The 118,397-nt window shown below is 37.9% G+C and overlaps 11 protein-coding genes across 14 annotated transcripts in view; 5 read left to right on the top strand and 6 right to left on the bottom strand.

Annotated features, from left to right (window-relative positions):
- The window catches only part of mmp14b (matrix metallopeptidase 14b (membrane-inserted)), a 16,270-nt gene extending 15,325 nt beyond the window's left edge, over nucleotides 1-945 (top strand). The window contains exon 10 of the mRNA XM_079818773.1: nucleotides 1-945. This exon is cut by the window's left edge and continues 863 nt beyond it. The gene's annotated coding sequence lies outside the window, so the exon portion shown is untranslated.
- Nucleotides 946-8,829: 7,884 nt separating this feature from the next.
- acin1a (apoptotic chromatin condensation inducer 1a) lies at nucleotides 8,830-34,908 on the bottom strand. 2 transcript variants are annotated; one of them, XM_079818761.1, is made up of 18 exons: nucleotides 34,713-34,908; nucleotides 27,944-28,009; nucleotides 27,712-27,823; nucleotides 26,273-26,331; nucleotides 22,773-26,096; nucleotides 20,722-20,880; nucleotides 20,456-20,547; nucleotides 16,878-16,935; nucleotides 15,004-15,049; nucleotides 13,997-14,145; nucleotides 13,724-13,864; nucleotides 13,456-13,639; nucleotides 12,295-12,440; nucleotides 12,053-12,160; nucleotides 11,864-11,971; nucleotides 11,457-11,772; nucleotides 11,182-11,282; nucleotides 8,830-11,069 (listed from the first exon to the last, which is right to left on the bottom strand). In XM_079818761.1, exons 1-18 carry the CDS (start codon nucleotides 34,848-34,850, stop codon nucleotides 10,764-10,766), a joined length of 5,613 nt encoding a protein of 1,870 aa, XP_079674887.1. In that variant the 5' UTR covers nucleotides 34,851-34,908; the 3' UTR covers nucleotides 8,830-10,763. The 2 variants fall into 2 exon arrangements, with proteins under 2 accessions (XP_079674887.1, XP_079674886.1); XM_079818760.1 differs by having other exon boundaries at nucleotides 16,878-16,938.
- Nucleotides 34,909-34,968: 60 nt separating this feature from the next.
- Nucleotides 34,969-37,211, top strand: cUnh14orf119 (chromosome Un C14orf119 homolog). 2 transcript variants are annotated; one of them, XM_079818796.1, is made up of 3 exons: nucleotides 34,969-35,878; nucleotides 35,965-36,383; nucleotides 36,477-37,211. In XM_079818796.1, exons 2-3 carry the CDS (start codon nucleotides 35,967-35,969, stop codon nucleotides 36,648-36,650), a joined length of 591 nt encoding a protein of 196 aa, XP_079674922.1. In that variant the 5' UTR covers nucleotides 34,969-35,878; nucleotides 35,965-35,966; the 3' UTR covers nucleotides 36,651-37,211. The 2 variants fall into 2 exon arrangements, with proteins under 2 accessions (XP_079674922.1, XP_079674921.1); XM_079818795.1 differs by having other exon boundaries at nucleotides 35,337-35,618.
- A 1-nt stretch (nucleotide 37,212) lies between these two features.
- Nucleotides 37,213-65,110, bottom strand: LOC307127506 (uncharacterized protein). Its single transcript, XM_079818762.1, has 43 exons — nucleotides 64,868-65,110; nucleotides 59,992-60,041; nucleotides 58,155-58,712; nucleotides 57,953-58,036; nucleotides 57,770-57,859; nucleotides 57,598-57,657; nucleotides 53,198-53,263; nucleotides 52,983-53,069; nucleotides 52,762-52,851; nucleotides 52,557-52,643; nucleotides 52,387-52,464; nucleotides 52,192-52,281; nucleotides 51,984-52,046; nucleotides 49,303-49,365; nucleotides 49,059-49,118; nucleotides 48,864-48,938; nucleotides 48,651-48,737; nucleotides 48,479-48,556; nucleotides 48,335-48,397; nucleotides 47,075-47,164; nucleotides 45,470-45,559; nucleotides 45,298-45,387; nucleotides 45,094-45,183; nucleotides 44,838-44,927; nucleotides 44,659-44,721; nucleotides 44,503-44,562; nucleotides 44,350-44,409; nucleotides 44,146-44,214; nucleotides 41,974-42,060; nucleotides 41,822-41,902; nucleotides 41,644-41,712; nucleotides 41,337-41,426; nucleotides 41,158-41,235; nucleotides 40,907-40,996; nucleotides 40,614-40,703; nucleotides 40,425-40,514; nucleotides 39,112-39,258; nucleotides 38,861-38,950; nucleotides 38,675-38,764; nucleotides 38,344-38,490; nucleotides 38,158-38,229; nucleotides 38,019-38,054; nucleotides 37,213-37,902 (listed from the first exon to the last, which is right to left on the bottom strand). The coding sequence occupies exons 3-43, from the start codon at nucleotides 58,273-58,275 to the stop codon at nucleotides 37,346-37,348; spliced, it is 3,858 nt and encodes a 1,285-aa protein (XP_079674888.1). The 5' UTR covers nucleotides 58,276-58,712; nucleotides 59,992-60,041; nucleotides 64,868-65,110; the 3' UTR covers nucleotides 37,213-37,345.
- A 2,683-nt stretch (nucleotides 65,111-67,793) lies between these two features.
- Nucleotides 67,794-74,320, top strand: dhrs1 (dehydrogenase/reductase (SDR family) member 1). The gene is made up of 9 exons (XM_079818786.1): nucleotides 67,794-67,958; nucleotides 69,383-69,526; nucleotides 69,629-69,772; nucleotides 69,897-69,976; nucleotides 72,925-73,057; nucleotides 73,234-73,374; nucleotides 73,476-73,545; nucleotides 73,690-73,770; nucleotides 73,892-74,320. Exons 2-9 carry the CDS (start codon nucleotides 69,383-69,385, stop codon nucleotides 74,026-74,028), a joined length of 930 nt encoding a protein of 309 aa, XP_079674912.1. The 5' UTR covers nucleotides 67,794-67,958; the 3' UTR covers nucleotides 74,029-74,320.
- Nucleotides 74,321-77,268: 2,948 nt separating this feature from the next.
- Nucleotides 77,269-82,876, top strand: homeza (homeobox and leucine zipper encoding a). The gene is made up of 2 exons (XM_079818770.1): nucleotides 77,269-77,452; nucleotides 79,764-82,876. Exon 2 carries the CDS (start codon nucleotides 79,793-79,795, stop codon nucleotides 81,755-81,757), a length of 1,965 nt encoding a protein of 654 aa, XP_079674896.1. The 5' UTR covers nucleotides 77,269-77,452; nucleotides 79,764-79,792; the 3' UTR covers nucleotides 81,758-82,876.
- Nucleotides 82,877-83,335: 459 nt separating this feature from the next.
- LOC307128546 (E3 ubiquitin-protein ligase RNF212B-like) lies at nucleotides 83,336-86,350 on the bottom strand (the record flags this gene model as incomplete). Its single annotated transcript, XM_079820459.1, has 12 exons — nucleotides 83,336-83,411; nucleotides 83,499-83,529; nucleotides 83,661-83,721; nucleotides 83,841-83,889; nucleotides 83,978-84,002; nucleotides 84,105-84,148; nucleotides 84,252-84,265; nucleotides 84,354-84,414; nucleotides 84,496-84,602; nucleotides 84,786-84,860; nucleotides 86,083-86,135; nucleotides 86,251-86,350. 12 exons carry the CDS (start codon nucleotides 86,348-86,350, stop codon nucleotides 83,336-83,338), a joined length of 696 nt encoding a protein of 231 aa, XP_079676585.1.
- Nucleotides 86,351-86,938: 588 nt separating this feature from the next.
- zp3f.1 (zona pellucida glycoprotein 3f, tandem duplicate 1) lies at nucleotides 86,939-91,519 on the bottom strand (the record flags this gene model as incomplete). Its single annotated transcript, XM_079820460.1, has 10 exons — nucleotides 86,939-86,970; nucleotides 87,285-87,376; nucleotides 87,589-87,677; nucleotides 87,763-87,868; nucleotides 87,983-88,163; nucleotides 88,249-88,340; nucleotides 88,430-88,527; nucleotides 88,890-89,095; nucleotides 91,407-91,414; nucleotides 91,500-91,519. 10 exons carry the CDS (start codon nucleotides 91,517-91,519, stop codon nucleotides 86,939-86,941), a joined length of 924 nt encoding a protein of 307 aa, XP_079676586.1.
- Nucleotides 91,520-91,654: 135 nt separating this feature from the next.
- Nucleotides 91,655-93,127, bottom strand: zp3f.2 (zona pellucida glycoprotein 3f, tandem duplicate 2; the record flags this gene model as incomplete). The annotated part of the gene is made up of 8 exons (XM_079820461.1): nucleotides 91,655-91,719; nucleotides 91,812-91,903; nucleotides 91,987-92,075; nucleotides 92,155-92,260; nucleotides 92,392-92,572; nucleotides 92,650-92,741; nucleotides 92,820-92,923; nucleotides 93,005-93,127. 8 exons carry the CDS (start codon nucleotides 93,125-93,127, stop codon nucleotides 91,655-91,657), a joined length of 852 nt encoding a protein of 283 aa, XP_079676587.1.
- Nucleotides 93,128-93,936: 809 nt separating this feature from the next.
- On the top strand, nucleotides 93,937-95,282 carry nedd8l (NEDD8 ubiquitin like modifier, like). Its single transcript, XM_079820547.1, has 4 exons — nucleotides 93,937-94,138; nucleotides 94,374-94,421; nucleotides 94,515-94,597; nucleotides 94,683-95,282. The coding sequence occupies exons 1-4, from the start codon at nucleotides 94,121-94,123 to the stop codon at nucleotides 94,774-94,776; spliced, it is 243 nt and encodes an 80-aa protein (XP_079676673.1). The 5' UTR covers nucleotides 93,937-94,120; the 3' UTR covers nucleotides 94,777-95,282.
- ap1g2 (adaptor related protein complex 1 subunit gamma 2) lies at nucleotides 94,662-114,773 on the bottom strand. Of its 2 annotated transcripts, XR_013816801.1 has the most exons (23): nucleotides 114,518-114,771; nucleotides 111,741-111,949; nucleotides 109,756-109,880; nucleotides 109,373-109,514; nucleotides 108,153-108,249; nucleotides 107,966-108,042; nucleotides 107,785-107,880; nucleotides 107,597-107,677; nucleotides 105,187-105,285; nucleotides 105,005-105,060; nucleotides 104,303-104,416; nucleotides 104,077-104,217; nucleotides 103,064-103,118; nucleotides 102,474-102,596; nucleotides 101,988-102,077; nucleotides 99,536-99,663; nucleotides 98,714-98,818; nucleotides 98,459-98,603; nucleotides 98,227-98,359; nucleotides 97,654-97,805; nucleotides 96,313-96,411; nucleotides 95,773-96,207; nucleotides 94,662-95,564 (listed from the first exon to the last, which is right to left on the bottom strand). XR_013816801.1 is itself a non-coding variant. In XM_079820546.1 (22 exons), the coding sequence occupies exons 2-22, from the start codon at nucleotides 111,939-111,941 to the stop codon at nucleotides 96,082-96,084; spliced, it is 2,385 nt and encodes a 794-aa protein (XP_079676672.1). In that variant the 5' UTR covers nucleotides 111,942-111,949; nucleotides 114,518-114,773; the 3' UTR covers nucleotides 95,219-96,081. The 2 variants fall into 2 exon arrangements, 1 of the variants encoding a protein (XP_079676672.1); XM_079820546.1 differs by having other exon boundaries at nucleotides 95,219-96,207; nucleotides 114,518-114,773.
- Between the last annotated feature and the right edge of the window lie 3,624 nt (nucleotides 114,774-118,397).

Here is a 118,397-nt window from a genome sequence, read left to right on the forward strand (position 1 = left end):
GTCATTTTAAAGTTGTGATTGTTGTTGTATGTCTGACTCATTGTGAATTCTTACCCACTGTTGAAAACAGCGTTTGTCCCAATCAGAAGACTATGTACTTATCTCAGGTTGCAGCCGATGCTCATCACATTTTGCATTCCGTGCAACCATAGCAACAAAAAAGTACCACTGACAGGTACAACCATGGTTTTTGGATGCCATGGTAAAAGGTCCTCACAATGATGGAAACCCTGGAAAAATCTTAAAATATCATTAGGAAAAATGTAAATCTAGTTTTACATTTTTTTTAAATGTTATAAAATATAGTCAGAAATTTTTTTAATCCTTCCAGGATGCATGAACTAGAAAAGTCAGTCAAAAAGTGCTGTAGTACCATGGTATTTTCTGTAGTACCATATAAATACCATAGTGCATGAATAAAGTAATCATTCCGTACCACGGTATTATCATCTCTGAACCACGGGACCACCATAGTACTTTTGAAGGGCACCAGATATTATGAAACATTATCTGCATTGGCTCATGAAAGCTAATTCTTTTAACTAAACCAACACAGGGTATGTTCCCGCCCCATGTAACTCCCAACTCAGGTTAAGAATCCAAAGTCATGTGCCATTCCAAAGATAATTGATACTTATCCCACTAACAATGCCTGCAAAGCTGTGCTGTCTGTCTGTGTCCTTCAGTAGTATGGCTTTATATTGTACTGTATTTTAAATAATTACCATTATTGATAATGATGATGTCATTATCATTATGATTATTACTATTGTTATTGTTCTCCATGTCAAGAATGTGTTTTTTTTTTATTTTAACAATTGTCATTAAAAATGTCCTGCTGGACAGGCAATAATGTATGTCTTATGAAGTGGCCTTAATTTGGGGGAAAGTGAAGGGGTGGGTTTGTATTTTTGAAATGAAATAAATTTTAAAATATGAAAATGACATTTTCACTGCTTGTGTTTACAATTCTTGATAACTTGTGGTGCTTTTTTTAAATTGGAATTTTAAAGTTGGATTAAAAAAACAATAATGATAATAATATTTAAATGATGGTGATCATTATCTAAAATTAAATTGTGCTTGTTTTTAAAACCTTTTTTATGTTTAAGTCAAAATAAAATATTTTGTAAGTTTTCTTTGCTGTCAGATTTTCCTTTTTTTGACTTTCTGTCGACCAAACATTTTAAAACTGTCATAGTCATACCTGAACGGCTAACCCAAAAATGAAAATTCTGTAATTCCAAATCTGTATGACTTTCTTTACTCTTTGAAACACAAAAGAAGATATTTCGAGAAATGTCCCAATGTTTTTTTTTCCTTATAATGGAAGTCAATGGTCATTCTTCAGAATGTCGTCTGCAGAACAAAGAGAGTCAAACACTTGAATCAACATAAAAAAAATTTTTTGGGGTGAACTATCCCTTTAACATGTTTGTTTAGCCCAGTGTTTCCCAACCGGGGGGCCGTGTAAAAGTCCTTCAAATTATAATTTCTTTTTTTCCCAATTTTTTTAAAATAATTCTCTCTTTGTAAACTTTGTTCAATGCTTGCGTGTGCTGTCGTATGTTCGAATATGACCAGTCATTTTCGCCGTCATCACCCGGGTGTAGTGCCAGAAGACGCGAATGAGAAGTCACGCGCGTTGTGAGAAAATGTGTCTCTGTGCACTCATCCGAAAGCGCGCACACGTCTCAAAGCGCGCAAATATTAAGTTCTCTAATAAGTATTACTTTTTGTGTGAGTTTGCCCGTTCAAGAGCATGTCAGCATGTCAACATGTCCATCTTGATGAGTATTCTAGCAGACATAGTCTGTATATGCCTTAAGTAAACTTTATACAGTCGAGAAAGACGACGCATATCCGAGCATTAGGTCTTAAAGGGGCAGTAGCCTTTACTGCTGTCTGTTTAATGTCAAACAACAAAAGACAAGAGGCGTTTCTCAATGTCGAGGAAGGATCCTCGGAAGCCAGAATTCCGAGGATGCTACGTCCTCGACATCCGTCGAAGGACTGTTCCAATGTCGAGGATCCTCGGAATTTCAACCAAGGTCTGAGTCCTTCGTTCGAAAAATATGCCATATACAGGAAAGGATGCATGCGAGTAGACTTCGCGCTCTTCATGCTCTCAAATCTCCCACAATCCTATGCACGCAGCTTTGCTATCTTGTTAAAAAAATACAAAATATCGGACGTTGGCGGAATCGGAGCGTTAACGGGGCAATATGATTTCAAGTGTAAGTATTTACGTTACCAAACATTTGTTATAACCGTAGTAAATATAAGTAAAGTTTAACGTTTAAATGCCAGTACAAATTACTACCGTATTGATGTTATACAAATTACGTTATTGATGGCTAACCGACCTTTTCACTGACTTAATGACGTGCACTTGCTAGCCTGTTCCATTTACGTGTTCTCCGAATGCTAAAGAGGAGCCTCGCCTAGCCTCTGAAGGAAGTGACTTGGAAGGACCATTCCTGCAGAGGAAGTATCCTTGACATTGAGAAACAGCTAAGGACACCACTCGCTCCTCTTGATTGAATAGCTTTTGTACGTTTAAAAATGATTAATCTTTAATTTATACAGTCAAATATGCAATTTCTGTACCTGAAAACTAATGTTAGACGTACCTGAAAAACATAGTTTATTTTATTAGTAGGCCTATCTTTGCTCAAAAGTATTTATTTGTGCTGCTGCTTGTATTTAAATTATTTCTTCTTATTATTTGCTTTATTTTTATTTGACAGTAGTCATTTTTTCACTGAACATAGCAAATACTGAACCGTACCGAAACGGTGAACCTAAAACCGTGATACAAACCGAACCGTGAGCAATCTGTACCATCACAACCCTAGCGTAACGTATGCGAGGGGGTGCCACAAAATGGAGAACATTTTCAAAGGGTGCCATGACTGAAAAAAGGTTGGGAAACATTGGTTTAGCCCACTCGCTCTCCTGAATAACAGCGAGGGGAAAGGACATGCATCTCTGTGTCCTAATCTCCAGCTGCTCCTCTTAACCTGTATCCGAGTCCAAGATTTCTTGCCTTCCTTAGCCATATTTTCCGAACTGCTCTTTACCTCCCTGTAAGAAGCATATCTCGCATTAGCGCATCTGATTTTGCTCCTGAAGTTAAGACCACAGAGTAAGACAAACATCCTGCACTTTCACACAAATTTTGGTGCCCCCACATAAGCTTATTTCTTTTGCATAGAACTGCCTTTTTTTCTTGTCATTTCAGTCCATACTTCTTTCTCCTCCCTTTTGTTGGCACTCGGAAACACTTGGCCATATAAATGGGACGGAAAAAGCAGGCTAGGTCCAAGGATTAAGTGAAACCAGGAATGATTATAATTCTGCAAACCCTTTTGGCACTGTTCGCAAGGAAACATATCTCTGTTATAATGCGAGCGTGTGCGTCTTTGAGAATAATTACACTTCCAGATACTGATAGAGGACCAATCTCACATGTAAGTGAGAGATGACACTCAATGTATGGTGTTGGTATCCATTTTAGTGAAGGCAGCCGAATGTATTTGCAGTTTGGAATAAGCGTCTGGAGATGGATAATGTTTTGGCACTCTGGGTCCAGTCACGAGGCTTTGGGGAGGCGGACGTTCAGAGGCCAACGATCAAGGAGAATTCCATCAACAACATCTGGAATCTAAACTGCCTTAATACCAGCACACTGCAGGAGATAGAGGAAAACACAGCTTATCTGTGCACGCACTGTTGATGTAATACAAACGATCTTGATATTTTTTTCCAATCAGACGTCAACACATAAATATACAGTGAATCGAATAAGATACAATGACAGGCCTTCAAAGACTGCTCTGAATAAAGTATTTGTGATGCATTGTTCCTAAAGGCACTGACTTTTGCATGTGTTTCACTGTATCTTGCTACACAAGTGCTCAATGCGTTTCACTCTGTGCACACATTTTAAGCAAGTTCAATCTTTTCCCAGCTGATTCTGCAGTACGAAGAACAACCTCAGCACTTTCTGCTCTGCCCACAATTCCCTCCATTTCTCTCTCTCTCTTTTTCTCCAGGCAAGTAGAGTTGAGTTTCCTCAGTTTCTGCTAAGTGACTCACTTTTTTTCAAGAAACAAGGCTTAACTGAAAACATTAGCATCACCACAAACATTTTAAGTCTCTCTCTTAAAACACATTCTCTCCTTTTTGAAGGTCTCTAGGCAAAGAAGAGTCTCGCCTGCTCTTCGTGATCCATTTTACATCCTTGCAGTGCTCTGCTAGTTTGAGTGAAATCAGACACATGCTATTTAACACCCTTACTTGACAGGCTGTGTCCTCCTTCTTTCCTTATGGAGAGAATTCCCGTCTTTCCAAGCCCATGAGAAAACCGACTTTGAAGTGTCAAGTACAACGGATTCAAAGAATATGCAAATAAATAAATTCATACTTTTGAAACGGCTACTTTGCAAAACTTTCTTTTCATACAGTAACACTGAAAATATTTTTGTTAAAAAGGTTAAATAGCCATGGGGGAATTAAATGAAGGGAAAAAAGTCTGATCTTTTCAGGGAAAACTAAAGCAAACCTAGACCACAATAGTGATTGAACTTATTTTTAGACATTATGTGAACCATTTTAAGGCGATCACACTTAAAAGGATCTGTTAATAGTGATGGACGAAAAAATTCCTGTTAAGGAGAGAGAAAAAAAAGGATTTCTATGTGGAATAAATATGGGGCATGTGAATGTGATGCTCCTAAATGCAAGCACATGTTTTTCCACAGCCTGTATTTTCAGGCTTGTACAGGATGTAAATTAACATAAAAAATACCAGTCTTAATGTTTCATCCAGCCATAAAGCAGCAAATCATAAGTCATTCTGTTCCAATTGGCTTTATTACACCTATATACAACGGCTCTCTCTAAATACATTTCCATATGAACACTAGAATTCATTAAATTTCTTTACGTTTTTATTTTTATTTTACTAATCAAGGACAGATTAAATTGATTAAAAGTGACAGTGAGGACATTTATGTTACAAAAAATATATATTTCAAATAAATGTTGCTCTGAAATTTCTATTCATTATTTCATGGTTTCCACAAAAAAATATTGAGGCAGAACTGTTTTCAACATTGAGCACCAAATTAGTATATTAGAATGATTTCAACTATCACTAGAAATAAAACTAGAAAAAAAGTAATATTTAGCAATTCTACTGTTTCTAAAAAATGCAGCATAAGAGACTTCAATCAAAACCATTAAAAAAAAAACATTCTACCAGAACATATTCCAGCTATAGCTACAATGCAAACACACCATGTTCTGTTACTAAACAAACACATTATACTTCTTTTCTTGAGAGTTTGCATTTTCTTACATGCCAGTACAGAATAAATCTAGTTAGGTAATGCTGAGTGTGCTAGAAATGTGCATAAAAGAAGAGGCACCTGCATTAACGTGTTGAGCTATGGGAAACATACCGTCTACACTTAAGACAGGGTGTGGTGTCAGTAGAGTTTTTTTTCCCGTCGTTCCAGACAAGAGATTGTGTGTGGGGGGGAACAGGTTATAGGAAGTAAAACAATCACCATCTCTACACTCATAGCGCTGGTTCTTTCCCTCCTTCTTTAAAAGGCAAACACTTCCAAACTGGGCAGGAAAAGACTCCCCACCAGGAGCTGCTGAATCAGCCTTCTACCCTCCCCCACCCTACCTACTGCACCAAACCCTGCTACCCTCACTCTGACCCAGTCACATCCTCCAGGAAACCCCCCTGCTTCAGTTCAGGCCTGCAACAGTGAACTGGACTCTTTCTTCACCTTATGACTTTAATGACTGGACTGCCACATCAGAAGCATGAGGAATATGTTCCCCTTCTTGTCTGTCTTTAAAATTTCCTTTTTCCCCCCAGTGCTCCCTCTATTCTCGTCAGGTTGACTTGCATTAGATCCTGTCGCCCCTCCTCCAACACTAAACCACATATGGTTCTCATATATAAATCTATGTCATCAAAGTCTAACTCAAAGCAAAGGAAACGGATGAGAAACATGATGCACAAATACAGTTTACATCGATTCTTTCTAAACGTGTTTGTAAAATGTCAGAAAAGCAGCAGTTTCCAGCTTTTGTGCTGTAAGCAGAATTTTTGCATGAAGAATTCAAGTTTTTACAGCTTGAACCAAGCAGCTTTGGGGGTAGTGAGAGAAAGAAAAGAGGGTTAGAAAGAGTTCTGAGATGCCACATCAGAGGGGGGCTTTGAAAAAGGAGCCTTGTGGTTAGTTTCTCCAACTGCTGGACACAAAAGGCAGTGCGGTGGGAAGGGGGCGTCTGCTGAAGATTGCTTAAAATCTGTTTACACTGCTCATTCATCAGCAGTTATCACAGGACTGACAGGATGTGGTAGTGTAGCCTGATCTGAGGGCCAGGGCAGTGGGGGAGTATGCTATCCTTACATTACCCGACCTGGACAAGACTTAGGACAAAATGCACAGTTGTTCTTCTCCCTCCCTCCCTTAAAGGTTTTTTCAGGTTCAAAAGAATTTACAGGGATAGTTCACCCAAAAACGACAGTTCTCTCATTATTTATTCACCCTCATATCGTTAGATGCTGCTATTTTAGAAGTCAAAAAGAAACATTTAAAAGGATGTACATGCACCGCTTGTCCATACAGTGACAGTTTGTACTGAAGCTGTCCAGTTTTTTTTTAAAAAGGACAAAAATAATAGCACAAAATATTCCATTCTGAAAATGGAAGCTGCATACAGATTTGGACATTTTCTTTTATTTCGAAGAGGGAAAAAATTAAAAAATGTATGCTTTGACAGTAATACCCTTAACAATGGAAGTACAGTGGGCAATGAGTAGTTTTATTTAAGAGCTTATATTTATCTCTTGTGTGCAAAGTGTTTTTGTGGCAGTAATGCTCTAGGTGGATGAACATCTAGTTATACATTATGGTCTCCATTATGCATGTACTTTCTGGTATCCTTGCATGTTGCGTGAAAGTTTTACCTGCATTAGCCATGACAGGAATTGAAGAACTGCACTTTTGTTCAAGGTTACTCATTATCACACTAGTTAGTTACATAAAGACATAGTAAAGTATTACTATACTCTAAAAAGTATTGTAGCATTTATTCCAATGTAAATGCAATGCCCCATAAACCTATTTACTATTGTAAATGCATTACTGTTTACGCAAAATGAGAGACAAGCTAAAGTAATGACTTCTGAAAAGCATGATGCAACAATTGTGCTACCTGATCCCTCTCCAATCTGTCTGACGCACACAAACTCCCTGCAAAAAATGAACTCTGGGAAATGGATTTCAAGTAGGGTACTTGGTTAAGTAATAAAAGTGACTTTTCATTTATCAAGAACTGCAACAGTCTCAAGTAATTCCTCTGAAAGCATTTAGTGTACAAACTTACGAGAACTGTAGGTCAAAGAAGCGGGGCTGGGCTGTGTGTGGGCACGGGACGGGAGGGTCGACCCAGTTCAGCTGCCCTGAGTGTGTTGCATCAGGCCGGAAAAATGCTCCACTCAGCCACCAGGGCGCTAATTACAGAGGACCATTGCTGAGCTCGACAGGAAGGACGTCAAAGACCGAGCATGGGGATGGATGGATGGAGGGATGAGAGAGAGAGAGAGAGAGAGAGAGAGAGAGAGAGAGAGAGAGAGAGAGAGAGAGAGAGAGAGAGAGAGAGAGAGGGAAGACTAAGCAATGGAGCGAGGAAGCAGCTAACAATGCAATAAAAATAGAAGGGTGGGAGTTGAGACACAGACAGGGTGTGAACATTATATTTACCTGCTCGTGTGCAATACGTAACCAGCCAACAATAGGTTTCAGACATAATGAGTTTGGAACTCTTGACCTTCCTCTTCACACAACCAATCACGAGATGCACAAGTAACAGCCTATACATACACGCAGAAAAGTCATTAGTAATGTTTTCTTGCTTAAAATTGAGGTAAAGGAGCTGCTTTTTTTTTTTAAAACTTCATCTGGACTAAAAGGCCAGTCGATGCAGAAGCATGTGACTTGTAGATTCAGATTTGTGGAAAGCCTGCCTCCTTGTGGTATGTGAATAATGATAGTCCTTTAGGCTCCTGCCATGCAGTTAAAAAAAACCGTAAAGGGATAGTTCACCCAAAAACGAAAATGTGATGTTTTTCTGATTACCCCTAAGGCATCCAAGATATAGGTGTCTTCGTTTCTTCAGTAAAACACAAATGAAGCTTTTTAACTCCAACCGTTGCTGTGTGTCACTCATATAATGCTTGTCAATGGGGTCTAATTCTATTAGAGTAAAAAAAACATGGACAGACAACTTCAAATTAAACCCCGCTGCTCGTGACAACACATTGATGTGTAAGACACGAAACGATCGGTTTCTGAGAGAAACCGAACAGTATTTATGCAATTAATTCACCTCATATCAGACGTATGTCTTCAGCTCTCCAGACTGCCATCACTTCCCATAGGTGAAGTCAAAATAGCGGCCGGGTCATAGATATGTATACGTAGATTCCTCATTTGAGCGATCCACGCAGGCACTAATGAGGTATCTATGTATATATCTATGACCCGGCCGCTATTTTGACTTCACCTATGGGAAGTGATGGCAGTCTGGAGAGCTGAAGCGATCGTCTGATATGAAGTGAATTAATTGCAAAAATACGTTCGGTTTCTCTCAGAAACCGATCGTTTCGTGTCTTAAGACATCAATGTGTCGTCACGAGCAGCGGGGTTTAATTTGAAGTTGTCTGTCCATGTTTTTTTTACTCTAATAGAATTAGACTCCATTGACAAGCATTATATGAGTGACACAGCAACGGTTGGAGTTAAAAATCTTCATTTGTGTTCTACTGAAGAAACGAAGACACCTACATCTTGGATGCCTTAGGGGTAAGCAGAAAAACATCAAATTTTCGTTTCCCAAGAATCCCAATTCACATAAATATTAAGCAGCACAACTGTTTCCAACATTGATAAGAAGAAAGTTTCTTGTGACATAATTTGACACTGAAGACTGATGAAAGAGTAATGAGTAATGATGCTGAAAATTCAGCTTTATAATCACAGGAACAAATTACATTTTAAAACAGTTATTTTAAATTGTAGCAATATTACACTTCTTTTAAATCAAATAAATGCAGCCTTGGTGAACATGAGACTTTTCAAAAACACCTAAAAGGCCCCCAGCTTTGAAAGAGTATAAATAAATCGCCTTATAGAATTAAAGTTAACTTCTAAATATACTAATACCTTTTCATATTACATACATATAAATCAACACTACCCTACATTTAAAAAAATAATTTGTTAGTTCACACCTAATGTAATCATGTTTAACAGTTCATGACCTCTCAACACACCTGATACTGCTGATTGTGGCAATTCACACTCAAAATAAAACAAACAGAAAAGACCATTTGCTCATCTTTTTACCCGAGTGAGTTCAGATTATACATTCTGAAGGATTCAAGCTGGCCAGCAACACCATGTTCACAATGGAAGCATCAAAACATTGTGTCCCCTTGTTCACCAAAAAAACAATCAGCTATGAGTTCAAGTCTAGACTTCAGCAACAGTGAAATGCTGAATGGTGAGTTTCCTACTTCATTGTTGACTAAAATACATTGCTATAAAAACGACTGACTATATTAAAACGGCTAAATTAATGTAAAAACTGATACGGTTAAAAACAAAATATTAAAACCGAAATTAAAAAGAAAATAATGTTAACACCTGCATAGATATAATAATAAAATATTTAAAATAACAGTCCAGAGACTAGAACCGACTTGCTCTGATGTAACCAAGCCTAGGGAATGAAATTCATAGAAAACCATTTATAAAATCAGCACCTTTTTGTTTTTCCTGACAAACTGGAAAATTAGGTGGCTGAATAAACTCGAAAACAGAAGTGGGACATCTGTCAACTGAAGCTGTGCATTGGGTGTGTGCCATGTGTACAGCTCAGCAGATTATATTCAGAGGGATCTAGACACACAACAGACGTGTAGATGCAACACAAATCTGCGGAATGGATAAAATCCAGATAAATGGTCTAACTTGACACCCTACAAAAACGGACAAATAACTTTTTTCTCCAGTCCTTAGATGTAACCTTTTTATTATTTGTACATTCAGCACTTACAGGAGTAAACAAAAAATTTAAAGAAAACAAAATGAAGCTTTTATGCTAAAACGATAAAAAAATTAAAAACCAAATGTGAAAAGGTTAAATATGCATCCCATTATCCATGGCAACCTGGTAAAAACAAAGGGGTCATAAAAGGCAGACATGGGGAAAGGATACAAGGAATGTGAGGGAAACCGAAGAGGAAAATGAAAGTAGCAATCAGGACTTAAGTGACACTAAAGGCTTTCAGAGCATCTCTTCCGAACGCAGCTTCACTCTTTCAGATCTGTGTCGACGCTACACTGAAGGAGAAAGAGGGCGTCACCAAACCTGGAGAATGTCTTGCAGTCCGAACCACTTATACCAGAAGTCCATTAACACTGAAGAGGGGAAGTGAACACCAGGAGTCTTAAAGCCCAGTTAAGAGACATTGAGACGAGTCTACATGGAGACACAGCACCACCATGGTCCCAATGTGTGTGTGTGCACCCGTGTGTCTTTACGCAGAGTGTGTGTACATGTGTGTGTTATTATGAAGTCAGAGTTGGTCCTCAGGAAGGTAGGCATAGAGCTGTTACAGCACATACAGGAACAGGGGTTACAAACTGAACAGTTCCAGACTTCTCTTAGCGTCTGCGATCTCTGGGCAGAGGGCCGCTACGGCTTCGTGACCTCCTGCTCCCGCTTGCACTGTTTCCGCCAGGCCTGCGATATCCCTCCTTCCGTTTGTCCCCCTCTCGCTCCCTCTCTCGACCTCTGTCTCGGTCTCGTTCTCTGTCCCGGTCTCGCTCACCGTCCCCTCCAGCGGCCCCGCCGGTCTTCATCCTCTCCCGGTGCTCCTCCTCACGTTTCTTATCCTCCTCTTCCATCTCCTTCCACCTCTTCTCTCGTTCCCTCATGCGCTCGGCACGAGCCGCAACCCTCTGTGCTGCCTGCAATGCAAAGTGCGGTGGGTAATGAGTACCACTGGCATTATATTATAAAATCTTTTATTCCCCTTAGCAAATAAACTCTTTATAAGTAACTAAAATGTGCAAAATATACCTGCTCCTCAGTGAGGGGGAGCCAGTATATGCATGGAGCAGCTTTGGTTTTGCGGAAGAGGTCATCCAGCAGTTTAGCGGGAGGCTCCTCGGGTCCTTTTTCTAAAAAGACACAATAAAAGTAAATAAATAAATACATAATATAACAGTACTGTATTTACATACAGTATTTCCAAGTTTACATATAATAATACATTTAAATAAGTTAAATAAACAGAAATGAACAAAAAAAAAATCAAACATACAATTTAAATAATAATAAAAAAGATTCCTCACCCTTTTTCTCAGTTTTCCTCTCTTTGCTCTTTCCTCTTTCCTTGCGCCGCCTCTCGCGATCTCGCGAACGTGATCTTCTGGCACCGGCTTCCCGCTCCTCTCCAGGTTTGCTGAAGTCTCTCACCTTATCTCGGTCCCATTCCCTTTCTGCACGCGATCTCTCCCTCCTTTCCATTTCTCTCTCTCGTTCTGCCCACTGGTCACGCTCCGGCAGGAGAGGCGGGGGTACTGGACGGCCAGGTCCAACGGCTGCCGCCCCACGGGGCTCCTCTGGGGGCTTTTCTCCTGCTGGACCCAAACCCCTGTGGAAATCCACCTGATGGGATGTACCAGGAACGAAAGGGAATTAGTTTTCATAGAAGAAAAAAAAAAGATATTAAATTCTGCAGATGAAATAAAAACATTACCTCCTCTTGCGTGCAGAAGTCAACACTGAGGAATTTAGGGTTACTCTGGGGCCATTTAACCCCATGTAAAGCTGTACGAGTGGCCATCGCCTCTTCTGTACTTGAGTACTGAGGGAAAGCAAAGATGGTGAAATGGCAAGCAGGTATGGAAAAAAAGAAAAACAAAAAAAATGCAGGGAAGAGACTTACTGTGACGTAACAGTGAGATTTAATCTTGTCAATCCAGAAACAGTCCTCCACTAAAGTCCCAGTACGGTTCAACAGCTCCTTCAGCTGCCCCAGGGTAAACGGCCTCACCTTAGAAACATCACAAAACAAGTCTTAGGTCACTAAACCTGAGACAATGACACAGGCACAGCTAAAAACTATGCATATAGCATCTTTAGCTTATTAAAACATTTCCAGAATCATCAATGTGTGTGTATACGTACCAGGTTGCAGACATGGACAATGGTAGACAGCTTGCCACGAGGAGGAGAGGGTTGTTTGGCTGTGCGGACCGGATCATCAATGGTGATACTGACTCCCGACTTTTGCTGACTAATCGAACGCCGAATCAGCGTGTCACTTGGAGCAACTAAGCAAGAAACAAAACAGGAGAAAAGGGTGAGAGATTGTTCAAGACTTCTATGGAACCCCAGGTCAGATTTTTCTATCCAAAACTTACATTTCACATTACTGCACAAAAAATTTGTAAGAGTACTCCAATCAGGACTTTTGGGGGCGATAACCGAAAGCAGGATCTACTGATACTAATGACCAATCACCAAAATAAATACTACTACATATTAAATATGAGGACTTAAGTAAATAACCCCCATGTGTCTATTTAACAATGATGTATGTTAAGTATTAAAGTTAAAAGATAAGAAAGTATCATGAATTGAAAACTATTTATTGGCAAGCAACATTAGGTGATTAGGAACAGCTTTGAGTGTAACAAAAATAGCTTTCAGTGAAATGAGTAATAATTAAAAAAACCTTTAACAAAGTAGGCTAATCAAATGTTAAACGCTGCAGTTTATGGATTAATAACTTTTTATTATCGAGCACATCCTACAGTAGACTGTATTTTACGACAATCACTGATTTAGCTGATTTGGATGTTAAGTTCGGGCTTTTAGGGAGGAACAAAAGTGCACTGCTATGAATGAAAAAAAAATGCTAAAAAAAAATTCACGTTTCTTGTCATTGCTGAAGGGTTGCCGTCGTTGCAATTTCTCTGCAATGGCGTTGTAAATTTGTGTTTTTCACGCATATGGTAGAACTGCCAGACAAAACCAGTGAATGTAGTGAAGTAATTTTACTTTAACTTTTATTTATATAGCACATTTAAAAAACAACTTTGTTGCCCAAAGTGCTTCACAATCATTTTAAAAGATGTGTATAAAAAGTTAGTAAGAAAAGATCAGCAAAATAAAATAAAAAAAACATAACAATTAACATGCCTTGTTAAGGTAATCTGATCAGCTCTTCTGTTTGGCCTTTATAAAGATAACTGATCAAATATAAAATGATTATCCACCAATATCCGGTGCACGATTAATTGGAGCAGCCATAAACATTGAATTTGTTCCTTTTGTAATTCTCACCTGTCTTCATATCTACATCTCGCCATGGGGACGTCGGCTCGGTCTCAATGGAAACCTGATTGGAGCCTTCCATTTTTTCCTCTTGGCTAAGTCTATCCCGCCCTTCACTCGTTTCTTCCTCATCCTCGTGTTCACTTATTTTGGATTCTTTCTGTCCATTCTCTTGTGTGTCAGAGGGCACAACCTGTTGGATAATTATCAAAATGTTATTATTGCTAATGTAAGCATTGAAACACACATTTACTTATAGCAGAAGGATAACACGCACCTGTGTTACAGTTCGTCTAATTTTCAGGTCTTGGTCACCCCTATCTCCTCCTTCCTCTTCCCCAGAGAGATGAATCTCCTCCGGATGCAGGTCTAACACAGCCTCCTGACCCAAGCTAGGCTTGATATCTGGTATTAAAGACTGTAAAGAACAAAGATTGCATTACAGCACTTTTCATCAGATGAAGCGAAGACAGGAATAGACATTTGGGAGAGACATTTTTTCAGCATTAAAACATCCTTTAAACTAATTTTTATTTGATATTTCTCTGACCTTCAAAGAGTCTGTGGTGATACTGATGGAGGGTTTCTTGGCAGTGACAGCAGTACTGGAGCCCCATCTTCTCTTCCTGCCAGCACTAGCAGCGCTTGCGGTCTCTGCTTCCCCTTCCGAACTCACCACCCCAGGAGACGGTTTGCTGCCTGAGGAAAGATAGCATATGGCAGTCTTTTTTTTATGTCAAACTTATCAACATTGTGATCATACTACTGTTGAAGAGTTTGGGGTGAGATCTTCCTTGTAAGAAATGAATACTTGCATTCAGTAGGTATGTTTAAGAGCTAGAAGACATTTAAAGTGTTATAAAAAGCTTTCTGCTTTCAAATAGAATTTTTAAGAATCCTTAAAAATACATCATGGTTTCAACAAAAGCATTAAAGGGATAATTAACCCAAAAAATTTAAATTAGCTTTTTTAGTGGACAGGAAATAATGTGAAGCTTGAACACACTCAGGACCATTTGCAGAGGCTGTGGGTTACAGGCAATAATGTCTCTTGCAGACGGATTCATTTTGCCTCATAAGACCTCATTGTATTGTCAGGAGCCACAGGAGTTAATTTTGTTTTTCTTACTGGATGTGTTTTTTTTTGACACCTTAAAAAGTGACCGTAGCCATTGCCTTTACATTACATGAATCGCCAATGACCAGTTTCAGCTAAAAATCTTCTTTAGTGTTCTACTGAGTTAACAGCAAATTTTCATTTTGGGGTGAACTATCCTTTTAACAGCACAACTATTTTCAGCATTTATAATAAGAAATATTTTTGAGCACCAAATCAGCATATTAGAATGATTAAGCAAAATTCAGTTTTGCCATCACAGAAATAAACTTGCATTTAAAAATATTTTAAAGCAACGTTTTTAAATTAATAATTTTAGAATATTATTGTTTGTACTGTATTTTTGATTAAATGAATGCCCCCCCACAAACATTTCAACAGTGAATACAGAGAAAGATCTCTCCAAATTGACTCAATGGGAAACCTGTGGAGATACTCACTGCCGAGGGAGATCTTTCGGGCCGAGAAGGTCTTTGGCGTGGTGCTCTGAAAGAGAATAAACACATCCAAGCCAGGGGAAAAGGTGAGATAGATAGAATATATGGGGGGTGGACAAACAAGGTTGTGTATATGTACGAGGAAGACGAGACTGAATGATAAATAGAAACCAAAATAGAGTGAGCCATCAACAAGTAATTAAGTAAATAAATAAAGGAAATATATAAGGAAAGGCCGCCTCTTTAGTCAGTGTTCTATGTTGTCTTTTGACAATTTCAAAGGTCTATTTCTGCTCTGAAGATGCGGTCTTTATCTCTCCTACACCAAAATACTTTCTTAAAGGGCATGCTGCAGTTATCACCCCTCGGATTGAAATATCCTTTAAGGCATTTACTGTAGTGGGGAATGAAAATAAAGCACTGCATTGGCCTTACATATAAACATACATCTACTCTTTATCCTGTAGTCAATAGCTCCATTTTAGGGTTACCAGGGAGTCTGGGCAAACATTTGCATTGTCTAGGCAAAACGTTTAAAGTAGAAAATGGAGAATGACTACTTATTTCCCGGTACCATTGACATGTTCTTCACTGGCTTGGGAATGGCCCAATCGCAGGTCTGTATGTACTGTATCTAGGCAACAACAGTCCAATGAAAGAAGGCTGGGAAGTTTGGAGAGATATCAGAGCTGGATTGCAGAAGAGCTCTTATGTAGAACAATGTGGGTAGAGTTTGTGAGGCTCTGAGTGTCTTTTTTGATGTCCATCGTATTGGCATGAAACTGGAACGTGGGTGGAGTCTTTCAAACAAACTGCTGCTAAATGTTTTAGATCACTGAGTCTGGGGCACTTCAATCTCTCGTCCGATATATGTGTGAAGCTCCACAATTGCACATGGTTTCTGTCTGTTCAGGCTGAATGAAGGGGTTTCAGTCAAGCAGCCACAAAACAGAGTCCATTTTCAAACTAATAGTTACGTTTTATTGTGATAGTCCACAGGAAAACGAGAAAGCTGTAAAAATCCAGCACATCCAACTGTCGTGGCTGCAGTGCAATGATAAGAGTCCAACGTTTCCTTTGGGAATAAATAAAACGTCTTTTTTTTGCAGGATAAAGAGAAAAAAAATAGTCCCATGATATAGCAAGCAACTGGAACAAATCGCTGGAAAACATCTCCATTAAAACCAAAAAAGTCACATCAAACAGTCCAGAAAGAAGTCCATTTATCTGCTTACGGTTTCTGACCATCTCTTTTCCTCTTGCTGCCATCTTGAGCCAAACTGACACAGGCTCATCAGACACTCAGTGAAACGTCAAACCCACATTACATAGCCTTTCATTATCAGTCCAATCAACAGATGCTCCCAGCCAACGCCATTCTGGGAATGTGGCCATTTTTGCCAGGTGTGTTGCACTTCAGAGCAGACTCAAGGCTTATCAGGTAAAGCCATGGCACTTGGAGACAGTGGAACAGGTGCTGTAGTAGTAGTAGTGGTAGTAGTAGTATGCAGGTACCAATAAGGTCAATGGAAGAGGCATGAGCACCTTTACAACAAAGCAATCAAGGGGGTTTTAAACATCAGCCAAAGTGACAGAGTGCTTCTGTCAATGACAGCTTCAGCAAAGGTTCATAAAACATAATCTGTGACCACAAAGAGGGCAAACAAAACAGAGTTGCTAAATTAGCATGTGACAACCAGATTTTAACTACGTACAAGTGCTTAAGAATGCCTGCATATACCGGTAATAATAATACATTTGGACTGAATAAGGGGGAAGGCTGACAGCCTTTTATAAAATGTTGTTTGCCTCTTTATGTGGAGGATATCTGGTGAATGGTAGAGTTGGGTCAGCCCAGCACTCCTCTGCACTCTTACCTCCTCACTGCTCTCTGTAACCTTCTCAGGCTCCGCCATGACAGCCTCCTTCACCTCACTACTAAGAAAGACAGGAGCAAAGAGATCAGGGGGTGGTGGGTGATGTTGCATGCAAAAAATAAGTCATAATAATTTGCTAAATCCACAGTAAAAAGCCCCCACAGTAAAAATGTTGTTGGAATTTAAAGGAATGAAAAGTCATTTACTCACCCTCAACACAAAAGGAGATGTTAGACAGTCTAAGTCACCATTCACTTTCATTATAAACGATGCAATGAAAGTGCATGGCGACTGAGGTTAATATTCTGCCTAGCATCTCATCTTGTGTTCAATGTAAGAAAAAAACTCATGCAGGTTAAAACAACATGAGTGAATAAATTATGACATCATCCTTTTAAGTGACACTTTTAAATGAGCACACTATCAATCTGCTCAGCCAGATTCATTATCAATTCCAGATGGGAGGGGAAAGATGATAATTTAATGTTATGTAATACTGAACAGTGTATCCTGAAATACACACACATCTTCGAAATCCCTGCAATATCCACTACCTCCAAAACTGAGATTGATCAATCACCTCTACAAAATCTCGCAACAATTACAGGCTTGCTTTAACAACAAACAAGAGCTCCAGAAAAAAAGCATCAGGAATTCTGGGCTGTATCTATAACCTTACGAACACAGTTTCACATTGACCTCCAAATTAAAGCTCCAGGCTACATGTCGACTAAACGCAGAGCTCATCCCGCAGAGTGAAGTGACACGCGTGGCGAGACGTCTCTGATTTACTATCATTCCCTTTTGGATCGTTCGAACGGCCGACAAAAATACTAGTCGATTCAAATAAAGTGCGCGCTGATACTAACATATCACTAGCACACAAAGATACATAAGACGAACAACGCTCCGCCGCATTGTGGGATGCGAGTACACGAGCGTAGCGCTGAGCATCTTCTCTCTTTCCTCCCCGATGAGCAGCGTAATGCACAGAGAGATCACGCACCTATCCGCGCCTCTCTATCGACTACAAACAGACGGGCCTTCACGAATTCATTGAAAACTGCTCGCCCAAATCTAACGGGCCACCTTGAGCCCCGTATTATTGGTCAAACGCGCAGTACAGCCATGTTTAGATGAGAGAAAGGGAGGTGCGCGAGACTCGCTGCAGCAGGACCCCATTATCACCGGCTGAGAGGCAGTCGCACTGATTGCCTGTCAGTAATCCAAACATACTTCAATAACGCGCTCTTAAAATAAACTACGTGCCGTTTTAGGGAGGAACAAATAAGCTAGCGACAATGATTTAACTACAATAGTAGCACAATAGTAACTGTTCAAACCAGTATATCTTTAAGCTGTGATGTGTTGTATCGCCTTGGAAAGTCCAAATCGTTTGGGGTAAATCGGTTAGTAAACAAGTTGTTCAAAAATGATTCGCCCATCCATTTGAGTTAAAAAAAAAAAACTGTTCATAAATTGTTGGCTAGTTTTATACGTTGTATATGGTTAATGTACTCGTCCATAAAAAACATGAAATTCTATGGGTTAAAATTCAGTTCCATTCTACAAAGGTAATGCATTTAATATCTGAAGTAGAGCTGCAAGATTAATAGTTAAAACATCGCTGTCTTGATTTAAATATATATATTTTTTATTTCGGTTCGTCTTTAGCCCTATTCGCACAGGATTAGTATTATCTGGGGACCTCCTGTGATTTAGAAATTACTCCCCCACATCTGATTTTAGCGTGGCGCATTCGCACGGGATAAGCAAGCCTGTGATTTTACTCAAATTTACTGACTTATATCCCGGATATGATGTCAAGACTTGTAAACGTTTTTCGTTATAGACATAGGTGTATGAAATTATAAACAGTCGTATCGATATCATTTTGACTGTTTTATAGTAGACCTAATAAAAATAATTTAGTTCAGTTAGAGAACAAGACGCTACAATTAAAAACTGAACTGAGCAATAATATACGGCGGAAGATTCAGTTTCAAACCTAAATGTAAAAGCGCCCATTTAAGCGAGTTTGTCATTGTACTGTTCTGTTTTTGTGTTTTTCATTAAGAATAATATTTAACACACCATTCAAGCAATTTACTCCCAAATTGGTGCTCATTCTAAAGTGAAAGTATAATCCAAGCGGCCGCACGGGAATTCATCGTTTTATGCAGCCTAGCTCCATTCTTCGCGAAAGATAAAGATAAATATGCGCACAGGAAACAAAAACCTTGCAAAAATTATATACGATCCGCCTAATCCCGGCCAAATCACAGAGATGCCGATTCGCACGGGACTAATATTATCACAGGACCTCGGTGTTTGGCAAAATATGGTAGGTAATTTGCGAGGGAATTTTTACTTTACATATTACAGACATGGCCGTTTCGCACGGGATTAAGATCACAGACATTCTCTGCAATTATTACAAATCACCAGAGGTCCCCAGATAATACTAATCCCGTGCGAATAGGGCTTTTGTGTATTAAACCTCTGACAAGTCTGATCACAGCAAATATTCCGATCTGCGTTGGCCCAGAGCTTGCAGTTGTCACGAAACGGCTTCACAAACAATATTTTCAACCACACAGTATCATTATTTCTGTAACAATAATTCAAATGATCAGGGACAAAAGTTAATAGTTCAGATATAAATACTGATGTAGAAGGCAGTGATTAAATTAGAAGAATACATTTTTGAAAGTAATTTCAAATAAATATTGTACCAATTACATTGTTACACCAGTAGGTGACTGTTAAAATTATTTTGCCATTGAATCGTTTATTCAAGAGATTTGTTCAAAAACACAGATTCATCCAGTAATGAAACAAGGGGACTCCTTATGAGCGAGTCATCAAATCATTCATTCAAACTTTAAAATTAAATATTTAAAAATAAACTGCAGCAATTAACATTTTGTCAAAATCCCTAGTAAGTTACGATATTCTGTTTTGTTTTCTATTAAGAAATGTGAGAACTATCATATAGATTTTAAACAAAATCATGCAGCTCTAATAAGTGAAGTGAGGAAAACAGCCATGTGCAAATCCATTAATATCATAAAGTGTAGTCAAAACAGCTTGCAACCAAGCAAGACCTTTATAACCACTATTTTGGCAACATTATTTAAATTTAAATGTGCATGAAATTTAAAAAATAATTTATCCTATCACAGTTTAATGTGCAAACTAAGACCAATATAAATGAGCTATAAAAAAAAAAACAGTGGCTCTTTGATGCTTCAACATTGTTCAATTAGTTTTTGTCACCAAATTGCTGGTGTACTTGATCCAACTGGCTTCTTTGGCAGCACAGGACAATTACTTAATTACACATGACAACATAACACTTGTCTGCATTTCCTGGCTCAATAAATAGGCAGCCAAAACATTTCACCAACTTCACACTGTACATGAAGACCTTAAAGCTGTAAAAATCACATGCTTTCATCTTAAACCACCATGTTATCTCTGTTTGGATGTCCATCCCTTTTTACCAGCTTATTAATGTGTTCATTCAGTCCCTTATTTCTGGTGCTAAGTATAATCAAAGTAGAAAACAGACAGACCTGGTAGTGTCTTTGTTAGTGTCATCTTCCTCAATATCGTCCTTTCCCCTTCTTGTTTCCAACTTCTCATCTTGTAGTTCAAGGCAGGGTTTCTAAATATATAGAAAAAGTACTGTATATAAAAATGTCTATGGCCAGTTTCTTAGAGTAGACTGAGACTAGCAGATGACAATCAAACAAAGTAGTACAAGATTATATTACTGCTACTAGGTTTAGTCAGGGTGTAAGAACCAAGTTTTATTACCAAAAGTTGGTTGATTACGGACCTTGGTTTGGATGACATCCTCATTGCACACGTCTTTCTCCTTCTGCTCCGTGAAGACTCGTTTTTTGCGCTGGGATGTAGGAGGCGTTTCAGTCACAGCCACAGTTCGACCAACTTTTTCTGTGGGCTGAGATGAAGAATCTTTTTGGGCCTGTTTAGACTAAGGAAGATGGAAAGCAAATGTTTAAGAAATGCTTTCGTGGGCATATAAATGTATAAATAGAGTTGCATGTAGGCAACTCAAGCCAATATCAGTGAATTGTAAACAATTTGTGAAATTATATCAAAATGAAAGCCTATTTAAATCACACTTGAATTAAAAATATGTTCTAGGTTACATATAACTGTAGCTCAATTATCACTGAAAACGTCAACTATTTTCTTTGCAATTTGCCTCATAGACTTCCATTGTAAGTGGACATTTGTTTGCTTTGTGAATAATTGACTGGATTAGTTTAATTTACACATGCTGAGGAAAGCTTAAGACAAAACTACTGACAAAAGTTAAAAACATTAAATTAAAAAAAATCTTAATAGCTCAATCTTCATGCAACTCTATGCCAGCTCTCTAATTCTCTTAAGTTCTTCTGCCACTTATTGTCCCACATAGTTGGCTGAAGTTATTTGAGAAGCATGTAATTAGATGAATTTTCACACTTGCCGATTACAATACTTGTGACCGATGTCTCCAAAGTAGGGATGGAACCATTACCGGTTTCACGATAAAATGTACTGACGGTTAGTAATATAGTTTAAAAATGAATTATCATTAAACCGCTCGTGATTTTGAAAACACGCTGTAAATCCTGTCCAGTCAGCGTCAGTCTGGTGCAGGCGCGCAGTGGCAACGCTGTTTTTTGAATGAGAAGAAATGGCAGAAGGCAGTGACAGCACTCGGGGGATTGTTCAGCCTTCTAAAAGGACCAAATCTGAGGTGTTGTCATATTTTGGCTTTTACAAAAGTTCTGAGGGAAACGTAATTTAAGAGGGTCACCCTGTCTGCAGAACATGCCAGAATAAAGTCGCTGTAATAAGGGGAAACACCTCAATATGGTATTTGGTATTTGACCTCAAAACCAAAACTACGTCTGGTATTACTACCACTCACACTAGCCTCTTTGGCGGTTTAACTTATTATAGTCTTCTCAAAACAGCCATTTGTTATAATTGCATTGCGCATTATAACCGATCACAAGTGTTTCTAATAATCAGAGGCGTTCAGATTAGCCAGAGTTTTGTTCAGAGCGCGCTCACTCGCTGAAAACATGCGACGTACGCAGGAGATTCATTCATCATATAGTGATTGACTGTTTTTGTTCTATTTCAGCACCAAAAATAGTTTCATACAAACACAGCAGAACCACAGCGCATCTGATATGACTAGCATAACGCTGGCTTTACGTTCGAGATGCGCAAATTTAGGGACCGTCTCTAAAGTACAAGATTCTAACTTCTATAGCATTTGAAGAAACTGACTTTGTCATAAAACCAGCTGTAAAGTGTTCATCTAGGTGTCAGGTATTTTTGATATTTAATAAAATAAACTCAAATCATATGAAAATATGGATATGCATTATTTCACTAGGATAGTGTTTGGGCTCATACACAAAATATGCTAGATTTAAATGTGTCATAGCTGATAGAACACTGATGAGAATATTCCTTGAGAATATATTGACAGAGATGATTAGATATTAAATTTACACCAATGATTATTATTTATGCGTTGCTATTGACGAGGGCCATAATAAGGACGGAAATCCCACAGAAAAGAATCTTGCTTAAAAAAGTGCTTAGAGCTGCTTGATTTATTTGTTGATTTTCAAATATAAAACTTGTTGAAATGTTTTAAGTGTGTGCATCTGTTCTTTTTGAACACTTTCATCTCATTTGAACAAAACCGTGATAATATTGATAACCGTGATAATTTGGGTCACTATAATCGTGATGTGAAATTTCCATACCGTTTCATCCCTACTCCAAAGTGTTTAAAGAGAAAGAGAGAGAGCAAGCAAGACTGACAAAAAGATGAGGAACATTTGAATCACTCACCCTCCTACCACCTGAAGTGGAATGACTTTTCTCCTCCTCCTCCGATGATGATGATGATGAACTGGAGGAGCGCGAGGAGGATGAAGACCCAGAATCTGAGTCAGATGAAGAGGAATCGCTAGAAGATGATGATTTTCTTTCTTTTTTCTCCACCTTCTTTACCCTTTCCCTTCCTCTTTTCTTCTCATCCTCAATTCTTCTTCTCATCTCATGTTTAGAGTCTTTGCTTGCCTCACGGTCCTCTGATGTCTCCATCTTCTCTTCCTCTTGTGGTGCATGTTGTTGGGCGGCCACATCTGGGGTCTTGTTCTCAAGCTCATGGGGTGCTGCAACAAGGACTGATGTTTGAGGGGCCTGAGCAGCATCTTCTTGCACCGGTTCCTCAGGTTTAGATGCTAATGGAATTGCGGGGGCTTGTGGCATGTCTGAGAAAATACGAGGTCTCTTCAGCACAGAAGTTGGAGAGCATGGCAGAGGAACCGTCGCGGGAGCATCTCTAAGGAAACGGGACTTCTTGGAGGAAGCTTGAGGGGATAGGGGTGTTGCAAGTGTGGGTGACTGTTGTGGGACAGATTCTGAAGATCGAGCATCGTTGCCGGCGCTTTGTGGTTCCCCAGCCTCACTTTCATCTGGCTTCTCAGATGGACTCTTGAGAGAAACAGGATGGGGCGCTGGACAAGAGAAACCACCGATATCACGACCACGCTTCCAAGGAGGAAGACGGCTTTCTTTCTCTCGTTCCTCCTTTTTTTCGTGTTTCAAAGCAGTTTCTTTTTCCTCCTGCAATTTTTTTTGCTCCAAAATCATTTCTCTCTCCTCAGAGGCTCTCTGCTTCTCTTCTTTTAAAGCACTCTCCTGCTCCTCTCTCTGTTTTTCCAACGCTCGCTTTCGCTCTTCCTCTGCTTTTCTCTGTGCTTCTCTTTCACGCTCTTCTTCCAAAGCTTTCTCCTTCTCAACTCTTTCTCTCTCCTGTCTCTTGTGTTCCAGAGCAGCTTCTTTTTCACGTCTTTCTCTTTCCAAAGCCCTCTCTTTCTCCAGCCTTTCTTGTTTTTTGGCCCTCTCAATTTCTTGTCTCTCCTTCTCCAAAGCAGCTTCTTTTTCCAGTCTCTCTCTCTCCAAAGCTTGCTCTCTTTCTTGCCTTTCTTTCTCCTGCCTCTCTCTCTCAAGAGCTTGTTCTCTTTCCTGTCTCTCTTGTTCCAAAGCTTTCTCACGTTCTTGCCTTTCCTTCTCAAGCCTCTCTTTCTCCAATCTCTCCCTCTCTAGAGCTTGTTCTCGTTCTTGCCTTTCCTTCTCAAGCCGCTCTTTCTCCAATCTCTCCCTCTCTAGAGCTTGTTCTCGTTCTTGCTTTTCCTTCTCAAGCCGCTCTTTCTCCAATCGCTCCCTTTCTAGAGCTTGCTTTCGTTCTTGCCTTTCCTTCTCAAGACGCTCTTTCTCCAATCTTTCCCTCTCAAGAGCTTGTTCTCGTTCTTGTCTCTCTTTCTCGATTCGCTCCCTCTCTAAGGCTTGTTCTCGTTCTTTTCTTTCCTTCTCAAGCCGTTCTTTCTCCAATCTCTCCCTTTCTAGAGCTTGTTCTTTTTCTTGCCTTTCCTTCTCAAGACGGTCTTTCTCCAATCTCTCCCTCTCTAGAGCCTGTTCTCGTTCTTGTCTCTCCTTCTCGAGTCTCTCTCTCTCTAAGGCTTTTTCTCGTTCTTTTCTTTCCTTCTCGAGTCGCTCTTTCTCCAATCTCTCCCTCTCTAGAGCTTGTTCTCTTTCTTGTCTTTCCTTCTCAAGTCGCTCCCTCTCCAATCTCTCCCTCTCTAGAGCTTTTTCTCGTTCTTGTCTTTCCTTCTCAAGTCGCTCTCTCTCCAATCTCTCCCTCTCTATGGCTTGTTCCAGTTCTTTTCTTTCCTTCTCGAGCCGCTCTTTCTCCAATCTCTCCCTCTCTAAGGCTTGTTCTCGTTCTTTTCTTTCCTTCTCGAGCCGCTCTTTCTCCAATCTCTCCCTCTCTAAGGCTTGTTCTCGTTCTTTTCTTTCCTTCTCGAGCCGCTCTTTCTCCAATCTCTCCCTCTCTAAGGCTTGTTCTCGTTCTTGTCTTTCTTTTTCCAGCCTTTCCTTCTCCAATCTCTCCCTCTCTAAGGCTTGTTCTCGTTCTTGTCTTTCTTTTTCCAGCCTTTCCTTCTCCAATCTCTCCTGCTCTAAAGCTTCCTGCCTCTCTCTCTCCAGTCTCTCCTTTTCTTGCTTCTCTCGTTCTAAAGCTTGTTCTCTCTCCAACCTCTCCCTCTCTTCTCTCTCCCGCTGTAAAGCCTTTTCTTTCTCCTCCCTTTCTCGCTGTAATGCCCTCTCCCTTTCTTGTTTCAGAGTTTCTTCTCGTTCCAGTCTTTCCTGTTCCAAAACTCGTACTCGCTCTTCTTCCAATACCTTCTCCCTTTCTTCTCTCTCCTTCTCTAAGGCTTTCAGCCTCTCTTGTTCTCGTTGCCTTTCCCTCTTTTTGTTTTCTTTCTCCCGTAAAAGATGACTACCCTCATCCTGCTTTGTGCCGTCACTCTCCTCCAGCACCGCTGTCCGAACGACACTAACACCTTTGTTGGAGATCACTGAACTAGGGTAAGACAGAACTGACGCTGCATTAGCTGTGTGGGTAATTGCGGACACAACTGCCTCTTGGTGGCTTCTCTGTCCATCAATTCCCTCCCTATCACGCTTTCCCACTCCAGAGAAAGCTCCCTCAGACTCCATTTTACGTGCCAGTAATGTCAATGGGCCTGGTCTGCGTTCTGTGGAGTCACCTGCTGGTTCAGGGCTACTGCTACGACTGTCACTACTGGAACTACCAGAGCTCGAAGAGCTAGATATGCGCTGCCTAGACGGGGGCTCTCCGGGACTAGGTGGGCTCTGTTTAGGGGTGTCTGGGAGTGGGAAAGACAGTTCAGGAGGAGGGGACGGGGGAGGAGTGGGCTGTCTGAGCTGCTGTGATAGTAAAGGTATGTGTTGGGGGGGTGGCTGCTGCTGTTGCTGCGAGCCACCAGATCTTTCCCTCACCGCTTGGCTTTTTGGAGGCTGTGCTCGACGACTCCGTTGAGCTTTGGCGTTCCACTCTTCCTCTTCGCCATCATTGTCATCCCCACCTTCGCTGTCATCATCACTGTCGGCCATTACATGGCTTGAAGTCGGACCTCTTTCACGAACAACCCGCACCGACAAAGAGGCTATTGCACCAGGCTGGACAGGTGCGGAGGGGGACGGCTGCCCGGGTGTTTCTTTTTCTCTGAGCTCATCACTCTCACTTGCAGTCACCCCAACTGCTGTACCTACTTTGTGTTGGTCGACTAAAGAAGGAGCAACATCCTGGTGGAAATACATGTGTTGGACACAGAAGGTAAGTTCAGGCCATGCAAAAATGTCTAAAGAACTAAACATTTTTCATTACCTTGCATGAGTACACACAATATTAATTTTGTAAGAATTCACAGTCCAAACCTGAACAAACACTGTAGAAGCAGAGGATTGATAATATTTCTAACCTGAGTAGGGACAGCACAGATACTGTCATTGGCCTCTGTGTGGTCTTCATGGTCTGTTCCTAAAAATAAATAAATAAATAAATAAATATATAATGAAGTCTAAAGAAAAAGACAGAATCAATTTTATTTTTTAATTTCTTTGTTTTTGATGATCAAATATAGCAACCAGCGTGTGAGAGAGGCGCTCTGCGATGACGTCATTTTTGTTGCGTGCACCCTTGGGCTCATGTGGACGCATCGAGTACAAACAAGGCTTAAAGAAGGCTTTTAAGTGTCTGAGAAAGACGCAGAAATGGCCGTTTGCAGACACGGTTCTGCTGACTTGTCTAAGCATCCTCAAATGCAAGCAAGAGCACCCTCAGTTGAAACTGTAATAATATATTGGCAAATGCTCCAGTGCATATTTGTGTCTGTAGAACGTCAAATGTATCCATTTACAACATGTTTCTGCAGCGGTGACATAGTTGTTGATCTCTTGTACGCAATGGCCAATATGTTTTAAGTTAGTAAGACTCCACTCACTGCTCAAACCACCAGAGTTTTTCATTCAGTGCTGAGTTATACAGGCATGCAAAAACCTCTAATGAACAAACAAACTAAATTTGATTATGATTTGATTATGATACCTGTAGGCATAATAGGCAAAAGATAAGATGGCTAAATAAAAATATTTTTATTTTTAAAGTTATATTGTGCTTTGTTTGTATAATGTCTGCTGGAATGCTAAACATGTTCAGTGTTAAATAAATATTTTTAAATTGTAGTTTTGTAATTTATTTATATAGACAAAATAGTAAAAAAAAAGCTAATTTATGCAATGGCGAAAAAGTTGGCAAAATAAATGAAAAAAAATAGAAAAAACGCGTTCAGTATTCGGCTTCGGCCTTTGGCCAAGTGTTTTATTATTATTCGGCTTCGGCCAAGAATTTTCATTTCGGTGCATGCCTAAAATTAATCATTTTAAATGTATTAAAACATTAAAAATAAAAGTACAAAGAGAACAATGTTACGGTGCAACGATGTAATTTATTAGTATATAATTGGTATATAGTTAGAATTTCCAATTATATATAAATATTTTTTTTTACTTAAATCTAAATAATACAACAATCAGTGCAAAAAAATCCCAAGTATAATGCATGTACGCATGTATGTATGTATGCATGCGAATCAAAACGGATTTGGCATGTCCACATCTCTATATAATACCAAAACATTTTGCATTAACAAAAACTACATGTTAGGATATGTTGAATTTACTTGGACCTTTTAGAGTCATCAGTGTTTCTATAGTTCACCGTTACCACTATTTATACAAGGATGCAGCATTTGTGTTGGCTAACAACATTGTTACACACATTCATCTTCTCACACACACACACACACACACACACACACACAAAAAAGTTTATTTGTGCTATTTGGTTTCAGATACTCACCATCAGTTTCAGCTGCCTCTCGTGCCTCTCTCTCCAATCGCTGCCTGAGAAGCTCTTGCTGTTTGGCCAGGTACTGTTTAATAAAGCTGTTCTGACTCATTTCCTCCCCAATCTAAACAAACACACAAGTAATCCAAAAGGGTACGGTTATTGTAGCGCAGTTAAGTCATCCACACAAGAACAAACAGTAACACATGTATTTTTTACAGTAAAACATCTCAGTTTGGCTCACCCGGGAGTTAGGCTGCAAGCCAATGTGATGAGTGGAGGTTTTCTGAAGGTTCTCCAACATAAGAGCCTGTTGCACATGCAGAATGACAAACACACATCATTATCTATACTAAATACTTAAGTACACTTTGCACAAGCAGATGTAACCGAGCTGACTATATTTCCTAAACTCATGGACACAAAGAAGAAGCCAAAAGTGATGTCTAAAGGGGATATTTGCTTTTAAAAACCTTTTTGATAAAGCCACCAAAATACAGCAACATTATTTTAAATATGAGGGAAGAAAAAACACTGATCAAATTATTTGGCAAAAAAAGGCTACTAGAGTTTGACCAATAATCGGTTTTAACAATATTTGTTCCTGTTATTTAAGCATTTTTTCCATAAACGGGTATCGGTTTTGTAATATCGGATTCCCGATGAATGGCACCACCTTGTGGGAGTTTTGAAAATTGCACAAGACTGCCATTAAAGGGTTAGTTCACCCAAAAATGAAAATTAGACCATGATTTACTCACCCTCAAGTCATCCTAGGTGCGCATGACATCCCTCTTTCAGACGAATAAAATCGGAGTTATATTAAAAATGTCCTGGCTCTTCAAAGCTTTATAATGGCAGTGAATGGTTATGTCGTTTTTGAAGTCTATACAAGTGCATCTATCCATCATAACTGCTCCACACGGCTCCAGAGGGTTAATAAAGGCCTTCTGAAGCAAAGTGGCACGTTTGTGTAGGAAAAATATCCATTTTTAAAACTTTATAGACTAAAATAACTAGCTTCCGGCGGTCAGCGAGTCGAGTTGCGCTAAAAGAGTAACCCTTGACACATGCATATTGACGAACGCAGAAGCGCAAAGGATAGAGCAAAACAAAATGTAGCGTCAGAGGTTACTCTTAGCGCAAGTCGACTTGCGTACCGCTGACCGCCGGATAGATGCACTTTTATGGACTTCAAAAACTACATAGACAGTCACTGCCATTATAAAGCTTTGAAGAGCCAGGACATTTTTAATAGGGGTGTAACGATATTCAAACAGAACCGAAAAACCGCGATACACCCCCCACGGTTCGAACCGCCCCGTCCCCTGCTGCCCCAGCCCAGCTCCCACTTCACCTTATGTCACAAAACTATTTTTCTTCTTCCTTGACATTTGATTAAATAGTAATTAGTAGACTTTTAACAACTAATAAGAGCTGTATTTTTTTGACTAAATATTATAATAATATCATTTACTAAATATACACTAACTTTTGTCTTACAAGTGCATGTCACGTGACTTGGGTGATCGCTCAAGTTGCATGGTGGAAGGACAAAGAGAGCCAGTTTCCCCATTTAGCCAGGTTGGCTAAATGCTACCTTGTAGTCCCAGCATCAGCATCAGCATCGGTCCCCAGTGAGAGAGTTTTCCTTACAGCAGTGTTTATGATGGTGTTTTTGAAGAACTTTAATTGAACATTTTAAATGCATGGTAAAATGAGTAGATAAACCAGTTTATTTCTGACTAGTTTACAGTGGAGGCATTTATTTCATTTTAGTTTACTCAGGAATGCTAACTGCTCTAAATAAAACATGAAGCCAAGTTATAAAGATAAAGTTGATGAGTACAATTATTGTTGTTACTATTATTAAGTTAAAAGTGAATCTAGTGTTATTACTGCTGGTGCCCTGCCATGAACCCTGCCCCACAGCAAACAGAACCGAACAGAACCATGGCTCCAAAACCGTGATGTGAACCGAACCGTGGCATTGGTGTATCGTTACACCCCTATCTTTTAATATAACTCAGATTTTATTAGTCTGAAAGAAGAACGTCATATACACCTAGGATGACTTGAGGGTGAGTAAATCGTGGTCTAATTTTCATTTTTGGGTGAACCAACCCTTTAAAACGCTGCATCTGAGGGGAGATGAGTCAACAACAGTGTTCAAAGGTTAAACAGCTTGCCTTCCTTAATTACACTTTATTTAACATAACAGCCATTAATGCACAAAAGAGATTTTTACATAAATGCTTGATATGTAGTTTAAAATTGGCACTAAAAAAATAGAGACGAACTCAGAGTCACTTAATCCGTCAAGTCCTGTCCCAATAACGACGCAAGTTTACATGAATTGAATAAAACAGCAATGAATGAGTGCATATTGGAAATAAAAGCACTACATTTAATTCTCTCTCTGTTGTCTATGCTCATCATTAGTCTTGTGAAGTCACGTTCATAGTGCCGTTCACTCACCAGGTTGAGGCTCAGGAATGCTCCAGCCTGGCCACCGTTTGCAACTTTTAACATGATCCACTCGTTTTAAACTCCTTAAATTATATTAACATCTACTAGATAACCTTTATTTTGCTAATAAACATATAGCCTAAATGAATACAGCCCTATGGATATTCATTATTATCTCCACGAGAGAAGTTGTATAAACACACACAAAAAAACAGTATGTCAGCAGGTATTTCATAATCTAGACTGACAAAAACATTAATAATTCTGACAACATGCCAGAAGAGGTGGACTTGGTAATTGCGACGATGTAGTCGCTGTTTTGTTTATTCTTCGGAAAATTTTCGCATATCCAATTCTCTTCACTCTTTAGCCTATATAAACAACAACAAAAAAACTTTTAAAACTGTAGTTTAAATGAATGCTTATATTTACGCCTATATTTATTAGGAGTAGATAGACACTTTTTTAAACATGTATTACTTTAATGTTTGTTTATTTATAATTAAAAGACTATTTTTTGATGCAGAAGTGTGTTTTGTTTTTGTATGCATTGAGGAAGTGAAATTTCAGAAATTACAGTATTTCAAAAGTGTTTAAAACAAGTTTGCTCAGTTCAGTGCTGTTCAGTTTTTATAACAGTCAAAAACAAAAACAAAACACATAAATATTGGTTCTGTATATCAGTTAAGAGCAAAAGCTCACATTAAAAAACACTGACTACAACATAATTAGTTATTAATATTTAATTGGTTCCCTCTTATTTTTGCATGCGTTCATAATTTCTTTGTATGACAGCTAGGGGCAGGTAACGAGAACTGGTTCCAAATTTCCAAGAACCGTGGATTCGAAGAGACACGTGCATTTCGATTCCACTTATCGATTCCTGTGTGCGCATTTTAATATAACTTTAAAGGGTTAGTTCACCCAAAAATGAAAATTCTGTCATTAATTACTCACCCTCATGTCGTTGGACACCTGTAAGACCTCCGTTCATATTCAGAACACAAATGAAGATATTTTAGTTGAAAGCTGATGGCTGAGAAAGGCTTCAGATAGGCCTCCATTTGCATTCAGTACATTGACACTTCCAAGATCCATGAAAGGCACTTAAAACGTTGTTACAAAGTCCATCTCACAACAGTGGCTCTACAATAATTTTACGATGCGACGACAATAGTTTTTGTGCGCAAAAAAAAAATCAAAATAACACCTTTATCCAACTTGTTCTCGACTTCCGTGTGTGCCTCCACAACGCATGCGCGAGAATATGACGCAGATCCGGCGTTCGGACACATGACCCAGAAGCGATTTGTTTACGAGCAGAGGAAGACACGCGTGTCTAAGCTGTTGGATTCTACATTGATCGTGCTTTAGGTCTCGGCGTAGTGCTCAAAATGGGGCTTAAGTGTGTATTTCATGGATTCCCGAACGCCGGCGCTGCGTCATATTCTCGCGCATGTGTCGTGGAGGCATACACGGAAGTCGAGAACAAGTTGGATAAAGGTGTTATTTTGATTTTTTTTTTGCGCGCAAAAACTATTGTCGTCGCATCGTAAAATTATTGTAGAGCCACTGTGGTGAGATAGACTTTGTAACGACGTTTTAAGTGCCTTTCATGGATCTTGGAAGTGGCAATGTACTGAATGCCAATGGAGGCCTGTGTGAAGCCTTTCTCAGCCATCAGCTTTCAACTAAAATATCTTCATTTGTGTTCCGAATATGAACGGAGGTCTGACGGGTGTCCAACGACATGAGGGTGAGTTATTAATGACAGAATTTTCATTTTTGGGTGAACTAACCCTTTAAACCATTCAGCGCAAGAAGACCTGTGCACTGTTTTCTGTGCAAACATTCAAAAAGACGTGCACACAGAAAGCCACTTCTCATACTGTATAGTAGGGCTCAGTATTGACACAAATTTGACAATTTGATTCGATTCACAAGCTTTCAATTTGATTCAATATCGATTATTTTGGATATATATCAGGGACAATACATGGCAAATTTTCTCAAGGAAAACAAATCTCTGAACTAATGTTGTAAACTATGGGAGTCAGTTGATACTACATTAGCCTACTATAATATTGAATAATAAAGTTATAATATTAACTTTACAATTACATAATCATATTTCTACTCCAATTTGTTTTTTGAAAAATAAACATTTAAATGGTGGCTGTCATAATGAATAGCCTAAAAATGAATAGCCTATGTAATGTGGTGCATATAATTAGCAAAATGCTCCTCTCTAGAGTTAATATTTCTAGCTGACTATTGAGTTTATGGACACTGGATATGGGTTTTCTGAGGTAAATGTGACGTTACATGACATTGTTTACAAGCCGTTTTACTGACGTCTTTCTGCGGTTGAAACACTGACTGAGCTATTCTATGTGACATGATACGGATTATGTTGTACTATATCTTTTAACACACTTTCAGATGCTCCTTCATGTTTACTTCCCGCTGTTACTGGTATTAAAGGCGGAAGAGAAGATCTGTTCATGTGCGCTCCGCGCTGCCGGTTCTCTTGAGCTGAGCTGAGCTGCGGCAGAGCAATCTCGTGCCACAGCGCCAAAATGGTAATTATGTTTTTGAATTTCGTAAAAAAATTGCCATAATTTGAAATCTGAGGCTGTATTTCATATCAATAGTAATAAAGCACAATGATTATTGCGATTTATTGGATGGGAGGCGCGCTACAATTTTTATTTCATTCATTAACTGAAAACAGGATGACTAATCGATTCTTGGGATTTAAGAATCGATATTGTTTGGTAAAAGTGAGAATCGATTAAAATCGAGAAATAAATATTTTTTACCCAGCCCTACTGTATAGTGTGCGATACTGAATGAAGTTCTCTTTAACATCTTTTTGCACTTGAACGAATACACGCAAAAATATCCTCTTAAACACAGCTGGTTATGCCTTAAGTGAACGTAAACAGTTGGCCAAGAAAATGCATGTTTAACAGTATATTGGATCCGTGCAGCTCTTAAAATGACAGCAGCCTAACGGCGCTTTTCCATTACCAGCTCAACTTGCCTCGCTTTTCGCTCCGTTTTCCATAGCAGATAGTACCTCCACAATAGTACCTGGTCGTCATAGCGACGCCGCAGGAAATTTTTTCGTTCCTCGTTGCCCCATCAAGCTCTCGCTGGATCCTCTCTTCGGCAAACAAACAAAGGAAACCTCCTCGTTTGACCACGGCATATTCTTCCGAGTTGCCATAATAGTAATGGGTATACCACGCAATCTCTGGCCAAACTATTTAAAAACGGTGGGGTTATTCAGGATACTCCGTCTGGTGCGTGCAATGATGACACAGTGATTAGTGACGATTCCCTTTGACCAATCAGCAGTCTGCCGTGTTTTCACGTCACATTTTAGTATCGCCTCGCTCAGAACCTTGCCGGAGGTGATACGAAAAAAAAGTATCTGGAAGCAGGTACAGGTACAACTTTTACACAGTGGAAAACCAAACATAGGCGAGTCGAGTCGAGCTGGCACTGTATAGTGGAAAAGCGCCATATTATTCCTGGGGCCGACTAGGGTTGGGTACCGAAATTGGCACTGGTACCTATATAACCGGTATGTAACCGGATCGAATCAGAACGCAGATTTCGGTGCCACTTAAATTCGGACGTGCTTTCAGGTTAGCCAAAACCAAGCCCAGCTATGCAATATACTTAGAAAAATGTCAACTTTTCTAGGCCGGACATCACTTTTGACCACTACTGTACATAAGCAGTAATTACATTTGAGGTTTGTATGGATAAGAGTGAATAATCTAAGAATAAAGGCAGTAAAGTACAAAAAGAAATCATGTACTGATTCATTGATTGCTTATAGAGGATTAATGGATCATGCACATATATTTATTTAAATAACTTGATTTCACCATACATCAACTAAGCAAGTGCACGAAATAAGATAATAAAGAGCCCAATCAGCAAAAGTGACAGACAGACATATGTTTACATCTGTTCAGTAACAGTAACTTCAGATCGAACTTCAAAGCAGCTGCTGCGCGCGGCGCATCAATCAAATCCTCCCACCGACGCAAAGCAACTGCGATGCGACCTCAGTATTTATTTCAAAAGAACATGACATTCAAGGGGGTAAGACGTGTTTAATCTTTCAAAAACGTAATATTTAAAAGACATTTTAGTAAGCGCGCCCCCGTTTCAAAACCCCCACCCCCCAACACCTTATGCACTAACAAAGCGCGAACCCGCCGACAACTTAAAAAACCTCACAGTTCACAGCCATCCAGAGACTTGTAAACACAACCGCATCGCCCCGAACCCATTGCGACGTCTGCTCCATCCCAAAACTCACATGCATAGAAAATAAACGCCGCTTTTGCATGTCACCCACATAAACATAAACAGGCAGCAGTGTGGGGGGGCATGATGACACACTACAAACTGCATGAGCACCCCAGCTAGTGCGCGTTAGCAGCTAGCGAGAGACCACCGACGGCCTCCGAATCACGGTCTTCGGACTCTGCGGAGGCGAGAAAACAGCAACACCCACTCACCCCTTTGAGCCTCTTGATGAGAGCATTCTTCTGTCCGCTTTTCGGAAGCCCTCTCTCTTCCAATGCAGCTTTTAAATCCGCCACCCGGAGCGAATGGAGCGGCCTCCCGTCCAGCGTAACGTCTTCGAGGTCCGCCATCTTGATTCCCTTCGCTCGTTCTGTAGCTCGCGCGGTCCGCAACGCCTTCCTCACGGACGTCACCGACGCTTCCGGAAGAGGCGGGTGGAAGCACAGAGAGAGAACATCAAAGTTGTCTGATGTTTTACAAAGTAAAAGGCAATGGACATTTATTTTTGTCACATAATTGTATTGCTTCCTTTAGTTTGAACATAAATCCATTAAGGCAAACAAATATGTCTAACGAAGCTTTGCGTTTATACTGTTTATATTCTTGTGTGGTGAATGTGTCCTCCAACTTTGAACTCGTTAGGTATTTTCTATATAACTTAGGCCTAATAGGTTTTCTATGAAGAGAAAAACGCTGACAAGAAGCAACTTTATTCTGGGTTAATTTGCTTGCCTGTATATGGTATGTAGTATTATCAATCATGTTTTACTGATTTTTTTCGAATCGGACATGTTCAACGAGTCGGTGAGTTGTTGTTGACTCGAAAGGGATGATTCAGTCAATTTTTATGAACGACTCAATCAGTCCGATTCGTCAGCGAGACCGGTTTTGTGAACAATGTCAAAAGATCCGATCGAAAAGAACGGTTCGTTTCACGAATAGGACATCACATGCAAAGCCCCCTGGTGTCCGAGCCAATGCGAGCGGTTTATTGAACACATCAAGCGGCTCCGTTTGAGATTCACGGCTCAGTCGAGATTATTTCCCCTCTGATTCCCGACGTTGAAAGTAACAACATGCTTTTTTCGACGGAAGGTGACAAATCCAGCTAAGAAAAGGTGACGTTTTATTTAAAATGACATTTAGAGTCAAGTGATATTTAAAAACGGAGTTTACTCGTTTGTTTTGGTCAGCTAGCAATCTGACGTTAGCAAGCACAGTGCGTTTTAACAAGGAAGTGAATACAAGTGTAGCCTACTAAAATGATGCGATGCAAAACTAACAGTTTTACGACGCCTTTCAACCGATGTAATGATGTATGTTAAATGCATGAAGGTGCCTTATTATGTATAAAGTTATGAAAATGCTCAACATTAAGGTAACCTGTTTCTTTTAACTCTATGGTTTTGTTTAGTACCATCAAAGATGAGCTCTCTGAAATCCTCCTTTTTCTGACCTTATTAGAAATGGCTTGGTTCCACCATGCTTTACAAGGCTCTGGCCAGCCAGATGCATCCATGATGCCCCCTACAGTGGAAGATCTGTCCCATACACAGGTCTCTAAGCACACCATTACACAGTTAGGAATGTCTGATGGACAAGGTTGGTCAACCCATCCTCCAGTCTCCATCACAGACTTTCCCCCTGCCTCAGGAGGCATAGTCCCCCAACGTCTGGAAGCACTGTCCTGCACATCCCTCAACATGGGCTCCAGAGAAGACTCTGTGCCACTGTCTTTCGTGACGCTTCAGGAGCAACGATGTGTACTCGGTTGGTTTTTTGGATGGAACGCTGTCCAGAAGCAACGCTTTCTGCAAGATCTGATCTCCAAGGCTGTGCCTGGAAAGGTGTCTAGTTTATTAGATCAGCTCAACACACTACAGGTGTTTTATTTTTTCCATCCATTCATATCAAAATACGCTTTGTAGGCAGATCTGTATGTTAACACAGTTATTGTCTTTGTCTCTGTGTTTCAGGTGAATGATCGCCCACCCAACATTTTTGAATGCCAGTTAAGATTATGGACTCAGTGGTTTGATTCATGGGGTGAAGCGGAGAGAAATGCCTTTTTAAACAGCTTAGAGGAAAAGGACCCAACCTTTGTTGCATACTTCTATAGCCAGGTTGCCGGAACAGCAGGCAGAGATTGACGGCCTTTTTGTTTGTATGTTCTGTTCACTCTTCAAAATGTAACTAAAATCAAGTCTCCTATTGACTATTATACCGTTAAAGGGGGTTTGAGCAACTGAGCTTGTTATGCATGTGACTGTATTTCAAGCACTATGTTGACTATCAAAAAGTCAATGTTTGGAAGCAAAAACCTGTTGTTTTTCCTGATTTTTTTCTCTCTCCTAAAATAAAAAAAATAATGTTTTTCATTATGTTTCTTCCATGTGGATTTGCTGATTCAGACATTCACTCTTCTGATTTTAAAGTGATAGTTTGCCAAAATTTTTTACATTTTGTCACTGTTTACTCACAGTTCAATTTATTTCTTCTATGGAACACATAATATATTCTGAAGAATGTTGGCAACCAAACCATTTTGGTTACTGTTGACTTCCATTGTATGGAGAGAAAAAAAGGCATTTTGCAAAATATCTTCTTTTGTGAGGAAAGATACAGGTTTGGATCTATATGAAAGTGAATAAATGACAGATTTTGCATGAATTTATCCTTTTAAATGTTAAAATACAGATACATATTGATTTTCAAATGTAAATGTTTTATTAAAATGAAAGATGCAAGACATTCAAGAATGCAGTTGAGAGTAGCAACAATCCGAAATCTCAAAAGCAGAGAGCATTTTCTTAGCATACATAAAAAGACTCCTGATATATGGAGATCATTGCTTGAGCCAATCTGAGGATTGAACTTTCTTTAAGATCAAGGGAGGTTCATTAATATTAGAGTCACTGCAGGTCTCGATGTATGGATAAACTTTACCCTGCAGCTCATTGCCAGTGAACCTATAGATTACATGCTGATTATCGGCATTATAAAAAGTTACCTCTTTATTTTTAAAATCCACCTGGACCCCAATTACAGAAGGTGTTACATGAGCGTTCATTTGAACTGGCTTGTCAGCAATGGCAACAAGTGTTCCATTCCTCTTCTTCAGAACAACCCAATAGCCAGCCGAAGGGCCATATGTCATAATACCTTTTCTCGGAGCGGACGATTTGGCCGCTCCCACAACATAACAATTTCTTCCAAACACTCCTATTTCCCAGTAATGTTTCCCAGAATCATATCCGTCTTTTGCCAGAACTGCAATAGCTGTGTCGTAGCGCTCAGGGGTGTTAGTTACAGGCAGAGCCAATAAAGAGGTACGTGCCTCTTTCTCATCCCACGACAGGATGAGTCTGCGGTGGGCAGTGTTTGCGTTGAGCGTCGGCCATTCTGGCATGGGCACACAAAGACATGTTTTCAGTTTAATTGATTTTCTGCAGACTGTAGCTAATTGCATTTTTTTGTTTATTCTGTATATTATAACCAGACTGAAATCACAAATTTACCTTCCTTAGGACGTTCTTTTTCTTCTTCTATAATTTCTAGGAAAAAAGGAGTTATAAAAGAAATAGAACCATACGCTGTTAATTCTGATAATAAACAATGCTAATAGTACTTTTTTGTTTAGGAAAAAAAAAATCTCACTCTCAAGTTCATCCAATTTTTGTTTAGTCACATCCAGTTGTTTCCTAAGTTTCTCGTTCTCATTGACCACACCTATAAATATCGTGAAAATATTAAAACCTGTCAGATTTCCTTCTACAGATACATGCAAAATCGACAGTTTTTGATCCCTGACCAAATCTCATTTTGCATTGTTTATTGACTCACCATTTAATTTATTTTTCTCCTGTTTGATCTCGGCCTTTATATCACCATTTTCCTTTTGCAATTCAGCAACTTCTTTTTCCTTCTCCTGGAGTTTCTGGTCCTTCTTCATAAGGTCTCGTTTTTGTGCATCCAATGTCTCTTTTAAGTCTGATAAAAGGGATGAAAAATACTTATTAGGCTAAGAAAGCAGTCTGAGGTTTGAATACAATATAATAGACCAAATTATAAAATATAAAGCTCCAGAGCACATCCAAATCAATGTAATGTAAAAGTGTAAAGCAAATGGACGCTGGATTTTTGCCTCTGTGGTGTTTTGACAGCATCGTCATACCAGTAATTTCTTTCTGTAATTTAGTTTGCAAAATGTTTTTCTCCTCTGTGATTTGTTTTAGTTCCCTTTCATGTTTCTCCTGCTCGCGAACTAAAACAAACGGCAAAACAAATGAATTACTATAATGCATTCATTTTGTAAATTTGATATTGGAACATTTCTGTCATTCATAGATTGTATTCTTACTCAAGGCTTGGTTTTTAGCATTCATCTCCTTCAGTTTGTCTTCAGTTTTAGCAAGTTGCTGGTCCTTTGTTTTAAGGTCCGTCTCTAGTTCTGGATAATAATAAAAAAATACAAATAAAATAGAGTTACGATGCATCAAGTGTGTAATTTTCAGCATCATTATTTTTTTATCTGTAGTAAATTTGATTGACAGTTCTCTGAATTTTCCCAATTTCCCCCCAAATATTCCCTTTGAATCTCTTCTCACTGACCTCCTTTTTTCTCCTTCACTTTATCAAGCTCATTCCTTATATTGTCACGTAGCTCTTTTAATATAACAATAGTATCATCCTTCTCCTTCAGGTACTGGTCCTGTTTAGCAATCACATTTTCCAGTCTTTGCATTTTCTCATTTAAACCTGATAAAAGAAAAATGTTGAATAAGAAAGTGAAATTCATTCTACCTCGGTATAATGGGTTGAATTTGATGCTAAAGATTTAAAAGCACATGAAGACTTAATGACTCCAGTGGAAATGAGTATTGTAGAGAGAACCCCAACAGCCATTCCATACTTCACTTCCCTATATGGACTAAAAGTACAGTCAAACCAAAATGTATTCAGACACCCTCAACATTTTCTCACATTATCACAGATTGTTCACTATAGTTTAGAAAATGGTAATAAAATATGACAAGAACTCAGAGTTAAACTGTGTCAAATCAAATTCATCCTGATAAATGTCAGATAACTTTGATAGAAAGGTATTTAATGGATTACAATCAACCAATCAGCTGTCAGCTGTTAAATCTAAGTACACAATTAAATAATACCAATTTAAGTGAACCAATGACCAAGCAATGCTTCATTTTGTTTCTGGTGGACCGTCTTCTGTATTAAACTTACGGAAATTTTTTGAACTGCGTGAGGCGCTACACTTTTTCCCTAAGTTAAATACAGAAGACGGTCATGATGGATAGATGCACTTTTATGGACCTCAAAAACAGAGCAACATTCACTGCCATTATAAAGCTTGGAAGAGCCAGGACATTTTTTAATATAACTCTGATTGTGTTTGTCTGAAAGAAGAATGTCATATACACCTAGGATGGCTTGAGGGTGAGTAAATCATGGGCTAATTTTCATTTTTGGGCGATCTAACCCTTTAAGCAAAACATGAATATTTTTGGTCCCAAATTTTTATCAATTTTACTGGTAGCCCACTGTATGAAGAATTTTTGGGTATAATATGTGACAGTTTACTTACATAAATCAACTATAGTGTCCTGCACCAACTAGTAAAAAATTATATCTGGTGTCTGAATCATTTTTTGACTGCATGTCATTATAGCACTATTGTCAGTTTATTTGCAGTTTTCTTATTGAAACCACTGGCCCGAAAAATCATGTACATTTTTCTTTCACTGTATAGAAAACTATTGCTCTCCAGAGTGACCAATGTTTTTTTTATACATAAAAACCAACACATCTAATCACTTTAGCAATCTTAACGATGGTACTGAAAAAGTGAACTTGATCATGAATTGAAGCACATGTCTTTGGTGTTTTGATGAGTGTGGTCATACCGGCGATTTCTTCGTTTGCTCTCTGTAGAGCATTGTTTTTCTCCTTTGTGATTTTCTTTATGTCATCATTCAGACTGTTGAGCTTTTTGACTAAAACAAAAGACACAAAACTGAAATTCTTTGGAATGACTAGTCATCCATAGGTGACAATACAATATAGAATCAAACATAAATAAGCTTAATTCTTACTCAAAGCAGCATTTTCAGCATTTGTCTCCTGAAGTTTATCTTCAGTGTTTGCAAGCTGCTGGTCCTTTGTTTTAATTTGTCTCTCTAGTGCTGAGAGAACAAAATGACATGATAATATTGAATAACACAAAGCTGTAATAATTGGTTTCATGTTTAATAAAACTCAGCTTTTCCTCAGTTTTTAAATCATTTTCGATGGTATCAGGATGCTTTCCCTCTAATGAAGATCTGTCCTTTAGGAGTCTCAACATTCAACTACAGTAACTTAATAGCACATCAAGGGTACAACGTACCTGCAATTTTAAAGTCAGATTCTTGTTGTAGTTTTTTCAATTTTTGTTTGCTTTCCTCTGCCTCCTTTTCTAGTTGTTGTATCCTGTCCTCTGTTAGTTAATAAAGAAGCAACATTTTTTAATAACATTATACTGGGTTACAATGCAAAGTACATCTCTGCTAGGAACTAAACACAGTTAGTCGTTCCTTTGTGGAAATACAAAATTAAAGAATGAGTAAAATCGCGTAAAAATTATTCTCATTTACTTACTCAGCTGAGTGGACTGATCACAGTTGGCCTTCAAAAGCAAAATCTCTTTTTTTTTGTCCTCTATTTGCATCTTTAGACCTGACCAACAACAAAAAGAAATTTGTTTAGTGTCTTTGTTTCCCCTTTCACTTAAATTAATACTCAGCACTCTTTATTTGATGCATTTAAGATTGACTTACCATTAATTTCTCTTTTGTATTCCTCTTGCATTTTTCCTTGTGCTTGCTTTAGTCTGAACATTGATTCCTTTATAGAAATTATCTTCAAGGCTGTATACATTTATAAGAAAACCATTTAAATGTATGCTTTTATCCAGAGTGACACTGCATTCAAGGTATACATTTTATCAGTTCATGCATTCCCTGAAAATCAAACCCATGCATGTTCCACTCTTTGAGCAACAATATTATTAAACAGATTAAGATACTAACCATAGTTTTTTTTTTATTCTATTGCAATTTAAAAGCAAATGAGACTTAAACTCACCTAGTCCAAGCCCATTCTCTCCAGAGCTTTGCAACTCAGCCAGCAAACCATTTAATCTAGCTTCCAGTTCTAAATGAAGAGAAGAACATCACGAATTGTGAGCTAACGGTTCAATGTTTTTAAAGGGGAAAAAAAGGAAAATGCTTATGACAGTACAAAAATGGTTTGTTCGACTCACGCCGAATCTTTTCTGAATTCTCTTCAGTTGGATTTTCTTGCAGCTTCCATAACTCAGTTAGTAGCTGAAGTACATCCAGAGCTGTAACAAAACGTTTAAGTATGAAATGGTCTCTCATCAGATGAAGAAGGCCCAAATGAGGTTTGACTCACTTTTGACTGATATGGATCCCTCATTTTTCAGTTTCTGCTTTGCCTCTTCCAATTCTCTTTTCTTTTCTTCTAGTTCTTCCCTCAATCCTGAAAAGAAGATAACCATAGATGGAGCAAAAAAGGTACAAAAACATGTCAACCCTGGGTCTTTCCCCCTTACTCATTTTTCGTTTAAATTCACATACGATGAATGAGTTTTTGGTATTCTGAGAGTTTTTGGAAAGGGGCAGTGTAGATAGTCTGTTATGTCTGTGCATAATTTGTTCAAATGTCATGCATGATGCTCATTGATTTGAATAATTATGAAAAGTCTTACACCTGCATAGTTTAGGTCATATAGTATGAAATATACACTACAAGTTAATGCATTTATTCCGCAAGGAAACATTAAATTGATCAAAGGTGACAGTAAAGAATATATATATATATATACAGTGAGGAAAATAAGTATTTGAACACCCTGCTATTTTGCAAGTTTTTGTATGGGGTGGACAGGTGTCTTTATGCAGCTAACAACCTCAAACAGGTGCATCTAATTCAGGATAATAAATGGAGTGGAGGTGGACATTTTAAAGGCAGACTAACAGGTCTTTGAGGGTCAGAATTCTAGCTGATAGACAGGTGTTCAAATACTTATTTGCAGCTGTATCATACAAATAAATAGTTAAAAAATCATATATTGTGATTTCTGGATTTCTTTTTTTAGATTATGTCTCTCACAGTGGACATGCACCTACGATGACAATTTCAGACCCCTCCATGATTTCCAAGTGGGAGAACTTGCAAAATAGCAGGATGTTCAAATATTTATTTTCCTCACTGTATATATATATAAGTAATAAAGTAAGTGACATTATACCCAAAAATCTGTAAAATTGATACAAATTTGGGACCAAAATTATTCAGACACTTTCACCTGACCATGTTTTGCTTAAGTGTTTTTTAAAATTGCTAATGCGACCTTTTACACCACAGACTGAACAAAATGAAGCATTGCTTGGTAATTGGTTGACATAAATTGGTATTATCTAATTGAGTACTTAAATGTAACAGCTGACAGCTGATCGGTTCATTGTAATTCATTACATACCTTTATATCAAAGTTATCTGACATTATCAAGATGAATTTGTTGAACACAGTTTAACCCTTTCATGCATGAATTATGGAAAACATTATCTAGATTTTTTTAAAGATTATTTTTATTACTTTAATATGATGCTAAAATTGAAATCCATTTTCATTTTTATAAAATTCAGTTTTATTAAAAAAATTATTTAACTGTCCACGTATGTGGACACCATATAATATGGGCTGGGCTTTGCTGGCACATACTCCACTGTCCTCTGGGATATTCTATATTAATCTGTACTGAGTGCTTGACCTGTGCTGTCCCTGTTTGGAAGGCAAAATGCTAATTTGTCTTGGTATGTATGTGTAAAGTTTCCATTTAATGCCGTAATATGTTGTTATTTATGTTTATATGTTTGTTAAATGTTTGTTTCATAATGAAACTTTCATTACAATATAAGACAATTCAAAACATATTTGCAAAAATAGAACAGATATACTAGCAGGTTACAGAAATCAGACTTTATGCAATCTGACTCCACTGTTGCATGACGTCCACATACGTGGACTGTTTGTTTTTGGTGTATAAAAACTACATTTTACTCAAAATTTTAGTTGATAAAATACTGACATATTCATAATACTTTACTGTACATACAATTTTTTCACTGTTACAATATTGCTGTCAATCTACTGACACTGCCCTCAAGTGATCTGGAGAAAATGACCAAGATGAAAGAACCCTATGGAGTTTGATTAATGTGGACACCATGCATGAAAGGGTTAACTGAGTTTTTGTCATATTTTACTACCATTTTCTAAATTATAGCGAATAAACTGTGATAATGTGAGAAAATGTTAAAGGTGTCTGAATAAATTGTGGTTTGACTGTATATACTACAAGTAAATACGGTTTTTCTTTACTATTAAATTAATACATTTATTCAGCAAGGAAACAATACATTTATCAAAGGTGACAGTAAAGAATTACTGTATTTCTGATCAATTAAATGCAGCCTTGGTGAGCATAAGAGACTTCTTTTTATATGCCTAATGTATTGCAGTTTGTGATATCAGAACCAATAGAAATACACTTTCATTACCTGGGAATCCTTGTGCAATTTGCCTTTCCAAGTACTCCACTTCATCAATCAGACTTTTAATCATAAAAACTGAAAACAACAACAACATTGGTAAGAGAATTATGTGACAATATAAGAGTGAAGTAGACTTACATAAGGCCTTAATTACAATGTTTTGTGAGGAATTTTGTCATAAATTGAATTATAAACCAGGGTTTCACTCACCCTTCTGAAGAATTTCACTGTTCAATTTAGAAATGGTATCATTATATTCAGCCTGCATTTCTGTAACACACAGCCACCAAGTACCATGTTATATACAACTCTCCAAATGTTCTAAAAGAACAATTTCTTACAGCAAATAGAGAGATAACGTACCTTCATATTTCTTCTGGAGTTCAGGGCAATCATTGGTGTCCACACAATTTTCTTTCAGCTCTAGAGAGAGACAGAATAGGGAAGATGGGGAATTGTTCTTTAGACAATGGCTTGAAATGCCCTATTGTTGAAGATTTTAATCGCTGAAGGTTTTACTTTCATTCTCATCACGAATTTTGGCATTTTCTTTGTTCTTCTTTATCAGGTCCCTTTCAAGCTCTAAAAGGAAAGCATCAAGTTGTGTTCTTGAATTAATTAAAAGACCCAATGTTGATTTATGCTTTATTGTTAAATAAGTGAGGGAGGTTGGAACTGATGGATTGAATGAAACTCACCAGCTATTCTAGAATTTACTTGCGATTCTTTTTCTTGCACTTGCTGTTTCAAGGTTTTCACTTCGTCTATGAGATTGTTGACCTTTGTAACTAGAGGGACATGAGGTTAAAATGTTATAAAAGCAACGATCTGATGTTCTGATGTTCATTGTCAGACAAATCCACAAATGCATGTTTTATCTTCCAATCTTGATCATTATTGCAAACAGACATCATTTTCTGATAGGCTGAATCTCTTTAGTGCTTGTCCACTTACCTTGTCGTGATAGTGTGGCATCCTTCTCTTTCAGAGATTTATTTGCATCATCCAATGCCTTGTTACTCTGTTTTAGTTTTCCTTCAAGATCTGTGACAGAGACAAAAATCTAATTGATTAATACGTTTTCAAGTTCATGAAAATCAATTCATGGATTGTTGTTGAATTAATGTGACTGAGATGAAATACAAAAATGGGTCAAACCTTTAATCTTCTCATTTGAAGTCTGTTCAACTTGTTCTTTTTCCTTTTTCAGTGTCAAAACTTCTTTCTTCAGAAGAGCAATGTCTCTCTCTGCAAATCAAGCATTTTAATGACAGCTATTTATTTCCATTCAGTTACTTTTTCAACTCACAAAATGAATGGGTTCACTCACGTAACTGACTGATGTCACCGGTCGCAGCAGCCAGATCTTTGTTTTTTTCCGTCAGCTTACGTTCCACGTCGCTCAGTGCTTTTTGGAGCCCTGTCAGAAGTCAGTGTAAATATAGCAATAATCCAACCTGAGCAGTTACAATCTCTCCCTTTTTGACAATTCATTTATATAATGTAAAAAGAACATTAAAGGGGTCATGACATGGATTTCTTTTATTAATTGAATGTGTACCTTGAGGTTCACTTATAATGTTAATAAAGTTGTTTTGCAGAAAAAAAAATATTTTCAACCTTCAAGGCTTGTCAGTAAATGGCCACTGTTATGATTGGCTAACGTCACTGCATAGGAAACAGTATCAACGCCCACTTGCTATTGCATTGGGGTAGGCCTAAGTGTTTTGATAATATGAAACATATAAGGGCCAGATTTACTAATAGCTTGCGCCAGCGCAAACCCTCTTTTGCCATTAAAAAGGATTTACTAAAGACACACAGTGATAAATTAGCGCTGAAAAGCAGTGGACAGGGTTATGTTTGCGGCTGACCTTATTGCATATGCATTTGTAGGAGTTTTCCTTTCAGGCGCAAAATTTATGGGAGGAGAGTATTTAAATGAACCACGCAAGGTGATTTACTAAGGTTTGCGCTCAACAGTTTACTAGTGTTTGCGCCATTATTTACCACCCAAAAAAGGGTGTCTTAAACCAGACACTAACGGGTAGATTGCGTTGGTCATTATGGAAGTGATCCGGCTGCGTCTGTGTTCATTAATTTGCACGTCAGTAGATCACGCGCAGAACTTTCCACTCCCATCTGCGCTTTTCTGGAATTGCACTCTCACGCTAATTTGTCCTGTTTAGTAAATCTGACAAATCATTATGAAATCTTGGTTATGGTTTATGATGCAGCTGCTGTTAGATCCAATACAGTTGCTGTTTCATCGTTCAACAAAAGTTTCTTTGTGAACTCTCCATTATACCGTGCCTAGTTTATATAACAAAATGCTTTGAACAAACATATAATCCTCCGGTGCGATCCAGGACGCCGTTAAAATAAACCATCCATTTGTTTCTGACAAATGTTCTGCAGAGACGCAAACGAGCTGTTTAAACTGGACGAGTCAAAGCATCTTTCACTCCTCCATTTGTCCTGAACATGCATCTGTATACTTTATCCAGTGTATACAGCATCAGTGATTAAAATGGGTTATATTTGCTTTTGACGCGACATTCACATCCAGTGTAGGCATGTGTCAGCCATTAAGCGACTGAACACCAGTGGGCAGGGCCTATGATGTGACAATGTATAACTTTTCGTCGATGTCTTGCTCTGGAGGCAGGGAAGTCATATGCAAATATATTTGCCTCTGTGACGTCACAGATCCCGCAATACCAAAAAGAGACAGAGCTTTTGGAGCCTGAACAAATGCTTTGTTTATAATAAGGAGGATGTTTTAAGCTATGAAACTTGCAGGATGTTTAAATGGTACAAAGACCTCTTACATGTCAAAAGATCAAGGCAATTTGATTTCTCATGTCATGGTCCCTTTAAGAAATATCACCACTATTAAAAGATTTTTATAAGTATTATGAAGTATAGTACCAACCAATTTTCTCCATCTCAGCCTGTGCAGTCACTTTTTTCAGCCTTTCCCTTATCCAGGTTACATCAGACTGGAGAGCCAAGATTTTCAGCACTGAGACAAATAAACATACAGTAACATTGATTGTTCTGCCAAAAATATATGAGCAAATGAGGATTTTGGTATAATAAAAGCTTAGATGAACTGATTTGAGCTAATTCAATACTCATAAAGGCCTGTTTACACCAAGAACGATACCTATAAAAATAACTATAACAATAACTGCTGTATATTAGCATCCACAACAAACTCATGATAATGTTCTGTTTATTATACACTGTTAACACTAAGGCTCAAAATAATGAATTGGTTTGAGTAGGTCGAACTCAAATTAAACAAATTATTACAATCAAATGAACTTTTATGAGTATTTAGAACTTTCTTTTTCTTTTGAGTTCATGAAGCTGACACCTTTAAAGTCATCTGAATCGTTTCATTTTGAGTTTTATGAACTTGTTTCTTTTAATTCTTTTAATTTTAATATATATAATTTTTTTGTGTGTGTGCAAGATTAATGTTAAGTGGGAGATTTAGTAGTGTTTAATGCATTGCTATGCAAATTTAGAAGAGTTTCTGTTTTTATATCATTGTGACATGAACTTGGTTAGAGAATATTTACATGTTAAATGTTCTATATTGCCATATTCTTTCAGCAATTGCTATGCTAATGTTATCAAAGCAAGTGTTACCAATTAGCGTTTGCTGAATTAGCTAGTTATAAATTGCAACTACTAAAAATATTTAAATTGAGATTACATGATAATTTTACGTTTAAATGTATAAATTAACTTACTCAAAATTTTCAAGTTAAGAGCAATTAAAATGTACAAGTACAAAGTTGAAATCTGCCAGTTCTGCTTACTTAAACTTTGAATGTATTAACTGACCCCTTGAATTTATTAATTGATATAACTGATTACCTCAAATTGATTGAGTTTTGGCAACTTATTTGGGTTTACAGTGTAAGCATGTGCACCAGTTTTGTCATTTGCTGCTTTAAATGCTCAAGCTCTTTAAAGCAGGATGGATATCGTTATCATTATAGTTGTGGTGTGGACTCAGCTATTGTTTTATTGTCTTTATCGTTATAGTTATCCTCCTTAGTGTGAACTGGCCTTAAGAATTAGAAAGTCATGTAATTATTTAAACATCTGTATGAGTGTGACCATAACTGAAAATAACATGAGCCTTGGGCCCAAACAAGAACCATGATTCTCCACTCACTTGGTTTTACAGACATTTTATCGTCTAATTCCGTAATCGTTTTCAAGAGATCCTTCTGCAGATCTGAAACCAGAATAGAACACGAGTTAAAACTTAACTGTCCATTTCTCCCAGTAGTACATATCTACTGCATTACACACTCACTACTGATTTGATTTAAGTTATCTTGGTCTTCGCTCTGTAGCTTCCAGATTTGCTCCATCTGCGATATCACCTTAAGAACTGACAAGCAGAGGAAAAAACATGCATGTCTAGATGTGAGTTAATAGTCATAAAACTTTATGGCAGATATGAATGCAAAGAGAACCAGTCTCACTTTTATCAGAGTTAGCATCACTTTTCTGATGTTCCTCCTTTTTCGCCTTAAGTTCTTTGAGTTTTTCGTCCAGTATTAGCTTCAAATCTGTTATAAATGTAGAAAAATAGAATACATATGATTTGAACACACTAAAACTAAGAAAAAAATATTCAGGTTTGCTTTTCAAATTGACAGAAATCACACATACAAAAAAGGGTCAGAGAGACATACCATCATTAGATGAAGACGCTTTAATTTGTTTCGTTATTCGGTCGATTTCAAAGCTCAGCAAAATAATCTGGATAGCTGTGGAAATGAAATGTTGCCATGTATATTAAACTAAATGTATTAATTTTAACTGAAAATAATGGGAGTAAAATTTTGTTATATATATTTCTTGTGTGTCTAAAATTTCTCTCAACTTGCCTGTCTTTGAGGTTAAATCTGATAATTTATTTACTTGAGCATCCAGTTCAGCTTCTAAATCTGGAAAAGATGATACATACATAAATAATAAATCACAACACGATAATAGTGCGATAAACCTTTGTGTTTTTTTAACTGAATCAGCACATAACATTAATAATTCCTTTCAAATGTATCCTGTTGCTTTCACGTCAAACGTGTTCATAGTTGCTTGCTGGGAGGAAAGGAGAGTAAAATGTCTTACTCATGTACAAATCCATCAGGTCTTTGCATTGTTCTGTCTGGGCAAACAGCTTTCTGTGTAAATCTGGGCGTAGAAAAGATTACAGATCACTCATCAATCAATGTTTTATTTTGGAATGAAGGACCCAACAATATACAATGAATATTATTGAATCCTATGACAAATTACTTCAGATTTTTCTCAGTTGCTAGTCACATTGGACAAAAGCACCTGCTAAATGAATAAATGCCAATTTAAACGGATGTAAACATATATAGTGGCAAGAAAAAGTATGTGAACCACTTGCAGAATCTGTGAAAATGAATAATTTTAACTAAATAAAAGAGATCATACAAAATGCATGTGCTTTTTTTATTTAGTACTGTCCTGAATAAGATATAAAACATGTTTACATATAGTCCACAAGACAAAAAAATAGCTGAATTTATTAAAATAACCCTGTTCAAAAGTTTGTGAACCATTAATTCTCAATACGGTGTGTCATTCCCTGGATGATCCACGGCTGTTTTTTCATTTTGTGATGGTTGTTCATGAGTCCCTTGTTTGTAGTTAAACTGCCCAATGTTCTTCAGAAAAATCCTCCAGGTCCTGCACATTCTTCAGTTTTCCAGTATCTTTTGCATATTTGAACCCTCTCCAGCAGGGACTGTATGATTTTGAGATCCATCTTTTCACACAGAGGACAATTGAGGGACTCGAACACAACTATTAACCCTCTGGGGTTCTTCATTTATGGGTCACACTCAGGACCTTCGGGTCAAAAATGACCCAGCGGGCGGGATTAAGATAAAAAAAGATTTGAGTAACATCAATGAAATATATTTTTGTTCAATAATATTTTTTCTTTTCTTTTTTGGTGTTTTGAGATAATTTTATGATTTATAATTAATATTCATGCAATAATTATGACCCATTTTTTCCCATTGAATATAATAAAAAAAGAAAAAAAGAAATTATATTATATATATATATATAATTATTTTTTTTTAATTAAAGCTGTATTTCATTTTAGAGTCAAGCCTAGGCCTCATAAAGCAATTTTTTAAATGAGATCGGTGCCATCCGGTGGACACATTGAGCATTTTATCACGCAATAGCACATTTTTACCACTATAGTGAATCTTGCGTTTTATACATTTTAAAAAAAAATAGTAGCTTCATCGGAATGGTCCGAAACTTGGTAACTTTATTGGTACTTGGTATATGAACACCCAAAAAAATTGGGGAAAGGATTTGAAAAGTCTAAGTCAAAAATGACCCCCATAGGAAATTAATGGGAAATTGGCAAAAATATGTTTTTTTGTGCATACAACCTACAAATCAGCCAGGATGCAGAAAAAAGGACTAAACAGTGAAGGGGTGAATCTCTAAAACATCAAGAGTGCAAAACAGACAAAAAAACTCACACAAACACACACTTATACACACGCACACACAAATGAACGCGTGTCATTCCAAAAGCTAATTGTGTTTTTGTGTGTGTGTGTGTGTGAGAGAGTTTTTTTTGTCTGTTTTGCACTCTTGATGTTTTAGAGATTCACCCCTTCACTGTTGATTCCTTTTTTTCTGCATCCTGGCTGATTTGTAAATTGTATGCACAAAAAAACTCAGCATTTTCATATTTTTGCCAGTTTCCCATTCATTTCCTATGGGGGTCATTTTTGACCCGATGGTCCTGAGTATGACTATTTTTTTACGACCACTTAGACTTTTCAAATCCTGTCCCCAATTTTTTGGGTGTTCATATACCAAGTACCAATAAAGTCACCAAGTTTCTGACCATTCCGATGAAGCTACGATTTTTAACATAAAAAAAAAAAAAATTGGGGTCAGAAATGACCGAAGAGCCCCGGAGGGTTAAAAAAGGTTGAAACATTCACTGATGCTCCAGAAGGAAACACGATGCATTAAGCTGGGGGTGAAAACTTTTGAGCAGGATGAAGATGTCCAAATGTTTCTTAATATAATTTTTATATATCCCTTCAGAAGCAACAGAAGATACTTGCATGTTTCCAAGAAGACAAATTAAGTACAATTTACCTTGATCTTCAAATTCAATAAGTTTTCACCCCCCAATATGCATCGCGTTTCCTTCTGGAGCATCAGTGAATGTTTGAACCTTTTTTAATAGTTGTGTTTGAGTCCCTCAATTGTCCTCTGTGTGAAAAGATGGATCTCAAAATCATACAGTCCCTGCTGGAGAGGGTTCAAAATATGCAAAAGATGCTGGAAAACTGAAGAATGTGCAGGACCTGGAGGATTTTTCCAAAGAACATTGGGCAGTTTAACTGCTCAGGACAAACAAGGGACTCATGAACAACCATCACAAAACAAAAAACAGCCGTGGATCATCCAGGGAACGACACACAGTATTGAGAATTAATGGTTCACAAACTTTTGAACGGGGTTATTTTAATAAATTCAGCTATTTTTTTGTGTACATAAAATATGTTTTATGTAAAATATCTTATTCAGGACAGTACTAAATAAAAAATAACATGCATTTTGTATGATCTCTTTTATTTAGTTAAAATTATTCACATTTTCACAGATTCTGCAAGTGGTTCACATACTTTTTCTTGCCACTGTAAAAAAAGTTTTTTTTCATCAATAGTATATAAATGATTGATTTAAAAGCATCCATGGTTGGAAGTAAATACAAGATGATATATCGATCTTACTTTTGTTGTCAGAAACCAGATAAAGTGCCCTCTCCTGTTCCTTTCCAAGCTCTTTCTTGAGATCTGAGACGGCATAATCCAAAATCACACACAAACATCACAATTATAATAAAGATGCTTATTAAAGCCAATCAATCAATAAATCAATCAATCAATAAATATAACATATTTAAAAATTAATGATAATTAAAAACCATTCAGATCTCACCAGCTATCACAAATTCGTCTGCGTTCTTTTGTCCCTGAGCAGTAATTAGCGCCTCCATAAATTCAAACTGGAGTGTAAGAATTCTAGAAACTAAGAACAGCAAAAATAATTATAATAGTACTGATGATGTAAAAACAGTAAAACATGAGAATAATTCACGAGAAATGAGAATCAGGTAAAATGAAAGAAACTTACTTAACTCATCTTTTCCCTTCAATTTGGCAATTTGGTCCATTACTTCAGTTCTTTTCCTATCAAAAACTTCTGTCTGTCCTACAAGATAGTCATTGGCAAGATGAAGTATTGATTCACAAATCTAAATACAAAATGCTGAATTAATCATAAATCAAGTCTGATTCCAGTACCATCAAGCTGAGCAAGTGCTTGTGTAAGCGCTGATAATTCAGCATTCAGGTCCAATATTTCTTTCTCCAGTAATGCAATGTGTTTATCTGTGAATGCAAAACAGAACATGGGAAGGATATGCCGCAGTTAACTTATTTGTCCCATAACATGGATTATAGATTGTGGGGCTACAAAAAAGAAAACAAACACTGACTAATAACATACCGATTTTTTGTATGTTTTCTCTCCTCTTTTCTCGCTCCTCTTTCAAATCTGATAGGATGCCATTTTTGTTCTCCAGTTTGCTTATAATTCCTGTCAAACATTAAATGAGATGAAACGATTGTGCACATATAAAATTATCCATGCAGACAATCTCACAACTGCAACTTCACAATTCCTAGCCTAACAAGGATTTTGTAAACATTAAAACAATTAACACTCACCATCTATCTGCACTTGCATCTTATATTTACCAGAGAGACGTGTCTTTAGTTCCATTGCTTCAATTTGCAATTTAACAATCTGCAACACTAAAAAATGAAACAAACTGTATTGAGCAATGCTACATTTTCAAAATCTTTCAGAACTTTACCCACATTCACTGATAAAAGTATTTCTGGTCCAGATCAAAAGGTTCCACTGTTCTCATTAAACTCACCTTGGTTTGCAATGCCACCTTGTTCCCCTGGTTGTTTGACCTTGTCTTCCAGGTATTTCTTTATTTCTGTAGATTAGATACAAATAAATCGTATAGCTGTGAGCGGCAATTATCGGCCAAAAAATTGTGGTCATGATTCGAGCATGCTAATTGGTCGTAAAAAAAAAGGAACGTTCATTGTCTTCAGTCATAAATGACCAACCATAGGAAATGAATGGAAAATCGGCAAAAACACAAAAATTCACTGAATATTTGTGTGTACACTCTACAAATCGGCCACAATGCTGAAAATAAGTACACAGCAGTAAAGGGGTGACACTCTAAAGTCTAAAACATCAAGAGTGTGATATTGACACATCCACTCACACGCACACACGCACACACGCACACTTACACACGCACACGCACACACACACACACACACACACACACACACACACACACACACACACACACACACACACACACACACACACACACACACACACACACACACACACACACACACACACACACCTATGAAAAACTAAGCCTATGAACCACATTTTGAATTTTTTTAAATCACAGCTTCATCAGACAAATATGAAACTTGGTGACTTTTCTATCATTAGGTATGTTAACACAAAAAAAAATTGAGGGCATGATTTGAGCATGTTAAGTGGTCGTAAAAAAAATACTCCCACTTGTACTCTTCGGTCAAAAATGACCCCCATAGGAAATGAATGGGAAATCTGCAAAAACACAAAAATTCACAGAATATTTGTGTGTACAATCTACAAATCAGCCACAATGCTGAAAAAAGTACACAGCAGTAAAGGGGTGACACTAAAACATCAAGAGTGTGATATTGACACATCCACTCTCACACACACACACACACGCACACTTATACACACACACACACCTATGAAAAACTGAACCTATGAACCACATTTGGAATTTTTAAAAATCACTGCTTCATCGGGATGATATGGAACTTGGTGACTTTTCTAGCATTAGGTATGTACACACACACACACAACAATTGAGGGCATGATTCGATCATGCTAAGTGGTCGTAAAAAAAAATACTCCCACTTGTGCTCTTCGGTCAACAATTACCCCCATAGGAAATGAATGGGAAATCTGCAAAAACACAAAAATTCACAGAATATTTGTGTACAATCTACAAATCAGCCACAATGCTGAAAAAAGTACACAGCAGTAAAGGGGTGACACTAAAACATCAAGAGTGTGATATTGACACATCCACTCTCTCACACATGCACACTTATACACACGCACACTTATACACACACACACACCTATGAAAAACTGAACTTATGAACCACATTTGGAATTTTTAAAAATCACTGCTTCATCAGGATGATATGGAACTTGGTGACTTTTCTAGCATTAGGTATCTACACACACACACACAACAATTGAGGGCATGATTCGATCATGCTAAGTGGTCGTAAAAAAAAATACTCCCACTTGTGCTCTTCGGTCAAAAATGACACCATAGGAAATTAATGGGAAATCTGCAAAAACACAAATTTACAGAAATAAATCTATATTTCTAACAAAAAAAAAAATCTAAAACTTGATAATAAATAGTCTTTGAGATTTTTTAAATATATATTAAAATCCATAAAAAAAAAATCATTAAATGGGCTCAAAACAGAACTTGGGAATTCTCCATAGAGACCTCTAGTGATTACACCCATGGTTGCATGATTTCTTAAATAATTCCAAAAGAGGGCGCTAATCTGCCTTCAAAAAAATGTATTTTGAAGGCCTGGGGCCTCATTTATAAACGTTGCGTACGCACAAAAGAAGGCGTACGCCACTCTCTACGCAATAATTGGTATTTATAAAAAGCAAACTTGACGGGAAAATGTGCGGTCCTTCACGCAAGCTCTGACCCAGGCGTACGCACAAAAACGGGTGAAATGAGAAATGGCGACACCGTCGGCAGATGGAAGAAACACGTGAAAGTGTGAAACTGTAGACCGTTGTGTAAAATAAATGGCAATACTGCCTCTAATAAATAACTTGAAGACTTCACAAAGCAAGTTTTACAATTAACAGCCTACACGAACACCCGTTTGATCGATCTGCAGTGTAAAACAAACAAAATCAAACGAAAATTACAACAGAAATGCAAAAAAAAAAAGTGAAATATGTTCTGCAACAATATTGGCATGTTATGCAATTCATCCTCATAAATAATATGGTAAACAGAACGAAATAATGTACAAAACTGATATTCTCGTCAATGTGTCCGTCTGGCGGAGCAGATATAGATGCAATTAGATAGACAGACAGATAGATAATTAGGGAGATATATAGATAAATAGATAGATAGATATATGTATTAATTGTCCACTGGGGAAAGTTGTTTTCATAGTAAAAATTTCTTCATCAGCTACGGAATCATGGTATTCATTCAAATGCCTTTAGTTTGTTTTATTTTCGATAAAATAACATATGACGTACGTCTCAACCATTCAGAAAGCTGCAAGAAATTACATTTGCACTGAACTATTTCCCATTTCCACGTAGATAATAGGGATAGGGATTAATAGGGATTCCCCAATAATTGCCGCCAGTCTCTCATCAAGAGCGGTCAGCTCCGGTGTCCCCTTTCCCCCACCCGTGGCAGACACACTCTGGCGATGGAGCTCTAGACGCTTTTTTGCCTCGACTTTGATGTCCGACCATTTCTTTTTTTTTTCAGCCACGGTCCGACGTTGTGAGGCTACAGCATTTACGGCGTCTGCAACCTTTTGCACCTCAAGTGCCTTTTTGGCATTAGTAATGCCCACACTGTGCCCTCCAAAAAATATTTTTCTCCTCTTTTCCACCTCGCCAACGATAATTTCTACTTCACATTGAGTGAAGTTACGTTTTTTTGATTTCCTCTCTGTATTTGCCATGATTTCGCAATCGATGAATATTAACTTGTGGGCGTTTCCATGACTATTTATGGGCAACTATGGGCGTGACATGAAGCCGCAAAAGCTGCGCTACATTTAGAATTGATTGTGATTTATTAAGGGAAAACTGCGTAGGATGTGCGTGCGCACGGTTTTATAAATCCGAATATTTCTGTGCGTACGCACGTCCTATGTTTCATCCGTACGCCACTTCTGACGCAAATCCTATGCAAAGTTTTATAAATGAGACCCCTGGTCTCTATTTTAACCTGAAATACAGCAATAATAATAAAAAAAATAAAATAAAATAAAAAAAATTTGTATAATTTTCAATGGCCAAAATAGACCATAATTATTGCATAAATATTAAAAAATACCATCACATCATCTCAAAATACAAAATTAAAAAGAAAAAATATTATTGAAGAAAAATAAATTGCATTGGTTTTACTGGGGTGGAGGAAGTTTAATTTTTAGGTGTCCAGTCACTTATGACCGGGAAGACAACCAATGCAACCCCTAAACAAAGAGCACCAGAGAATTAAGTGCTAAATCACACCGTTGCACAAACCATAAGGTGAAACCTGGCATGTTTGGTATCGTTGGACTCGGCAAGGGTTCAGGAGTCTAAGGAGGTGACTCCAGTGAAAAGCGCTGGCTCAAAACTTCTCAGGCTCCTTCAGGGCATCGTGCCGATGGCGCATACCGAGTTTTGTTCCAATCGGCCTCCGTTAACCATGGCTTAAAGTTGCTCAAAGTTAATTGACCGATGGCGGCCATGTTTTTTGAGATACACCACTGGCCTCATAAACAGACATGGCACCCTGGACAAAGACACTGCATGCCAATTTTCAAGTCAACCGAACTAACCGTTGGGTGGTTATAGCCATTTTCATGTTTTTTTTTCATGTTAGAGCGTGTAATTGGCCGATGTGACCTCAGATTGATTAGCGAAAATATCTTGTTCTGTTCATAGGTTATAGCCATTTTAGTAACAGTGGCTCCGGTCATATTGAACATTTTGGCATTTTTAGTGACTGCGAATCAAAATTTAGATTTTTGTTTTGTTTTTGATAATTATTGATATTCAATGTCCAGAGAATATTTCTGCATTGGTTTGGTTCCGATCAGGCAAAACACTTAAGTAGTTCGCAAAAGTAGGTTTTTCCAAACATTAAAAAAAAAAATACTGAAAATGGTGTCTGAAGTTTTAGCAAATCCGAGGTATTTTGTCTGTCTTGAGCCAAGGATTGAGCCTATGCCTAATGGTTTAGGCCATTGAGCCATTTCATTGAGCTGTCAGGCCGATCGGGGCGAGCCTTGGTTGATGTTGTAGGTGGTGTGAGTACCACCAGCCCTCAAAGTTTCAAGTCTCTATGACTTACGATTTGGTCTGCCCTACTTTTAGGGGAGAATGATGATCCTTGGAAAATTTGACAATTACAAAAGTAACATTCAGACATATCTTCATCATACACACCATTAAGAGGGGTTGATGTTGCCATATCACTTGTCAATGTCTCTGCGCTTATCTTTGAAACTAGATGGAAAAAAAGAACAAACAATTACGGTCCTGCAAGTTAAGAATTGAGCAAGGGCTCAAAACGTAGTGTCAGTGTGGTATTGCTCCATGCACAGGGGTGTATCTGTACCTGCACGCTTGAAAATTTCAACACTTCCTGAAAAGTCTTTCTTCATCTCTGCCAAGTCTCTATCTGTTTCCTTCCGACGCTTCTCCAGTCCTGTTGAATTTAACAATACCTGCATAATTATACACAGGAAATGTACAGGTTTTCAAGTTAATTATAAAATATTGTAATATTGTTGGAACACACTTTCAATCTTTGCACCATCTTTCTCAGTGTTCGTTATCACATCCATCTCCTGTAGGTCGATTACTTTCTGGAGAATGTTTAAGACTGAATGGGTGGAAAACAAGGGTAATAAGTGTCAATCTATTGTCTTTTCACAATATGTTACAAAAAATTGTCATTATTTTAAAAGCAGCTATGTTTATAAATAGCATTTTCCACATACCATCCTTGGCTGGACTCTTGATATCACTGAGTTGTTTAAAAAGATCATCCAGTTGCCTTTTAAGACCTGAAAACATGTCCAGCAATATTGTGATAAATATGAGTGCAAAATGGAACTGCATGGTATACTTTTAAGTTTGAGTAGAATAAATATGGTTGACTCAACATCAATATTATCTTTCTCTACTTTGTAAGAATCCCTGTATTTAATATTCAACTCATCAAGATTTTTCTGAAGGCCTAAAGAAGTACACATGATAAGACTTTCTAGTCATGTTGTACAATGTTTTACTGAGATGGAAACTCCAAGCTATGGTAGAAATGGCCTGGGGTAAAAACTAATCTAATCTCAAAATTGGTTCAATATTATAATATCATAAATAAAATATAATTCACATACCTGAACAGTCCTTGGTAGATTACAGAAAGATAATGAAAAATGTATTAAAAAAAAACAATAAAGTAAATTATGCCTATAAAATTAATATGCAAAAACAACAAAGATTAAAAACAGCCTCACCTCTACGGCTCTTCTTTCTCTTGCGAAATCCCTGCGTGCCTAAAACATGTGGAAAATTTTCCTCTAGATTAAAATGAGTGAGTTTCTGCATGGTGAAAGACATTACAATATATAAATATACAATTTTCCATAATTCTCAAGCTGCATTTTTGTGTTAGAAACAACTTCTCATGTACACAACCAGTTAAACTTATGTACATATCGCTGAATGCACACTGAACTGACTTGAGCTGAATAATAACACTATTGTCTTTGCAGAGCTGCTTTACAGCAGAATTTGAATTTGTCTCATATTTCATTAAGTTTCCATAAATGTTATTTTCCTGTTTATTAATGTGAAGCCACTTTGATAAAATCTGTATTGTATAAAGCGCTATATAAATAAAGGTGACATGACTTGACTTGCCATAAAAGTTTAGGGTAAATTTTATGTCAAAAATTCTTTCTATTCATCAAAAAGTCCTGAAAGAAAAAAAATGCATCATAGTTTGCACAAATATATTAAGCCGAACAACTGTTTCCCATATTGATAATAAGAAGAAATGTTTTCTGAAGGATCATCTGACACAGTAGACTAAAAGCAATTTTTAAAATAAAATTAAAAATGTAATTTCACATTATTAGTTTTCTTGCATTTTGATCAAATAAAAGCAGCCTTTGTGAGCATAAGAGACTTTCAAAAACATTAAAAAATCTTAAAGGGTTAGTTCACCCAAAAATTTAAATTCTGTCATTAATTACTTACCCTCATGACTAGTTCGACACCCGGAAGACCTCCGTTCATCTTTGGAACACAAATGAAGATATTTTAGTTGAAATCCGATGGCTCAGAAAGGCCTCCATTGGCACAATGCACTGTACACTCTCAAGACCCATAAAAGGTACTAAAGACGTCGTTACAAAGTCCATCTCACTACAGTGGTTCTACAATAACTTTATAAAGCAACGAGAATAGTTTTTGTGCGCAAAAAAAACCCTAAATAACGACTTTTATAGTGATGACCGATTTCAAAACAATGCATCATGAAGCTTCGAAGCATTATGAATCAGTGAGTCGATTCAGCGGTTTGGATCGCCAAAGTCACGTGATTTGCAGTTTGGCGGTTTGACACGCGATCCGAATCATGATTCGACTCGCTGATTCGTAACGCTTCGAAGCTTCATGATGCATTGTTTTGAAATCGATGACCCCAAATATTTGAACAGTGTGATTATATATTGATTCAAGAATAGACAGAATTTAAATCATATTCTGACAATACAAGAAGTCATATCTGAAAAAAGCATGCATGTTCAACCAGTTGCACATGAAACCTACCACGAACAGAGTGTCTTTTTCATCACCAGATGAGTCTGCATTCACAGGACCTAAATCACAATCAAAATATCAAAGCACTCTATGTCTTACAATTATTCCTTCTCTCATTAGAAAGGAGACAATCAAAGCAATGCTGATCTTACCACATTTAGCCTGTGTCAGCAGGTAAATTGACACAAAGAAAGAACAAATCAGGAGGTTATCTATCCACCCCATTGCTGTGTGTTGAAAGTAATCTCACAGTGAGCTTGTGTGCTTTATATATGAAAAACCCACTGGTACGTTATTGCCCAACTCTCATTTTCACTGGGTTATTTTACCTCTCATGCCGGAAGAAAGCACCGGTAGACTGACTTAGCTAATGTAAGTTCTGACTAACTCCTTATATGACCTAAGACAGGACTTGACAAGAACAAGCTTTTGTCCAAATGACACAAATGTATGTTGCCATTTGTCATATGCACTGTCACTATACATCTTACATGGCTTGATCATGTACATGCAATTTTATTCTGCTGTATTAATGTCGTTTAGCTGCACTGTAAACCCTGACGCTCAAAATTATTAATTGAGTAGAGCCAACTCAAATTAAACATTAAGTAATTGTTCAATCAAATTAACTTGTATAACTTTCTTTTTCTTTAGACTTCTCAAAACGGACACATTTTAAGTAATATGAATTGAATGAGTTTTATGAACTTGTTTCTTTTCATTTAGACTAACTTAAAATTAACGAAACTGAGCTGGGATTTCTATATCCCAGCATGCTTTGCCATGACACTCAAAAGGGATAGTAAATGCCAAAATTAAGTATTATATTATGTTGTTTTTTTACGTTAAGTGGGAGATTTAGTAGTGTTTAATATTTTGTTATGCTAGTTTCTGTTTCTGTTATGTTTTTTTTTTTGTAGGGTTACCATCATGGTGACGAGTGGAGCATGAGCTTAGTTTGAAAACAGATATGTTAAAGGAATAGTTCACCCAAAAATGAAACGTTTTCATTATTTCAGTCATTAATTACTCACCCTCATGTCGTTCCAAACCTGTAAGACCGTTTTGATTAACCATTTATGATTAAATCCAAGAGCTCTCTGACCTCTCCATAGACAGCAATTTAAAGAACACTTTCAAGGCCCAGAAAAGGTAGAAAAAAACTGTTAAAATTGTCCATGTGACTCCAGTGGTTTAACCTTAAATGTTATGAAGCGATGATAATACATTTTGTGTGCAAAAACAAACAACAGCTTGCACGCATGCGTCGTGGTGCTCACGTGAACAGCATCGGCTGCTGAACTCAATAGCGCTGCACTGCTTACAAAGGAAACCGCGTAGGAGACTGACACAGGCTAGAACAAAATTGTTGAATAAAGTCATTATTTTTGTTTGTTTTTGCTCACAAAAAGTATTCTCGTCGCTTCATAAAATGAACGTTGAACCCCTGGAGTCACATGGACAATTTTAAAAGTCCCGTTTTTCCTGTTTTTTTTTAAGCTTTGATTGTGTTTACAGTGTGCAATATAACATGTGTTCATGTTTTGCGTGTAAAAAAAACAGTATTTTTCACACAATTTACTTATCTGTATACCGCTGTTTTCACTGTCCTAAAAACGGCTTAAAGATTTCCTTATTCTATGAAGTCCCTCCTTCAGAAATACGTAACGAGTTCTGATTGTGCCAGCGGTTCCCGTGTTGTGATTCGACAGCAGCTTAGCGCACGTTGCCCAGAAAGGTCACGCATCTTACCATAACGGGGAGATGCATACGCTCAAACTACAGCGTCCCTGTAGGCCAAACAAAGGTGATTTGACTCTGGGATGAAAATAACAGCGTCTCGACGACATGGCGACAAACACACTCTACAAACGCAACCGAACGCAACACTTCCTCTTCTCCACGTGGGAGAGCAACAAGACCACGCCCCCTTTTTTGCGTATTCTTGTGGGCGGAGGTTAGTCAACAAACTGTTCTACTGACGTCATTAAAGCAGGATGTACAGGGATGTAGTCCAAACCGGCCGTTCGCTGTAGGCTTTGAAAGGGAACTTCTGTTAAATAAAATATCTCGCTGTCATTGAACTTTATAATTTTACAGGTATTATTTATGCTCTAACAGCAACATTACACACTAACTAAAGTTTGAAAAATGGGATCATGAAGAACAGGACCTTTAACAATGTTTTTACTACCTTTCTGGGCTTTGAAAGTGTTAATTAAATAGCTGTCTATGGAGAGCTCTCGGATTTCATAAAAAATATCTTAATTTGTGTTCCAAAGATGAACGAAGGTCTTATGGGTTTGGAACGACATGAGGGCAAGTAATTAACAGGTACTTCAGCGCTGGGAAGATGAATGTGTATTTAAACTGGATCATTTATGTAGTAGAAATGTGAAATTATTTTTGAATTTGGTGCCTTCTAGACCGAGAAAAGACAGAAAATGTATTGTTGTCGAATATGGATGAAAGACAACAACTCCCAGAATGCACTTGCTTCGCTGCCCTACGAGGCCACTCCCAAAGCTACGTCTACTAGTTACATCTCCTGCCCACCGTGGCACCGCCCCCACTCCACCATTGTTTTGATATTCATAGTAATAAAATAATTTTGTTCAGTTAGAGAACAGACACTACAATTAAAAACTGAACGTGTCTTTTCAATAAAGTGTGAGTGAGCCGAACGAAAGGCACGGCACAGACGCAATCATTCACGGCACGTGTCCAGTAATGCACGTTATCAGATCATGCCTATGGAAGCATAACTTTCATAGGAATTCATTGAAAAGTTGAAACACTCACTTTGCTCCGTACTGCTCCGTTATTAATGCCCGAGCCGAGCGGCAGTGTGCATTTACATTCTGTGAGTGAGATCCCACCCCTATGGGCGAGTTGAAAACATGCGGAACTAGCTCCTTCTACTGGCTGTAGTCTATAGCCTCTGGCCAAAAATCCTCAGGTGACGCAAAATGACGATATTTGCATCATCGGAGGATTTTTTTCAATTCTCTCGTCTCAGGGGGATATGAGGGGGGAAAGTACGATCATTCAAATATAATACCGGGTTTCTACTGATACAAAGCTTAATGCTAATCGCTGAAGTAACCCTTCAATGACAGACACTGTATTTCATTTTTGGGTGACCTATCCCTGTAAATGTATTATATTGCTGTCCTCATTCAGCAAGTTCTATGCTAATGCTACCAAAGCATTATATAACCAATTAGCAAGGTGGCATTTATTAAATTAGCTAGTTAAAGTTTGAGATTACATTATATTTTTCAGTTAAATGTATGAATTAGCTTACTCAAATATTCAATAAAGTTCAGAGAAATTCAAATGTTTGATTACAAAATAAAAATGTCTGCTTACTTAAACTTTAAATTTTTTAACTTTAATTTTTTTGAGTTTCGCCAATTTATTCGGGTTTACAGTGTGGCGTTAAAGGGATAGTTCATAAATGATGACAGAAATGTCATTTTGGGGTGAACTATCCCTTTAATATATGGATATGGTTTTGTTAAAAGTGTGATGTCATCATTGGATTTGTGTTTATGAATTTATTGCAATCATTACATGTATTTTCTCTCACTATTTCAGTTAAGATTTCTTGTATAAGCCACGGAGTTTGAGCATCAAAAATATGCTGCCAAAAACAAATTATATTTAACTAAAACATTTACAGTATCTGTATCAGAAAAAAAAATGCATATCACTGTGGTAACACTGACAGTGATCTTCATTGCAAAAAATTATTCACATTGCACAAGAGGAAAATATGTGTGTGAGGCACACCCAGCCCTGAACTTGGCGATAACAGAGTGGTTTTGAATGTGGTAAATGTCAATGACATGGTCACTTTTATTTGTAATGCAAATTCATCAGCAGTTCGCGAAAAAATGGAAGAAAAAACAGATGGACAATATTTCGGAAATATTTCATCACTTTAAGATCAAATACTACTCAAAACGTTAGTTGCATATGAAAAATTACTTACATTTAAATTTTTTTAACATCATGCACTGACTCATAGTTTTTGGAATTATTAGGGCTACAATGAAAAATAATGCAAGTCACCTATGGTTTGTGTATCTGTAGGAGATAAAGATGTATTCAAAGGCTTTCTTGGCTTATTAGTGCTTAAATGTATAAGTTATGTGTTTGATGCTATTAAATTAATTAAAATGCTTATTCTAAGCTAATAAACATTATTTGGTGTATACTGTAACAACAATATATGACAAATATCTGCTCAAATGATGGTGCTTGTCACTGAACAAAACAATGAACATCTCTGAACAGGGTTTACTGCTTAGTTTTTATTGCTACGATTAAATCACTATCTTTTTTTACTAAGCCTTTATCTGTGTGGGGAAAACACACAGAGCATCGATTGAATCTACTGTTTGGTAGCTTCATATTCAACCGTGTGTACTGTGCACCTTAAAACAATGAAAAGGGGTTACTGAGAGACTGGAGCTACATTGCAACTGTCAAAAAGGGAAATTCCAGTGGCCTTAGGCACAGTGAGCAGTGACATGTTTTGGACTTTGGTGTTTCATTCTCCAATAATGGTAATATGCAAACAGCGGTGACTCTGCAGAGTGGCATCAAAGAAGATGCAAAGGTTATCTGGAAATAATAAATGGCAAATTTCACAATATGTTATTGCGGTCAAGATCTTTGGGAGCCCCACAATCATAAATCCAAGCTCTGGGTAAGTCATGTGCACTGCATGAAACAATTCAGTGAATACCACTATTTGGTAGGACCATGGTTTTGCACGCACGCTGGAAGAAGTAGAATGAAACTACTGAGTAGAATTAGAGTGTAAATGATCTTTGCCGGTGTTGTAAAAAGAATTTAAGGATACACGAGTACTTACCAACACAATCCTCATTTTTGAGAGAAATAGTAAAGGTGAATACATATACGAACAAGTTCTCCGTGAAGGATTATAACAAATTCAACCCAAGCGCTCTGCGGTGACGTGAATGATTACATTACTGTTGATCATCTGTCCATCATCATATAAAGCCCACCCTGACAGTTTGATTGGTCCGAACAGCTCTGGTTCAAGCATAGTTGCTCCACAACAGATCAAGTCCAGACCGAATTTTCGGACCTCAAATTTTGTGGGCGTGGCTAAGTTTGGCTGGCATCCAGGCTAGTCCTGGTCCCCAATGTATCTGTATATGCTTCCTTACATACAGTACACCAGAAGAATACACTCTCTTATTTTTTTCTACCCAAATCCTGGGTTGAGCCTTTTGGGTCATTTTTTGGTGCTTGGGTAGTTTTCGTGTTACCCAGCTCCGGGGTCCGACATAACAACCCAGTGTTTAGGTAGTTTTTGTGTTATTCAGATCCTGGGTCAGAAGTGACAACCCAGTGTTTGGGTAGTTTTCATGTTACTCAGACGTAACAACCCAGTGTTTGGGTAGTTTTTGTGTAACCCAGATCCTAGGTCAGACGTAACAACTCAGTGTTTGGGTAGTTTTCGTGTTACTCAGACGTAACAACCCAGTGTTTGGGTAGTTTTTGTGTTACCCAGTATGGCCGAATACATATTGTTCGATAAATAGTAATAATAATAATAATTTGTTACATTTATATAACGCTTTTCTAGGCACTCAAAGCGCTTTACATAGAAGGGGGGAATCTCCTCATCCACCACCAATCTACAGCATCCACCTGGATGATGCGACGGCAGCCATATTGCGCCAGAACGCCCACCACACACCAGCTTATTGGTGGAGAGGAGACGAGTGATCGTATATTATATATATATATATATATATATATATATATATATATATATATATATATATATATATATATATATATATATATATATATATACACACACAGGGATGATTACAAGGCCATGATGGACAGGGGCCAATGGGAAAATTTGGCCAGGATGCCTGGGTTACACCCCTACTCTTTATCGAAGGACATCCTGGGATTTTTAATGACCACAGAGAGTCAAGACCTCGGTTTAACGTCTCATCCGAAGGACGGTAGTAGGCGAGAAGTACCCGGATAACAACTTCAAATTGTATCAGTCGCAAAATAGAGGTGCTTCAACATTTCAGATGCAGCTCCTCTCTCTTTGTTTCTCGATAAAAATCGAAAAAATACCTGAAAAGAAAAAGACCAATGTGAAATGGCCATTGGTAAATGGCTTGAATGATTTGTATACACATTGCAGATTCCTCTGTAATGGGGAGTTTAGTCCGTGAGACATTCATTCTTAAAATAAAGGTTCCAAAGGTTTTCTTCAGTGATGCCATAGAGGAACCATTTTTGTAAAGACAGTAACGATAACGTCAATTTTACACCAATCCCAGCGCGAGTCCGAACATTGGAATATTGGAAGAACTAGTTATTCAACCCGGACCTTGAGCAGGACGTTTCTCAGTGATGCTACTCAGTTTGAGGTACATTATGAGATGTTTCAACTGTAATTCCTCACGATCAGCATTAACAAGTGTGTGTCCATCAACAAACCTGTCTCTAATTTGTTGCGGTGCACATGCGGGAACTGTATCAATAACAGCGCATAGTACGTTAGCCCAGCACTAACGTTAAAGGGATAGTTCACCCAAAAACGAAAATTTGATGTTTTTCTTGCTTACCCACAGGGCATCCAAGATGTAGGTGTCTTTGTTTCTTTAGTAGAACACAAATTAAGATTTTTAACTCCAACCGTTGCCGTCTTGTCAGTCGTATAATGCATGTGAATGGGGTCCAATTCTATTAGAGTAAAAAAAAACATGCACAGACAACTTCAAATTAAACCCTGCGGCTAGTGACTAGATGCCTCATTAGTGCCTGCGCAGATCGGTCGAATGAGGAATCTACGTATATATTTCTATGATCACGCCGGTATTTTGACCTTATTCGCAGGAAGTTATGGCGGGAATCACCTGCAGTGTTTGAGGTAGTTCAAGTTCTCCCTGGTGTCTGCGTGGATGGGCAATATGGTAATGTTTCGTCTCGACGTCACAACGAAACAGCTTGCGATTCGTTTGAAAAACGATTCGTTTAATTGACTCGGAGTCGACTCTTACTTTTGAGAGACAGTAACTTTATATACGGTGCACTTTCAGATTTAAAACTTTGCAGGATGTTTTCATTCACTTAGAACTGTTACACTACATGAAAGGTAACTTTCAAAAATCCAAAATAGGGGCACTTTAAAAGAACCATGTTTTTCCGGTGTGAGGAACATTAATAAAATGTAAAAAAAAAATCCACTATAAATAATCTTTTGTGGAGGATAACCGTATATAACCGATGATAACCATACCTTGCTGTAAACAAGAATGTAGGTAACACTTTACAATAAGGTTTCATTGGTTAACAACATTAGTTGACATTTACTCATCATGAACTGCACTTCTACAGCATGTTAATCTTTGTTCATTTCAACATTTACTAATACATTAATAAAATCAAGTAATATTTGTTAAAATTAGTTAATGCATTGTGAACTAACATGAACAAACAACGAACAGCTGTATTTATATTAACTAACATTAACAAATGTATTGCTCATGGTTAGTTCATGTTAGTTAATACAGTAACTAATGGAATCTTATTGCAAAGTGTTACAAAATGTTTGAACAATGTCCTGGATTTCCTGCTGTGATTAGGCTAAAGTTTAATTAACGCTGAACAAATGGAAAATAACAGCATTATTGTACATGTGTGTTTATGGGTGGGTGATTTCATATTGTTTAAATAGGTTTGTTAAATAACTATTTACATTTTGCAAAAAGCATAGTCTTTATATTAGACGTATTACGGGAATGGGAGGATGGTCATAAACAGGACTGCCTTATCTGCGCGTTATATGTGTAGCAGTTCATTTCAGCCCACTTTGCCTGTTGTTGGAGATTTCAAGTCTATGCAAGAGTTACTGAGCGACAAATCCCGTTGATCTGAAGTTTAAACGCAGCGTTGAACAGGTACGTGCTTCGCTTACATAAATACGTAGCCCATGTAAAGGAAGGTCGCAATAGGTTTTTGATTAGGCTATAATGTCATGCGGCAATTATATCTTCTATCCATCGCATTGAACACATATAAATTTAAATGTACCTTCCCATCTGCACGACGCGTTGATAAATAATTGTGAATTTGTGATTACGGTTGCATAACTTTCTTTCTGAGACAATTAATTGTCGTTGCAATATGTGACCACGGGGTGACAGGCTTGTATTTCTCTCCGCTTCACTGTTACTGACTAGTGACTCATTCACGCGAATCGGTTCTTAGGAACAGTTCGTTCTAAAGAACAGACAACAAAACCGCAACAAAATGATTCAGCTGTTCATTACGCCATCGTGTAATTGCGTCATCGCGTGTCTCTGACGTTCTGGCTTGACATATTAGTAAACTTAATGTGTTGACACATATTGTTGAGTTTGAGTTTGTGATCATCATCCACGATACAGCTCATTCGACATAACATAGCCTATTTGGAACCTAAGGAATTTGAATTGCATTTAAATAAACTTACATTGTGCATTTACATCCCTAGGCTGAAATGTTTTGCATGTGGTAATAAAATGCTATAAATTAAATCCAATTTGCGTGTTGACACACTGTAAAATCGTAAACCGTGTAAAGACCTGTTCACACTAAGAACCATAAAGATATGTTAGCGCTCACATCAATGCATGATAACGTTGTTTATTATTAGGGATAGGGCGGGCTATGGGTACTGTTAGGGTGTGGCTGGCCCTTTAAGCTCCACCAGTTATGTCCAGTGAGGGGGAACTGGATGTCAAGCTCCACCCATTGGCTCTGCAGTGAGCAGCCTCTACTTTAAAGAGCTTGAGTGGAGTGGTGCTCACAACAGAGTCAAATGGCGTCCAGCTCCACCTCTCTGGACGTCTAACAGGGTGGAGGGATAGAGTTGTGGGTAGGGTTAGGGTGTGGTTGTTGGATATTCTAGCTCCACCCATTAGGACCCAATTAAATGTACTCCTCCTCGCTGGACGTCTAGTGAAAACGGGGATGGGGTCACAAGGTGACGTTTTGGATGTGGACAGTGTTGGATGTCCACCGCAGGATGCAGCAAGCCCTACTTGCCAGAGAGGGGGAGCTGGACTTCACACTCCACCCATATCGTCCACGGCGTCATTTGGCTCTGCAGAGAGCACCACTTGCATTACAGCACGATGGATTCTGATTGGCTGTCAATGTTTTTATCACTCATCAGCTGGAAAAAATTTGTTCTGAAAGTGATTCCGGCGATATAGTAAAACTATATTGTTATAGTTATCGTCCTTGGTGTGAACAGTCCTTTAGTTATATTTTTAAACAAATCAAAGATCTAATTCAAGACAACCATTTTATGATTCGGACCTCTATCTGTGTTTGTCAGATGGCACTATCAGGATGGATTTGTGTGGTGACTGGTGCTTCCAGAGGAATTGGAAGAGGTATTGCCCTTCAGTTATCTGAGGCTGGCGCTACTGTCTACATCACTGGTCGACAGGAGAAAACTCTAAAGCAGACAGCAGCTGAGGTTTGGAAACTGGCTATTGTCTGTACCATTGATAACCTTCTGTGGTTTGTGCAACTTGGGGAAGGTGATACTAGTTTTATACTTTTATTTTCATTATGACAGGTGACAGAGAGAGGTGGCCGGTGTCTCCCTGTGGTCTGTGACTCATCTAAAGAGGATGACATCAAGGAGCTGTTTGAACGTGTCCAGCGTGAGCAAAATGGCAGGCTTGACATGTTGGTGAATAATGCTTATGCTGGTGTACAGGTCAGTTACAGCTAACAATGGAACAATGGCCTTTTTTATTTTATGAACTTGATTTATTTTTTGCCTTTGATCCTTTTAACGAAATAACATTGTTATTATTGTTGTGTTTATGTCTGCGTGTTAGGTTATTTTTGACAACATGAACAAGAAATTCTGGGAGGTGGAACCAGATATTTGGGACACCATCAACAACACAGGACTCAGGTACAGCACAGATCTGGAGTTGAAGCCAAATCATTAAATATTATGCAGAAAGAGTTGTATAAATAAATAGTTTGAATACATTTGAAGACTTTCACTTATCTAAGAGAGAGGCTCAAATTCACTACCGTTCAACTGTTTGGGGGTTTTAAGATTTAAATTTTTTTGGTGCTGTGTAATATCATTGCGCCACTGCACTCATGGGACGGCTCAAAGTTCCTTGATTATTACGCAGGAATGAGAGTATATTTCCTAGCCATATCGGTCTAGAAAATCACTTTTCATTTTCCGTTGGTCTTTGTACACGATGTAACTATATACATCACAACATGTAAATAGGAAAATGTTGGAGTTATTTTGTCACTTATTGAGCAGTAGGTTAGCTGGAGCCGTTTACCTCCAGTCTTTGTGCTAAGCTAGGCTAGCAGTGGGTGCGTCAGACAGAGATATGGCACACACGGAGATGAGAATGGTATATATGGACTTAACTAACTCTGGGGGATACGGTGAATAAGCTAAAGTCCCAAACCAAAAAGTTGGCATGTTCCTTAATTAAGGCCCCAATATACTTTAAGCAAAATCAAAGAATTCGTAGTTTTCATATCATGTGACGTCACACCATTATAGGAATGCCCACCTGGAGGGCAAAACAAGGCTTTCCTCCATGACCACCAGTAATTTTTACCAGGTTTGTAGTAAGTTTTAATGTAGTAAGACAGTGATATTAAAAGACCAAATTCAATATACACCTTATTGATGTTGCATACTTTGTAAGGGCAAGCAAATTAACACAGAATATTAATGCAACAAGGTTTCTCGTGAAGTGTTTTTCCCATCGAAAACCATTATAAAGAAAACTTTCATATTCTTGGCTCATCTACTCGCCTGTATATGCATCATCAAAAGGTGTAAACTGAATTTAATCTATTAAAGAGCACCTATCATGGAATTTTGAAATGTACCTTTCATGTAGTGTGTAACATAGATCTAAGTGAACAAAAACATCCTGAAAAGTTTGAAATATGACAGTGCACCGTATATATAGTTATTTTCTTTCAAAAGTAAGAGTCGACTCTGAGTCATTTTTAAGAATCGTTAGAAGACCGAAGCTTTTTCTCTGACTAGATGACGTCAACTTGTCAAATTATTTGAATACGATACGCCCACTTATTGCGCTCCAAGACGCCAGTGAAAACTAGAAAACATGGCGACGAGACGCTGTGTTCTGAAGTGCGACTCAAAAGCAAACTTTTTTCATCTGCCCAAGGATGAGCATTTGAAGACTAAGTGGCTTGAAGACAAACCATACATCGTCGCGATTGTGTGTTTATTAGTCTTCAAATGTCTGCATGTTTCGCGATCTCAGGAAGCTTTTATTATGGACTTCTATTATGGCACATGGTATATTCTTCGTCTGTCTGTATCATATATGGACTACATGTGCACAGAGCGCCCTCCGGCTGCCAGTATGAATTGAAAACAACACATAAGAGACTCAATCGCTCATGATTAGGCTACATCTGCGCATTTTGAGGAAGTATTGAATAAAAAAATACTCCTCTGTTTAGAAATTTGACACAGACATATGAGAATCTATCAATATGTCTCCTCATCTGCACACTTTTGAACTAAAAGCCCTGAGGGATGTTGATTTGTCGCGAGTCTACGTGAGGAGAATAGAGGAGTTTTTTTATGAATGAGAGCAGCTGAGGCTCATATTACAATCAAACGGTACCGACGCGGTTTTCATATTCATAACTCCTGACACATATTAACAAATTACTGTCACTATAAGACTTTGATGGGCGTTCCGTTTCCGAAAATATCTCCACAGACTATACCAATCACAACTGACTGGGTCATCTGACCAATCACCGCAGATTAGCGTCACGTAAAGGCGGGGTTTTGAAAAGTGAATCACTAAAGGAATCATTTGAGAATCGCTGTCAAAACAGGTAAAAATAAATGCATATTATAAGAAAACTAAAGTCTTTTTTGTCATTGCATGCATGCAAAACTGTTGTTGGGGTCTTCTAAAACAATATTTGGAACATTTTAAATGCCATAATAGGTGCTCTTTAATACCACTGTAATAGTATATTAAAGCTACACTGTGTGATATTTTCCCCCATCTAGCGTTGAAAAGGTATATGACGGTCCAGTGAATATTAGTTTCTGTTCCTCTCAATTACGATTTCGTTTTAACTCCTACGGTGGCCGATTTAGTCCAAGATTAACATGGCTTCCAGCTCGACCTCGTCCACATTCGACACGGTGCCATCGAGTGTTAAAACGCGAAAGGTGAAGCTTGAATTTACGGGTATGTCCCTCTTTGGCTAATGTACTTTTAAGATGGAGGGGCAACATGGCGACGTGCATTCGAACCCCTCACCCGTATGTATTTTCAATGGCATATTATAAACTTACGAGAATACTTTATTACTTGAAAGAAGTAAATATACATTAATGAGTATATTTTTGAAAGAACTAAGTGTTTTTAGCTAAGAATAAAAGTCACACAGTGTAGCTTTAAGGCACTTAATAAGGATTTTTTAGCCTGGCGTCGGTTCATCCTGACCAGTTTTTCTGCGTAGTTAATCTGTTCAAAATTAAGTGGTGCAACACAGCTCGATTTAAAATCAAACCCAGATCAACAAATCCTTGATTAGCGTTAAACTTTGCTTAATTTAATCCTTATTGGTGCAACTCACCGTATAAGTGTTTGTCACGTTAAGCGTTTTAAAAACATCCCGCTGTTTTTAGTGATTGAAATACTGCAATACTGCAGTAGGTGCTGTATATGGATCACAAGTGCAAGTGACACTTGCAATGAATTACATTTTAAAAGGCTACAGTTAAAGGCTGGATAATTTAAAATATTCATAACAATGAATTTTCTCAGTTCTTTCAGAGCCATATCAAAGATCATGATCACTTTGTTTTTTTTACAGGGGTCACTATTTCTGCTCAGTGTATGCTGCAAGGATGATGGTGGCTCAGGGCAAGGGCTTGATTGTGTTCATATCATCCATGGGTGGCCAGCGCTATCTCTTTAATGTATCCTATGGGGTCGGCAAGGCTGCAGTGAGTCAGTGCACACAGCATTACAGATTCTGTATTTGGAGTCCTTTTCAGTGTATCATATTTGAAAGCCAGATTGTTTCAGTTGCACAGAATGAGTTCTCGGTTACATTCCATTTTTTTCCCATAGACTATTCCTTCATTTAGGCTCCATCTTTATTTTTTGGTTATTTTTTCAGTGTGACAGAATGGCAGCGGACATGGCAGTAGAGCTGAAGAAGAAAGGTGTGGTTTCTGTTAGCCTCTGGCCAGGGGCAGTTCAGACTGAGTTAGTTAATCAGTATATATCTGGTGAGGCACCTCCAGGTTTTGATCCCAGAGTAAGTAATTTTATTTGTCCTAGATATGAATCAGTATTGGTTTTCAAGTTCATATAAAATGGGTATGATTATGATATTTGTTTACAATCTGTGTTTCTTAGTTCAAGGAAGTTTTCAATAAGGGTGAGACGACGGAGTTTAGTGGACGATGCATAGTTGAGCTGGCCAAAGGTTGGATTTTTTTTTTTTTTAAAGATTTAATGACTGGTTGAAGTTAACATGATTATGAATTACCATGAAAGGCAAATAGGTGACAAATGTATTGTTTGGAGGCACTTGCTCATGTGTTACTTCCTGCTTCTTGGTGACAAACAGATAAAAGTCTGATGTCCATGACTGGGCAAGTGTTGATGACCTGTGACCTGGCTCGACGCTATGGACTCAAGGATGTTGATGGTACGGTGCTAGATGTTAATGCTGGAGTGATGGTGCTTCCAGTTATGAACAAAGATACATAGAGGTAATGTAGATGTTCCAAAATCCTAGTGTTTATGATGCACTCCTTTGTTTTTTTCAGGCCGCAGTGTCGTGGACTACACCTCTCTGAAGTTCATCTTTTCCCAGGTACCCTATGTGTCCTGGCTCTCCGTATTCACTCCTTCATTCATCAGAGTGCCTCGTTCTATGCTGAGTCTTGGCAGTGGCAAATTCTAGTATGTCTCAGTGCAGAGATAGTGCCTATTTTTATAATCCTGTCTTTTTTTGTCCTGTCTAAAATTATTGTATGTCCATTTTTACAAATAAGTAAGCACTACGGAGTCTGGAAGACACTTGCACAATTCATCAGCACATTATTATTGTCACAACTTGTTTTCCAAAACATAACATTTAAAATACATTTTCAAATATACTAGCTTTAACTTGAAAGATAATAATGCATTTTTTAAAATGAATGTATGCTTACCAAACAATGTATTGCAATAAATACTGACATTTTACTACAGTCTTTTGTGTTGTATTTTTGATAGATTGAAATATTGCTCATGAATACTTGATTCTGATTGGTCAACCACAGCACTCAGCCACACTAGGGTAGCACTGCATAACTGTCCACTCATCTGGGAAATCTTACACAGTTGTGCTCATGTTATGCCTCCCCGTTCTCTACAAGTATGCTAAATAATGTAAATCAAATCAATATTTCATATCAGGACTCAACAATAAGGACTGCCCGATGGCCCGTGGCCAACGTGAACAATGCTCAGGCCTGTTGATGGACATGTAATTTGCCTGATTGGGCCAGTGCTGAATCGTTCATATAAAATGGGTATGATTATGATATAGCGAACATCTTGCTAAATATTTGTTTACAATCGGTGTTTCAATTTGGTACTCGTGTACTGTTTGAGAAGTTTCCTGTGTACAACCATCTGAAGCGCGCGTCCAGAAAGCTGCTTCTCAGACAACGCACGAATACTGATTTGACTTCTCTTTCACGTCTTCTTGCGCTCTAACGGACAAATTCACACAAATCTTTTCTTTAATTCCTGTCTTGGCGAGTATCCTCGTAAATATAGTTGGTTATGTCTTAAAGGGTTAGTTCACCCTCATGTCATTCCAAACCCGTAAGACCTTTGTTCATCTTCAGAACACAAATTAAGATATTTTTGATGAAATTCAAGAGGTTTTCTGAACCACACAGCAACGTCATTGCAACTTTCAAGGCCCAGAAAGGTAGTAAAGATCACTAAAATAGTGTGACTACAGTGGTTCAACCTTAATGTTATGAAGCGACAAGAATACAAACAAAAGAACGACTTTATTCAACCATTTCTCACAGTGCAGTGCTTCCAGGTCCTACGTCAGAACACCGACTCATTATTGGCCGAATAATTGGCTGTTCATATGAGCACTACGACGTATACATGTGATGCAGGATCTGGCCAATAATGAGCCGCCGTTCTGATGTAGAACCCGGAAGCATTGCGCTGTGTTCACTACGTAAACAGCGTAGGAGATGTGGACGAGAAGAAATTGTTGAATAGTCTTTATTTTTGTTTGTTTTTTGCACACAAAAAGTATTCTCGTCGCTTCATAACATTAAAGGGGTGATGAATTGAGAAATCAACTTTCCTTTGAGCCTTTGATGTATCAAAGTTCATCGTGATATAAGAATATCCTGTAAGTTTCAGAGCTGAAAACTTCTTTGTTAGTCAAAGAAAAGCTTTTATTGACACCAGGCCCAGAAAACGCTCAATCTCAAAATATGTTGACCATTGACGTCATAGAATGCAGAAACGCCGCCTCAACAGATATGTACACCTGCTTCTGTAGCCCCGCCCACTGACTCGTGGAGCTAAATGGATCGCGCTACCAAGCAATAAACATGCCGGTTCCAGCTCACGTGTGTAAGACATGGCGTGTTTGTTCGCTTAATTTCACCGCAGAATCGTTTGTAAACAAGATAGAGGTCGAGACTGGATTTGCAGACATATTGAGATAAAAATATAATAATGTGCCTTCTATATTGGATCCGACAGGAATGGTGCAACACACTTATGTGAGTAAAACATGTTTTTTATATGTGATAGTATTGCATTGTTACAGATTGTATTGATTATGTGTACGTGTCTAACTTAACATACCTTAGCACGCTGTCACAGGCTGGAGAATCCTTTATTTGAGACGTTATTGGTTCATTCGTGATCAGACTCTGACTTGTAACGTTAGCAAAGCCCAACGTCCAGGGCCTATGTGTTTTTCAGACGGGCTACCAAAACGTAAGCCCGGCCTGCCGACGGGCTATTTTAAATAGTGAAATAACATTCCTTTCTTGCCCGTGTGTGTACGGGTCACGGTTATTCACCGATCAGGCCGGCCAAGTAATAAAAAAATTATTTCCAATCAATCGGATGAGAGATGAATCATTGTGTTTGTTTGATCAAGGCATTTTGCGAGCCCTGTGAGCGTTTCCACAGACGCTTTCAAAACAATTCCCACAATTTTCATTAAATATGCAAATCTTATCCAATCCTAGCCATGGGCGTTTACTTCCAAGTCTTCAGCGCGGCACGCCCATAGAAACCGAGTGTGTCTTGAGAGAGGCTCAAAACCAGGGTAGAAAATAGCCTATTACTTATTCATTATGATGTTTTAGAATGTAAAAACCACGCAAACGACATAAGTTGACCTCAGACAACAGTATAAAAAAATTTATGAACCACTGTAGCCACATGGATTTTTTTTAAAGATGTCTTTACATCAAAAATATCTTAATTTGTGTTCCAAAGATGAATGAAGGTCTTGCAGGTTTGGAACGACATGAGGGGGAGTAATTAATTAATGACAGAATTTTCATTTTTGGATGAACCCTTTAAGCGATTGTTTACTTGCCTTAAATAAAATATGAAATGTGTATTAGTCAGGCTAGTCGTTTTTTGCTTTGGTAGCAACATTGGAATCGAGAATTGTGTATCTGAAATGTGGTGTTCTAACCCTATTTATTAAGGTTGCATGGGTTAAAAACAATATAATAGCTATTTTAGTTCATTTATTTACTTTTTTGTGGTGGGGCCAGTGAAAGTTTTGTCAGGGCAAGTACAAATTTGCATGGTAGCCGTGCATTACAGTCAAAGTAAGCAAAATAAAGGGTGATCAGGATCCCTATAGTGAACAATTGTATTAATCTAAAGGGAATTGTTTACTACTTTATAGTTTTAATTAATTGCTGTTTCTTGAACTCTAACGTGCATAAAGTTAATCATAAAGTTATCTCTGACATATGTCTGATCAAAGAATAATGATTTGCAGCCTTACCTGGAGACTCCTAAAACGTTTCATGTGGCACAATTCGCATGGTAATCACATCCCAGATGGGAAGTGGATTCACGGGGCCAAGTTTCAGCTGTGCTCCTCCTCCCATCCCTCTCCTTCCCGGATTGGACATGCTCGAGCACTGCACCGTCGTTTCATGAGAAAGAGGGGGCTGGTCCGAGAGTTTCCTGATCCTCTCTGTCTAGCCTCGGTCTGACCGGACAGGCGAAAAACACTTCGGGATTTCCAGAACAAAAGCAACAACGGACAATACAGACCAGCTGAAATAGCGTATCCAAATACAACCTTGAGAGAAATTCAAGCGGTGAGTTGCTGTTTCACGCGAACTGCTATACAGTTTACATTCGTAAAGTTTTTAAAGCGTAGCCGAGGCGGAATTAATGCTCTCGAAGCTTGTTATTGGACCCTGAAAGCCACGCGACGGGTCAGGCGATTTTGTTTAGCGTCGCGTTCACATTCTTTGAAGCATTTGTTTTGAACGTGGTTCAACTGGGAATGTGTGGTAAATTGGGACAACGGGAGTTTGTTTATGTGCGTTACTGAAGCGTGAGCGGATCCTGCGCCACGAAAGGGCTTGCGTACAATAACTCTCTCGGCATAAACCCTTGTTCTTAATAGAAGCATTTGACTTATGATAGCCCCTACACCTGCTTACTGTTCGTTGGATGAATACACACTGTAGTGATCTCATCTCACATCCTACGACCTGCGTCAAAAGTTCCCCACGTAAGCTGATTATAATAGAGGCCATGGACAAACATCGGCCAGTGACGCAATTTCCAACAAGTCTAACCTAAGTTTATTTTGTGTAAACTGTATTGTATTTCGGTTTCATAGACTGCATGTATGATAAACCATTGTTCATGTTCAAAAATTATATTAAAAATCATTATTTCACAAAATATTTTTTTGGACCACATTGATATCGGGTATCTTACATTTCAGACTTTGTAAAATATATGAACTTGTGAATGTATTTGTAAAATGTATATTTCACATGTTCATATATTTACAAATGGTAACTGCTAAACAATGTGATGACAAAAGCTACTCTGACTTCAAGGGACTTTACGCTTAGTCAAGTCATTCCAAGTCATCATCTGATAAATGAGGTCACCACAGGCGGTCTGGAATTTATCCTGTCAAGTTCACCTCCAACTCGTTTTGTAGATGACTGGCCTGCTCGTTGCGTGTAGTGGTAAATTGCCTAATATTGGCAAAGCCAATAATCAGTATTGCCTAACAACTGCTCACGTAGACTACTAGCAAAATCGCTTTCTGTGGTTCACAGTTCAGCTTTGTTTTGGGCTCATTAAAGTCATAGGATGCTGCTTCAACAAACTAAAACTGAAGGTACTGTGTCGTTCATTTAGAAATTGGAGACCATAAGCAGTTAAGGTGTTTTAGTCAGGACAAACACTTGAGAAATCATCTTGTTTCATGATTAGACGCACTTTTAAGCGTAGACCCAGTATAAGTTTACCAACGTGTGCTCCGTAGACAAACTGCACAACTAGCAAACAAACCAGATTGACAAATTGCGCTGACTTTTGTTACCTTTATTTAACCAAGACCGACTCTTGCTATCCTTTTGGCCATCTGTTGGAAGGTTAAACGAACTTCTCTTTGGTTCTACGGGGTTAGGCAAACGGGGGAAGTGGACCATTACGTGCGCTGGAAAGGGGCAAGGGAGCTGTGAAGGGCAGGGCCCCCAACTCTCTTTTGCCCAAGTCTGCCAAAGTGGGGGTTGGGTGTGCATTGGTGTAGAGTATACGACAGGCTTTAATAAAAGGCTAATGTGTGGAAGAGAACGGCAGGGGGAAGGGGGTGACATCTGTCCTTCTTTCAACTTTAGAGAGGAAAGTCAATGACTGGACTGTAGACTTGACCGTAAAGTTCCAGTTTAATGACTTTTAGGAAGTTTGATGGACAGCATTCCTCGAAACTCAGTTTCTAGATAGGCATCAATAATGTCAGATTTCCTGAGGTTAAGTTGTCTGCATCTTGCAGACGATTTGAACAATTCTGTTGTAGATTTGACCAATCAAAGACTGACCAGAACCCCACCCATTAACCCCCTCCCCAAAGCATCATCCTAGCACCCATCAGCCAGCAACAGCCCACCACCCCCCAGCATTCCAACCTTTTCACCCCTCACAATTCTCGCCTACAAGCAACAAGCAGAATTTTAACAGTTCACAAAAATGACCTGTTCAAGAAAAGGCAAAAAATGGCATAGTGGGTAGTGCACATGCCCTACTATGCAGTGTGCGCTAATGAGGGCAACTGCAATTTCTAATCTGGCCATTTCACAATGAGTGTAAAAAGTCACAATTCGGGCCTTGATTGACTTTCATTCATCAATAAAGTTTTGGTCCGCTTTTACCAGTTTTACGCAAACCCCAAACCACAAAAAAAAACAACTCAAATGACTACAAATCCATTTTGTACTGGTATGTGTTGTAATATACAATCTATTATTTTCCATTGTACGTTTTAGACGGTTTGATTAAAAAAAAACAAATTAATTATGAGAAATCTTACTCTGCCAAGAAACTTTTTTTTCTAAATTGTATTCATTGTCATTTGACTCTGTGTCTTTGTCATTCTTTCAGACTGCGGCAATAGAGGTGTGACATCTCTGATGGCGACGCACACTTACCATGACTTAAAAGTTATCTCTCCGAGAGGGGTGGTAGCAAAAAGACAAGACGGAAACCTCACCAGTCCACGACTGCAAAAATCACAACACCATAATTTCGATGGAAAGGAACATGCAAGCCCCTCTAATCGCAGACCAAGAGAGAGCAATGGCAGCACTGCAGTAAGCTTCAGCACTAATAATAACTCCGTAGTATGTCTTCCTTTGGTATCTGAAGGACTGAAGCTAGTGTGGACCCAGTCCGATCAAACACGTGAGCTGGATAGTGTCTCTGAACTTGTTCAGGCCTTCAACAACTTCCCCTATCCAACATCTCAAGAGGTCAGCACTCTTGCCCGTGTCTGTGCTCTGCCCCTAGATAAAGTCAAAGTGTGGTTCATGGTACAACGCATTAAGTATGGAATCAGCTGGGCATCGGAGGACATCGAAGAGACACGCCTCAAGCTAGCTAGGCCAGGGCAAACAAGTGAGCCTGAACTCAAAGAGAGCACCATGAAGAGGAAAAATGGAATTGAGGATTTCAAAGAAAAAGAGGACCATGTAGAAGATCTAGCGCAAAGTCCACAGTTGCCTCGCAAAAGACATAAAATGGAAAGCACAGAAACGGCAAAGCTCTCTCCTGCTCCCTCACGTTTCCGTTCATCTCTCCCTCCTCCTCAGGATTCGTACTACTACCGACAACCAGTAGAAATGCCAGAAACAGCAGCTACTCCGCCTACTTCTACAGAGTCTCCTGTTGGATCTGAGCAGCCACGGCATGGCCGCTACAAAAAGTCTAAAGCCCAGTTAGCTGCATTGCGTAAGAGTTTTCTACAGGAGAACTGGCCCGATGAGACGGAGCTCCAGCGATTGCAAGAGGAGACGGGCTTAACGCGTAATGAGATTCGAAAATGGTTTAGTGACAGTCGCTACCAGCTGCGAAATGGTAGGGGATTGACAACGTCCTTCCCCACTACCCAAGGAGAAAAAAATGAAGCCAACTCTAGTCTTTCATCTCAGTCTCAGGAGGTTCAGCCTCTTCCTCTCACCACTAAAAAGCAACCTACACAGCATGCTGACAACAATGGCAAAGAACAGACCAGGCAAAGAACAGGATCACGAAAGAATCGGCAGAAGAGCACTCAGTTTTTCCAGCTTTTCCTGTCTAACACTCTTGAGGCATTTGAAGAAGGCACAGCAGACGATGAGAAATGTTCAGAGGAAAGTGAGATTCAGAATAATGATGAAGTTGGAAGTGAACAGGAAAGTGAGGGACATTGTGCGACACCTCCGGAGCCAGCTACACCCATTTTCTCCTCCTCGTCCCCATCCATCACCCCATCTAAAAAACACTCAGCCAGGTCGTCGAAATCTGCACGCTCTGTTAAAGCAAATGCTTTGAACAACTCCCTTAACTCCTTGGACAACTCTTCACCTTCTTCAGTATTAACAGTGGCTGGACGACCAAGGAAAACAAAGGAGCAACTGACCATCCTAAAGGAATACTTCCAGAAATGCCCATGGCCAAAGAGTGACTTATACACACAGCTAGTGGAAATAACGTCTTTGCCTCGTGCTGACATTATCCAGTGGTTCGGGGACACACGTTACGCAGTAAAAAATGGCCACGTACGCTGGGTGCATGCTGACGTACGTCAACAAGTGCTTGCCGAGATAGCATTGTTACAAAGTGGAGGGGCTGCTGCTGATGCCAGTGGAACCCCAGGAAGTGAAGGCAACAGGAAACGTAAGTCACAAGGGAACAGCACAACAAAAACACAGAAGTCTGCAGCGGATTCTGTAGACATCAGTCCGTTGGAGCTGTATTATCAACAGACGGGACCATTGCAAGAGAAAGACCTTGACCATCTCTGCCGAAAGTCAAAAATGAGTTACCAACAGGTGCGAGACTGGTTTGCGTCTAAAGACAGTACAACACTGGACACAGAACTCACTGTTATTGATTAATATAAAGAAGAAAACTGTTTTGTGCTCATGTCTGTTATTCTGCTGTGAGTCCTGTAATTGGGCAAGACCCCTTTGAAGGCACAGTGTAAAATCATGTCATGTAATGCCCTCTTTTCCCACTGGTAAAAATGGCAATGTGAAGTATTTTCTTCAACAGCCACTACATCATTTGTTACCTATCTGACAGGCAGTATTGAAAATGCTAAATTGTAATGTGTTTTTGGTCTTTCCCGACTATTTGGCTACATTCACTACTAAGTATTACCCTTGTTATGCTATTATTGTTAGTAATCTTTTAGAGCCTTAATTGCTGCTTCTTAGATCTGACATGATGCTCAAACTGTTTATTTTTCCAGAATCTTTGGTTTGGTTATCTTTTAGGTACTGTAGTTTAGATGTTTGGGCCAGAAATGTTAGCAATGTGAGTATGTTTTTGTTTAATTCATAGAAGATCCATATGGCACTGTATATTGATAACGATTTAAACCTTAAGTTTACAATATATATTTTTTCCTCTTCCAATGAGCTAACATTCCGCACTTAGAGGCTTATGGATCCATCTCTCTCTAATCTTGCTACTTAATTGTGAAATAAACATTTTCATTTGAATACATCCCTACTCCACTGCAGATTTGTTCAGTATCCAATGAAAAGACTACAAAAGCCATAGCTTTTGTAAAAACAAATGTGCCTTATTGTCTGTAAATTTGTGTTTCAGGGAGGCAAAATAAAACATGACCAATTATGTTTAACTCACTGTTGCGTTCTGTCCAATTTTCCTCTTAACATTATCAAAGATGTCTCATCAAATGTGGTAATTATGCCACATTTGAGTTAGGCAAATGTGGTATGAAACGGCTTGAACTGCAAATTATTCACATTATTTGGAGTAGAACTATATTTAGTATTAAACTAAGGTTTAAATTAGATCAGCATTTCACATATCAACATACACACACGAATGTTGGTTGTGTGCTTGAAGCCCAAACCTTTTGGTATGCTAAAATGTACATTTGTAGAACCATGTCTAAGTTTTGTTATCAAACTTCATCTATAAAAAGGGACCACAATACAGCTGTTATTTATAATTATACAATAAATCAATAATGCTGGAGAGTTCTTGGAGACATTGTTTGATTTGCTTTCTGTTATAATACACAGGGAAAAAATGCACTTCATTACATTGATTAATTTAGCCAAGTTTACAAACATCTTCATGTGTTGGGATAATTTAGATTTTCACATTTAATGGTTTTCTTTTAATTGCAATCCAATTTCTATAGGAAAATAAAAACAAGTTACATTTTGTCTATATGTATAATTTCAATTCTAACAGTAACCTCATTCAAAAAAATTAGAAATTGTCAAACTGAGGTGCCGAAGTAAATTAAAAACGTGTAGCTCATATTGCTTTTATTTGTGTTACCTTTAATTAAACTTAAAATTATTTTTCAAATAAAATCATGCCAATATAATTTGATCCATTGATATGACACAAATTATATCATTGGGTGATGTAGGTGCATTAGTGATAAAGTAGCTTTCTAATGACCTGTAATAGCTACAATTGATTATTGATTATGGCCGTGGAGACTGGAGTGAAGGTCTAGCCAGAAGCTGGAACTGAAAGTTGTTTGGGGTTGTATGTTGGGACCTGGGAAGATGGACAGTGCAATTTCCTAAAAGCTTTCAATTTGCGGCATTACAAATGTTTAGTCTTGGTAAATGCATAAAACGTTACCTTGTGGGAGTGTTAACTGAGCTGGGTGTCCCTTTAAGATAAAAAGAGAACATAAGCATACAATGAGTCTAAACAGTAGAATGTCCACCTTGGATGACACCATGCATACTTTATCAACTCAAATAATGATATCTGACAGATATGACTACTATGATCACTTACTGAAACTATGTTCATGTACTGAATTCATGCTTGACATAGAGATGGACGACCCTGGGGGTGTCTAGAACAAATGAGACGTAAAACAGTCACACAAGGATTGCTTATTTTGCTTATCCTGATAACTGACTATATTAAAATAAATAAACGATATACTAGAATATAGTAGAGCAGCTAACTCACTGTCATGCCGAGTCTGGAATGTCTAAACCTCTCCAAAGTGTCCCCCGAACTTGCATGACTATCAGAAATGGATTGTATTATTTGAGGGAAGGCAAATCTACTGTACAAAATAATTGAGATGATAGAATGCAATCTACCTGACAGCTCTAGAGCGAGGTGTGACTGGAAATGCAACAGGAAATGAAATGTGATAAGAACAAAATATAAAGAGCTTTATAGTGTTTATATGAGGTGAGTTTTCTGTCTCAAAACGAAACTTGCTACCTGGTGATGTGACAGCCACAGGAAGAATCATTCTTGGAGTTCCTCTATATATATTAAAATAATATATTTTTATATTGTATTATATTATATATTGGCACACATCAATGCACATAGACAATTATCTGTATTTACCCATTAATCGGAAACCTTCCTGGAGATGTCTGTGTGGACAGGGGAGAAAACATGATCACATCTGAAGAGAACGGAAGTTAGAAGGCAAGTGAGGGACATGCAATAAGAAACTCTCACCCTCCTCTGAGAAAGCGGCTTCTTCAGTTCTTCGTTCTCTTGTTTCAGCTCGGCGACTTGCCTTAAACAAAGCACAAGTAACTTAAACAGTCCAATTTAAGTGCCACTGAATATATCTCAGATCTAAGCCTCAAATTACCACCTGTAGCACTGATCTCGGACTTCTTTCAGCTTTCGTTCCAGTTCCGCAGACCTGCTTCTTAAGAACGCAATGACTCGCTCCTTCTGCTTTTTCTGAAAAATAGCAATCTGAACAAACACATCTCCTTAATTTATAAATGTCAGAATCGTGTTTGCTTAGGGCTTGAGGTCACTGTGACATGATCATTTTGTGTACCAGAGTTCACAGCATATGTTTAGCCTTCCAAATGCATTCGAATATAAATGAATTGGGACAAATGAAATGTATTTAATAAGCAGAAAATGACAGACCTGCTCAATATGTTCCAGTCGAGTCTGAATGAGTTTCACGGGATCTCTGAAAAACATCTTTTCCTGAGGCTTCATCTTCACAAAATGAAAAGAACATGTAAGAAACAGGAATGGGAAGGAATGGGTGATAAATATTGTTTAGGTAAGTTAATTAATCCTTTTCTGTAACTAATTATAATGGTTTTAACCATATAGTGACACATAATAATAAATATTAAGACTTTATAATGCACTAAAGGTTTGTATTTTATAAGCTCTTTCAGACAACCCCATGTAGGCCTCCTTATACAGTATGTCCCAGAAAAAAAAGCTTTTGAATTTAGTATTTTTTTTTTATGTTTTATGTCATTACATTGTTTAGAGCATAAGAAACAATTGGAAAAATTATATTTTATTCATGTTATGCTATGTCCACTGTAGTGGACACCAGGACGCAGTTGTTTAAAAAAAATAAAATGATGTATTGGCATAACAATGGGATTTTCTTTTTCATTCACCAATACATTTTTAGGTTTCAGGATTTTTTTTAAACAAACTTTGTATACAGATGATTCTAAACTATTTTATACAAATATATAACGGAATTAATTATACCATTTTACTGTATGCAATATGTGGGTAAAATGGCCATAAATAGTCCCATTCAATGCAATGGATCTAATTTGCATATTAAGGTGTTCATGCGGCAACATGTAATGAAAAAAGAAGTGTAATAACGGGGGTAATAATTTGCAACATTTTCATAATACAATCTAATATTTCATAGGAATATATAATTTATTTCCCTATTTATGTGTTGTGTCTCCCAAAATGCCAGATAAAGTCCTGGTGGATGACATGTACAAAAGCAATGCCCTGTTCTGTAACAGAAAGTCATATTTTGATTACAATTTTCCTGAGATGTTGATTTATGACAATTTGAAAATTAAATATCAAAATATTTTCATATTTCCTTATGAGTGCTACAAAGTTGTCATGGTGAAACCTTTTGGTATCTCTGAAAAGCCCTGAATCTGCTCTTTACTGTGACATGTATGGTGTCAGAATATTAAAATATAACGTCCACTACAGTGGACACAAGTCCATTCCGAGTCCCAGGATGATATAACTGTGCTGTATGAAAGAAACCACCGTCGACACCAACCAAACTCACTCTCAAAATTCATCTGTGACTTGAAAGTGTTGTCACTCTTTCATAGCCACACAGTGTATGAACAGAACTGTATTTAACACTCCAAAGAAGTTTAACCACCAGGCCTAGCTCCAAAGTGAGCCATCTGGGGCGGGTTAGACTCACCTGATCAGATATCTGTAGGTAGTTACAGTTGGCACGACAAACTCGACACTGACCTTTATCAGAACACATTAAATTTAACCTTAATGATCCACGTTATCGTATATAAAAAGGGTAAAAATAATCCCACATACAAAATCCCGAAATTAGTGTAACTTATGTCGGACTCACTTGTATTTACGCAGTTCTCACAAAATATATGGCCACAGCTGGATACGACGAATTTTCCCCCTTCTCTCACAAAACAATTGTTACAGTGAAACCAGTCCATTTCACCACCTTATATTAAAAGACCGACCACCTTACACAAAAAAAAAGCTAAATAGCATTAACGGACGATACCATTCACGGAAGAGATGCAACTACATCATAGTACATGTTATACTACTCATGGTGTAGCAAATTACCTAATGCGTTAATAACTGGTCATTGTATAAACAAATTCTACGAGTTATGTTTTTCTGAATAATTCCCCAGTTGGTAGAGTAACGTAAATTTTTCAAGCTAGCGTCAAGTGAGCATACGCGTTACGTCACTGAATGGCGCCAAAAAAAAAATGTTTTAAATAATTTTGCACCATTCCTTGGCCAGTTTAGATAAGCTACAAGACTTTTAAAACCGCTTTTTCTATTATTGCGAGTGCACAAAAGCCTACAATTGAAATGCATACTATGTTCACAAGTGTAGGAGAAGCCATGTGACTTGTTTCAGGATTCAATATTTTCAGCAGCAATTACATTTTGTCGAGTACTTCTGTCCCAGTCATTCACATTAATAGGTAAAGAAAGAAGCACTTCCACTTTATTATAGTTTATTTTTCATAAATACAGTTAAACAGGCACAGGTAGAGCTCCACCCTTTAGGACGTCTTCAGTGGCTTGGAGGCACCATCTTTGGAAACAATTAAAAAATGAAATGGGTCACAATGGAAATGAATTATAATTATAACAATAAACACCAAAGATTACAAAACCTTGTCAAATCCATGAGGTATGACCCAGTCCTCAATTTTCAATAATAAGAGGCCCAAGCACAGCAGTTACAGTGGAGGAACCTGTAAAATCATTCAGTCACTATTTCCAGTAGTAAAACACATTGATAAATACTCAGCGAATTGTCAAAAACTCCTGAAATTGTCTATTTTTATTTATGGGAAGATCATGTAATCATGTTCGTATTTGGAGCAAAAGATAGGGAGAATTCACCTGCGGTTATTTCCCTTTTCTTTCTTCCTTGACAGTTAGTGTCACAGCAGCTGCAGAGAGAACTCCGGGATGGATCGTCAATCAACACCCACCTGCAAAAAAAAAAAAAAGGGGGGGGGGGGGGGAACACTTTTTTTAGCCTATTGACCTCTGTGGCTTCATATTTAAACTTTAACAACCTTTAAATTGCACTGAAAAGGTTCTTTAGATTAAAAATGAAAGGTTCTTTGGGAACTCAAAATCAGTGTATGGTACCACTGTGAAAACCCCCTTTAGGAACCTTTATTAAATTTATAAATCATACCGTGAGCTATTCCGGTCATAATGACAAGCTTTCTTGCTACCATCCAGGTCTCTTGGGTCCCATGCCACAAGCCTGCAATGCAGGAAAACCTGAGGATGGTGGAAAAGGGAAAAGTAATCAGACAAACCCCCACCACAGACAGACAAGCCCCACCACAGACAAACCCAAACTTGCCTCTTCTCCGATGGCAAACTTGAAAGCTTGAAGACTTAGTCTGATCTCTGACGACTGGGTTCTTGGCAGAAACATGGAGTTTGTCTTTTTGCTGTCTACCAGACACCTTTTAAAAAAAATAATAACTGCATACACCATAGTACAGTAGACCAAGATCTGTGCTAATCATTCCACTGCTGTGGAACAAACATTTTAAGGCTTTATAAATCTTCACACATACCCCTTATTGGTAATGAGTGGGTAAATATGAGAATCTGGACCCAATTCTGGTGTTGTGGAGGCCAAACATTCATCCAGGAGCAGTATTAGTGGCTGATGGGCCTTCTGGTCAAGTGAAGCAGCAATTGGGATTGTTGAGCCTAATGAGAATGTTGTGGTAGTGGCCACACCACTAAAGTCATCTATAATTAGAAAATTAGTTATAAGATAATTGTAGATTCGAGAAGAAAGTCAAGAATGTTTAATTACAAGTACATGCATGCATACCCTTCATGAAATCCATACGAAAGGACAGCTCTCCCTGACCATGTGTATGAAACAGCACAGGATCATACCGAGGTGGCGTCCAGTCTTCTGGCCTAAGAAAAAGGCAGCAGTTTCGATCTACATTGATCAGAAGGTCTTCAAGCAGCAATAAAACAGATTAGAAATGGAGAATGGAGGTCACCTTTCATATTTACAGGTCACAGGGTAAGACATTGGTGTAGCTTTTGACAAAGTTGTCGAAGTGATCTCGGTCTCAAACACAAGCTCATGGAGTGTCACCTATGAAGAGGAAGAGATTCAGAAAAGACAAATTAATAGACCAAGTATTTAATACATTAAACACCCTTTTGTCATTCAAACCACTGCTGAAGGCAATAAGGGTTACTTTTCTCAGCACTGCGAAGATACCCCAAAATCAGCCATCTTTGTGTCAGGTAAATAAATATATAGATGATACATGTGTAGATGGATCCAAAAGGTTTTAAGATTTAAATATGGCTCAATGAATTCCCTACAGAAATTAAAACATTGTTTCTCAAGTTATTAGCTAACAGTGGTTCGCACTTCCAAACACACGTAAATCAAATAGCAAATCAGTTTCCCCTTTACTACTGAAGAACAATAAACTTTACTGAACTTACCATCCTCCTAATATTACAGGCCCCAAATTCAGCATAAAACACGGCCTCAGAACCTTGAGGTTTTACAGAAACCTGGGTTGGAGGGCAGCTTCCCAGGCGGAGAAGGGATGGATCCACTTGAGAGTTTGCGTCAAGCCATCGCACTGACATAGAGTTTTTGCCGCAGTCCACAGTAACTGCTAAAGGGGAGTTAAATTTGGAGATGGCTTTAGGAACAGCATATACAAAATTCAGGAATTGCTGTTAAAATTCACTATCTGCTATAAGACTCGTATTACCTGCTTGTGCCACTAAGAAAACATCCAGACAAACAAACACTACAAGCATAAAAAAGGAAGCCATTTTGACGATATGCAGTTGCATCAAAGGCAATCCTTTATGCAATTTGCTTGATAGCTAATTAAAGGATTCCCATCTGAAACTCATTGTTCGGATGAACTTAATGAACATCAGCTGCCAAAGCTCTGATCATATCAAACATGGCAAATATTGCTTGTATAGTGTTCAAGAGTGCAAAATAAAATGTTTTCAAATGCATATAAACTGGAACAGCTTTGTATTGAATACATATCTAGTAAATTAGATTTTTACCAATGGCATTCATCTCGGTTGTGATTTATACAAATGCCAGTTAAAGGGTTTTTGCAATATGCAAATTTTTATTAGAACCAACCCACTAGCATTCTCACATTCCTGGCAATGTCTGCAAAAACATAAATGTGGCAACTCTTTAGCACAATTGTTACAGCAGGTTGCAAAAATATATACTCCCAGTTTCACAGACAAGGCTTCAGCTAATCCCAGACTAAAATGCATGTTTGAGATGTTTTAACTGAAAGCAACTTGCACTGATCTTAAAATATGTCAGTGCCATTGTTTTATCTCACGATGCACAGCAGTAATGTTTTTCTAAGGTTCGTTTAAGAAATCTACTTAACCCCTAGTTTCACAGACAAGGCGTAATCTAGTCCCAGACTAAATGCATGTTTGAGCGGAAGAAACTTTCACAGACATATCTTAAAATATAATTTCTAAGGCAGGTTTATAAAAGCTACTTAAATGTCCAAATTAAACTAAGGCCTAATCCTGGCTTAATATAAATCTCTGTGTGAAACCAGGCCCAAATGCCCTAATTGAACTACTTAATCTAAGCCCTGGCGTGTCTGTAAAACCAGGCCACTGTTTTTACAAGCCCAGGCTCTGTGAATATCTACTTAATGTGGGTTTACACACATTTTATTTTACATCTGAGCATACAATTAGTTACATGTTTACACAAATCAGATCCTCCAAGTTTCTCAAGGCATTTTAACATTTCCTCAATACATGATATAATTTGCTCTCTTAGCTGGGAGTGATTAATTTAATGATAGGGGAGGGCTGGGCACAACCTAACGCTTTTCATCTTTCTCAGTTTGTGCAAATCCACTTGTGGTTCAGAGTATTTATTTTTTTCCCACATTAATTGCACACGTCTAGTACAAGTGGCTTTGTTTCATTTATACAGTGTATACTTTCTTGATTTACCCCAAAAGAATGGAAGTGAAATGTGACATGCCCCATAGGTGGGGTACATTGTAACATGCAAGAGGGGGCACATTGTAATATAACCAAATTATATCTTAAAATGTTATGATATAACTTTAAAAAATCCAAAATAAAATAGTCAACGAAAGACAATTAACCTTTTCAAATAAAAGGCATTTTTTAATAGTAATTTTGAGTTTGACAACAAACACCTCAAAACAGAGTTATACGGCATACACTCTAAAAAAAAAAAGGCTCATAATCATAGGGGAACCTTTTTTAGTGCTATATAGCACCAATTTTGGTGCTTCAGTGGTTCTTCAGAGGTGCTATATAGCACCCTAGTCAAAGAACCGGTAAAGAACCTCTGAAGCACCAAAATTGGTGCTATATAGCACTAAAAAAGGTTCCCCTATGATTACAAGCCAAGAACCATTTTGGTGCAATATAGAACCTTTTTTTTTTTTAGAGTGTAGTTCAAAACATAATTAAGCATTTCTGAACTTTAACAGTCTTTATTCACCTTTTTTCTCATGGTTTCTCAATAGAATAGCATAGTTCTAGTAGGGGCTCATTGTAACGCAGTGTTACAACGCACCCCACCTGCACAACTAGGATTTAAACCCGGCTTGTGTCTCTTCTGGTTAGATCAGCATTAAAGAACGTTCTCAACTGTTAAATGAGAATTTCAGATTTTTAATTTTCCTCTAAATAATGTTGATATAGCAACTAATAAATACACTAAGTTTCATCATCCTGGCATGTGGGGAAAGTGTTAAACCATGTGTTTGTGCCCCACTCTCCCCTATCAGAGGGAAATATTATCAATTTATAAAGACATTATTGATGTGACACCACTTTCACAGCAGGGACAAAAGTTTCAAATAATGGACACAAAAAAGGATGTTTTTTCATAGTCCTTTAATGAACAACAGGAGGCCCCCCCAAAAAAATCTAATGACTTCTTCTGGGCTCCTAATAACTCCTGACCATGAATCCTAAAGAGAAGATGGAAAAAGTTAGTTCACTGTACACAAGGTTTATTTATTCAGAACACTAATATAAAATGTAAACCTCACTGACCTGCCAATTATCCACTGCATCACCACCTACCAATGAGAGAAAAAAAACCACTGAAATATACCCAACAATCCCCCAAAAAATATTGTATTGCATTAATATTCCAAGAACAAAAATCACAAACCTTTCTCTGAAATAAAGGATGGCGCAGAGTAAAATCATGCTGAACCTTCAGTAAATGTCAAAGGTCCCAACACAGACTTTAGTACCAGTCCTTGAGGTGCTGTAATCCCAACACATTGCATGTTGGTTTAAACCCACGTTAAAGTGTTTGCAATAACACGATTAGTTAATTGCATTATGCTTTTGATTTACCGGAATCCGTGTCCCTCTTTCCACGAACTCCACATGTTGAATCGCAGCATTGACAAAGAGAACTCTGGAAAGGGTCATCTAAAAGCTCCCATCTGTTAATGAAGGATTATAGGATATTTTCCCATAAATCATGTCAGAATTTAAGGATTTTTATTTACAAAAGTCAAACACTTACGCTCCTGTGGTTTGATTATAATTGCAGGCCTTCTTCACGTCGCTGAGGTTGTCAGGGTCCCATGCAATTAATTTGCAATGGACATAGACCTGTGGGTGGGGGAGAACAGGCAGCAACAAATTCAGATGTTTAATAACTTGCCGCATTCTTATGAAGAGACTCCCTCACCTCTTCTCCTATGGCGAATCTGAATGCTTGAAGGTGAAGCAGGATTGAGGATGAGTGATATCTTGGTAAAAACTTGGATAAGCTTTTCTTACCATCCACAAGACACCTATGATGGGTTCACATTAAGTCAATTATAAAAATATGGCCACTACATTTCAGCAAATAAGGAAGATCTAACTTTATTTGATGTTCTTAATAATGATTATTTCAACAAACGAAAAACACAAATATACACACCCTTTATTGGCAATGAGTGGGTACGTAATGGTCTCCGGGTAGATTTCGAGGGTTGTAGAAGCTACACATTCCTCAAGAAGCAACACCAGTGGCTGATGGGCTTGCTGGTTAACACCAGCCCAAATGGGGACAAAAGATCCCATCGGAAATACACTAGATTCTGCAGGGCCACTGAAATCATCTGGAGAGAAGATGATAGGAGAGTTAGCCTATTGTTAGAACGAGAATCAGACAATAGATCAAGATTTGCCTACATACGATTGAGAATTGCCATGTGAAAGTCCAGTACTCCATGACCTTGTATAGCACCAACAGAAGAGCTTGCGAAAGCAGGAGTCCAACCTTTTGGCCTAAAGACAAAATCATTGGATTATCGATGGGAATGGTTTGCGATCGGGAGTCCTGTTAAAGACCTGTTGTGAGGTTACCTGTCATTCACACATATAATTGGATATGTGAAAGAAGGAGGGGAGGGCTTTGGCAAAGGCCTGTAGGTTAGCTTGTTCTCATACACCAAGTATTTCCATGTTGACTAATGAAAGGGAAAAAAATTAAAACATAAAATCTCAATTTTCAGGATTCTGGGATTACCAAAATCAGAAAGTGAATTTACCGTCCGTCTGAAGTCACACCCACTAAGTGGATAGTGAAACTCTGCCTCTGCTCCATTTGGCACAGTTGAGAACCGTGAAGGAAAGCAGCTACCCAAGAAAAGACGAGCAGGATTTTCAGTCATTGACTGGTTCACCCTCCACTTAACATGAACAGCCTGTTCCCCACACGTAACTTGGATATCTATAGGAAAAGGAGAGAGGAAGTACTTGAATGTACACCTAAAAGTTGAAGAAAATTGAACAACTCCGATATCTGTTTGGAATCTGGTCTCAAAGCAGGTTATTTAGCAAGTATACCATGTATTTGCTGGTGTTTAAAATATAGTGGTTGGTCAACCATAATGACCAACTACTCGGTTGTAAAGCACAACTACCAGCTAAAGCTGGATTCTTTTAGATGTTAGGTTACATGTTAAGAACTTATAACGCATAATATTTTTCTTGTGCCATAATAAACATTACCATTATTCCTATCTTCAGACACCTCAAGTGCTATAACAACAGCAAAAAAAGCAAAAACGCAACAACATTGCCATAGGTGATTCATGATGAGTTGGAGTGAAGTCCAAACCAAACGCAGTAACGCAGCTTTATCCTGCTACTTCATTTATCAGTAGCTAATTTACAACAGCTGACACCTGACAGGGGAGGTACCGTTACCTAATTAACCAAAGGCAGTATTTACTCGCTAATTGGAATGTATGCTACTTCATTAATTTGCCAATCGCCAATAAAAACATAATAATAATAATAATAATAATAATAATAATAATAATAATAATAATAATAAAGTATGCTACTTCATATTTGCATTATAATTAGTTCTGTAGCACAATTCTGTATATATTTGGGTTTTATTGGAATTTATGTCATTGGTTCCAACAAAATGCCCAAAGGCGGAACTATCATCACTCGTTGTACCAAACTACCCGGAGTTTATTTCGGATACACGGGAAGTCCAGCTGTTTGTTCCTTTACTGTATATGGTTTGTTCGTAGAATCGTTTTAGCCGGTTAATTTGCATTAGGTTTTAACAATTACTATTGTTTAAAATATCAGATGAGATCAGATTATCTATTTTCTGTTCAACTATCAGTTAAAATACAGCCCTCAATATGTTGATTAAAGTTAAGGTAAGCGATATTTGTCCTTGCTTTTAGCCGTAGTTATGAGTTTTCATAATCTGTTTTATCCTGGTTTATGATTTCCATTATTGATATGCTTAAACTGATTAAACTGTATTTGATTTGGGTTCAATTTCTAATTAAAGATTAACCACTTATCTGTTTAAAATCATAGTCAACGTGCAGAATGTTTTCTTGAATTACTGAAGTGATTCAGATGTATTGTGTTATTATTGTATCTCAGACACTCACAGGCAAAGAAATAGAAATTGACATCGAGCCTACGGACAAGGTATGAGTGTTAATGTCCTTAAAATGTGAATCATGTTTCTGTATCTTTGGAAATATTTGGAAATTTGTTATGCACTTTTTTTTTTTTCTCAAGGTGGAAAGAATCAAAGAGAGGGTGGAAGAAAAGGAGGGGATCCCACCACAACAGCAAAGACTCATTTACAGTGGAAAACAAATGTACAGCTCCCCAGTATTAATAACAACATATAATATTGAACTAAAAATAACCATTCAGAAATTAACATGCTGTTCTTTATTTCAGGAATGATGAGAAGACTGCTGCTGATTACAAGATTCAGGGAGGATCTGTCTTGCATTTAGTTCTGGCTCTCCGAGGAGGGGACAACCTGCACTAGCCCTGCAATCTTTCTGTGACTTTCCTCTAATCTATTCCGCTTGTAAATATTAGAAATATGTGTTCTGTACATTAAAACAAACAGCAGACTTGCCAGGTGGCTCTGGTGCTTAAAGCCACAAGTGGACATTTGGCTTTGCATACATGTTATTGTGACTGCTGTTCGGGATATGCAGATGCTTTCTGAACAGTTTACAACCTAAATATGTTTAGTTCATTTTGACGTTTGTTTCTGCCCTTTTTGTTCTGCGGTATATGACATTATACACTTTAGCAGGTTAAGAACTCTTTACTCTTATTTTAAGATGGACACTGCTCCCTTGTAAGGGCTCATAAATTAGTTTTCGTTATCCCTTACTGTTTTAAATTTAAATCATGCAGCTCTTGAACATGCATTAAGACATGTTGTTTCTTTAAAAAAGGTGTTGATGTACCATCATCTTCCATATATATATATGTTTTATTATATTGTGTTTGGATAAAAGAGGAATAAACATTGGACAAATGGATATTTGTGGTTTCTCAGACACACACACAAAATGAGGTTGTTTGAGAAATATGAATAGGACATTCTAAATATGTCAGATGGTAAGTTCACATTCACAGCCAATAAAATTACACTAGTAATAATGCTCCAGGAATATCCTGAGACTTTGAGAAGAAATGTTAAACAGAAAAAAAAATTATGAGGCTTGATGATAACAGTAAGGCAATTGGACCTCAACTGACCTCACAGCTGATGATGTTAATTCCCAGAAAGTATGAGTAATTAGGGCATATGAAGGATATCTGTGTAATGTATTGACTGACTATGGAAATAGTGAGGTTCCTTTAAGAGGCTAAGAGCCTGGGGAGGGCGTGGCTGTTGGGGGGATATATGGTTTTTTGGCCAGCATGTTCACTGGTGTTGACTGAGCTAGATGTACGTTGATGTTGCCTTGTTCAGTAAAGATTCACGAGCTGACAAACGTTTCCTCATGTTATTCAAGTATACTACAATCTGTAATTCAAATTCTTCAACTTGCTTACAGGGTTATTTAGTGACAGTGCATAAAGGAGCTTATCTAATGACAGTGTACATTAGTTTGACTGTTCACTCCTGTGCAATAATGACAGCACATCAAACCACACATTGTTCTAGACAATTCAAACCAAGATAACACTTCATAAACACCCGTTGTATCGAGTCTGTGCCGTGAGCGTGTTCAGTCCATAATAGAGAGGTTGACAGACAGCTGCCTATTTCTGTAGATTTCCATCTCAATGGGAAAGACAGTCATGGAGATTCCGGACCTGTCTAGGTCGGTCACAATGGGTTGATTGATGGCTGACAGTTCCAGGCCAGACTAGGAAAGGAGTCAATTTGTACTGTGTCCTGATGCACTACACCCTGATTTGAGTAAGACACTCGAACCCGCATCTTAAGGCTGACCTGTAGGGAGGGGAAAATAAAAGTATAGTCAAGCATGTTCATATATGGCGCTGATAAGTTTAGTGAGAAACACAGTCGCACAAAACTAAAGCAGGATGGACTTGCCTTGTTAGGGTTGTTGAGTAATACAGTCTGTGTGACTTGACCAAGGCCATGTGCTGGAATCACATTACCACTCGGAGCCTTCATCTGTAGCTGAACACTCTAAAATAAAGAAAATAATATTTTGACAAATGTATCATTAATGAAATGTGCAAATAAAGGGACATTTTTGATTTATCACAGTGATAAAAGCAATAAGATATAGACACTACATTAAAATTTTACAAATGCTGAGTTTTTTACAGCTTGTTTAAGGGATTTAAATGTGTATTTAAAACGAATTTTGCAAAAAATATAATATAATAAATCATTCACATGATGAGGTTTTTAACATGAAAAGCTTCAAATGCTATAATGTAATATGATACTTAAGGACCTGCGGGTACGCAGTTTTAATTACAGCCATAAAATATAAAATGGTTATTGGGAGAGTGCCACTGAAAATGACTTTCAAACGTATTTATTGTGAAATATAAATGTATTGAGGATGTAATGTGGAGGAGAATCGCATTTATCATTTGTTTGGCACGAAATGCATTCAGTGACTCCTTTGAAATTATATAAATTTAAAAGCTAGCATAATACAAAACTGAACGAGAAAAGCAATTTGCTACTTTTGTACAATACCACATATTGCATAATCTAAAAAAACAAACACTATCAAAACAGTTAGATGTAGCTGAACACCTTTCCATCACAATTTCCATCCATTTCTTTACCATCTATACAAAAGGGGACAATCTATATTGTAATGTAAACATGGACCATGTAACATACTGCAGTGAATTCTAAACAGCAGAGAGCTGTCATTCTTCTTTTGTAAAGACATTTTACGTAAGAAAATCACTGTGTGATGCTACTTGTTGTGGTTAGTGTTTTTTTTTTTTTTTTTTAGGTCATTCTTTTATAAATGTGTTTGTTGGGTAAAAACCTTTGCTAGTGTTAGGGAAGAATTACTTTATTTTGAGACATCTATGAATTGTTGTGGTAGTTTTAGTGCATTTTGAATGTGAAACTGTTGTGCCAGAAAGGAAAACGGCGCAATAAGTATTGAGAAATGGGTCCTACCAAGTGTAAAAAAAAATGTCAGTCAGTGTTTGTGTGCCTGTCACTTTTTTAAACAACGGTGAGTAGTTCACTCTAGTACATAAAAGACTGTTGACGAGTAGGTTTATATTGAATTTTCCAAAAATTCTGCAAAGTTCAGCGTGTTGCATGAGGCAAAAACAGTACCATGCTGCTTACGTGAACAGTGTGAATGATGTAACCTGTTAATATGGCAGCTGAAATTAATATCTGCTGCTTGTGTGTGCAAAAACAGGGCTGAGTGGAGCAGGTACAGACCTTCGGTACTGCTGCTTGAAGAGTGAAGTTGGTGATGTCACTCTGAGTTGAGTTAGAGGCAATAAGGGTGACAGTGACGTCTGTTTCTGTCTGTTTGTCACACTGGATCTTCAGGCTCAAACCATTCTTCTCATACACCGTCACAGAGGGAACTACATGCAAACACACCAACACAGAGGTGAAAATTGTAATGTCACAATTTAAAATAACCGTTTTCTGTTTTAATATATTTTAAAATGCAATTTGTTCCTGTGATGGCAAAGCTGCATTTTTAGCTGCCATTTCTCCAGTCTTCAGTGTCAGAAATCACTCTAATATGCAGATTTGTTGCCATTATAAAATGTTGAAAACAGTTGTGCTACTTCATATTTTTTGTGGCAACCAAAAATAGAATTGTTTTGTAACATTAGCAATGTAATTTTTGGTCAATTTAATGCATCATTGCTGAATAAAATTTCACAAGAAAAAAAATACTGACCCCAAAATTGAAATGGTTATGTATCTTTTAGGTGCATTTAAAAGGTCAAACATAAATGGAGAAATCATCAGTGATTCAGGTCTCCATGTTCTCACCTGGTGTCGGCTCCAGTCCTCCCAGCAGGTCAAGAAGATCGGCACTAGAGGTAGCTGTTGGAGTGCTGGTTGGGACAGGGTTGAGCTGAAGAGGTGCGTCAGTCCCACCCAAGAGATCCAGAAGGTCACACACCTATAACAAAAGTATAAATACAAAATGTATATTTTACATCAACTATACAGCTACTCTTTAACAGTTCAGTGTCCAAATATAATATCATATAATAATTACCTGGCTTGTTGGTTCTGAGAGCAAACCTGCTTCAACTGGTTTGGGTTTGGATGGGTCAGGCTCCTTAAACTCTCCTGATGTGTCTCCATTAGTGTGTCCAGGGGAGTTCTTATCCATTACAGGCATTCTTTCCAACACCGCAGCTCTGCGAGGAAGATAGTGATCATGAACTGCTTAAGAGCTGCACCATCCATGCATGATCTCAGGGGTTTTTTTTACTGAAAAATAGTAGTTTAATAAAGCGCACAGTGGTACCTCATGTGGTCATATTTCTTGAAGAGTGCATTATATTCGACAGCTCTCTGCTGAAGTTCCAGGTCAATGCAGCTCCCGTAAATACTGACAATACTTCTGATTCGGCTGATTGAGAGAAACACAGAAATATGCAAAAGATCTAAGACAAAACAGGCTCAAAGAAACAAGCAAATACATTGACAGAGAGAGAGGATGTACTGTATGATATACAATATGATATAGTACCAATGGTTATCAGCCCAAATTATACTTTAAAAAAAAAATTACAATAACTATTTATAGTGTGTTAAAAATATAGTTTATTCCTGTGATCAAAGCTGAATTTACAGCAGTGTCACATGATCCTTCAGAAATCATTCTAATATGATTTTGTGTCCCAAAAAAACATTTAGTCTTATTACAATTACAATGTTGAAAACAGATGTGCTGCTTAATATTCTTCTTTTTTTGGAAAGATGTAATAGTCTTTACTGTCATTTGTGATCAATTTAATGCTCAAGTAAGTAAAGTATTCATTTATTTTGGATATTTAATCATTTGTGCTTAATTCCCATATTTTTGCTATTAGAGTACATATGCTGTCAAATAATGCGCAAAGTTAATCTTTCAATTTGTTTTTATTAATATCCATTTTTTATACTGTACGTTATATTCTTGTGATGCCTAAACTCTCTTACTGCATTTAAATTGATTTAGTTTAGTTTTCAGTATTTTAATTAATTTAGACAAAATACTGTAGAATTATCCAAATACGTCTTACATTATTTATCATATTCAATTCATAGTGCATTTTTGCCAGCATTTCATAAAAACGTTTCTCACTCGACATTGTCAGTGATCCGAGTGCTCAGCTTCATGGTAGCAGTGAGTGCGAAGCCTCTGGTTGCCGGTGATGACATGTGAGACTGTAGGACTGTTTCCAAGGCCTCCAGGACGTCATCTTCTGTAACCTAATGACAGAAAAGGCCCAAAACACAATTTAGTCGCTCTTTACACAACAGCTACTCTGGGGGTACAGGGGAGGCATTAGATATAAGTACCATGTTAATCTGTTTTATACCATGGTGTAAATGATGTGCAAAACGACATATTTTCAAAACAGATTAAATTGGTTAAGGATAAAAACTTAAAAGGGACACTTCACCGCTGGAAAGATGAATGTATATTTAAATTGTGTCATTTATGTAGTAGAAATGTGAAATTATTTTAGAAGTTGGTGCCTTCTAGACAGAAAAGCCAGAAAATGTATTTTTGGCTCATGTGGATGAAAGACAACAACTCCCAGAATGCACTTGCTTTGCTGGAGGCCACTCCCAAGCCACGCCTACTGGTTACATCACTTGCCCACCACGGCACAGTCCCCACCGTCGTTTTCATTTTTATAGTAATAAAATAATTTAGTTCAGTTAGAGAACAGACACTACAATTTAAAACTGAACGTGACTGACTAATACAGCATGAGCTGAACGAGAGTCGCAGCACAAACGCAGCAGGAGTCAGATTTCATTCATCACGAGAGCAAACAGCTGACAGACAAGATGATTGCGGAAGATTTGGTTTCAAAGCGAAATGCGCCTATTTAAGTAAGTTTGTCATTGGACCATTTTGTTGTTGTGTTTTTCATTAAGAATAATAGGCTAATGAACACAATTCAAGCAACCAGCCCCTGAATTGGCCCCAATTCCAAACCGAAACTAAAATGAGCACGGGCATTCATTCATGGCCGCCTTGTCATTCATTCACGGCCGCACAGTCATTCACGGAGCGTGTCCAGTCTGGCGCGTTTTCAGTTCATGCCTATGGAAGCTTAACATTCATAGGAATTCATTGAAAACACTCGCTTTGCTCCTCATCGCTCCGTTATGAATGCCCGAGCGGCCGTGCGCATTTTACATTCTGTGAGATCCCACCCCCTATGGGCGGGTTGAAAACATACAGAACTAGCTCCTACTACTGGCTGTAGTCTCTAGCCTCTGGCCAAAAAAGCCTCCGATGACGCTCGCTAAATGACTCATCTTAAGTTTTTTTCCAGACAAAAAATACAGAAATCTCTCGTCTCAGGGGGACATGAGGGAGGGAAGCACGATCATTTTAATATACTACCGGGTTTCTACTGATACAAAGCTTAATGCTGATCTGTGAAGTAACCCTTTAAGTATAATTATTGTAAGTATAATTATGCCAGTTTGTGGCAACTTTTCAGATGGGTTGCTGTTAAAAGGATAGTTCACCCAAAAATGAAAATGCTGTCTTCATTTAATCACCCTTAAGTTGTTCCAAACCTGTATTATTTTATTTCTTCTTACCAATTAGCCAATGGGACATTGACTTCCATCGTATTTTTTTTCTTCATACTATGGAAGTCAATGGGGTCCATCAACTGTTTGGTTACTGATATTCTTATTTTGTGTTCAGCAGAAGAAAGAAATTCATACAGGTTTGGAACAACTTGAGGGTGAGAAAATTAGAACAGAATTTTCAGTTAGAAAACCAATACAATTTACATGTAAAAGTACAGCATGCTAGTCTAGTGAAACTTCATGACCAATCCCTACCACAATAATGGATAAGCATATTCATGTACAATGGTACTCCAAGGCAGGGGTTTTCAAACTGGGGTCCTCCAGAAGGTTCTAAGGGGTCCCCAGATAATTTCAGAGAATACAAAGACAAAGCAAAAATGGATAAAGTCTACTGAATATTCTAACGGTTTCATTTCTAAATGTTGCTCTCCTTTCTCGCTGTATACATTCCAGAATTGTATGCGTTTCCTTTGTATCTTTATTGAGTTTCTCACTATAGTCCCCTTTATCTCACTCACTGGGGTTGTAAGGCGGTATTCTTAACACAGTAAGTACACTGCTTTATACATCCAATTAACAGCCAATTTAAGTTGGGAAACAATATGTTGTAGTTATAATGTCACACTTACTATTTATCTAACAGTTTAACTATTTTTTCATACATAAAAATATATGGATTTTAGGAAGGGGGTCCTTCATAAAGGTTCATCATATTTGGGGGTTCCTTGGCATCATAAAGTTTGAAAACCACTGCTCCAAGGTATGAACACATTTGTGCTATCATGGTACTTGATTAAAAACAAAAACAAAGTAAATTTGGATACTTTTTTGTTAGTTACTTGAAACATAAAATACACTATATGTATCAATTTATATGTCTGATTCACATTGATTCAGTATTGACACCGATTAGTGCACCAAATGTGCTTCCTCTATAATTTTACATTTACCACCATTTTATTTCTGTTTACCTGCACAGGCTCAATCTCCTCACACTCGCCCTTCAACAGCAGGTCTCCATACTCCCCTATACACCAGCACGCAACTTGGACCAAGGATTGCTATGAAAATAAACGGTCTATTACACACAAATGGGCACGTATGAATCAAAACACTGGGGGGGGGGTTACATTTCTTGCATTCAAAACAGTGAAATGCAACCATCTTACAAATGCTGTGTTCATTGCCCAAAGATGCTCAATGGTTTGTAAAGACTAAGGGGTCGTTCACACAGATCATGTTTTTACATTTCACTGTGCTGCTTTTCCGTTGTTTTTTTATGTGAACATGCGCGACGCACTTGCGTCTTTTGCAGCGACTCGTGCTTGACATGGAGTTCCAAAAAACCCAGTGCTCAAGTTAAAATAAGTTCAACTTTTAAAAATAGTCTCTCTAGACCTCGCATTGATCTGTGTGAATGGCCCCTTATAAGCAAAAAAAAAAAAAAACATTTTTACCTGTGAAATATCTTTTACAAGCGCTTTATAGAGCTTGTGAACAGTGTAACAGTGAAGCTCAGAAGCAGTGGTGATGAGTTGGATCAGGTTGGGCACAGTCTCATCTCTTACATCGCCCCCTGCCTGAAAGAGAAAGTATTACATTTAAAACTTGATACAGTTGAAAAGATACAGTAGTTCATCAAATACATTCTAACACAGTATCATTTTCTTTTTCATTAATTTTAGGAGATTTTTTTTTATGCTGTTCCTCACACAAAGCTATCTTATGGCTTCAGAAGGCTTAAAATAATGCTCAGTCATATGGACTAATTTTATGATACTTTGTTGTTATTTTTTGAGCTTGGCATTTAAAAAAAAAAGACCATTTACATTAATTGCACGGAAAAGCTGCCAAACATTGTGCGTAAGATTTCCTATTGTGTTTCACAAAAGAAAGAAAATAATACTGCGTTGAAATGGATGAGAACTGTAACAAACACTAAGATGATTACAGACTGAAAACCATTGTTTATTTGCAAATGGGAAGACTTTTTGTTGTGTTTTAGGAGGTATGTAACCATTTTGGTTGTGTAGCAGTGGCTATTTACCGTAGTGAGCACATGCAGGATGGTATCAATGTGCCAGCGCTTAGAAGGGGAATACCTGACCAAGACACAGAGAGACACACAAAGACAAAGTGCGGTTCAGTGCCTGTGACTTGCCACATATACAAAGATAGACAGGTTAACACAGAAAACAACAACAACAACAAAAAAAGGCAATAGATTGGGATTCCTCCACATGACACGTTTTAGAATGGGTTAGCCACTGATTGCTGAGCCGAGACATCACTATAGCAAAGACAGAGCTCATGAATATTAATTAGCTCAGATGGACATTGCCAGTTATTCTTCATGGTCCAGTTGCTTAATTAATATTCACATACTTTTTCCAGACTGATATGTACAGATGTGTTTAAGTCGCATGGTCTTAGATTTTTGGCAGAGACATTCCACATGCTGTTTGAGATAAACAAGATACATATTGTTTTTGCATATTAATTAATAATTAATCTGGGGAGCAGATCTGTAGTAGAGCGTAGCAATTTACCATGAAGATATGAGTAAAAACTACATTTATAAGATAAATGTAAACAATTAAAATTGTCACATTTTTGTCTCCTGAAAATTCTGAAAAAAGTGTGTTATTTTTGCTTAATTCACATGCCCAAATAAATGTAACCCTTTATTTTTTACACTTTATACTTTATTTGATAAACTTTTGCCTGCCAGAGTACATAAACTAAAATGTACGATTCTTTGTGAAGTTAAATATGTAGAGATTTAGCACCACACATTATCTGATATCCTTAGCTACCTCTCTAAGTTACATATAGAGGTAAGCTATACATTTTAATATCAAATGATGCATTAAACAGCATGTCTTACAGAAACCAACTTTGACATTGTATGAGAGAGGTGTGTAAAAGAAAGTACTTTCTTGGATATGAGAGACGGTTTTTAATAGGAGAGATACACTGACAAATGAATGTAACTGGAGCCACAGACATATAATGGATGATACGAACAGGTAGATATGAAGTACAAAGGACTGATGATACCTTTCAGCAGCGTTGAATATGCCAGACGCGGTGTGAGATCGAAGCTCTAGGGGACAAGTTGAAAGAAACATGAGGAGCTCCTTCATCATTGAGCGAATGTTCACAGCCGACACAAGGGCAAGTGACAGTTCCAATGCGCGACTGCATAAGAAAAAGAGCAGGATGAATAACTGTAATTATACCTCAATTTATATACATCTGTATTGTCTTGTCTAATTTATAGTACCGTTTCACTGAGGTGTCTTGATCTTTCAGGCAGTCCACAATGGTGCCTCGGTGCCGCTGCACTGCATTGTGGTCTGTCTGCACTATCTTCTGAAGTGATGTCATTGATATGTAGCTGTAATAGATGAGAGAAACAGAAAATGAGCATGAATTTACATTTTCTATACAAAAACATTGTAGTTTAGTGCAAAATTTTACCAAAAGAAACTTTGAATGGACGTGAACTGCAGACACCCACATTTGATTTTAAATATTAAATAAAAATTCTGAAATGGATCTGCTCTTATTGCAAAATGAAAGAAACTATCATTTGAAAGTTTGGGGTCTGTAAGAGTTTTTAATGTTTTTCAAAGAACCTCAAAGAGGTTGCAGTAAAAACAGAAATATTATAACAATTTAACTGTTTTCTGTTTTAAAATGCATCTTATTCCTGCAAAGGAAAAGCAGAATTTTAGCAGCCATTACTCCAGTCTTCAGAGCTCTGGGGGAAATCATTGTTATCAATGTTGAAAACAGTTGTGCTTCCTGACCCCAAACCTTTGAAGCTACTAGAACAAGAAAAACTGGCTAACCCTGACAGCCTCTGTATAACACATTGTGAGCCACATTGTCAGCTCAAATAGGAATTGAAAGTAGTGTACAATCAGGTCACAGCAGAGGAGAACCAAAATGTGGTGGCGTTATAAAAAATTTAATTACTTACCGAATATTCCTGTCATTATTAAGTAGAAACCTCCCCAGAATATTTACAGCCAACACCTTAAAAGACATACATTTTATGCATTTAATGGCCAGAAATATCATATTCCCATACTCCGGTTAAACCCAAACAACCCTATTAAACATAATACTGTATATTAAATTGTATATAAAATTGTGACCAACCCTGAGCCCACTCTCTGAGTTGATGTCCATGATAGTTAGGACTGTTTCATACAGCACAGCACTGCCTGCAGTCTTACTGCTGTCTGTATTTGTAGCCACCTATGGATCAGAATCACCAAGATCAAGCATTATAAACTCTGCTTTAAATATACACCGATCAGGCATAACATTATGTCCTAATACTGTGTTGGTCCCCGACTTTTGCTGCCAAAACAGCCCTGACCCGTCGAGTAATGGACTCCACTAGACCCATGAAGGTGTGCTGTGGTATCTGGCATCAATATATTAGCAGCAGATCCTTTAAGTCCTGTAAGTTGCGAGGTGGGGCCTCAACCAGACTTGTTTGTTCAGCACATCTCACAGATGCTCGATTGGATTGAGATCTGGGGAATTTAGAGGCCAAGTCAACACCTCAAACTCGTTGTGGTCCTCAAACCATTCCTGAACCATTTTTGCTTTGTAGCAGGGCACATTATCCTGCGGAGAGAGGCCACAGCCACCAGGGAATACCGTTTTCATGAAAGGGTGTACATGGTCTGCAACAATGCTTAGGTAGGTGGTACATGTCAAAGTAGCATCAACATGGATGGCAGGCCCTAAGGTTTCCCAGCAGAACATTGCCCAAAGCATCACACTGTCTCCGCCGGATTGCCTTGGAGCCCTTTTGATAGATACTGACCACCGCAGACCGAGAACAACCCACGAGCTGCAGTTTTGGAGATGCTCTGACCCAGTCGTCTAGCCATCACAATTTGGCCCTTGTCAAACTCGCTCAAATCCTTAAGCTGGGCATACACTGTGCGATTTCTGTGCGATTTCAGCAAGGTTACCTACTCACACTATAGGAGTAGATCGGATGCAATGTAAAGCCAACGCTCACGGTTTATGTGCTAACACTGTGCGGTCCGATCGTCGAGCTCGACTTGTCTGCTCACACTGTACGAGTGAAATATGCGCGAAAAAAACCTAGAATAGAGAGATAGCCTATCAAATGCATCAGCTATCGATATCAAGAGCATTTAGCATTTACAATTTATGTATATAAATGAACATTATTATTAGGGTAGGCCTTTATTATTAAATTGATATTACATTTATTGCCCCCGCGCTAATTTTATAATGCATCAATGCATAACCGATACTCTGCATAATAAAATAGATAGATTAGCTTAATTACTCATTATTTAAATACATTTTGCCCAATTAAACAAGGAATTATAGGCCTAGAATTAAAATGATTATCAGTCTTTAATATGTCATAACACTGCAATAATATTATCATAAAGTAAAACAACTTGTTTAACACGAAATGGGCCTATACTTCTCTTCTAATTTGTTTCACAATATGGGCCACAAGAGAAATATTAAGAATATAAATTAAGACCGTTATAGGCCTATCAACATATTTTAAAGAAGATGAATCTTGTCTCTGTGAGAATATAGGCTACGCCGAATGCTCGTCAGATTTTACTTTCACTTTTACTGACTTTTCGCACACATTGCGTTTTTGCGTGATATCCATTGACTCGCCTTCATGATTTAAAACGAAAAGAAAAAAAATCTATATTGCGCCGTGACATTTTGTCATTCTTTTCTTTTGTCAAATGATGGACAACGGTTCACATTTTTCCCATGATAATAAAATTAAGCAAATATTAAATAATAGTAAATAAAATAATTTGTGAAAGTAAAACAAGTAAATTAATATTCAAAGTTAAATGAATAAAAGAGGCACTGATAGGCTAAACACAGTGGTTTGAACGTCTTAGATTAGATTATCCATTTTACAACACGAACTGGAGGCAAGCAACAGTTTACCAAATTTCTGCTATTTGATTACTGCCAACAGAACTTAAAGATCTCCCTCTTTCGTTTTCTTTCTTGCTGCATTAAAGATGAAATGGTTCAACTTCTGCTTGCGCGCAGGCGCAGTGATGAGAAATAGGGCAATCAGTTCGTAGCTCTGCTTCAGCTGTTTAATAACCTCACGAGGAGCGACCAGAATTTCTGACATGCCAGAAATTCATCCGACCATCCGATTGCCGATCGGGAGAGGTTTGTCGCCTCTCGTTTCCCCCTGTACACTGCACGGACACCTCACGACAAACGACGCACGATAAAGCTGAAAATCGGCCCTACCCAAAAAAGAGTCACACGAGTCAGAATTCGGCTCTAAATCGGACGAAAATCGCACAGTGTATGCCCAGTTTTACGCGTGCCCATTTTTCCTGCTTCTAACACATCAACTTTGAGGACAAAATGTTCACTTGTTGCCTAATATATCCCACCCACTAACAGGAGCTGTAATGAAGAGATAATAAGTGCTATTCCCTTCACCTGTTATGCCTGATCGGTGTACACAACTAATATGATTAACTGCATTACACAGGGTGTGTTTGTTCTATTTTACCTGTGCCAACAAGTCATTCATGGCATCACTAGCAGTGTCATTATTGTGACCCAGAGTTCTCAGCAATCTAAGAATGCGCACCTGAGGGACAGAAATAGACCAATCAAGTTCGGAGATTCATACAGTTCAGTGTAACATCTAGAAAGTTTGTAGTAGCCTAATAAAAAGTGATATTGTAGCTGACAAACCTGCAGAAAGGGGTCGCTGATACCAGCGACATTGTGCTCTGGAGAATAACTGGATGTCACAAGACCTTTCATGATCTGTACCAATTCAGGAACAGTCTAATGTAATGGGAAGGAAAAATAATAAGTAGTCTGTATAACTGTAGTAAAAGTAAAACTTTTGGAGAAAATTCACTTGACTTACCTTGCGGAACTGATCGAGACTGTCAGAATTTCGCGCACACAATTCAGTGATAAGAACTACAGCCCCATGCAAAACCCCTGTGCAAACAAGTCAGGCAGTTACAAAACTCCATCATATTAAAATACTGCACATAATACAAACTCTTTTTGTTTAAGCAGAAGTTATAAAAAGAAACAAAGTGGCTAACCATGGTTCTTCTCAGACAGAAGAGACCTTGCTGCAGGAATAAACAGCTCTGCAAGCTCTGGGACCTTTCTTATTATGTGGACGGCACATAGCGTAGCCTAAAGCAGTAATAATTATCAATAGTACACAGAAAAAAAAAATACAATTTAGCAGGATTGTGTTAGTCCGGATGCTAACATGACTTTAAGTGCCCCTATTATGGTTTTTCAAATATCCACTTTCATGCAGTGTGTAATATAGCTATTTGTAAAACTGTGCAGATTGTCAGTCGTTTTTACTACTTTGAGTAAAGATAAAGGATGGAGCCAGATTTGTTTTACATCAGTCATTCACGCAAGTGCTCGGCTAACATATGCTGTTATTGATACAGTTCCCGTTTGCACCACAATAAATAGAAATATATACATGGGTTTGTTGATGGACACACACTTGTTAATGCTGATGGTGAGGGATTGCGACATCTCATAATGTACCTCAAACGGAGTACCGTATCACTGAGAAACGTCTTGCTCAAGTCATCCTTGCGATGGAGATTCAGGTTGAATAACAACTAGTTCTTCCAATGTTTCGGATTCAAACTCAGATTGATAAAATCTGAGTAGAAAATCTGATAAAATTGACAGCGTGTACAATCGCTGAGCTTTAGGAAGCCTCCGGTGCTGAAGTTCAGTTATGGTAATGGAAGTAAGCTTCTGACACACGCTGTACGTGATTGACCAATCACAACAGACTGGGCCATCTGACCAACTAAACCATAGTAGGCTCGTGGAAAGGAGGGATTTAGAGAGACAGAGACTTTTGAGAATCATTGAAACATGTGGTGATGTGCAATGTATATCATGAGAAAATGAATCAGACCTCCAAAATTAGGAGCCTTTAAAATAGCATAATAGGGGCACTTTAAATTCAAGGTCATAGGATTGACTGTGACATTGGTGGAGACATAAAAATACTTTATGTAAAGCAACAACATCACAGTTCAGCTTTCTGTACTTCATGATGGAATATCTAAAATAGGTATGCATTCATAACTGAAAACTTTTCCTGGTAAAACAAAAGTTAAATACAAATTATATATATATATATTATATATATATATATAAAAACTGCAACAAAAAAAAAAAATCAGTAGTTACTGGATATTGGTAGGTCCCTAGCATCCCTACCAAACTCTAAACCCTTGATTAAAATATTTACTGACATAAAATGCCATGAACTGACCTTTTTCTTGATATAAGAATTAGAGGCCCTGAGGAGCCGTTCAATCTCTGGTGCCAGGTCTCGACACATCTCAGCTGAACCCATGCAGGCCAGAGTGCATAGAGCCAGAGACTGAACATACTGACTGCTGTGGGAAAGGTCACTACAACAGAGATTAAAAAAATGGCCAGATAGAATAATAATTTAAAAAACTGGAATTACATTACATCAGCAAATTTTATATATATTATATATTATATATATATACACATATTATATATATATGTGTGTGTATATTATATATATATATAATTTGTTTAAATAAAAATAATCAAATTCATTGTTAGAACTGGAAAAAAATAAATATATTATAGTAAAAATCTGATAAAATATATAGCATCTACTTCTTGATTGAGTTGGTAATCAGTAAGCTAGCATCCTGCTTCTCATCCAGAAGCATCATGGCTCCCAGGTAACCCATCCGCTTCTCATTGTACTTGGGACTGGCAATCAGACGTACACACTCCATCTGCAGGAGTCAATACTAAAGTTATCACCATAGGAAGATATATAACAGGTGAAAATATACAGAAAGATAAGGCTGCACAGATGAGAAATAAATGAGGTGCTTAGATTTGATGTATCCATAATTGGAGATGTTAAACTTTGTTAAAGGGTTAGTTCACCCAAAAATGAAAATTCTGTCATTAATTACTTACCCTCATGTCGTTCGACACCCGTAAGACCTCCGTTCATCTTCGGAACACAAATGAAGATATTTTAGTTGAAATCCGATCGCTCAGAAAGGCCTCCATTGGCACAATGCACGGTACACTCTCAAGACCCATAAAAGGTACTAAAGACGTCGTTACAAAGTCCATCTCACTACAGTGGTTCTACAATAACTTTATGAAGTGACGAGAATAGTTTTTGTGCGCAAAAAAAACCTAAATAACGACTTGTATAGTGATGACCGATTTCAAAATAATGCATCATGAAGCTTCGAAGCGTTATGAATCAGCGAGTCGAATCATGATTCGGATCGCGTGTCAAACCGCCAAACTGCTGAAATCAGTTGACTTTGGCGATTCAAATCGCTGAATCGACTCACTGATTCATAACGCTTCGAAGCTTCATGATGCCTTGTTTTGAAATCGGTCATCATGATACAAGTCGTTATTTAGGGTTTTTTTGCGCACAAAAACTATTCTCGTCACTTTATAAAGTTATTGTAGAACCACTGTAATGAGATGGACTTTGTAATGACGTCTTTAGTACCTTTTATGGGTCTTGAGAGTGTAAAGTGCATTGTGCCAATGGAGGCCTTTCTGAGCGATCGGATTTCAACTAAAATATCTTCATTTGTGTTCCGAAGATGAACGGAGGTCTTACGGGTGTCGAACGACATGAGGGTAAGTAATTAAAGGGTTAGTTCACCCAAAAATGAAAATTCTGTCATTAATTACTCACCCTCATGTCGTTGGACACCCGTAAGACCTCCGTTCATATTCGGAACACAAATGAAGATATTTTAGTTGAAAGCTGATGGCTGAGAAAGGCTTCACACAGGCCTCCATTGGCATTCAGTACATTGACACTTCCAAGATCCATGAAAGGCACTTAAAACGTCGTTACAAAGTCTATCTCACCACAGTGGCTCTACAATAATCTTACAATGCGACGACAATAGTTTTTGTGCGCAAAAAAAAATCTAAATAACACCTTTATCCAACTTGTTCTCGACTTCCGTGTGTGCCTCCACGACGCATGCGCGAGAATATGACGTAGCGCCGGTGTTCGGGAATCCATGAAATACACACTTTAACCCCATTTTGAGCACTACGCCGGGACCTAAAGCACGATCAATGTAGAATCCAACAGCTTAGACACGCGCGTCTTCCTCTGCTCGTAAACAAATCGCTTCTGGGTCATATGTCCGAACGCCGGATCTGCGTCATATTCTCGCGCATGCGTCGTGGAGGCATACACGGAAGTCGAGAACAAGTTGGATAAAGGTGTTATTTTGATTTTTTTTTGCGCACAAAAACTATTGTCGTCGCATCGTAAGATTATTGTAGAGCCACTGTGGTGAGATAGACTTTGTAACGACGTTTTAAGTGCCTTTCATGGATCTTGGAAGTGTCAATGTACTGAATGCCAATGGAGGCCTGTGTGAAGCCTTTCTCAGCCATCAGCTTTCAACTAAAATATCTCCATTTGTGTTCCGAATATGAACGGAGGACTTACGGGTGTCCAACGACATGAGGGTGAGTAATTAATGACAGAATTTTCATTTTTGGGTGAACTAACCCTTTAATGACAGAATTTTCATTTTTGGGTGAACTAACCCTTTAACCATCAATGCAACCACACACACATTGAGAGTTACCTGGCCGAAGTGTGCAGGGTAGCCCAGCATGTGCACGTAGAGTAGTTTCGCAAGGCTGTGCGAACGCTCCCCATTGTCACCCTGGCGAAACTGTGCCCGGATATCTGCACACTCTCTTTGGATGATGCCCCTCTCCTCACATTGTGTCCGGGCACTTCGGATTACCCGAATCATTTCCTGTAAACGCACTGATGGAGTCATGATTGTATCTGTAATCAGAGAGATTGAGAGAGGCACTTAATAGAAATTGAACCAGAGGAACCAGTAAATACCCAGAACAAAGCAATGACCTTTACATTAGTAGTTTCTTGGTACTTCAACTGCATTTTTGAACAGACTAAAACTAAAACAAATTTTTATATTAAATGTAACTCTGAGGGCCTAATTTGCTTCCATTTTAGATAAAGAACTATCAAGTCATGTCAGGGCAATACCTTGACCCCTTTATTATTATTATTATTATTGAACAATTAAACATTATGGGGCACCAAGTTAAACTTTTATGTCCTGATGGGGTCCTTCCGGAATCCAGATCGGGATTTGAACACTGCAGTTGACCACCAACCAATACAGCAAACTTCACCCAAGTGTAGAAGGCAACATATTTAGTGAATAACAAATAGAATCAAATAATCAGATAACTTGGATTTTAGTGCAAGAGTCGTACACTACAGTTCAAAAGTTTGGTAAGATTTTTTGGTTTGAAAATATTTGTTTATGGTTTAAAAGACATCTCGGTAACACTTTACAATGAGGTCTCATTTGTTAACATCAGTTAGTGACTAACATGAACTAACAACAAGCAATACATTTGTAACAGTATTCATAAATCTTTGTTAATGTTAGTTAATAAAAATACAGTTGTTCATTATTCATGTTAGTTCACTGTACATTAACTAATGTTAACAAATACAACTTTTGATTGTAACAATGTATTAGTAAATGCTGAAATTAACATTAGATTAATAAATGCTCTAGACATATTGTTCATTCGTAGTTCATGTTAACTAAAGTAGTTAACTAATGTAAACTAAAGCCAATGTAAAGCGCTTTATTGTACCTTATGCTCTCCAAGGCTGCATTTATCTGATCAAAAAAAAATTACAATTTAAAATATGTTCTATTTTAATATACAGAAAGAAAGAGAATATATACATTTAATTCTTAATGTAGCATCATTTATTCCGGTGATGGGAAAGCTGAATTTTTAGCATCATTACTCCAGTCTCTGTGTCACATGATCCTTCAGAAATCATTCTAATAGGCTGATTTGGTGATAAAGAAACACTTATTATTATTATTATATCAGTTGTGCTGCGACTAAGCCTTTGCAGATGAGCCAGAATGCAGCAGCTTGTCTAGTCTTCAATCAGTCAAAGAGAACTCACGTCACACACACACACACGATATATACATATACATATATATGACCCTGGACCACAAAACTAGTCAAAAGTTGCACGGGTATATTTGTGGCAATAGCCAACAATAGATTGTATGGGTCAACATTATCGATTTCTCTTTTGTGCCAAAAATCATTAGGATATTAAGTAAAGATCATGTTCTATGAAGATATTGTGTAAACGTTCCTACTGTAAATATATCAATATACATTTATTAGTAATTTGCATTGCTAAGGACTTCATCTGGACAACTTTAAAGACAACTATTTTTGTCCCATCTTAACAAACCATACATCAATGGAAAGCTTATTTAGTCAGCTTTCAGATGATGTATAAATCTACAAAAAAAAAATATTTTCTTGCTTTTCTTCTCCTCTAGCTGGTTTCCTAATCTAGCTAATAAACCTGGCATTGTGTACTACAATGTTTGTTGGCTCTTTGATGAATGCTTTGTTCCTCTTTGGTGAGTCACTTTGGATAAAAGCGTCTGCTAAATGCATTAACGTAAATGTTAATATTTTTGTGGAAACCATAATAATTATTTGATGAATAAACTTAAAATAATCTTTAATCACTTTTGACCAATATAAGAATCCTCGCTGTATTTATGTAAAAGTACTTAAAAAGTGTTTCTGGTGCCTTTTTGGATCATGATAGCCTGTAGTCGTCGTATATTTGTATTGTATGTACAAGAACCATGTAATCATCCAGAAATTGCTATTTTTTTTTGAGTGCACTATTCCTTTAAAATAGTTTATGGGTTTTTGGGCTTGTCACCTCTGCTTCCTCTTCCACTAGGTGAGGAACATACACCTGCTTTCATTGCAGATCTTCCCATGATGACTACATTCATTCCCGCATGCGCACCGCGCGCGCAACGCGGCCTTCGGTCGTCGTGACGCTACTAATCTAAACGCATTCCACATCTCATTATCGTTTTAACATCTAACAGTGCCATACATTTTCATATATTAATATACAGCGCAGTCAATGTGTTCATAAATAGCCAGTTTCCTCGAACCACCATCTTCAAACACACACGCTGTTTGTGTAACGTTATTTAAAATCAGATGCAATAAAATGCTGATAAAACGTCAACAGTCACTCAGGGTACCGACAGGAAAGACTTCCAATGGTCTGAAAACGGCGATCAATTAGTGTTACTCGTCGCTCTCATGGTTTGCAGGAGATGTAAACATTTCTTGCTCTGTGGTAACGTTACACTGCATCTGTTTGTGATTAAACTGAGTATCACTTATGATACTTTTCGGTAGCAAAAGTCAAGTTTATACACGCTCCGAGTGTTGTCAACCCGTGTTTGTGTCCGCTGACGTTTCCACTTTCCAGCATCTGATCCCGGGCTCATCGTCTTACCTTTGGCAGCACAGTAATTCAAATCGCCGAAGCCTGTCGGCTGCTCGATGCCTAATTCATCCGCTCCACCTCTTCTGTTTAACCTTACGCTGTATCCGTTGGTAACCAGCCGATGTATTTTACTTTACGAGCAACTTTAGGCAGTAACAGCATTTACAAATATGTATAAGCCTCATAGTACAGCGCAACTTCCGCCATCCGGGTGTGCCATTCATTCCCGTTCAGCTGCTCTGGAACTGGAAAAATACTTGTGTGCAGTGTGTATTTAAAGGACCCGCGAACTATTTACTGATGTTTCGTATATTTTTTCAAAGTAAAGTAAACTAAATTATTCAATGAATATTACAAAGTATTATTACATGTATTATATAAAAATAACTAATAGCAATGTTTAGGTTATTACTTTTATTCGTAGTAAATAATTCAGTTGCCTATTGGCTAGGCTATGCTATATTTTTCCAAAATTGGTTAAAATTGATAAATTACTAAATACCCTTTAAAATAACATCTATCTAACTACTCCCCAAATACATATTCTGATGACAAGATATTCCTTTTCACTACCTTTTTGTTTGTTTGTTTGTTTGTTTGTTGTTTTTTTCCTTCATCTCCCATTATATAGGCTAACTGTTTGTCTATAGTGTTTTTTTTGTGTGTGTTATTTCTCAGTATATGTATTGTGTACAATTACTGTATGTATTTCATGAATTCATAAAATAGTTTGTTGCAAGTAACATTTACTATCAATGCTGAAAACAGTTGTGCTGCTCAATATTTTTGGAGAAAATATTTTTCAGGATTGTTTAAAAAACCAACTGTTGGTTTATTTTATTTAATTAAAGTAATAATAAACCCAACAGTTGGGTTTTGTCTATATTTGACCCAATCATGGGTTGAAACAACATCTTTTAGTGTACAGTGCATCCAAAAAGTATTCACAGCTTTTTCCACATTTTGTTATGCTACAGCCTTATTCCAAAAATTGATTACATTCATAATTGTTTTTCTTAATTCTACAAACAATACCCCATAATGACAACATGAAAGAAGTTTGTTTGAAATCTTTGCAAAAAAACAAACAAACAAACAAACAAACAAACAAACAAACAAACACATGTAGCCTACATAAGTATTCACATCCTTTGCTTGATGCTTTGTTAAAGCACCTTTGGCACCAATTACAGCCTCAAGTATTTTTGAGTATGATGCTACAAGCTTGGCACACCTATTTTTGGGCAGTTTTTCCCCATTCTTCTTTGCAGGACCTCTCAAGCTCCATCAAGTTGTATGGGGAGTGTCGGAGCACAGCCATTTTCAGATCTCTCCAGAGATGTTCAATCAGGTTCAAGTCTGGGCTCTGGCTGGGACACTCAAGGACATTCACAGAGTTGTCCCGTAGCCACTCCTTTGTTATCTTGGCTGTGTGCTTAGGGTCGTGTGTCCTGTTGGAAGAGGAACCTTCACCCAGTCTGAGGTCCACAGCGCTCTGGAGCATGTTTTCATCAAGGATGTCTCTGTACAGTTCCTGCCGCTGAAAAACATCCCCACAGCGTGATGCTGCCACCACCACGCTTCTGTAGGGATGATATTGGCCAGGTGATGAGTAGTGCCTGGTTGTGTTTCATCAGGTGGCGCCTGCCGAAACTGCGTTGATTAAAGGGGGTGGGAACAAACCACACAGTCACACATCTGTATGAACCAAATTCACCACAGTTTAAAAGTGAAGTAAATCCATCTTCACCTCGTGGGTTTTTGTGAGAGGAGAGAGATTTTGTGATAGCAGTGATTTTGTGATATAAGTGAGATTTATAGTGCGCTTTGGTTATAGGCTATATTTAGGCTAGATTTAAATGAGATGTATTGACTGATAGACAGTGACAGATAGGATATATATAGTGACACATTCATATATAGTGACAGATAGCACAGCATAAGTTAGATATAGAATTATATAGATTCATAGGTGATAGATAGATATATTAATAGAATAGATAAAAATGGAGGCTCCACATAAGAGATGCCGTACATTTATTTTATTGCTGAACAAATAATAATTTACAAACAGCATGGCAATAACAGAACATTTTTATATTACAAAATACAGATCAGGTGCTTGAAAGTACAGTAGAAAAATATATCAGGCAAATCATAATAAAAGAAACAAAAACATTAAAGGGGCTAGGGTTTTGTTTGAAGATCATATTCTTCTATAATGGAAAAAAGACTGATTGCATTTTCATAACTTTGAGGGCTTTTGTATAAGAGTTAAGCTCATTATGAAATTAATAAAATCTTGGTTTCACCTTTAAGAACTTGCATTTGTGAAGGCTATATAAAATTTTCCCAGCATGAGGATGTTGTTAATCAGGAAGTTATCTTTGTTATTGTCCATTACAAGAGATGCCGTACATCTGTGGCGTTGGAGCATTTCCATTTGGAAACACCAAATAAAGTGAGATGTGTGTATTTTGATAGGCAGCTAGCCTTGATGCACCATTTGAGGAGCACTCATCCTGGCATTTTGGAGGGTGCGGAGGACAAGTGTCCCATGTGAGAGGATTTTTTCAAAGGCTGGAGAAATTATATTTAAAAAAAAAAGAAGTCAGCTTACTCCTTCAACAGCAGAGCAAATAATATTTTTGAATAAAAATGTTATGTAACAAATGTGATACATTGTGGCTTTATTTATTTTATTAGTGTTCATTTTTCATGACCACAAAAAAACTATAGTTATTCACAATGAGGAGGCTACAGGTTACAAAACCAAGATCATGTATAGTTGGCAGATAGATGTTAAAAACTTTTTTTTTTTTTTTTTTTTTTTTTTTTTTTTTTTTCATGGATCCTTGTCAAGGTAGCTATTTCAGATCAACACATGCAAGTGACCACTAGATGTCGACGTAGATACGGGTGACGGATTGATTCGAAGCTTCGAAACCTTCAACTGTTTCAGTGCTTCACGAAGCCTCGGTCTGCCCATCACTACCCTTCCCCAGATCTGTGCCTCAATACAATCCTTTCTCGGAGGTCTACAGACAATTTCTTTGACTTCATGGCTTGATTTGTGCTCTGACATGCACTGTTAACTGTGGGACCTTATATAGACAGTTGTGTGCCTTTCCAAATCATGCCCAATCAACTGAATTTACCACAGGTGGGCTCCAATCAAGTTTTAGAAACACCTCAAGGATGATCAGTGGATGCACCTGAGCTCAATTTTGAGTGTCATGGCAAAGGCTGTGAATACTTATGTAAATTTTTTCATTTTTAATATGTTTGCAAAGATTTCAAACAAACTTCTTTCATGCTGTCATTATGGGGTATTGTTTGTAGAAAAAAATAATTAATTGAATCCATTTTGGAATAAGGCTGTAACATAACAAAATGTGGAAGTGAAGCACTTTGAATACTTTCCGGATGCACCAGATACCAAAGATGTTAGTGGGATAAATTAGATACTAGTCTCTCATAAAAAGGAACTGTAAACTGAAATAGGCTGAACAGGAAGTGAAAAGTTGATATCTGAACCCCAGATTCGCATATAGAATGTCAAGTGTACAATTTGTTGATAGAGCAATATCACTTGTCACACTGTTGGGATAGTGACTGACTAGTAGAAAATAAATAAGTATTGTCTAATGAGTGAAATTGAAACATAGCTGACATTCATTTATCCAGTATTTGTTCACGAGCTGAACTCTGCCAACTCTGTTCTTAGACAGCACTGTGCATTGAGGGATTGGGGTGTATCTCACTTGACTGCAGTGAAATAAAGTCACACTGTTTTAAACACTGTGGGGTCTGTATAGCAGCCCACTGCATAATGTATTATATAATGTATTTTAACTGGTAGATGTCACATTCTGGTAAATTCTAATGA

The sequence above is a fragment of the Gobio gobio genome, assembly GCF_949357685.1.
Source record: "Gobio gobio genome assembly, chromosome: 6".
NCBI classification, from domain to species: Eukaryota; Metazoa; Chordata; class Actinopteri; order Cypriniformes; family Gobionidae; genus Gobio; species Gobio gobio.

Bases quoted from the DNA above. Each gene is read 5' to 3' on its own strand.
- acin1a (XM_079818760.1), bottom strand. From the start codon at position 34,850: ATGGCGGACCTCGAAGACGTTACGCTGGACGGGAGGCCGCTCCATTCG. The intron at 16,939-20,455 runs GTCTGTCTGTTT...TGTCTTTCTTAG, and splicing joins ACTAACAAAGACACTACCAG to TAGTGAGGTGAAGGAGGCTG. The intron at 12,441-13,455 runs GTGAGAATTACA...TTTCTTGCTTAG, and splicing joins AGATGTAGATATGAAGACAG to TTGCTCCAAGTGACACGCTG.
- cUnh14orf119 (XM_079818796.1), top strand. From the start codon at position 35,967: ATGGCTTGGTTCCACCATGCTTTACAAGGCTCTGGCCAGCCAGATGCA. The intron at 36,384-36,476 runs GTGTTTTATTTT...TCTGTGTTTCAG, and splicing joins ATCAGCTCAACACACTACAG to GTGAATGATCGCCCACCCAA.
- LOC307127506 (XM_079818762.1), bottom strand. From the start codon at position 58,275: ATGCAGTTCCATTTTGCACTCATATTTATCACAATATTGCTGGACATG. The intron at 44,563-44,658 runs GTAAAACCTTCA...GTCTCTCTCTAG, and splicing joins AATTCGTGATGAGAATGAAA to AGCTGAAAGAAAATTGTGTG. The intron at 41,903-41,973 runs GTGAGTCAAACC...GTTTTGTTACAG, and splicing joins GGGATCCATATCAGTCAAAA to CTCTGGATGTACTTCAGCTA.
- dhrs1 (XM_079818786.1), top strand. From the start codon at position 69,383: ATGGCACTATCAGGATGGATTTGTGTGGTGACTGGTGCTTCCAGAGGA. The intron at 73,375-73,475 runs GTAAGTAATTTT...TGTGTTTCTTAG, and splicing joins CTCCAGGTTTTGATCCCAGA to TTCAAGGAAGTTTTCAATAA. The intron at 73,546-73,689 runs GTTGGATTTTTT...GGTGACAAACAG, and splicing joins CATAGTTGAGCTGGCCAAAG to ATAAAAGTCTGATGTCCATG.
- homeza (XM_079818770.1), top strand. From the start codon at position 79,793: ATGGCGACGCACACTTACCATGACTTAAAAGTTATCTCTCCGAGAGGG.
- nedd8l (XM_079820547.1), top strand. The intron at 94,422-94,514 runs GTATGAGTGTTA...TTTTTTCTCAAG, and splicing joins ACATCGAGCCTACGGACAAG to GTGGAAAGAATCAAAGAGAG. The intron at 94,598-94,682 runs GTACAGCTCCCC...TCTTTATTTCAG, and splicing joins ATTTACAGTGGAAAACAAAT to GAATGATGAGAAGACTGCTG.
- ap1g2 (XM_079820546.1), bottom strand. From the start codon at position 111,941: ATGACTCCATCAGTGCGTTTACAGGAAATGATTCGGGTAATCCGAAGT. The intron at 105,286-107,596 runs GTAAAATAGAAC...TCTGATCCATAG, and splicing joins TGAATGACTTGTTGGCACAG to GTGGCTACAAATACAGACAG. The intron at 98,819-99,535 runs GTGAGAAACGTT...TCTCTCAATCAG, and splicing joins CGGATCACTGACAATGTCGA to CCGAATCAGAAGTATTGTCA.